General features: G+C 42.9%; 4 protein-coding genes across 8 annotated transcripts in view; all 4 read left to right on the forward strand.

The window, feature by feature from the left end:
- LOC308314564 (serine/threonine-protein kinase OSR1-like) overlaps positions 1 to 821 on the forward strand; it is a gene marked incomplete at both ends in the record, with an annotated part of 1,560 nt that extends 739 nt beyond the window's left edge. Inside the window, one exon of the mRNA XM_080762194.1 lies at positions 1 to 821. This exon is cut by the window's left edge and continues 739 nt beyond it. Coding sequence (XP_080618320.1) covers positions 1 to 821 — 821 coding nt within the window.
- A 43,610-nt stretch (positions 822 to 44,431) lies between these two features.
- Positions 44,432 to 99,239, forward strand: ripor1 (RHO family interacting cell polarization regulator 1; the record flags this gene model as incomplete). Its single annotated transcript, XM_080762195.1, has 27 exons — positions 44,432 to 44,531; positions 50,997 to 51,120; positions 54,342 to 54,485; positions 54,652 to 54,730; positions 55,122 to 55,145; positions 55,687 to 55,740; positions 63,017 to 63,166; positions 65,490 to 65,553; positions 66,878 to 66,921; positions 67,142 to 67,267; positions 68,672 to 68,820; positions 69,891 to 70,023; positions 70,997 to 71,122; positions 74,301 to 74,426; positions 77,061 to 77,221; positions 77,825 to 78,465; positions 80,367 to 80,506; positions 82,013 to 82,140; positions 83,515 to 83,635; positions 84,147 to 84,161; positions 84,198 to 84,333; positions 84,917 to 85,078; positions 87,318 to 87,476; positions 88,344 to 88,540; positions 91,630 to 91,720; positions 97,393 to 97,526; positions 99,183 to 99,239. The coding sequence occupies exons 1-27, from the start codon at positions 44,459 to 44,461 to the stop codon at positions 99,237 to 99,239; spliced, it is 3,558 nt and encodes a 1,185-aa protein (XP_080618321.1). The 5' UTR covers positions 44,432 to 44,458.
- LOC308314842 (transcriptional repressor CTCF-like) lies at positions 92,446 to 114,235 on the forward strand. 3 transcript variants are annotated; one of them, XM_080762585.1, is made up of 17 exons: positions 92,446 to 97,526; positions 99,183 to 99,257; positions 100,870 to 101,053; positions 101,484 to 101,608; positions 101,744 to 101,827; positions 101,939 to 102,118; positions 102,641 to 102,850; positions 102,936 to 103,098; positions 103,496 to 103,666; positions 104,099 to 104,232; positions 104,653 to 104,773; positions 105,173 to 105,322; positions 106,245 to 106,405; positions 107,314 to 107,496; positions 109,207 to 109,339; positions 110,652 to 110,915; positions 111,393 to 114,235. In XM_080762585.1, the coding sequence occupies exons 3-17, from the start codon at positions 100,882 to 100,884 to the stop codon at positions 111,647 to 111,649; spliced, it is 2,508 nt and encodes an 835-aa protein (XP_080618711.1). In that variant the 5' UTR covers positions 92,446 to 97,526; positions 99,183 to 99,257; positions 100,870 to 100,881; the 3' UTR covers positions 111,650 to 114,235. The 3 variants fall into 3 exon arrangements, with proteins under 3 accessions (XP_080618711.1, XP_080618713.1, XP_080618712.1); XM_080762587.1 differs by having other exon boundaries at positions 102,945 to 103,098; XM_080762586.1 differs by lacking the exon at positions 99,183 to 99,257.
- Positions 114,236 to 117,374: 3,139 nt separating this feature from the next.
- carmil2 (capping protein regulator and myosin 1 linker 2) overlaps positions 117,375 to 144,179 on the forward strand; it is an 88,770-nt gene continuing 61,965 nt past the window's right edge. For 2 of the 3 annotated variants that reach the window (XM_080761704.1, XM_080761705.1), the window contains exons 1-24: positions 117,375 to 117,416; positions 121,607 to 121,657; positions 124,264 to 124,323; positions 126,599 to 126,720; positions 128,680 to 128,774; positions 129,789 to 129,859; positions 129,963 to 130,036; positions 130,241 to 130,316; positions 133,604 to 133,692; positions 134,588 to 134,682; positions 134,838 to 134,924; positions 135,021 to 135,130; positions 135,841 to 135,918; positions 136,187 to 136,263; positions 136,438 to 136,542; positions 136,887 to 136,956; positions 137,199 to 137,280; positions 139,754 to 139,850; positions 141,049 to 141,103; positions 142,164 to 142,336; positions 142,847 to 142,915; positions 143,149 to 143,242; positions 143,378 to 143,467; positions 144,102 to 144,179. The exon at positions 144,102 to 144,179 is cut by the window's right edge and continues 51 nt beyond it. In XM_080761704.1, coding sequence (XP_080617830.1) covers positions 121,631 to 121,657; positions 124,264 to 124,323; positions 126,599 to 126,720; positions 128,680 to 128,774; positions 129,789 to 129,859; positions 129,963 to 130,036; positions 130,241 to 130,316; positions 133,604 to 133,692; positions 134,588 to 134,682; positions 134,838 to 134,924; positions 135,021 to 135,130; positions 135,841 to 135,918; positions 136,187 to 136,263; positions 136,438 to 136,542; positions 136,887 to 136,956; positions 137,199 to 137,280; positions 139,754 to 139,850; positions 141,049 to 141,103; positions 142,164 to 142,336; positions 142,847 to 142,915; positions 143,149 to 143,242; positions 143,378 to 143,467; positions 144,102 to 144,179 — 1,974 coding nt within the window. In that variant the 5' untranslated portion in view covers positions 117,375 to 117,416; positions 121,607 to 121,630. Of the gene's footprint in view, positions 117,417 to 121,606; positions 121,658 to 123,822; positions 123,860 to 124,263; positions 124,324 to 126,598; positions 126,721 to 128,679; positions 128,775 to 129,788; positions 129,860 to 129,962; positions 130,037 to 130,240; positions 130,317 to 133,603; positions 133,693 to 134,587; positions 134,683 to 134,837; positions 134,925 to 135,020; positions 135,131 to 135,840; positions 135,919 to 136,186; positions 136,264 to 136,437; positions 136,543 to 136,886; positions 136,957 to 137,198; positions 137,281 to 139,753; positions 139,851 to 141,048; positions 141,104 to 142,163; positions 142,337 to 142,846; positions 142,916 to 143,148; positions 143,243 to 143,377; positions 143,468 to 144,101 lie in introns of those variants that run through there. The other variant, XM_080761706.1, reaches the window with a different exon arrangement.

Raw genomic sequence — 144,179 nt, forward strand, 5'->3', positions numbered from 1 at the left:
TGGAGACCGGTATCACAGACAAGAAGATTGTCAAGAAATATGGCAAGTCTTTCAGGAAGATGATTTCCCTGTGTTTACAGAAAGTCCCGGAGGACAGGCCTACTGCTGCTGAATTGTTAAAGCACAAGTTCTTCACGAAGAATGCCAAGAACAATGAATACTTGGAGGAGAAGCTTCTGCAGATGGGACCGACGATGTCAGACCGAGCAAGACCGGTGCGTCGCGTGCCTGGCTCCAGTGGTCATCTCCACAAGACGGAGGACGGCCAGTGGGAGTGCAGCGATGATGAGCTGGATGAGGAGAGTGATGAGGGTAAGGCCGCTGTGGCGGCTCTGCGGTCACCCAGGGTGAAGGACTACGGAATGAATATGAATGTGAATGAGGAGATTTTTCCACCCACAGGTGACACCCCAGATCTGCAGCAATCTGCTCCAGCCCAGTGGAGCACTGTGAATGCTGACCAGGTAGGTGAAGAGGCTATACCACAGGCTGCATGGGATCCGGCAGAATCAAAAGCCAATGTCCCTATCAGCCTTGTGCTGAGGATGCGGAATCTAAAGAAGGAACTCAATGACATCAGATTTAAGTTCATGGCTGGCAGAGACTCGGCTGACGGGGTGGCTCAGGAGTTGGTGTCAGAAGGTCTGGTCGATGGTGATGACGTAGCCATTGTTGCTGCCACTTTGCAAAAGATCATTGATGATCCTGAGAGCAACAAAACCGTGACCTTCCAACTGGTATCAGACTTGGATGAGGCTGAAATAGCTGATGATGTCAAACTTGTGGGATTTGCTATGCTCTTCATTGCAAAAGACACGTAAAAACCCCATATACTTAGACCCCAGGGGTCTATAGACATATCCACAGAGGGGGTGCTGCTGCATACCATTAAGCGCAGCTTTACACAGCAGCACTGATTAGCTACACCTGCACTTCAGGGCTCTGCTACATGGATTTGTCCATACTTGTCTTCTTTTCCTTTTTGTTTTCCTCAATGTTTGCCAATTTATGAGGCGAAGTCCCAATTTATGGATATAAAATGAGAGGGGATTTCCGGTTTAGAGATCCCAGGATGATCCTCAAACCTCTCAGCAGGAGCTTATCATGTACTAGCCAGAGTATCTGGCCTTTACAAAACAGATACCCTGGTGGCTATAGCTCCTCTCATTGATTCGCAGAGTATCTGGCATTTACAAACCAGATACCCTGGTGGCTATAGCCCCTCTCAGTAATTCTCAGTGTATCTGGCCTTTACAAACCGGATAACCTGGTGTCTATAGCTCCTCATTGATTCTCTTCCACCATTTAGTACTCTGTCACCTTGTGAACCGCTTGCGTTGGAAAGACTCTGTTTAAGTCCTGCTTGGACACCATTGCAGCGGGTCGTGGTTCACGTTTAGATAACCAATCAAGCCTTTGGTCTTGACTCTTTTATATCTTTGTTGAAATAAGTGTTGAATAGCTTTATATTCCACTAGTAATCTTTGCTATTCAGTTACAAGGTTCTCCCCGTCTCTCTAGCTCTTCAGTAAACACTTTCATAATTTCATCCGATCAGGGGAGAGTCTATGTAGTGTCCACTCGATGGACACTGAATGTGTTTGTTTTGTTCTGCATGCAGTGCAGGCTTTAGTACTGTGTGTGTACACAGTTTTACTGTGACGACTTTGTGTTTGCTGTTCTGCATATAGTCGAGGCTATTCTACAGGTTTATATTATGGAATATTGTTATAATAACAGTGCTTTTAGATACTCTGTATCTGTAGCTTAACAGCTGTGCTGGCTTAACAGCTGTGCTCTGGTGAGTTCCCCTGGATCAATAATTCTCTCTCTCTCTCTCTCTCTCTCTCTCTCTCTCTCTCTCTCTCTATATATATATATATATATATATATATATATATATATATATATATATATATCCGTGGATGGTTGCTACCTACATGGTAGAGTATGTTAATACAATAAAACTTATACAATCTGCATGGTATACGATAAAGTCTTATACAATCTTGGTAGAGTATGCTAATACAATATTATTAACATATATTGATGATCATCCATGTTATCGTTGGATACGATTTTGTACACAATTCCATGCTGTATTGATGTTGGTAATAATGTTACCATGGCATGGGGAGAGATAAAACAGGCAAACGATGATCAAAATAACAATTATTCTACATTAGCCTACCCGTGTAGACTTCTTGTAGAGCGTAAAAATTCAAACCAAATGGACACCTTGAAGACCCTAACAGGGTTTATTTGACTATGCATGCACCTCTTGGTACCACAGCACCTCAAAGGCCCTTTAAACAAGGCTACAGGCTTCCCAAAACAAACAGGTCAGGCTCCTACTTGACCTCACTCCCCGAACCCACCTCACCCCTGCCCACTTTGACAGGCTGGAATGGCTTAGGGTTGAATGACAACAGAGTACAGCATCTAGCAATGGGTCTGGTCCACAGGATTCGTAAAATCTGAATCACCCCCCCAACCTCCCACCTCTTTATCCCCTCACTGTATATGTTTATTTTCCCTTTTTACCTCCTTTATGATGAATTCCTGTTCTGTTCTTTGGCTATAGAAGTGTATATTTGTACGTCTCTAAATGTTTTGATGAACTGAACAAGGTGGACCCTCTTGTAAACAAGTGTAATGCTGTATTGGGTCATCCACTCACAGTTAACAGTATTAAGTTGTGCTTGAAATGTACTGTAATTCTGAATTTCTGCAAACTGTTAATAAATATTTCAATCAATCATAAAAGCCTTAGAACATATATTGTATATGGCACAGGAGGACCATTCCAGAGCCATCTAATAGAAGAGTTACGATATTGAGGGGGCAGAAACCGAGCGCTCGAAGGCTGTTCATGCAGCCTGAACTGGGACAAGCTGAAGTTTGAAATTCATTGTTTTCAACGAGGGAGGCGCAAATAAGAGCAATTTTAGGCATGTGTGCAACATGCCTGTTTTAAAGTATTGTGCAGTGACAACTAAAGTCTCTGTAATGTTTATGTTATACTATTACTAAAAAAACAATCTAAAATAAAGGGATTTAAGATCATTAGGCTGGGCTGTTGCCTTTCTGCCTACTTCCGGTCCAGCACTTGTCCCTATTTGTTGTCCCCATTCTCAATAGAAGTCTATGTAGGGGAGCCGACATTGGACTGGCCCCATGAAGTGAACGGAGTTTGCGTAACTCTGTCTTACTAGACTGTAAAGGCTCTGAGGAGGACAGCCCGTGCGCACGCACCGCGCGTTCCTGCGTTCAGAACAGCGCGAGCTGCTTTCCTTTGAGGCGCAGCTGGAACAAGTCACATAGATTGGATGTCATGAAGTGAAGTGAAATCTACAGTCAGGGATTGTCTCGACCCCACCACGTCTCTCTTTTCTTTCTCGACATAAGGCAAAAGGTAATGTTTACATTGTGCATTCCCTTTCTTTCTGTCTTTTTTGAGACTATTAGGCCTGCTATGGGATGTTCTTGTTGAGCTCATTTCAGTTTCACATGGATTTAGTTTGTTATTGTGATTTAGTCTTTAGTTTTGTCAAAGAAATGTATCATGGCACAGATTGGGAATAAGCTAAAGTATGCTAGTCAATACATTTACTCTGTGACAATTTTTATAACCTGCATGGGGTGAAATTATTTTGGTTTAAACACTAATTACACTATATGGTCCGGACTGGAGACCCAGAGATGATCACAATTCAATGCATTCACACAGATGAGCTGGAGTACTAGGCTATTACATTTTTAATATCAATGACTACAGTATAGGCCTATATTCCAGTATTTCTGAATTGCTTGACTATATTGCCTAAATTTGAGCCCAATATAAATATCAAGTATCATCAAAGTGTGAGATATTCTCTCATAGGTATGTTCTATTTCAGGTCTGTGTTGTGGTTCAGTGGGTGCTATGGTCCCACGGTGGTGCTTAATGATTAGCCTGCTGGGAACTTGTTGTGTTTGGTTGTCCTAGTAGGTGTAGTAGGCTGCTGGCAGGTCTATATCACCATCACACGCACTTGAAACTTAGTAAAGTGGAATGTGGACTTGTGGGTCCACTCCAAGTCAGAGTGGGTCAATTGTGATTAGTTGGCCAGTTTTTGTGGCATAGCCTACTCTTCATTCATTCAGTCAGTGCAGTACTTTCATTGACAACATTGGAGTTGAGGCATTGAGTTTGACAGTTCCACAGATAAATATTGTGAAAATAGCCGATCTACAAGCTCACAACGCCTCACAAGTTCGCACAGAGAGGCAGGCGGTCAGAGCTTGTAGATCGGCTATTTTCACAACTGTTGACTATTTCTTATATTATTTGACATGATTGGCCAATGTTTGACTAGTTTTAATAGTGCAGTTTGTGGATTCCTGTTGATGCAGTAATGGTTTTACCCCCCCCCCCCCTTTTTTAGGTATTAAAAAGGTATTGAAAGTCCTTACATTGTCATGTCACAGTGGGGGACCGACCCACAGGTTGATAACCACTGTGTCTTGCAGTAGGGAGGTGCTGGGTGCACCAGCCAGAGACATTCCCTGTCTTGTTTAGCTATTTCACCTCCGCCTCCCATTTTCTGTTCTTGCTCATTCATCTACTCTTTTTTATCTCCTCATGTCAATTTGGCACAGCTGTAGGCCCTGACACGTGCAAAAATGAAGGTTTTTTTCTGTATATATATATATTACATATACCTCTGTAATTCCATGTGTAAGTTTGTCGTGTTTTGGCTGCCAAGTTTTACTTGGTGTAGAGAGTGGTGAACCGTTATCCACTGCCTCTACGACAGCCCAGCTCTGCATTCCCCTTCACCTCTCTTTTTGTTGCTATGCAACAACAGTTCATATGTTGCCTTGCAACGTATTACATGCCAGAGAACAGTAGGGTTGACACTAAGGTTTCAGTTGCCCGTCGGGCAAGTGCAGGTCATGTTCTACTTGCCCTAAGCTCATGGCGACTTCCCCCCAAAATATATCGTAAATTTTGCATTACTGTTCATTTTAATTTATTTTTTACTTTCTACTTGCATTCTTGAAACGTTTCCTTTCCCAGTTGAAAACGAAGTTTTTGTTTAAGTCACAGGAATCGGCTACAGTAAACAATCAAGTTATGATTGTAAATACTAGCATTTTATTTTAACAATAAGAACATTAGAGGTAGCTCTCTTCATAGTTGTTCTTGGGAGAGAGGCAGGGAGAGAGATAGAAAGCAGGTGAAGATGCGGAGGCTGAGCGCAATGACCACATTCAAGACAATAGCAAACTAAGACGGTTGTATGCCCACTCAAAATTCACACTTGCCCGATCGGGCAACCCGGTAGCAACCTTCACCTGCCCATTTTTTAAAACTTGCCCCGGGCAATCGGGCAACTGTTAGTGTCAAGCCCTGAGTCACACTCACAACCAGGGGTCATCAATATGTAATACGTGGCCTTGTCTGTGGCAAATTCTAGATTTTTATTTTTTACACACCATTATAATTCTTATTTTGATCACAAGTCCCAGTCCTGAGTGCCAGTCTCCAGATTTTCTACCGAATGTATGACACTGATTTACTATTAGGAGTGCAGTATAGGACAGCCGTTCTCAGGCAATTTATTTTCAAGGACCGCCATAACTCGAGTGTACAAATAAATACGGGTCCATTTGGTTCCATTTGTAAAAGTCTTCTAAATCCTAACATTTTTCTATGTCAGTGGTGGTGCTCAAACTTTTTCATGTCAAGGACCCCCAGAATTATCTGTATTTGGCCGTGGACCCCCACCTGAAAAATGTTGTTCCAGGCAGGGACCCCCCAGAAGCAAATTTTTGAGTTCAAAACGTTCGCTCTGAAAGAATATATATTCAAAGATTTGTGCCACATTTTCACAATATTTCAAAAATAGCAGATCTACAAGCTCGTGGCTCGGCACTCAGTGCCGGCTACGAGCTTGTAGATCTGGTATTTTGCAATAGCTATAGTATAACATAATGCTTAAAACACCAATAGGGGTTCCCATTCTGAATGGGTTAAAAAGGCTCAGCGTCACAGGGTGTATATTGTCTTGCGTGGAACGCATACTTTCCTTGTAACAGGACGTGTGAGCTTGTCTTTGACATGCACATTATTATATATATTTTTGAGGGGCCGCTAGCCCCTCTTAGGCCCAGCTTTCCGGATTTGCGTGAACACAAACATTGTTTTGTGATTGGCTGATCACCCCAGATTTGATTGCCTGAGCAAAGTATGTATATTGAAGATAAAAGTGAGGGCGGAAAAGTGAAGAAGCCAAAAGTGATGATTTGATTATTGAGCATGCAATGTGATGTATGATGACGAGAGCGCCCCTCACTTAGTCACTTCACACAGTCACTTCAATACATTCTATATTATAAGAAGCTTTTGTGTAAGACAAGCTCAATCTGTATGCCTGTACTGGGTTGTCACCAGGTTCATTTTATGACACAAATTCACCTGCTTACATTCCTTCTTGTTAAATCTGGACACATTGATCAATATTTCCTCTTGACACATACTGTTATTTTTCTATGCAGAGCAAAGGCGCCGCAGCTCTAGCCAGCACGGTGTTGGGAAACATTTCCATGTCCATTTGGAAGTTGCTTTGAACGGGCTCAAGTTAATAGCCTTCTTTATTACCTACATGCACACACACAATGCTTCCCACCTTGCCCAAACACACTAGCTATCAGGGCCATTCCACGGGTCAGCTTTGGAATGTTTGCTCTGTTCACGGGCATATGGGGGGCGGGGGGCAGCAGGCCGTTAATAGCAAGACGGCGAGAGTGAGATGAATCGAGACGCGGTCAGTGTGTTTGTGGACATGAACAGCGTGAGATAGCTCAGTCAGTAGTAGGAAAAATCAAGAGCATGCTGTAGTCCCTGTGTAAGCAAACAGACGAAGATAAGGAACCTGCAGGAACGCAAAGGCTGGATGAATACACAGGAGAGAAACAGAAAGTGTCCATTCTTCTCCTGCTACCAGTCTATTGATCTTTCAGCTGGTTTTATGGTTAAGCATCCACACATCTTACCTCTGACAAGGCAGGCATAATGTTTTGTGAAGAATTGCCATTTGTTTTTAGCATGAAATAAAGTGACTACATGTATGTGCGCAAATGTGACCCCCAGGGGCGTCCCAACATGATTTTGTGCCCAGATGACAATGAAGTGACAATTTAAGGACTTTTAAGACCTTTTTAATGCTTGAAAATAGAAAGAAAAGAAAAAGCATCACAAGTAAATCAACAAATTATGCTATAAAAACTAGTTTCCCAATAATATTGGGAAATGTCGCACTAGTTTTTATAGCATAATTTGTTGAGCCGAGCTTATATACTCATTATATACTATTATATGCTCACTTCGCCTTGCAAGGCGCTGTGAGCTTGTACAGTAGATGCTATTTTCACAGTCTTTATCTGTGGAACTGAGTAAAATAAAAAGGAAATATTCTGGGGGTCCCCAGTTCAAATGGATTATCTTTGGGTTGAATAATAGAGAGAAGAGGAAGCGCTGTGTGGTCCGTAAAGAGGTTTATCTTGTTGTTGCCAGGTAACTATCATGGGTTCTGGTTTTGTGTGGTTCTTGGACTGCTGTCTGGACCAGTGGTCACTGGTAACTAAGTACATTTACTTAAAGTAGATCTACTGTACGTCTGTACCATTTTGAGGTATTTGTACTTTACTTGAGCATTTCCGATTATACACATTTCGGGCATTTGAAAATAGCCGATATACATACAAGCTCTCGTGACGCATTGTGAGCTTGTAGATGGGTATTTTTTATACATTCATACACTTATTCATTTATACACTTTTGTACTTCTACTCAAGTGCATTTTGAATTCCGCACTTTTACATTGCAGTATTGTCGGGAACCCATTTGGTGTTTTAAGCATTATTTTTAAACTTTAGCTATTGAAAAATAGCAGATCTACAAGCTCGTAGTGCAGCACCGAGTGCCACGCCACGAGCTTGTAGATCTGCTATTTTCTGAAAAGATCTTGAAAATGTGGCCCAAATCTTGAATATACAGTATTCTTTTCAGAACGTTTTTAACAACATATTTAACAACATTTTCAGATGGGGTCGTCGGCCAATTACATATAATTTTTGGGGTCCTTCACATGAAATAGTTTGAAAACCACTGATATAGAAAACTGTCATGATTTAGAAGACATTTTTTGAATCTGGTCTAAATTGGTTAAGTAAAATGTTGTGAGGACTTTTCCACCCCTGCTCTCTGGACAAAGAACATTTCACAGTACAAGAACAGGAGTTAAGGAGAATTGGCAGAGCAGCATCCATTGTAATAAAGTGTGTGAGAGATAGTGATTGGAACAGATAGAGGAAGCCTCTATTGATACAGATGTTGCAGGGATTTCTGGGTAACTGGACCACAGACAATCCACTTCCTGTTTCCCTGGCGAGAATGAGACAGAGGAGGTGTGTGTGTGTGTGTGTGTGTGTGTGTGTGTGTGTGTGTGTGTGTGTGTGTGTGTGTGTGTGTGTGTGTGTGTGTGTGTGTGTGTGTGTGTGTGTGTGTGTGTGTGTGTGTGTGTGTGTGTGTGTGTGTGTGTGTGTGTGTGTGTGTGTGTGTGTGTGTGTGTGTGTGTGTGTGTGTGTGTGCGCGCGCGATGTTAGACTTGAAGTCTAACATTTTGTCATTACGACCACGACCGGGTCGCTGGCGGAATATAGCTACTTTTCAAATGAAAGGCAGTTATCTGATGATATTGGTTGGCATATAGACTATGGCAGGGGTTTTCAAGTGATTTTGAGCCAGGGACCACCATCCTGATTATTAGCAATTAACCTGGGGATCATAGACCCTTTCCTTCCTTACTCACTAATCACTATCACAGGCTACATTCATGAAAACAAATATAGTTTTCAAAGCATTTTATTAACATTTTTATCATTTGAATGCATCAACTTTTTACAAAAGTATTTTATCCCCTGGACCGAACAGAACACCCCAAGTCAAACAACTAGGCCTAAAAGTAAAAAATAAAAATAAAAGTAAAGTACAGTCTCATGATGGCAGTGTACGCCATTTTGAGGTAACTTGTGTGCAATTATTTAGAGAAGTTGAAAAAAGAATCGAAGAAAGATTTGGTTCACATGTTTCAAGCACACTGCTCTTCTTCAGATTAGAAAGGTTGGCCTACGTGTGGTGCTAGACTAGAGGAAAGGCCATATTGTATCAGTAAGTGCATTATGTTTCATGAAAATCTTCCCATTAGATCTTGAGATAGTGTGTGCGGATAGTGCAAACATTTCAATCGGTAGGTAGGGTCACCTTCGGGGTGCATGCATATTCTCAGAGAGTTTCATGGCAATTCTCCCATCAGATTTTATGATATCTTTTTGTTAAAATATGTAGTTTGGGAGTGAAATGTGCAAGTGGAAAGTCGGGCAGGCCTAATGGTAGCACTAGACTAGAGGATCCACCTGACCACCTCAGAGGAAAACTTGTCATCGTTTTTTTTTTGTTCTTCCCATAATTTTTTTAATAAATCCATATACCGCCCCAGCCCTAAAATCGTCAAGTTTAATTGAATGGTCAGAACGGTTGCTACATGGACTATACTGCTAAAATATTGCAGACCGTAGCATTCAGTGTCAGTACTAAAAATGCTGAGTCTACGGACTTTTTTGTGAACAGATACTGTGGTACTAATGACAGCACAAAGACAGGAAGAGAGAGGTCACTACTTCCTGTGCACTCACTCTGCTCACAGAGTCACTTCCTGTGGCCAGGGGGGCACTGTGGTGCCACACACATCCGGTCTGCTTGTCTGTCTCTGTCTGTATGTCCTACGAATCAATGATGTACACAGTAATACTGTACTATACTGTGTGTGTGTGTGTGTGTGTGTGTGTGTGTGTGTGTGTGTGTGTGTGTGTGTGTGTGTGTGTGTGTGTGTGTGTGTGTGTGTGTGTGTGTGTGTGTGTGTGTGTGTGTGTGTGTGTGTGTGTGTGTGTGTGTGTGTGTGTGTGTGTGTGTGTGTGTTTTTGCACATGCACGATTGTTGTTGAAATGATAATATTTTCCTGTACAATTTACTGAGTTACCAAAACTTGCTTCCCAAACTCGGTTATTTTGTTTCACTGAATCACTGCTATGATTATAAAGCTGAATTCCTTAGCAAATAAAGTATCCATTTCATACAAGTACCAATACCACACCATGCTTCAAGTAGCATATGTGACATGTCAAACTAGGGGGTTTTCATGATTCTGAATCCATTCCAAGCATTAGTTTTGCACGAAAAACATCCCTTGGCCTAAAAATGACCATAGCTGTCATCAGTGGGTGGGCGAATTGCCCGAATGTGGTATACAAAAATGTAATTTTTTTCGCGATGTTAGCGGCAGAGCAGACCTCTTATTATGTGGACCTTAATGACCAAGTGAATAGAACAAACACAAATAAAAAGTATGTCATGACATCACAGGTTAATCTCTATTCCTTGAGCTTTTGGGCCTGTGGCTCCCCGGCTATCCAAGCAGGACTTGAAACATGTTGGCTTAAATTTTTAAACCTGATTTTACATCCACCCTCTCTTTTTACCTTTTTGTAGTGCTCGGATCACCCCTCTTCTTTCTTGTTCTATAGTCTCCACTCCACTGAGCACCTGGTTGATTTCCTTTCTTGCCATAGTCGTCTCTGCAACATTTGTGCACATTTAAACTCAGCCTTTCCTTTAGTTTAAGACACTGGCTTATACAGCAGCCATTCTACTCTGTAGATGTTCTGGGTTTTTTCCACAGGGGGGCAGTATTTACTAAGGGGAGTTTGGACAAAATTGGTAAAGTTAAACATCTCATCACTTGAACACAGCCATAACCAGTAACCACACAGCCAAATGTCAGCTTACACAGCAGCAGAATCCTGAATGACCTGAATCTATGCTCCATCAGACAGTGTGACTTTAATTGAACCCTAATGAGATAGAGATAAATAACCCATAGTTTCTAGTTGGTTTCTGCTGTTCCCCTCCGCCAGCCTCCTCCAGCCAGTCTTATTCACTTCGCTGAAGTGGACCAAACCCTCTAAATGCGTTTCTTCAACTATTACTGAAGGCCAGATATAATCATTTTAGGAAAGTGCGACCCCCTGAGGCGTCGCGACCCCCATGTTAAGAACCCCTGCTGTAGGTGACAAGTGATGAGTGTGTGTGTGTGTGTGTGTGTGTGTGTGTGTGTGTGTGTACTTGGGCTTAGTGTTGGCACTCATTTCTTAAATATGCCCTCCCTCAGGTTCCCTGCCCTAAGTAATATTTTAAACACTAATTAGATATTAGAATTTTTTCTCAATTTCAAAATAACGAAGATAGCTGATGTACGAGCTTGAAGATCAAATAGCTTATTAGTCTGTCTGTGGACAGCTAATCTACGGCACCATTGGCTTGATCGCAGCCATACTCTGCAGTCTGCCACAGCTGAACCTCTGCCCCAAGGTTTTCACATTGGCCTCTTATAGCGCCACCAGGAGGCCGCTTTGTGCAAAACAATTTTAGTACATAATAGTATTATCCATATTTCACGCAAATCGGTGCACATGCTCTCCATAGTCATGTGATCGAGACGGGTTTGTTTGATTTCTCATAATCCACCCTGATTGGCTACGATTGGCTTCTAAAGTTTTCAGGAGTAGCCCGCTTTGTACTAATTTTGTGCAAATCGCCGAAACTCCTCAAGCATGCGTCTGATTGCGGTGAAACTGTGCATGCATATTCCCACTAGGCTGAGGAAGAAATGCCACTTCATATTCCCACTAGGCTGAGGAAGAAATGCCATTTGACAGTTTTAAAAAAGTCATGGTGGCGCTACAACAGGCCAAGTCGTGTCACACTGCACACACACACACACACACACACACACACACACACACACACACACTTTTTCTAGTTGTAACTACCACCTTTTGCTCAGGTGAGTCAGAGTAGCCAGTGTGTGGTAGCATTCATGTTGTAACCCTTTTATTACAACATGAGCCAGTGCGAGTTGCCCCATATTATTTTGTTGTTAAAAGACACTTTTCATTTAGGTTTGAAATCCTTTCAATTCATGTGAACTTGTACGTGACAAAAAGAGCCTATAAAGGGCCAGTAATAAAACAAACTTCACTTGCCATCTATGTTGCAATACTTTACCACGTACCCCTAGACCTACAGTATATGGGTTGTAATACATTACCACGTACCCCTAGACCTACAGTATATGGGTTGTAATACATTACCACGTACCCCTAGACCTACAGTATATGGGTTGTAATACATTTCCGTCTCGTGCTTCCATTCCTACGAAACAACTGACCAACCCAGAGGACAATAGACACCCCTGGCCCTTTGTGTCCCTAACACTGGCCTCTGTCTGTCCGCTGTTGTCTTTCTATCTGGCCACAGAACAGAATGCCCACCCCCCTTTTGGCCTCTGGTTCATTCGTATTCCACTTTCTTTCCTTCTGCCTTTCATACTTTTATTTTTCTCACCCTTTTGCATCTTCCCACTCTCTTTCTTGTCTTCCTTCATGCCCTTTGTTCTGTGATCATTACCCTATCTTCCTCTCTCCTCCTCCTCTGGTTCTGTGAGGTCGGGCTGTGTATGTAGTCGACTTGACGGTCAGCCACCTGGAGCTGAACTGTGGCTTGACCCTGCTTTGACCAGCCATCTCTCTCTCTTCCCTCTATCTCTATTCTATTGACCCTCCAAAAAAATGCCATTATGTAATCACTGAATTTTCCGCGGTAATCAGCCAAAATGTCACAGATTATGCAGGGTTAAAACCTTTTTTTCAAAAATGCTGCATAATCGCATATTTCTGTGCAAACTTCATGCCTATTTTGCAATAAAACCCAGCATATTTCAAATCAAGGATTTTAGCTTGCATAATCAAAGATTTTGATTTTAGCCTGCATAATCAAGGATTTTGATTTTACTGTATATAGAATGAAGTACCGTAATGTGTGTAGACAAAGCTGTAACACCACGATCTTTTTCCATTATACCGTATTGCGCCGAATCTAGCATTTAGAGTTTTCCTCTTTGTACATGAAGTAGGTCATATATAATAATAATAATAATAATAATAAATTATTATTATTATAATAAATGTAATTTATAACACACGTTACAGTGTGTTTTACAGAATATGGAACAAACATCAATCGCATGCAGTGCAAAAACTTTGTATTCGCGTTCTTTCTTTCTTTCTTTCTTTCCTTGCTTTGCTTTGTTTCTAAGGAAGACGTGAACTCTCGCTCTGCAGGAAGTGAGTGGGAGAATGAGAGATGGAATGATTAAAAAATAAAGAGAGTGGAAAGAGAGAGACCGTGCATGTTTATAAATACATTCATGCTCTGTCTCCACCCAGAGAGAGAGCCAGAGACTTGTGGGCAGAGAGGGATGAGGGCCACGGGCAGAGTTGTTTTAAGAAACCTGCTCAAAATGTAACATAATCTGTCTGTTGCATCATATTATACATACAACCAGTGGTGGCAAAAGTATTCAAATGTTTTACGTAAGTAAAAGTGTTAATACTGCAATATAGACAATAAGTAAAAGTCCGGAATTCAAAATGTACTTATATTACCAAAAGTAAAAGTACTCATTGTGAGCTTGTAGTTATATAGGGCTGAAGTGGTTACTGTATCTTTTTGTTATCTGTAACAATCTACAAAGTAATATTTGCCTCTGAGTCTGATGTGTAGTGGAGTGGATTAGTGGAAGTAATGTACAAATACCTCAAAATCGTACTTATGTACAGTACATGTAAGTACATAAGTTAATGTACTTAGTAACTTTCCACCACTACGTACAATCTAACTACCGTAGCTTAGCGACAACAAGAGGGCCCAGAAAAGAAGACGGATCAAATAAATTGAGGAAGAAACAAGGAAAATAATAATACAGTAAGATAAAGATGAGAAAGAGAGAGTGAGAGATTCCTTGATATGTGACACCTGGTGAAGCACTTGACTCCTGACCCTGTGAACATGCCATGTTCTTTTATTTTTTGTTTTTGTTGCTTTGATCTGTGACTGAACACACACACACACACACACACGCACACGCACGCACGCACGCACGCACGCACGCATAGGCACACACATGCACACAATATGTACATCCCATGTCCATAAGGAGGTTCAGGCTGGATCCAGTGACAGTGAGGGCCGTGGTGGTGGGGGGGGGGGGGGGGATGGCTGTGTGTCAAAGGTGAAGCCACACAGAGGTCAACTGGAAAAGGATACTGCCTTGACACACCACATCTTTGTCTGTCTGTGCGTACTTCTGTACGTGTGTACATCTGTAATCCACGTAACTCGAGAACCGTTCGGTCCACCGACTTCAAATTCGACACACGCGTTCCACACCCCCGCAGGGAGTGCAGTGCCCGGTGTCGAGTCGGTCAGACCCATGGTTGTCCAGAACCACCCAAAAGGCCTCTGCCCGGGCTCTGGACAGGGACCCTGCCCTGCTCCGTATATGGAGCTGGCTTGTTCTGACATCACTAACACACTACTTTGGCATGCCTGACACAGAACTCCATATACAGGAATAAAGGGACACAGAGAGACAGATACAGAAATCATAAAAGGGACACATACAGATGGAATGAACAGGTACTCTGACACGGTATACAACGGGTATTGCATAGGTGTGGATCTCCAACTTCCATCGTTACCGACTCGGTGCTCTACAGCCGGGCACCGGTCTAGTATACTCAATTTATTGAAAAGAAATAGACAACCGAAATAGACATGTAATGCAATGTACCGGTACAACGATATGTATGAAATGCCTAGTGAAGAGATTTAACTCATGGGAAAATGTTTTACTTTACTGGGCATACAATTACATTTCAAAATGCTGTAACACTAGTATTTGTTTTTCTTTTTGAAAGACGAGGCTAACTTAATAGGGCCATAGGCTAACCAATGCAGGAAGGCAGACTAGACTAGACTAGCACCATCAATGTAATCAGTGACCCACATAAAACACACACACACACACACACACACGCGCACACACACACACACACACACACACACACACACACACACACACACACACACACACACACACACACACACACACACACACACACACACACACACACACACACACACACACACACACACACACGTCACACACACGTCACACGCATACACACCCTTGCAACAATGCATCTCCTGCATTGTTTTCAGCCTGGAAATTGCCCTAGAAACCTGAACAAAGGGGGCAATTAGAAGTCCATATATCATGATTTGTTTAGGGTAGAATCATGTGTGGTCTGGCATATGTATGGCAGCCTCCCATTCTCTCTCTGCTTCAGGTCAGGGACCAGTGTGTGCATACAGTACATTGATAATAAAGTCAGATTAGCAGTAGCTAAACTGCGTAATTTGAATGTAGTTTAGATTGATTGATTGATTGAATGATTGCTTTATTACTAAGCACAGGAAGGTTCCCAGTTAGATCCCGGACTCTCCCAGAGTTAGTGTCGAAGTGTCCTTGAGCAATTACCATTGCTCCCGATGTGCAGGTTGGTGCCTTGCATGCTTTCATCTGCCATCGGTGTGTGAATGGGTTAATTCACATTGACAGAATGTCATTGAATTCGGGATATTCTTTGACAAAGAATAATTTGTTCGTCCTCCTCCAAAAGATCTATCAAATTACATGTAGTTACATTATTGAAAGATTATTGCAATTCTATAATGAATCTTAATTAATTAATCTTCTCCACAGCTCTATGGGTGGCTTATATACATACAGGGAATTACATGAATACCCAAATACTACTAAATAAGTCAAAATGTATGTCAGCCATCCTACACACACACACACACACACACACACACACACACACACACACACACACACACACACACACACACACACCATGCACATAATGCACCAAACATTACTAATAATTGGTGTTTCTGTTAGTCACATTTGCAAAGAAACAACATGTCAGAACAACATGTTGAATTACAAAGACATTAGCCACTTAAACACCACATACCATAAAGTACAGTGGATCGTGGTACAATTAAATGATGCGTATGAAGGTATACCTCAGGGTTCTATGTGAGTGAACCAACAATCTACATTAAATAAATTATCTTAGCTGGAAACAGCCAGTGGTCGAAAGTAACTAAAGTACATTTACTTATGTACTGTACGTACAATATTGGGGTATTTGTACTTTACTTGAGTATTTCCCATTTACAATACTTTTACTTCTACTCCTCTACATCTCAGTTCCAAATATTGTACTTTTACTATTTGAAAACTTTAGTTACTAGTTATTTTGTAGATTTTGATTATTATTACAAAACATTTACCCTAACTACTTCAGCCCTATATACATTTCGGCCATTTGAAAATAGCCGGTAGATCGTCTATATTCAAAAGATGAATTGTTTTACATTTGAAAACGTATAGAGATGACTTCCGAAACCCGGTAGGCAACTTGGAGCAGGTGCGATGGTGACGAGGCATACAACATAGGAGAAAGAAGGGACACCCGCACACCTCCACTTGCTAGCTTCAAGAGCATTTATTTTTATAAGAGAGCAACGTTTCGGTCTTGCGACCTTCCTCAGGCTTCTTGAAAACTTGAATTGGGACATTCTGCATAATGAGTACGTTTTGGTAATTTTAAGTACACTTTGATGCCAATACTTTTGTACTTTTACTCAAGTAAATGTTGAATTCCGGGCATTTACTTGTAACAGGGTATTTCTACAGTGCAGTATTGATACATTTACTTAACTAAGAAAAACATTTCACTACTAGAAAGTTAACAGCCAATCTATATGCTCACAATATGTGACCTTGTAGATGTGTTATTTTCTCAGAAGGTTTTCCCAAAATGGTTGTTGGTGGTGTATTGCTAGAGCTGTAGTGACACTTATCACTGTCTCTCACTCTCTCACACATTCTCTCTTTTTCCTAAACAAACTTTTTGAGTATATATACTTGCTCACGTGGACAGACAGCCGTGTATGCTCTCCCTTTCTCTGCCAACGCATGACATCACTCAGGGCAGGGTTGTCTTGGTAACTGGCTATTCATCTTAGCGTGCCCTGCCTTTGTTACTGTCACACACACTTACCCTGATGACTCGCTGTGTGCGCGTGCACGTGTGTGTGTGTGTGTGTGTGTGTGTGTGTGTGTGTGTGTGTGTGTGTGTGTGTGTGTGTGTGTGTGAAAGTGTTTCACACAGAGATAATGTGTTTGAGTGAAAGAATGTGTATCTGTGAAAAAGAGGGAAGGAGCTAACGTGATTTAATGCAAGCATTAGTGATTTTAACTTTTGTCAATATACTATTAACCACTTACGCCCTTTTTTAAACTAGGACAGTCTTGCACTACATTTGGTGTGTACGTGTGTATATACGTATTTGTTTATGCCAGGAAAGGGAGTTAAAGGCTTAAAGGGAGAGAATCAATCTGAGTCAGGTGGAAAGGCAGAAAGACAGGCTTTGCTTGGAAAGGATGAGAGAGTACTCCTCCGCATCGACACAATAGGCCTACCTACTGTTTATACAGAGCAGATATGAACTTTAAATACATTTAGAAAATGTATTACAAGGTTTATTACACATTTCTTCATTCTATTTTAATTGTGTATTTATTTGGCAGTGTAAATATTATGTCAATAAATAGTCTGTTGGTTAGCCCATGCAGTTAAGTGTACACCTCATCAGTCTATAGGCTAATTAAGCCTCCACATGTTATCACTAAGCACTCAACTCATGGTGTCGACCGCTTAATGGAAAATAATTGACTATGCACACACAGGCACACATTATTGACAGGGGTGTCTTTTGGGTCATCAGGGGTGTTGTGTTCACATTTAACCTCAAATTCAGTTGTTCTATGCATATTTATTGTCCAAAACTCTGAAACTCTTTTAGTAGACTAATCAGATTTTATCGTAGCCCGTCCATCTACATGTTTTGACTAAAAAAGGAAGTCATATCATACCTGAAGAAGACGAAACATTGTTCTAATAAATTATAGAGCTGTAGAACAGTGTGCAGACTTCCTTTCGTAAGTCCTGTATGTATGTTTTTGTTCAGCACCTGGATAAGTTTGTATAGATGTGCGTGCTTCCCTCTGGACTCTACATGTGACATATCATTTTTAGATTAGCCTTTTATTGTATGCAACACGCCAATGTAACGTGTGATCTGCGTTGTGTTGTGGAATAATGAAGTTCCGGACGACTTCTCTCTTTGTTGACAGTTTAATCTGGTAAATACACAGACGTATCTGGTCAGTTTCTGTCTGTGTAACACACCCAATCCTCAGCACGTCATGGTGGGCATGTCTCATGTTAGACTGACACGACTCAATAAACATACAATACAGATTTCAAGGAAATAACAACACAATGTACCTGGTAAATACACAGACGTATCTGGTCAGTTTCTGTCTGTGTAACACACCCAATCCTCAGCACGTCATGGTGGGCATGTCTCATGTTAGACTGACACGACTCAATAAACATACAATACAGATTTCAAGAAAATAACAACACAATGTACCTGGTAAATACACAGACGTATCTGGTCAGTTTCTGTCTGTGTAACACACCCAATCCTCAGCACGTCTATAACAGAATTAACAATGTGACCAAGAGCATGTTTTTATAAAGAGTTTACAGTTTAGTATGTCAAAATAATGAATTGCAAACATGTACAAAACATCACCACTTCATGTTGGTACATTTAGCATGTTTAGAACAACTAGTATTCATCACAGTATCACAGTAAACATACAGACTCTTGTTGAAAATATAGTGTGCTGAGGAACACATCTTACCATGGGCATGTCTCATGTTAGACTGACACCACTCTAAACGTGGACACCAGTGTTATTCAATGAGGTGCCGCCCACTAACCAATAAGAAATGTCATTACTGATGGAGCAAGTGGAACCCACTAAACTCTGTTACACCAACACCATTCCATTTATTAACCACTTTCAATGTGGCATCCATATTTTTGGAAGGCGAACATTCAAATAAATACTGAAAATAGTTTATATACAAGCTTGTAGATCCACAATTTTTCCTATTTTAGAAACTTTTTTTTTTTTTTTGCCATCCCCTATTTCTTTCGGAAATTAGTCACAATTACACCTCTGATTATAGACTTAATTAATTAATTACGTTAATTAATTAAAGAGCTACAAGTAGCTATACGGTGTATATGAAGCAAATATATCCTACAACAAATGTCACATGCCAGCAGAAATATGCCTGTCTCAACTGATTTTTATTCAAATAAAATTAAAATAAATAAAAAAGGGGCTTTGTTCAGGAAACTGTTATAATGACATTTGATGGTCAATGTTACAGATATCTTAACTGTAAAAAGCCACATTTCCAAGGCCAGACGTAATGAACAAAAACATTGTGATTAATGATTAAGTTAACAAAATGAGGCTTCATTCTTCACAAAATGTGAAGAGAACATATAATAATGAACAGATTGTCACAGGTGAGTAAATGAGTGGTAAATACTCAGCTGACATCAGGCCATATAGGCTACCATGGGGAGGTTTTAGAACAAGAGCATGCAGGCACACTGCGGTAGGTTAGACCAGTGGCTCTCCAAAGTGCAGTCCCATGCAGCAAAATTATCAATATTATTATTATCAATATCATCACAATCCTTTTCACCACTTTATCCATTTATACATAGGCTATTCAAAACAGCAGATCTACAAGCTCCTTTCGCTTTATAGGCTATACATCTGCTATTTAATTTTAATAAAACATTGGGACATTGAATCATTTTGATAATGTTTAAACGTGAATCTTCTCTTCTGGGGGTCCCTGTCAAAACCTTTTCAGATGGGTGTTATTATGGATTCCAGACCATATCAATTTGGGGGTCCTTCTTGTCATGAAGAAGTTTGAGAACCAGCTCGGTTATAGACCATATACAGTTAATAATAATAATTAGGCTACAATAAATGCATTTGCAAAATAGACTTTGTGATTCATTCATTTGTAAAGCATAATTATGCATTCAACTTTAGCGTCCAAAATCAGAGAGCACCCCTTCTTCGCTATCCCTTCCCCCATGGTCTGCCCTGTCACCTTCCTTGCACCCCTCCTCCTCCTCCCTCTGAGAGAGAGAGAGAGAGAGAGAGAGATAGAGAGAGAGAGAGAGAGAGAGAGAGATTGTGTGACTGAACTGAACGAGCAGTACAGTGCAAGACGCACGCGTGGCTCCAGTGATTTACTAAACGGAACCGTTATTTGTTTTGTCAAAGGATTGCGTAGACATTCGCAAATCGATCAATGGAATGGAGGCTATAATATTTCCTTTTTTTGTATCGATAACGTGTTGTTTGTCTTCCAGACAGTAGCCTACTGTATTTGCCTTGTCTACCGGTCAGGCAGGCTACTATTTCTCTGTTTCGGTCGATATACTGGACACGGTGCGGTTTTGTGCGTCCGTGGTCCGTCCGACCGTCGGTCGCATCATTGTGAGCTTGGTTTATTTCTGGAGGAGGACGGAGGGAGGTTGGCTTGGAGTCAATCAGAGTCAGTCTGCACTGTTCTCTGTTCTGTTCTCTGCTCGCCCCCTCCGGGGAACCGAGAGAAAGTGAGACAGAGAAACTGGGACGACCGAGCATTAAGAAGAGAGAATTGTCAGTCACACATATTTCCACTGACTGAGTGGAAGTGGAGGATATATATTATTGAGTGAACCAACGCCGAGGAATACGCTTCTATCCACACGGGACAGACACTGCACTGGCTTGGGTTGCTGCTCGATCCGTCTCGGATCAAGGACAGATTTGGCTACAGAGAGAGAGAGAGAGAGAGAGAGAGAGATAAGCCTCACAGTCACACACACCGCCAGAATCATGTATGTTGCTTTTTTTTTTACAGTCTTTGTATCTATTCAATGCATACTTCTGTTAAACCTAATAGCCTTTATACTCACTAATTTGTGTCGTTTTATCCGACAGTATAAAATTATAACAGCCTGCATCGTCTTGAGCAGCAGGTGACACATAATAGCCTAAGCCTAGCCTACAGTTGGCTACTGGGAAACACTTATCAAGCTTAATTGGTCGCAAACTAATTTATTTGGGCTACTTTGACTTGTCAGAAGGTTTTGTTTGCATGCAATGCGGGACAATTTGCGAGCTGGAATGACCAGAGGCGAGTGCGTGTGTGCGTTGAACGCTGCTATTATGCAGGATAACTTTTGAACCCCAGCAGCAGCGTGTGCGTACGTGCGAAGTGGGTGCATGCGTGTGTGTGTGTGTGTGTGTGTGTGTGCGTGCGTGCGTGTGTGTGAATATGTTGTGACTCATGCAAGGGACTGGAGGTGCGGTACTGCGGTTATGAGTGATTGCTGATTTACATGATGGTCTGATGACTAGTAACCTATGATATTGTTCAGTGTATACTACTGTGCACGAACAAGCACGCACATTCAGTCAGTGTCTCCATCTCCTAGTCATGCTGTGTCACATGCAAGGCAGCACTTTGTATCGGAGCCATTCTTTTTTTGAATATTGAAATATTTAGGAAAACGATACATACTGGCAGCTAGACAAACACGGGATATTATTCATATGATTAATTGAGTGTTAGAGAATGTATGTACTTGGGAGGGGTGTGTGTGTGTGTGCGTGCATGTGTAACGCCCGGGATTCTAACTCAGGCCTCCCGTGTGAAAGTCCAACATCTTAACCACTAGACCAAAGGGATATCCTGACCAGGGGAGATATTAGACTTTTTGAGACCATCAGGCAGAGGCTCTGAGCCACTCTGCTACACTCACCTCCCTTTTAACCTCCGGGGAAACCCGATCCGGGTCACTGCACCAATGTAACGCCCGGGGTTCGAACTCGGGCCTCCCGCGTCCAACATCTTAACCACTAGACCAAAGGGATATCCCTCTGGACCGGGGGAGATATTAGACTTTTAAGGCCATCAGGCAGAGGCTCTGAGCGCACACACGTGCGTGCGCGTGCGTATACTGCGTGCCTATACTGTGTGCATATTGTGATTTTTGATTGAGTACAAAAAAATCACACCCGTGTGAACTGAGTGGTGCAAGTCACCCCCCCCCCCCCTCTCTCTCTCTCTCATTAGCAGGCAACAGTGCAGCACTCTCTATCTCTGTTTCTGGCACAACAGCGCACAACAGCGTCCCTACTGGTACTAATAGTCATACTCGTGCCACACGGACACATTGGTGAACACATAGGTGAACACGGACATTGCTGTTCCTTGGAGTGGTTGCCACTCAAAAAGGACACCAATGGAAACAAGCCATAGGCTTGGTTGGGTTTAAAATCCTCTTAGCAGACCTTGTATCAAACTGTACTTTTCCTTTCGCCTTTTTTTGTTGTTGCAAACTGCTAAAATAAAGTATTCAATCCATCATCCAATCAATCAAACCAATCAGACGTATGTTAGCTTGATATATCACCTGTTGTTTGTCAAACTGTGTAATGTTTTAATAACTGCACATTTTAAAATAATATAATTGATTGATTGATTTAGCTGTGTTTACTGTGTACGTCTAGTACTGACAAAGCACTACTAGACAGTAGAGGCAATCTCTCTCTCTCTCTCATCTCAGTGTTGACTTTATAGGTCCAACTGTGAAAGGAAATATGGAATAGTGTACTCTGTCTATATATATATCGGATTGTATATTGGCTTTTTTTAGTTTTACACAGAGATACAGCATTCTGTTTGGGGATAGTGTGGGATAAACTGGCTATTCATTCTTAATATACAATCGCCGTCCCTCTACTTCTACTAGGATCATGGGATTGCACTTTATTAGTTCCCCAGGGGGAGAAAACAGGCCATCCTTTTTTGTTTGGGGGGGGGGGGGGGGCAGTGTTGTTTTCATAGCCGACTAAGGAATGCAATATTTGAGCATCCGGATGCATGGTTGGTTTTACAAATTGCAATCACATTATACCGCAGAAAGCAACAGTCTACAAGTAATTTTCAATGACAGAAGCCTCTGACATGAACCGATTAGTGATTAAAGCTACGGCGCTATTTAACTTTTTACCAGTGGCTTGAAAAGCACTGTTCTATGAATACCCATGAAAACTTTGACATGCTAGTCATACTGACACCCGCTGACTGAGTTCTAATTGGCTGCCTTTCTACGCAACCCATAGAGGGGGACGCAACCAGACACTTTCAATGCCATAGTCTAAACGGTCACGCAAGCAGCGAAGTAGAGCATCCCCATTTTTACTACTCAGTTTTGCACCAGTAAGGGGAGGGCAGAGGCCTGTCCAAATCCATTTCTGGCCTGGCCAAAATCCATACAATGAGAAAAAAGAGAGGACAAAAACAAGACCTGAGAACTATTAGTGGACAGCTGATTGGCCGTTGCGGTAGAGCGTGCATGCCTTTCAGCCTTTGTATCCTACTCATCTGGCAGGTATATCTCTTTGAAAACCTTTAGTGCTACGATTGTGCGCGCGGAGACAATTAACACATCTTGCCTGAAGAAGGCCGAAAGGCCGAAACGTTGCTACTAAATAAAATAAACTTCTTGAACCAGCAAGTGGCGGTGTGCGGGTCTCTCCTCCTTCCTTAAAACGTTTGCTGTTCTGCCAGGACCTATACACACACCTCCTATAAAATTGAACCGGGTGTGCGGAAGTCATCCCTCGGAGATATAAGTCAGCCACTGGTAATTAACTGATAATTGATCGGTTCTTGTTTTTTAGTGAATATAATGTTACTTTGACCAATCTGTATGGCAGAGTATGTTGAATCTGTTAATACAATATTACTTTCTACAATTGTGGTTGCAATTGTTCTAGCCAATTTAGTTGGTATGCCAATGAATTCCTGCCAGCGAGGAGCCCCCACCGGGAAGATGTAGAGCCCCTGTTCTACTCCTCCCACCCAACACTCCCTGCTGACAGGTGCCGTCAAATGAGTACTATAGACGAATAACAGTCTAAGTCCACACTCATTATCCATAATGTTAATGTATTAATGATGGATAAGGGGTCAGGACAACTAGGCCTTTTCTTGGAGGGGTCAGAATACATTTTGGACTTGGACTGTTATTCATCTATAGTACTCATTAATATCACCCCAAAAATCCAGTTCTATTGGTCAGTTTTTATGAAATAGTTTAGTTTTTTTGGTTTTATGTTTTTCTTGTTTCGTTCTGATTTTGGTCTCGGCCGGGTGACAAAATGACATTAGTTCACACAACCTGCTCCCTCCACCTGACTGTGGGAAAACAGTTCCCAACACTAGCGCATACACACGCACGCACGCCCACACACACACACACACACACACACATACACGCACGCACGCACGCACGCACGCACGCACGCACGCACGCACGCACGCACGCACGAGCACGCGCAGCGCGACATGAACAGTAGCTGCATTGTGCCAGTGAGGGCTAACTAGATCAATGCAGGGCTGTCAGAAGACCTAATTCAGCTAATGATCACGTCAACATGGACAGTCTATATGAAATGGATAGGCAGAGTGGGAGGAGATTTCTCAACCATCTACTTATCCATTTTTTTGTTCAGGATTTCACCCATTCAGGCGTAAAGAATTGCTTTTTCAGTTGACGTCTGTGCCCAAGACAAACTCTATTCTGTTCTGTAATTATGTTCTGTTATATGTTTTCTAGGGCTGACCCAAAAAAATGCAATATTCAAAACTTCGTTGGATGGCACAAAATTAGAACATGGGGGGGGGGGGGGGGGGGATCAAGTTTTATATTTAAAATATATATTTATCTTTTTTAGCTGATCTACAGTACAAGCCCACAATGCATTGCAGCATGACATGTTGAGAGATTGTAAATCTGCTACCCTTCAGAGCCATGATTCATCAAACCTGACTCATTATTTAATGCTTTTACTTTTACTTCTGGTACTTTAAGTACATTTAGACCTGAGGTCGATTCTACAAATATCTTCTAATCATGACAGTTTTCTGAAAAACGTATGTTTCTATGTCAGTGGTTCTCAAACTATTTCATGTGAAGGACTCCCACAAGCAAAGATTTGAGTTAAAAACGTTCGCTCTGAAAGAATATATATTCAAAGATTTTCATGATTAAAAAAAAATAGATCTTGAGCTTGTAGACTTTTACTTGTAACAGAGTATTTCTATATTGCAGTATTGACACTTTTACTTAAGTAAAACATGTGAGTACTTTTTCCACCACTGCTGTTCAGATGAGATTTGCACGCTGTGATGATGATGTGTTCACTTCACAGCTGGGTGAGCAGTGGGCAGCATTAATTGCCTTGTGAAAGAAAAGCTGTCACATGCAACTGAACCACCCATAGAATTACATACAAACTAGAGAGTGGACAGCCCCGGACCCCACTATTCATTTCAATGGAAGTTGCTCACTGGCATTTGAAGGACTCGGAAGAATACTCTACTTTCACGTCTTCTCGATTTGGGCACCAAAATGCGGAAGTGCTATCTCGCCTGAACGCACCTGAATCGATTCATGAACGAGCACTCTGTGTTAAACCACAGCTGCACGCTCCGTGCATCTAGCGCGAGCAAAACCGCCCGCCTGCGGTTCCAGCTTTGGCCAGTAGGGTTGGGCGACTTCAGCGTTCACCAGCCGCTATGGGGGCTTGGAGTTGGAACCACCAGTGGTGTGAGGTCTGTGGAAACCAGTAACCACAGCCTTCCCTGTCGTAACGTCTCGGCTCCAGCTGAGCCCTTTTAGGTAGGAGACCTGTTGTCCACCTGAGCTGTGGGCTATTTGAAACAGATGGGAATGAACCCAAGTAAGAAATCTGTGTAGGTCATTGCACTAGTCCAGAGGAACCATTTTGTGTTTACTGATGTTAGTGCGTGCGTGCGTGCGTGCGTGCGTTTGTGCGTGCATGCGTGCATGTGTCCAGGTTCTTAAATGGTTTTAGAGAGATGCAAATCACACGTCAAGTACACGAATGTTTGTGTGTGTACTGTTGCATTTGTGTTCATCCTCCAAGGATGTGTGTGTTTGTGCACGTGCATGGGTGCGTGCATGTGTGTGTGCGTGCGTGCTTGCGTGTGTGCGTGCACGCCACTACATAAAGCAGCTCTCTGGCCTGGCAGTGGAGGCCTGACATTCTGTAATCAGTATGCAGTCTGCTTCATAGACTGCCTTGGGCCCCTCTTTTCACACGCACACGCACACGCACACGCACACGCACACACACACACACACACACACACACACCTTCTGCTCTGAAGTTAATGACTTCCCCTTGTTGACTGGACTTCCTGTAAGAAATGGACAGCCAATTAGCACACACACACGCATGGACGCACCCCCCCCCCCCCCACACACACACACACACACACACACACACACACACACACACACTCCGCACACACACGCACGCACACACACACACACACACACACACACACACACACACACACACACACACACACACACACACACACACTCTACAAGTGCACAAATTATATAATAACAAGTGTACACAGTCAGTACAGTACATGCACAGACTTGCATGCACTACTACAGCAATTACACAAATATATATATGTATATATGCACACTGCACACATGAAAACATGCATAGCAGTCCTGACTATTAATTACAAAAAGAGTTGATGAGACTCTTGACTTTAGTAGATAGTGGTTAGAACGAAGCCAGTAGTAAGTACACACTATACACTTATACTGACTAGGGATGTCGACTGGTAACCGGATAGCCGGTTAGCCGACCGTCAAGAAATATCAGAATATTCTTATGGTTAATTTGCATAATAATGAATGCGTGTTCTGATCTTAAATCCCTTTATTTTAGATTGTGTTTTTAGTAATAGTAGAACATTACAGAAACTTTAGTTGTCACTGTACAATGTGTGCGTGCGTGTGTGCGTGCGTGCGTGCGTGAGTGTGCATGTGTTGCATATACTGTATGATTATTGCAGTAGCAAGTCTGTTATTAGAGAGCAGCAGCTGCACTGGATGACTCACTCACTACAGGCCACTGCTAGGACACACACACACACACACACACACACACACACACACACACACACACACACACACACACACACACACACACACACAGTACATACGCAGATCCGCTCCAACCAACCCATAAATCTAGAGAGAACATACTGTAGACCTTTCCTGACCTTGCATTCTGCATTCTCTCTCTGTGTGTATGTTGGGATGAAATCTGGTCTAAAAGTTAAAATCACTGCTTCCCAAAACACTGGGTTTTATGTTTCCTACATTTTGTTTTTAATAATTTATATTTCAAAACAAAACAAAAAAATTCATGAATTATAAACAAATTCAGTGATTCTTTTCAGTAATTTCGTTAAGAAAGAAAAATCTAACAAATTCCATATATTACAAAACAAATGTTTAAGAAGTAAGTAGTGAAAATAGCCGATCTACAAGCTTGCAATGGGGCGCGACGCGTTGTGCTGCTTGTAGAGCGCCTATTTTCGGGGGTAAACGTCTAATCTCACAAAAAGCCTCAGCAGAACAAAGTGCAGCAGAGTTTAGCAGCTGCACAGATTATTAATCATCGCAGATATCTAAAGTCGCACGGAGCGGGACCTCAACAACCACACGACGACACCACAAACACATGTCACGATTGGTCAGATTCAGGATTCATGGTGGTCAAAATGGAAAAACTGACAAAATGCTTTGTTTATTTTGTGCACTTCTTTGTCACAATTACAAATTTTAAGATTAATGGATAATGAGTGCGGACTTAGTTAACATTATTTCCCTCATATGTAGTTCAGTAGGAGTAAAGTATACAACGGTTGTCGTCAGTTGTCATCAACGGTTAAGTAGATTGAGGAAGTGCCATGATGTATGGCAGATATTTATCTTGTCAATGCCTCCCACTCGTGGCTACCACACATCTAGCACCTACTCATTAAACCATCTATTTATGGGAGAGAGAGACAGAGAGAGAGAGAGAGAGGGGGGGGGGGATACTGTAGGATGGTTTTGCTGCTAAGGAGGAAATGAGAGGCTCTTATTTCATTGGGTGCCACAAATGAATGTGTTTGTTTTTGTCAAAGCAATATACCAGCGTTGATATTTCTATGAGAGAGAATGTCACGTCAAACTACACCGAGAAATAAAACCATCGGTTGAGAACAACTGTCAGCTCTATGTATACACAGAGCACGACAAAGTGAGTTTGTTGGCAAATAATGCAGCTGTATACCTTGTTCACTGAGTTGTTATGTTATGGTGACAGTGTAGTGCCCTAGTGTATTCAAGACCACACAAACCCTATAGCATCCCCATTTTGGGGCAAACATTTGGCAAAAAATAGAGGATATGCGCCTGCTGTGACATCATAATCATACCCGGAAGTAATGCGGGAACACCTACTGAGTGGCAAAAAAACCTACTTTCTGGCCTTGACAGCACATACTGTACATCCAAACAGAAAATATATACTCATATATATATACTCTTATAAGTGGTTAATTCATAATGTATTTGCGTGTATGTGTGCGCGCGTGCAAACATTTGTCCCCAAAGTCCTTTAATTCCTGAAGGGAACATAAAGACCACTGTATGTTGTTGCTGCTGTTTTTCTGCACTACGTGACGGTGTGTGTGTGTGTGTGTGTGTGTGTGTGTGTGTGGTGTTATAGAATAGTACACCCTGTACTTAAAGCACCACACTGGTGGTCTGGCATGTTTAGTCCACTAACGGTGACTCAATTACTGCTGACCCTTTTCAAAAGCATACCGTGGTTTGTTTGACTTTTAAGAACGCTGTTGGATTCATTTCAGTAACAAGTATGATCTATGAATTTTAGAAATCCCAGTTATGGGATTAATGTGTGCACAACTGCACATAAATGTGAGGGGTCATAGAAATAACTTCAGTCAGGCATACTGTAAAGAAGTCAGTTGTGTAGTAGAGTTTCAAAATCTGTGATAAGATTTTATTTTGTTATGATTTTATTTGTATTTCTTTGGGGCTTTTTCTGCCTTTACCGACAGGCTGAAAGTATACTGACAGGAAACAGGGAGAGATATGGGGGGGGGGCAGACAGGCAGCAAAGGTCGTCAGCCTGGCTCAGCAGCCGTCCGGCCTCAAACATTAATTTCTAACCCTAAACCAGAAAACAAGTAAAAAAGAGAAAAGGCTGCACACTCGTAGCCACGATGCTGTATGTTTATTATTAACCAACGTTTCGGCCTTCTTCAGGGAATACAGGAAATAACCCTAAACCAGACCCAGAAAGGGTCAAGTCTATTTTCTGATTCTATCACCTACATTACAACAAGAGCTAAAAGTATATTTTAATGAGTCCATGTCCCTGCTGGGTGAGAAGGAGACACTATATTTATCATTTAAGCCCCACACTAAAGTAGCTGAAGGACCGTGGCTGTTACCGCCTGCTAGTTTTATGTGAGGGTTGGTGCGATTCTGTGTTCCTTAATGGAGGGTGCCGGAGTTTTTATGTATTCACTTTTGACACTTGCTTTGGCAGTTTTCTCATATAAAGCTCTGTTGAATTGTGTGTTTGCGTGTGTATGTGCAGCTGCTTGCTAACATGCCAGTTGACTAGTGGACATTGCCATGGCTTGACTCTCACATGACAAAAGTAGTAACTTGATTACACTCGGCAACCTCTACTCTATACTGCTTTAGGCTGCTTATTGAAATAACAATATTGTTGCTGTTAGAAGCAAAACAACCATATTGCTGTCATAACCAACAATAACTCAAAAACTCAATATCAGTACAAAGTGTGTACTGTAGCCATGCATGAAAGAGGCATTGTAGTTAGTTATTTGATCAAGGTCCAATCAGCTCACAGATCTTAACCCATTTAGACCTGGCCCGATAAAAAAAAAAAGGCTTCTAAAACATGACAGTTTTCAGTTTCTATGTCAACCTCAAACCTCTTCATGTCAAGGACCCCCAGAATTATATGTATTTGGCTGCCAACCCCATCTGAAAATATGTTGTTTCAGGCACCCCCCAGAAGCAAAGATTTGAGTTAAAGCTAACGGCTAATGTATAGCATAATTCTTTTTTTTTTTTAACACTTTATTTTGATTTTTATTGTTGAATAAATGAAAAAACATATGTGTACATTTTGTTGTATCCGACATGTAAATATCCCCCCCTCCCCCCAAATCAAGGTCAGAACAAGACAAATAAAACAAAGACAGACAGTACAAGACAGTAAAAGTAATTAGTAAACTAGTTTTGAAAGTACTAATGAACAAAAAATAAAATTAAAATAAAATAATAATAATAAAATAAATAGTATTTTCCATCAGGGTATGGTATCTAGGTTACATACATTGTATCCATCTTTCAGTTTAGATAGTAAGTTGCTCTGTATCCAACTGTCTACTTACTGAGGGCCTCTAACCAGAGGTCGGACAATGTCAGGTTTGGTATGAGGTAGTATAGCATAATTCTTAAAACACCAAAAGGGGTTGGTTTGACAAGAGCCAGTAGCCACCATCATAGTCATGATTATGAACAATGATTATGAACTGGCTGCCTGCCACACTGGACAGATTGCAATAGCAAAACAGATGATGCAATTGCCATGGCTCGTCACACACTATATAAAGCTCTCACACTGGAATTGAGGAACAGCTGTGTGAGAGAATGCCGTTTGTGGACTATACAGCTCGGCAAGAGTCTGCCTTCACCACCACAGCAGTTTCCTGCCAAGCTTGACACACAAAAGAATGGTACATGGTGCATTTATATAGAGCCTTTATCCAAGGCCCTTTACATAGATTGTGCATTACATTCACCTATTCACACACACATTCACACACCAATGGTGGAGGTAACCATGCAATGCACCAACCTGCACATCGGGAGCAATTAGGGGTTCAGTGTCTTGCTCAAGGAGACTTCGACACTAACTCTGGGGGAGCGTGCAGGATCGAACTGGTTCCCAAGCAGCCGCTCTACCCCTGAGCCACTGCTGTCCCGGCAAAGCTCAGAGATCTCGTCATATACTGGCTACTGAGTCCTGACGGGCTGCATTATGTCATGTCATGTCTCACCCTCTGACCCTTAAAGGAGAATTTCAGACCAGTGCTTTTCTTACCCTAATCTGATATTATTATATCCATTAACCAGTGAGAGTAGAGGCGAGAAAGAAAAACCCTCAACCTCCATGTCTAGCGCGCCGCAGACTCCCATTGGCTTAGGCAGCGTTTCAGAGTATACTATTGGCTTAGGGGCAGCCAATCATGACTTGGTCGAGTAGGCCAGGCTTCACCTTGAAACCGTTTGGTTTCATTTTTTACGGTCTCAAGACTTCCATTATTGTTAATGTTAAGAAGTCTAAACAATTAGAGAGTGTAAAATAATTGTCATTATGATCGTTTGCCTGCTATCTCTCCTATAGTACAACATCAATACAGTATGGAATTGTGGAAAGAAAAACATCCAACAATAACAACATATTCTTTAGTTTTGGGTCAGAGAGGCTAAATCTCATCAAATGGTGGTCTGAATGAATCATGGGCCTTGAAATGAAAAGGGTTTAAAACCATACTGTATCAAGGCTGTGTGCTGTGACCTCTGACCTCTCCTCCACGCACAGCTCCATATGGTGGGCCTACAGAGACAGATGAGGTCATGAGTTCACTGACACAATGATGTCATGAGAACAACCTCGCTCGCGCTCAACGTTAAAGCCAAGGAGCTTACAGACGGTGCGCTGTACAGGAGGCAGAGGACATTCTCTATATTCTTTGAAATGGCAAAGCATTGGGAGCGTACAGAGAAGAACACCACCCACTCTTTTAACCCGTTTAGAACTGAGACCAGATTCTATATCAGTGGACCCCCAAAATCATATGAAAATATCGTCCGCAGACCCCATCTGAAAATATTTTGTTCCATATGTGTTAAACGAATGGCATCAGACATCTGAATCATGTTACATCATGTCGTGGTGTAATGGCAAAGACCTCTACAGGAGCTATAGTACCCACGCCCTCTCCACCTGTAGCTTAATGTCAAGGTTCAAATGTGGTCTGTGTGTGTAACCCTTCGCCTGTCCTTCTAGCAGCTTATCCTGTGTGAGGGGTTAACCTATTGACACACAATGCCTGGAGTACAACTTCAGCCCAGGCAAGCATGGGCCCTCCCCCTAACCCACCCTCTCCCTGGGCATGGGCCCACCCCCCTAACCCACCCTCTCCCTGGGTATGGGCCCACCCCCTAACCCACCCTCTCCCTGGGTATGGGCCCACCCCCTAACCCACCCTCTCCCTGGGCATGGGTCCACCCCCTAACCCACCCTCTCCCTGGGTATGGGCCCACCCCCTAACCCACCCTCTCCCTGGGCATGGGTCCACCCCCTAACCCACCCTCTCCCTGGGTATGGGCCCACCCCCTAACCCACCCTCTCCCTGGGCATGGGTCCACCCCGTAACACACCCTCTCCCTGGGTATGGGTCCACCCCCTAACCCACCCTCTCCCTGGGTATGGGTCCACCCCGTAACCCACCCTCTCCCTGGGTATGGGTCCACCCCCTAACCCACCCTCTCCCTGGGTATGGGTCCACCCCCTAACCCACCCTCTCCCTGGGTATGGGTCCACCCCGTAACCCACCCTCTCCCTGGGTATGGGCACCCGTAACTCTCTAGCCCAGCTGGTGTGTGTGTGTGTGTGTGTGTGTGTGTGTGTGTGTGTGTGTGCGTGCGCGAGTGTGTGTGTGTGTGTGTGTGCGCACTGTAAATATGTCCGGGCCGAAACAAACGACTCACAAAGGCAGTTATAGCGGACCCCCGCAGATAATAATAATAATGCAGCTGGTAATTCATTGATTTAATCAATTTGGGCTTGTTTGACAGTAGTACAGTAGTTCTGGTAATAAACCTGCTTATGTGATTGCTGTAGATTAAATTAAATAGGCTAGCTAGACGTTTAGCTCAATATCAGTCTTAGAACTTTGGCGTGTGTGTGTGTGTGTGTGTGTGTGTGTGTGTGTGTGTGTGTGTGTGTGTGTGTGTGTGTGTGTGTGTGTGTGCGTGTGCGTGTTTGTGTGCGCGTGCGTGTGTGCATACGTGTTACAAGGTTAAATGGGCAAATTCCAAACAAATTGCAAGAATTTTTATGTGTGGACTTTCTTTTTCTGTGCTGAAGCTTTCTGAACTGATTTGAACCCAACCCATATTAAGCAGGCTAATGCTTGTGAGTAGCCTACAATGAGCTAGTGAACTGAGCACTATAGTGACAGTTAAGCTGCTTATTGGCCAGCTGGGGTTTACAGACGCATATACACACACACACACACACACACACACACACACACACACACACACACACACACACACACGGTCATGTGGTGCTAGGACTAGTGTGTTACACGAGTCCAACACAGGAATGTTTTACCAGCACAGTGGCTGCTTGCCAGTCATTTATACAGTAGCTGAGTGGCTCTGGATGTTGATTTGATTGAAGTCACCTGCTGTTTACTAAACCAAATGCAATGTATATACAGTAAAGCAGTGTTTTTCAAATGAGTAAATACTTTTTTTCCCCCTCTATTTTCTTATTTTATTTCAAGATTTTCCTAAATAAAGTCATTAAATGATATGAATAAATTCAAATCGGTTTTTAAGTGTGCTTTCCAGTGGGAACGGTCCATGGCCACCTCATGGTCGATGCCGGGGGCTTTCATGTCACTATATTGTCTGCCAGGTCTTCTTATAGGCCGGCCACTGGGTCTTATCCCCTCTAGGTCAATCCACATGACTTTCTTGTAATTCCATAAATACATTAAAAAAGAAAATAAATTCCATACATACATAAGTAACAAAATAAAAACTTTTAAGAAGTATTGCAAATAGCAGATCTACACTGTGAGCTTGTTGTAGATTGTCTATTTACACTAGATTTTGTCCCGGACATATTTGCGGCACTAAAAAGGTTTGTGAAGTTGGAACCACCGCTGTCAGTCAGGTCACACTATACTCAGCTGACACATATAATTATGGATTAACATTTTATAATTCTATAAAGACAATTATTGTCTGTTCCACGTACTGTAGTATTTCACTCACTTATAAAGTGGTGTGTGGCGTGAGGGTCTTCAGGATTTAAACATTTCACATTGTGATTCAGATCAGACAAAAACTGTTGGGTTATCATTGACAGGAAATACCTGTTATCCAATACCATGCAATGGGGCTTTTACTGAAAGGCCAAAGCATTTTTAAACATAAAGACAGTAGCTAAGATAGATTGACGTCTCACGGATCAGACTGAATTCCTCCTGTCAACGACGAGATGGATTCATAATTCATACTGCAACCTAATGTAAATATCGCTGGTATTCATGCTTATAATCACTATGACACAAGGCCCGATATGGCAGACATGCAGACACACCTCTAGACATACAACAACACACGCACGCATGCACTTACACATATGGAGAGACAATAATAGGCTATAGGCAAGCACGCACGAACACACACACACACACGCGCACGCACGCACACACGCGCACACACACACGCACAAACGCAACACACACATGGAGATACACACATGACATGTTAAGCTGTAAGCACTCAACACATCTCAATGGGAAGAACATAAATTAACAGCATAATGCAGCTGGGTCGGCCTGTGTCTTATCGTAGCTCTGCAGCTGTAGCAGAGGCTGGATGCTCTCACTCTCACACTCTGCTGTCGCAGTGGCCATATCTCTGTTTAATATCCCATTCTGGACAGGAACCCTGGTGTTGTAAGCATTATATTATACATTATAGCAGATCGGTGCCGCGCTATGAGCTATGCTGCTTATGGGGGCATATTTTTTCAAATGGGAGTCCGTGGGCTAATTAGTGTCAATTTGGGGGTCCTTGACGTGATTACGTTTGGGAACCACTGCTCTATTGGGTCTCGAGCTAAAGGTTTAGGGATCCCACCGAGCTAGACAGCCAGAGGGGAATTCAAAGTAATAGTAAGTCAAAAGTCATATCTCAAGTCAAAATCCTGGTCTACCAATGTGCAGTTATACAGTTACAGACAGTGCTGCATGATGCCGTTCTTTATTTTTGTGTTGGATTCGGACTGTGCCAGCCTCTCCAAGTCTCCTAATGAGGCTTTAGGGATTTCACTGTTTATGAAATTCCTTCTCTCTCTACCCAGTACCCACCCCCCTCTCTCTCTACCTAGTACCCACCCCTCTCTCTCTCTACCCAGTACCCACCCCTCTCTCTCTACCCAGTACCCACCCCTCTCTCTCTACCCAGTACCCACCCCTCTCTCTCTCTACCCAGTACCCACCCCTCTCTCTACCCAGTACCCACCCCTCTCGCCCCAGCTGTTGTGTGTATCCCTCTCTCAATATTTCCAAACTAATTTAGTTTTTTGTGTGTGTGTGTGTGTGTGTGTGTGTGTGTGTGTGTGTGTGTGTGTGTGTGTGTGTGTGTGTGTGTGTGTGTGTGTGTGTTGGTTCATGTGTTTGTTGGGTCATGCGTGTGAGTGCTGCACATACAGTGTGCTTGTGCGCGTAACTGTATTGTGTTGAATGTTTGTTGGTTTCCTCCTGGGGCCTTGTTTGTGCTTCATGAAATTCCTGCCATAGTCAGAACCTAGGAGTGATGGAGGAATGTGCAAAGGCAGAGAGACAGCTGAGGCAAAGGAAGAGTGGGACGTGTGGCCTCTGGTGAAATATGGGGTCATCCCTATGTTCCCCAGGTTCTATGTTCACCAGGTTCTATGTTCCCCAGGTTCTATGCTCCCCAGTGTGTGTACAGTATAGACGGACAGCCCTGCTGTTAAAGGTGCTGAACAGTTAATATTAAAAGTTGATCACAGCACTGTGAAAAGAGGAATAAGATACAGGACCAAAAGAAAAACAAACCTGACCTGATAGTGTGGCATGATGGGAATGGAAGGAATGTGTCCCCTGCGCTTAACTGTGTGTGTGTGTGTGTGTGTGTGTGTGTGTGTGTGTGTGTGTGTGTGTGTGTGTGTGTGTGTGTGTGGCCGTGTGTGTGTGGCCGTGTGTGTGTGTGTGCGCGCGCGAGTGCGTGCGTGCATTTGTGTGTGCGCTTGTGAGTGCTTCTGCGCACACACATGTTCTTAGGATTTGTAGCTTGCCTTGAACTTGTAAGGAGGAAAGGGGTTGATGCTGATTGATGACCTGAGGAGTGTAGTAAACTGCAGCTGTAGAGCTCTACCGTTTAAGGGAGTATAATGTGTCATACAGACAGTCCAGCCATGTTTACTCCACTAGCTCTACAAAGACTTCTGCCTTAATATTAACATTAACCTGTTCATGATATATTTTACTACTGTCTAAGTCAATATTTGTTTCCTATAGTTTAAACCAAAGCATTACAATGTCTGACAGAATGTGATGGTGGGACTTCACTTGTGTGCGTGCGAGCGTGCATGCATGCATGCAAAAACCATACAGACACGTGAAAAGGAGATAACCTGTGTGTGTGTGTGTGTGTGTGTGTGTGTGTGTGTGTGTGTGTACGTTTTGCTCTAGATTTATATTGCAGCAACTAATACAGTCCTGTCCTGAGCTTCACAGATTGCAACCGAAGGTCACTGTTAACTATGTAATCGTGCATTTCCCGTCAGTGTGTTGGTTGGTTGGTTGGTCGGGCATGTGGATGGAGATCTCTGATGTCATCAATATTAAGCCCATATATGGAGAATTGGAGATCCCTGATATCATCAATATTGGCCAGCAACTCTACATCTGACCTCAAACCCTTAACCCATATATGGAGCTGACCTGTTCTGACATTCATATGTTGATCCTTCCCCATCCATCCTTCCTCTTCGATGTCTCCCTTTTGACTGATACCTGTCCATTTAAACTCTAGACGGGCCTGCCCCAAAGTTATTAGTGCAGCTTTGCCTGGCATTAGGCCCAGCAGTCTGCTGTCACCCAGGCAGATATGTTGATCTGACCCCCCATTCCAAAGCGCCAGCGCGCACCCAGCAGTCTGCTGTCACCCAGGCCGATGCGTGCACGCTTCTCGCCCTCAGGCGTCTTACTGGTACAATATTGGGCCATCCATCGTTTATGTCAGCAACTCTCTGTGTTGAGTCCAAAACATTCATGGCGGAGGGACGACTCCTTCCTGCCCTTCCACAGCTCTGTGGAATGTGTAAACAAACAGCAGAATGTGTAGTGGAAGAAGTGGACGTCTGGGCGATCAGTTCATATCCTCAGTAGAGCCCCAAACGTCTTCTTCACGGTATTCTTTGTCCCTCTCGAGGGATGGGATGAAACTGTCTCCTGGCATACACTACGATTAATTGGCTTTGCATGAGCTGCAAATTCAGTACCACTTAAAGTAAACCATCTGCATTTTCCATATGTCTTTGCTGCTTGTTGGTGAATCTATAATGTTGCAGTGTCTGCGTGTGGAGAAAGGTATAAACTAAGCTCATATTACATTAGCTGTGCCTGCTTTTAATGTCCGTGGTGGTTTAATGTCCATGGTGGTGTTTAAACTGGTGTCCAACAAGTCATGGCTTTTTCTTTGTCAGCATCACGGTCAAATTTCTTTAGGCTGATGGACATTGTTCTTGTGTGTGTGTGTGTGTGTGCGCGCGTGTGTGCGTGCGTGCGGGTAGTCATGGGTGTTAGGTTGGTGAGATAAAAGCTGTGATCAGTGAATTGAGGACAGCTGCTCTTCTAATCTCCAGAGAATCCCTGCTGTGCTTCACGTACCTCTCCTTCCTCTGTGCAGCTCGATAACCTCTTTTTATTAGTTTCCTGTGAAGAAGAGTTAATGCCTGGCTTTGACATTTCACCCTCACATCATCAGCCCCTGTTTGGGTCTGTAACTCTGAGAGTGTACAAATGTACTATACATTTGTACACTCTCAGAGTTAAATACAATATAAATTGGCATCTCAGAGATATAAATGCCATTGAATGGGGGTCCAACCGGTCCATAGCTTAATGCATGTCAAAACTTTTACGGTTCTAGCAGTGATTCTCAACCCGTTTAATTTCAAGGACCCCCCCAGTTTCACATGCATTAGTCTATGGACCCCCCTTTAATGGCATTTCTATCTCTGGGACCCCAATTTATATTGTAAAATCAATGTTAATTTAACTCTGAGAGAGTACAAATTGAGAGAGTATAAATGGAACCAAGTTCCATGCCACACCATGCCACACCTTTGGTGCCTTGCCACACCTCCACCTCTTCCTTCTGTATTTCCGCATGGAACGAGGTGGGTGTCTTTGTTGTTCTCTGTATAACAAAATAAGCATTGCACTTGTTAAATTATTCATACAGTGTTTGTTCAACTCTGTTTAGAGAGGAGTCCTTGCATTAGGAACTAAGGTGGAGACGTGTCTGTGATTATTCCTTGTCAGGTATGTTACGTAGTCTTATGTGTTGTGTTACTGTCACTTTGCTTCTGTATTTCCGCATGGAACGAGAAAGGAGTCCTTGCATTAGGAACTAACGTGGAGACGTGTCTGTGATTATTCCTTGTCAGAATAAATCGTTGTTTCCAAAGAGAGTTCTGGGTCTGTCTGTCTGTCCATTCAACACAACGCAGAGAGAGACAGACTACACCGGTTACACTAGTATAAAAGACATATCTATAGGCGCTGCCTACACATAATAATTTATGAATATAGCAGCAGAATGACACAGGCATGCACAGACATACCTGTCCTGGACACATCATGCTCACATGCATACCGTTGTAGAGATTGTGTTCGTGCACACATGCTTTGCCAACCAAACCACACATGCACAAATCCATCATGGAAATTACAGTACAGGCCAATGTTTTCTGGCAGTGCTAGTCTCTTAGTGCATTACAGGAATAGCTATTTACCTAAGTAAAAGGTCTGTGTGTTTGTGCGCGTGTGTGCGCGTGTGCAAGTAATTGTCCATATGCAGACCGCATCCATCTTGCCAGCAAGGTGCTAACTAGGTGCAACTTCCCATTGACAGCCCATGCATCCAAACAGAAATGTCCTGTATCTAATTGTATTAAACAAGTCAAACTCACTAACAGCTGTACGGAAAGCTTGAGTTATCCTCTTTCAATCTGTAAAGTTCCACCAGTCAAAAGAGAAACAAGAAGAATAGGGAGAGGTGTGAGTTGTTGTAAATCAGGCGAAGTTGTTTAAATAAATCTACGACGGTGAGAACTATGAGTGGTATATTCACTTGGCTACAGTTCATTTGCCTGCAGGTGTCAATGAAAGTTGTAGCACTTCTAGTTTCGTCATCATTCTTTGAATGGTTGCGAACTTGTTTTGTGCAACATGTTTTAGCCGGCAAGTCTTGGAACTAAAACAAAGATTCTCTCTGTCATGCAAATGATTGGTGTTGTTGCTTGGCGTTAGAAGGTAGAACCTTTCATTCAGGACGGGAACACCTTTCGGTGTTTTAAGCATGGAACAACATATTTTCAGATGGGGGTCGGCGGCCAATTCCGTATAATGTCGGGGGTGTTTGAGAACCACTGATATAGAAACATAGGTTTTTCAGCGTGCGTGCATGCCGGGAACAATTCACAAGGCTCTTTCATTTTTGTCAGTTTCAGAATTAGACCTCAGTGTTTATCTTCATATCCCTATGGCCTTCCTCATAATGATTCACTAAGATATTCCACAGCATTCTGTTCCTTATACACCGCAAAATCACACTCCGGATTTAACTGTGTATGGAGCAAAACAATGGAGAATCGCCCTACATTGTGTGCGTGTGTGTTTGAGTTTGTTTGTGTGTGTGTGTATGTGTGTGCGTGCGTGCGTGCTGCCCGAAACAATACCTTGGTTCGACAGAGAGAGGGAGTGTCAGGAAGATGATGTGATGTCAGCTGAGTAGAGGAAAGGAAGGGAGGGAGGGAGGAGTACCCCTTTTCCTGGCAGACTACACTCCCTCTCCTCTCCTCTCCTCTCCTCTCCCCTCTTTTCTCCTCCTCTCCTCAAGATTGCTTTATTTGTCATTTATATTTCCAACTGCAAGCAGTCGCAGGAAAAACTGAACAAAATGAGTTAAAAGACAGCATAGATTCATAGAAACAGCCTAGATTCATCCTCTCCCCCCTGCTCTCTATTCCTCTCCTCTCTTTTCCTGTCCTGTCCTCTCCTCTCGTTTCCTCTCCCCTCTCCGTCTTAGTGTGTTCGGAATGGGAGAAGGGGGGATCCCGGCTGGACTAAACACTCCATCCAAAAGAAACAACAGTGTTGTCTAGGAGGTCTAGGAGGCACAGAAGAAACACAGAAAGAGCGAGACAGACAGAAGTACACTGAGACATTTGTGAAAGGGAGAAAGGGAGGGAGAGGAAAGACCACAAAGTTTAAACTTGAAAGAAAGACCCCAGTTCCGTTTTCCCAGGATTCAGTGTGTCTACAGGGAAGTCGCGAGCGTGCATTTTTTTCCACGGTCAGTCTGTTCAGTTCCTAACTGCTGGCGCTGGCCAGGCCAAACGAGGAAGCTGTCGTTGTTTGGATTGGGGTGGTGTAGACACTAGAGTCCATACCGAAGACGGAGGAACCCTTTGGCTTGGACTACAACACACACAGCTGTGATGTACAGTGGCTATGGAGGTATCATTCACCCCTCTCACTTCTACCTTTCTGCCTGCAGTGCTCGTTGCTGTTATTAGACCGTTCTTATACTATGGAGGTATCACTCACCCCTCCACTTAATGCCTGCTCGTTGCTGTTATTAGACCGTTCTTACTATGGAGGTATCATTCACCCCTCTCACTTCTACCTTTCTGCCTCCTCATTGCTGTTCTTCTTATTATGTTTGACTACACTCTACTAAGGCAGATATCAATGTTAATTTAACTCTGAGAGTGTACATTTGGTTCAATTTCAGAGTTAAAATTAACAGTGATTTTACTGGTGGCAGGAGTAGTGCTATAGGCAGTGTGTGTGACTGTGTGTGTGTGTGTGTGTGTGTGTGTGTGTGTGTGTGTGTGTGTGTGTGTGTGTGTGTGTGTGTGTGTGAGACTGTGTGTGTGTGTGTGTGTGTGTGTGTGTGTGTGTGTGTGTGTGTGTGTGTGTGTGTGTGTGTGTGTGTGTGTGTGTGTGTGTGTGTGTGTGTGTGAGACTGTGTGAGGTATATTTGTGAACTTATGATCCCTGACTGTAAATTCTTCCATTAAAGTGGACAATAGGTCATGAAATGTATAGGCTATTCCTTGAATAGGTCGACGTTGTTGTTGGCTTTTAGTATTTCTGTTAGTCAGTACTGAAGTATTACTGCTATTAGTCAGTAAAGCCATACAGCTGAAGTAGGCTCTTCCTGGCACTGCCCTGTCGTAGCAGGATGTTACTCCCCTCCCTGTTTCCTCCTAATATAAAGGCTGTTATGAAACAAAGAGCAAGAAAATGTGAAAGAAACAATACTGCGTCGCCTGTATGAAACAGACACACAGGCATGGTGTCTGTATGAAACAGACACACAGGCCTGGTGTCTGTATGAAACAGACACACATAGGCATGGTGTCTGTATGAAACAGACACACAGGCATGGTGTCTGTATGAAACAGACACACAGGCCTGGTGTCTGTATGAAACAGACACACAGGCCTGGTGTCTGTATGAAACAGACACACAGGCATGGTGTCTGAAACAGACACACAGGCCTGGTGTCTGTCTGAAACAGACACACAGGCATGGTGTCTGTATGAAACAGACACACAGGCATTGCCCTCAATTTAGAGATGGGGGATAGGCGGCCAGATACATTTTGGGGGTCCTTGACATGAACAAGTGTTGAGAACCACTGAACAACAACACTTTAGGATTTAGAAGACATTTGTCAAAACGACCTCTGTTTAATGTGAGGTGAGCAAATGCCTCCCTGGATACCTCTGAATGTGTTTGGTTGCCCTGCTTCACCATGAGTTACAGTATATGGGTGCATTATTTGATGATTCATAACTCACTGACTCCCAACAATCCTAATGGCTGTTAAATGCTAATGCTTGGTGTTAAAGGCGTTAAGTCAGATAGTATGCAACGTGTGGGGTTTGTGTGTGTTTGTGCGCGTGCGTGCCTGTTGTTTACCATCCAGGAGGGGTAAGAATCGGGAGTCACCAATCAAATCCAGACATACTGTTCTACTGTACTGCACACACTGTACACAAACACACTTTGATGTGACGTGGACCATACATGGGCAACTGGCGGCCCGAGGGCCACATGCAGCCCCCACCTTCACGCGTTTTGAGCTTGTAGATCGGCTATTTTTGCTACGACAATGTGCAATGTGGCCCCTCTGGAGTGAGTGTGGAACTATAGTGGCCCTCTGGAGTGATTGTGGAACTATAGTGGCCCTCTGGAGTGATTGTGGAAACTATAGTGGCTCTCTGGAGTGAGTGTGGAACTATAGTGGCCCTCTGGAGTGATTGTGGAACTATAGTGGCCCTCTGGAGTGATTGTGGAACTATAGTGGCTCTCTTGAGTGAGTGTGGACCCTCTGGAGTGATTGTGGAACTATAGTGGCCCTCTGGAGTGATTGTGGAACTATAGTGGCCCTCTGGAGTGATTGTGGAACTATAGTGGCCCTCTGGAGTGAGTGTGGAACTATAGTGGCCTTCTGGAGTGAGTGTGGAACTATAGTGGCCCTCTGGAGTGATTGTGGAACTATAGTGGCCCTCTGGAGTGAGTGTGGAACTATAGTGGCCCTCTGGAGTGAGTGTGGAACTATAGTGGCCCTCTGGAGTGATTGTGGAACTATAGTGGCCCTCTGGAGTGATTGTGGAACTATAGTGGCCCTCTGGAGTGATTGTGGAACTATAGTGGCCCTCTGGAGTGATTGTGGAACTATAGTGGCCCTCTGGAGTGATTGTGGAACTATAGTGGCCCTCTGGAGTGAATGTGGAACTATAGTGGCCCTCTGGAGTGAATGTGGAACTATAGTGGCCCTCTGGAGTGAATGTGGAACTATACCCTTTCCATCGTCAAAGTTTCCCACCCCTGATGTGGACTACACATTGCCCAATGCTAAGGACTGGCCCGTATGAGGGAGAAATGTTACTCGACTACCTTTTTTCACTGACGAAAACTGAATAAAAAGGAAATATAAAGTAAAAACTAAATAAAAACTAAGCCATGATGATCAAAACTGAATTACTGACAATTATATCCTCAACAAATATATACTAAAATGTTAGGGAGGGCATAGTGGAGAAGAGATCCAGTAGAACTAAAAGAGAAGTCATTGTATGTTCTGGTTGTGCTCTGAAAATAGCAGATCTACAAGCTGACAATTTGTGTAAAATGTGCCATTACGACGCCATCAAGGCCTGGCAAAAACAAATGTAGATTTAGTCTAAAAGCCTATGAAATTTAGTTGACTAAAACTACAAACAATTGTTACACGTGTCTGTGTGTGCGTGTGTGTGCTGGTGACGCGTGTGCGCGTGTGTACTGTATGTGTGTGTGCTGGTGACATGTAGGGGTGTGTGTGTGTGTGTGTGTGTGTGTGTGTGTGTGTGTGAGCAGCACATGGCCCTATACAGGCCTCTGTGTTCTAGAACGGCCTGGAGAGAGGCCAGACTGTACCAAACAATAGGTGTGGTGTAACTGGCACACACACACACACAGAAGCGTGTGGAAGATTGAGTGGGGGAGGAGTGAGTGGCACGGAGCCATACTGATGATGTGTTTACATGATGAGAGCATCAGTAGTAGCAGTGGAGATGATGGTGTGATCTCTGACTCTCTTTTGGCCCGGCTTCAGCTTTCCATTGAGCGGACCACCTCTGTCATATAGACTAGTGGGCTTCAGCTGCACACTGAGCGGCCCGGTGGACCTCTTTCATATACAGTAGCCTACTGGACCAGGCGAGGGAGCGGATAGAATGCAGCTTCTAGACCGGGACGGAACCGAGTAGCACAGCAGAACAGAACGGACCAGACCACGACAGAAATGATGACATGTCGTTGTTAATGTAACTTTGACCGAGCGGAGGTACGAGGGAAGAGCGGCTGAATAAATGCCCGAATAGCGACTTGGAACTATATTGACTAAGTGACTCACTGATTTGGATTTGACTTGTTAACTAAGAATTAATTCACTGATTTGCATTTGACTTGGAAGTTGGAACAACTGACTAAGTTAGTTACTGCGAGAGTGATCGCTGCCCTCCACAATTTCCTGTCTAACATCAGGTTCTTGAGCTCTGTAGTGTAACTCACTGATTTGTATTTGACTTGGAACTAGTGACTAAGTTACTCACTGATTTGTATTTGACTTCGAACAACTAAGTAACTCACTGATTTGAGCAACTGACTATTTGGACAGCTGCGTGAGAGTTTGTGGAACCATAACAAGATGGCGGGCGTCTGGCAGGGTAGCGAGTGTAATAGCACAGACCTGACCTTAGGTGGACGGCCGTGGCTGGGCCGGAAGTAGAGATGTGTCGACTGCCAGTCATCTGTCTGTCGTGGGACACTGACACACACCAAGACACGGACACGCCTGGACCAGGTTGGTGTTGTTGCTGCTGGTCCCTGTGTTTATTTTCCTGTGATTGAGTTAAAGTACCACTCTGGATTTCACTGTGTGTAGTCTACTACTATGTGTTTTAGAGTTGTACCCTTCATTTTTGTTTTGTTTGTGGTGCAAAGTTTGTGTGCGTGTGCGTGTGCGCGTGTCCGTCTGTGAACAACATAGCACGACAGCTTGGTGGGAATGACCAGTATATATGCTGCCCTGAAGAGGTGATAGATTTTTGGATTGACAAGGTCAAAGGTCATGTCAAACTTACATAAACGGGTCATATCTCATGAATGGAGACATTCAGAGCGATATGTATACAGTAGGTGTGAGCATGGATTCTTTGGAAGTAATGCACTTGATGGGTAGTTTGGCTCACCCATGCATGACTATACTGGCTTGATTTAATCCTGTGGTTTCAACACAGCGCTAAGTTTTTTACAGTTAATTTAACCCATTTGGACTGACACCAGATTCTACAAAATAGTGTCTTCTAAATCATGGCAGTTTTCTGAAAAACCTGTTTCTATATCAGTGGTTTTCAAACAATTTCATGACAAGGACCCCCAAAAATCTACGTGATTAGCCGCCGACCCCCATCTGAAAAAACGTTGTTCCAGGGACGCCCAGAAGCAAAGATTTGAGTTAAAAACGTTTGCTCTGAAAGAATATATATTCAAAGATGTGCGCCTCATTTTCACATTTTTCTAAAAATAAGTAACATACAAGCAAAATACAAGATCTGATATTTTTCAATAACATAATGCTTAAAACACCAACAGGGGTTCCAGTCCTGAATAGATTAACGGGAATGGGCGTTTTCTCATATCTGACCTTTGACCTTTCACTCTGCCTCTCTTGGATATTTCAGCCAGATGGCGTTTAGTCCCCTGGACTGTCTTCCTTTGTTGGACTTCCTCTTAAAACAACCAATAGCATCTGACTTCCTGCCGGTTTCCTATGGTGTGGGTATTAGGTTGTTTTTAAATACACGTATCTGAATGCACTTTTTAACAATGAAGTTAAACAATCTGGCGGTAATGGTGGTGAAAATCTGCTACAGATTTTGAAAATCTTCAACCAGTGGTCCTTGAGGGGGTTCTAGGTGGTCCCCAGCTAAATCATGGGAGAGTTGCTAACCAAATGGACCCTTATAGATCTTTATCTCTTGAGAGTGTAAAATCAAACCTCTATACCTATGCACTGAAGAGTAAAAGTATTGTTAAACATCTGCATTACTTAATTTACAAGAAGTCACAATTAGAGAATGTAGAAGAATTGCTATTTTGATCAATGTTTGCCTGTTGTCTCTCCTATCTATGGTACCACATCAACACAGCATGGAATTGTGCTAAATCCTGTTCAACACAACACAAGTTATACCCAAGTTTTGGGTCTGAGAGGCTAAATGTCATCAAATGGTGGTCAGTGGCTCAAATGCTGAATAAATAATGGACCTTGATATGAAAAGGGTTGAAAACCACTGTTCTACCTATTGTCTAACCATGGCACCATTAAGAACATTTGTCTAAGCCTTCTCTATAAGAGAAGGGGTTGCATCATCATGGTGCCTAGTACAGCCCAGAGCCATAGAGTAAGACAGAGTTACGACATTGAGGGGGCAGAAAACTGAGCACTCGAGCGCTGTTCATGCAGCCTGCACAGTGACAAGCTGGAGTTTGAAATACATTGTTTTCAACGAGGGCGGCGCAATTTTAGGCATGTGTGCAACATGCAACTGTTTTAACCCATTTTGACCTGAGATCAGATTCTAAAAATGTCTTCCACATCCTGACAGTTTTCTGAAAAAGCTATGTTTCTATGTCAGTCGTTATTAGATTTTTCAAAAATAGCAGACCTACAAGCTCGGTGACGCGCTATGAGCTTGTAGATGTGCTATTTTTCAATAGCTAAAGTATAACAGTTAAAACACCAAAAGGGGTTCCCGCCCAGAATGAAAGTATTGTACATTAACAACTACAGTCTCTATAATGTTTATGTTACTATACTTTATTGTTATAGTTACTCTTACTGTGTGGGGGTCCCTGGGGGGGTCCCCGGAACGTCCAGAGTCGGACCCCCAGGAACGCGCCCAGGGGCTGGCCTGGTTCCCGCGAGCCACCCCGTGTCCGAGGCGGTCGAGAAATGACAGAGTTACTGTGTGGGGGTCCATGGGGGGGGTCACTGTACTGTACTGTACTGTACTGTACTGTCACACCCGGAATCATGTAATGGCTGCTAAAAACTCAGCTTCCCATCATGCACCTGTGCACATGTGAAGCTCAACAACAACGCCACATGGCTGCTAAAAACTCAGCTTCCCATCATGCACCTGTGCACACAGTGTGAAGCTCAACAGCGCCACTTTGTCACCAGTTGGTACCCTACACGGACAGACACACATAGGGACACACATTGCTGTTCCTTGGAGCGGCTGCACCACTCAAAAACGATCTAAAATAGATCATTAAAGCTGGGCTGTTGCCTGAGTCCAGTGCATTCTGCCAACTTCCGGTCCAGGACGTTGTCACTGTTCGCAATGCTCTTCGCTATAGAAGTCTATGTAGAAGACAAGCCATTGGACTGGCGGCCCCATGAGGTGAACAGAGTTGTCGTAACTCTGTCTTACTCTATGGCTCTGGCACAGCCTAGCTCAATTTACCGGTAGTGAATCTAGTTATATAACTCTGTGCTGTATCACTTCCATTAGACAAGAGGTTCTGACAGTTCTGTATATCTCTTGGAATATGCAGTTATACTTTGCCAAACGTGAATTTTTCATGTCATGTAACTCCACGGCGTGAAAGCTGCCAAACCTCCTCTGCATTCAACCTGCTTCACCTTTTTCCACATTTACACAAGGGTTCTTTTGCCTGTTTGAATTCAGCGTACACCAGCAGCACACGATGGAGAAAGGCTGTGTGTCTGTCTTGGACGAACAGAGATGGTTATCAGTGGATTAATAGCTCATTGTTTTGCTGTGGATAAATAAATATAACTGCATGAATCCCGGTAGATGGGAACCTACCACCGTTACGACATGACATTAGTTGTAAGAAGGTAAACGTCACGCCATGCAGCACTGTGTTTAACTGTGTTTAACCATCTGTGAAAAAGTAAATGTTACAATCTATAAGCTCACAAAGTTTAAAGATTGTGAGACCTGAGAACTGATTCTGACCTATGTTTCTACTGTATGTCAGTCAGTGGTGCTCCAAGTATTTCAAGTATTTCATGTCCAGGAGCCCAAAATGTGGCCGCCGACATCCATCTGAATATGTTGTTCCAGGGACCTCCCAGAAGCAAAGATATGAGTTAAAAACGTTCGCTCTGAAAGAATATATATATATATATATAAATGTGCGCCACATTTTCATGATCTTTCAAAAATAGCAGATCTACAAGCTGCAGCACTACGAGCTTGTAGATCTGCTATTTTTCAATAGTATAAAATAATGGTTAAAGTGGTTAAGAGCTATGAGGTGACAAACTTCCGTCCTTGGGTCTGAATGGGTTAAATCTGCGGGTGATTGTATTCCTTTTATATCTGCTTCTAGCGCTGGGATGCTGAGCTTGCTTCCTCATCCTCCCTGTGAGAGGAAGTGGGCTTAACAAATCATCTTGCTGAACAGACAAGTCAGGAGGCCATCACACACTGTGAGAATGACATCAAATCAGGATAAATGCTGCTGGCCACTAACAATGGATTCTTCCATCTAAATGTCAGCCTTTTTTTTAAACAAAGACGAGCCCTTTTATACCGGGAAAGCATCTCTTGTGTCATTTTATATTTTTGTGTTGGCTATTCAAAAATAGCAAATCTACAATCTCTTGTACATCTGCTATTTTCATTGTGTGTGTGTGTGTGTGTGTGTGTGTGTGTGTGTGTGTGTGTGTGTGTGTGTGTGTGTGTGTGGTACTGTCTACTGTCTAACTCTGTTTCTTAGTCACAACAGCAACGTTATCTTCAGATAGAGCCACTTGTACCAATAAAGAGAGCAATCAGAGAGACAACAGAGTGTACTGTCCACAACAGACCCTGCTTGAGTTTTAAGTCTCTGTGTAATTCCCAGGCCACCATTTAATCTCTAGACTTAAAGCATGCGTGCGTGCGTGCGTGTGTGCGTGTGTGTGTGTGTGTGTGTGTGTGTGTGCGTGTGCGTGTGCGTGTGTGTGTGTGTGTGTGTGCGTGTGTGACAATCAGCTAAATCACACACACATACATACAGTACACAGCATACTAGTCACACACTGGTAGTGCTGGTGTTCTTCTGAATCAGTTGTCTTCTGAAAAGCGGACCTTAAAGTTCAAGTTCTTTATTAATATCCCTGGATGGCAATTTGATTTACAGCAGTTCGTAGAGGTTTGAAACGTAAAAACAGTACAAAACAGCAACAGACAATTGACAACATAGCATAGGACAACATAGCATGAGCACATCTGTGCAAGTGATAAAAATGATAAGAAAATAGTAGAGTAGCCATCCAAGTACAGTACAAAGTGAAGCATCATAGCATCATAAAGTGTCATCACCAAGAGCCAAGTGATAATGACACTTTATGATGCTACAGCCGCAAGCCGGTTTAATGTGCTAGTATAGTGCACCAAAGTCTGGGGGATGAATTAGTGACGTCAGAACTCTATACTATTACTAGCATCCTCCATGTCTTGGTTCAAGATAGTTTCATAGTTTAGTCAGTCAGTCAGCCAGCCAGCGCGCCAATTGGTAGAACCAGTACTTTTTTTCTGGATGGGTAATTCATAATTTGACGTGATATTTCAGACTTGACTTATTTATTTCGTGTTTGCAGTCATAATATTGTGTAGCTTACAACTTGTCTTGTTAAGTTGTTTCCGTGTCCATCTCTATCTCTTATACTCTCTCACTCACGCCCACTCTCTCTCCTCACATCCCAGCTTCCTCTCTCCTCCTCTCCCTAGCCTCATGCTATCACATATTTCCACTATCTAAAGTGCAGTGCGGTGCTCTTCCCAGAGGGAAACGTATGTGGGTGGCACAGATATAGATATAGAGACAACTGTACAGCAACTGTACAGTTGTACAGTGTGTGTGTGTGTGTGTGTGTGTGTGTGTGTGTGTGTGTGTGTGTGTGTGTGTGTGTGTGTGTGTGTGTGTGTGTGTGTGTGTGTGTGTGTGTGTGTGTGTGTGTGTGTGTGTGTGTGTGTGTGTATGTGCGCGTGTGCATGTGTGTGCGTGCATGTATACACATGCTTTTCCATGTTCCCACTTGGTTTTTCCTTCCACTTGACCTTGCTGCGCAGGAAGAGAGAAAAAACCGAGCTTGAGGGAACAAGGAAGAGAGTGGAGGGGGGGAGGGGGGGTGTGATGCGTCATCATTTTAATTTGATACTATACGTTATCCACCACTGTACTGAACTGTACAGTGAATGTACTGTACTCCACCCACCCCTTTTCCCTCACTGTATATGTTTCTTTTCCCTTTTTACCTCCTCTATGATGATTTCCTGTTGTGACTATATAGTTGTGTATATTCGTACGTCTCTAATTGTTTTGATGAATTGAAAATGGTGGGCCCTATTGTGAACAAGTGTAATGCTTTATGGTGTCGTCCACTCACAGTTAACAGTTGTTGTATTGAGTTGTACTTGAAATGTACTGTAATTCTGCAAACTGCGAATAAATCAATCAATCAATCAATCAATAACCTTCCGTGCTGCCCAGGCTGCTAGACAGCGCCTACGTTCTTCCCATCGTGAGGAACAATGCGCGCGCTTCCCATAAGGATCCACTCATTGTCGTTTCTTTGTTGCTTGTTTTCTCCGAAAAATACTTCAAAGTTGTTGTTTTAGTCCAAACTGCCCGGCGTTCAGATGTAAACAGTGATTTCTGATCACATCGCGCCAGCCATGTTACCGCTTGTTGTGAAACCTAACACATGTCGGCTGCTGCTCTACAACGCCTTTGCCCCTCCTCTCCTTGTATTGGGCTGTATTGACGGTAATAGAATGGCGCCTATATAGGGGATATAGCTGGCTCTCTGCGGTCAATACAAAGTCTCTGCTGAGGCAGTGACTAATGGGGCTCTAAAATAAACACATAAACAAATGGTTTGACCCGAGTTGGTCTCCTCTCCAACAGTGCAACATTTTGCCCTCATTCACCCACCACATCTCTATCTACTCTCCCCTGACCCTCCCCTTACAGAGCTGTCCGTAGCCCCAACTAGTGTTGTACTGTTTAGCCTTTCCTGTTTAACATTAACCTGCGTCGTCTGCACAAACCCTGCAGTCCAGCCCTCTGGTGTCGACACACTTTGTGTACACTGTACTGCCACATTACCGTCTCAGCAGCACCAGCTCGTACAGTATAGTGCTGAAGGCTTGTGCCTGTTATTTCTGAGCCGTCCTCCTTGGCTGTGTGTGCGCGACCACGGACACTAAAATGTCTTCCTTCCCGTTTGTCTTCCCCTCAGGGAGTCCGTCCCGTGCTCTGTCCACCATGTCCCTGTCGGTTCGCCCGTCCAGGCGCACTGCCTCCAGGTCCATCACTAGGAGCCAGAGCTTCGCCGGGGTCAATTCTTACGACAAACCATACAGGTATGTCGCATGAACGAACGCACACACGCACGTACACACGACCGAACGAACGAACGATCACACGCACGCACGCACACATACACACATACACACACACACACACACACACACACACACACACACACACACACACACACACACACACACACACACACACACACTGTGGGAATACACAGAGTTTGCAGGACATCCTGTCAGATGTAGCTCTACAAACAGTGATCTGTGTGTGTGTGTGTGTGTGTGTGTGTGTGTGTGTGTGTGTGTGTGTGTGTGTGTGTGTGTGTGTGTGTGTGTGTGTGTGTGTTATTTTTTGTTGATCAAATGGGTGGAGAAAGAAACATGAGTGCATGCGTGTGTGTGTTCATGTAAAATTCTTAATTTAACTCTGAGAGTGTACAAATGGAACCACATGGACCCGTGAGGGTCCATTTACATCCATCTGTACACTCTCTGAGTTACAGACCCATAAGGGTCCATTTGGTTCCTAACTATCATTTAGCTGGGGACCCCCTGGAACTCCCTCAAGGACCCCTAGGGGTCCCCGGACCCCACTTTGGGAACCACTGAGCTAAAGCATGTAATATGGTGAAAGTGGTTCCAATCTAAAATGAGACAGTATTCTGTCAGCATGCATGTGAAGTGTCACACGGCATTATGACAGGATTCGTATGTAGGGGTGCACGATTATGAATTTATGACCGATACGATCTCCGATTATTTGCGGGGTCATATCTGCCGATACCGATTCTGACCGATTCTGATATTATACAGAGGACCACGATGGAAAAAAAGCCCTAGGGTCCTCTTGGGCCAAAGCCTGTTAACTCATTCTTGGCTAAGGACTTCTTTAACGCCTTTTTAATGAGATCCCGCACCACCAACGACACCTTTAACCCATTTTGACCTGAGATCAGATTCTAAAAATGTCTTCTACATCCTGACAGTTTTCTGAAAAAGCTATGTTTCTATGTCAGTTTTTTCAAAGATAGCAGACCTACAAGCTCGAGTGGCGCGCTATGAGCTTGTAGATCAACGGCGAAAGTTGGTTTACCGCTAATCAAAGCTCCCCTCGAGCGGCAGCTCCATGTTCGATTGCTTCCCCTTCAGGCACAATGAATTGAAAAAAGAGCAAGGTGGTGGATGAGGCCTTTCTAGGAAAAATGTTTAAAAAAAAGTAAAGTTTATTTAGAGTCGCTGTCAGATTAAGGAGAGACAAATTCATTATTTATGACAGGCAACGACTTACAGAGATGGAGTGTAACACGAGAGACCAGGCAGTAGTTATTGATGACAACTAGTTAAACATCCATGGTCTGTTTTGAATTATAGGACAGGCTCATGTGTAATCTTCTCACTTTAAGATAGTGGTTATGAGGACCCCCCCACACTCACACACACACACACACACACACACACACACACACACACACACACACACACACACAGAGAGAGAGAGACACGCGCACACAAGCGCTCAATACACCAACTCTGATTAGATGAGCCAATTACGAGAGTGACGGATTGGACAGAATATTAGAAAGACAGACTCTCTCTCTCTCTCTCTCTCTCTCTCTCTCTCTCTCTCGTCAGCATTGTGTATAGTCTGACAGTGTATTGATGTTGCTGCTGTGTAGTTCATGATTCATGCACTCTGTCAGTAGGGCACAGGGCTGGTGGTTAAACGTTGGTGATGATGCCGTTCTCTTTAATGACTATAATGTCATGTCTGTGCTGTGGTTACAGGCTTTAGTTTCGTGCTCACCCCTGTGCAGTGTGGATTCAGAAAAAACAAAAAGAGTTCAAATTAAAAGCCCTGCTTATTTGTTTGTTGTAAGCTACGAAGTAGATCAGTAAAGCCCTAACCACACCAAAGGGTCGAGACTGTTTTAACGTTGTCCCAGTGGTGTGATAATGTCCTGTTGCACGTTGACATACATCGTCCCAAGTTGGCCCAAGTGATTCAAGGCATGGAATTCAATGGCCCAAACCACACCAAAGGGTCACCATGCAACTCCTTGCAACCTTTTGGACCTGAGGAGTTGTTAGAGCTTTAGGGATATCCTCTGGGAAACATGACGATGCCGACCAGACTGACAAGTGACAACTAGCCGACCAACATGGATCATCCATAGAGCCCTACCTCTACTTTAGTGTTACTAAAAAAGGAAGACAGTGGGATGAGAACCACACACATTTCTGGATGTGTGTGTGTGTGTGTGTGTGTGTGTGTGTGTGTGTGTGTGTGTGTGTGTGTGTGTGTGTGTGTGTGTGTGTGTGTGTGTGTGTGTGTGTGTGTGTGTGTGTGTGTGTGTGTGTGTGTGTGTGTGTGTGTGTGTGTGTGTGTGTGTGTGTGTGTGTGTGTGTGTGTGTGTGTGTGTGTGTGTGTGTGTGTGTGTGTGTGTGTGTGTGTGTGTGCGTGCGTGCGTGCGTATGTGCGTGCGTGCGTATGTGCGTGCGTGCGTGCGAGAAACAAGAAAACACTATAGCAGGGGACTGAATAAATCATTATGACAACGATGACGAGAATGGCAACAGTGACATAACAAAACGTTTGTGCTCGCCATTATCATGGCGACAGAGATATGACAACATGAATGATATCATCAACACAGCAGGCATGTCATGTCATGTCATGTCTAGTCTTGCTTAGCCAGACAACTATTCCACAATCTCCGAATGCTCTATCGCAGGGTTCCCCAATACATTTTCCTTGACTAGGGTACCAGGCTGGGGGCCGAGTCCACACGCGCGAGGTCGAGGTCTTGCCCTGAAAATTCATTTTCAGGGCAAGACTCCATTTGAAAAGGATGCCCAGTTTGACATGCATAGGCTACTGACCCCCATTTAATGCCTATTATATCTGGGACCCTGTGGGGACCCTGCTCTATCGAGTCTGGAACTACACCTCCCGAAATCCGAGTAAGGAAGCTGCCATTTCCGTTCACCAAAATATATTTAAAAATATCTTTAAAGCTTATTTTTTTCCATTTCCATTTCTGATAAGTAGCAAGCTATATATGCTTAGATGATTTTGATTTATATTACGATAAATGTGCGCGACTCTAAAGACGAAACGGAAGTGGGGAGGAGGCTCCACTTCCGCTTTATATTTTACTCATGATAGAGCTTCCGTTGCTCCAGACTGTATGACGGAAACATTTGGAAATTGCGAGAGGCAACAGTCTGGCAACGCAAGGCTATATCATGTCTTATCTCTGCAGGAACCTCTCGGTGTTCAACACTCCCGGTCTGACCAGGAAGCCCAGCAGAGCTAGCAGGATGTTCAACATGTCCAACTCGCCGTCCAAAGTCCCCCAACCTGAGCGTCTGGACGAGGTCTATGAAGCTCTGAAGAAAGGACTGCAGTAAGTACACTAACCCCAACTTGAACACTAGCAGACACTAAGTCATGTGGAGTTACTGTACCACACATGAAAGGAAATGCAACAGCGATTTATTTAAAACCTTCGAAGAGTTTCAACTATGATTGACATTTATATATTCTGTACTATCTACCTGCCCCCCTCTTAGGTCTTATCTCCATGGCCACCAGCTGGAGCTGGACAGTCTCAACAGACAGATGAAAGAATCCAAGAGAAACTCACGACTGGTGCGTTCCCTCAGATTTAATCCAAAGTGACAGACCACCTTGTTAGAATAAATCATTCCATTCCAGTGCACATTTGTCTCTGTAAAAGGTCACGATTGGCAAGCGTCCAAATGCACTGTATCATTCTGGTTAGAAATATTGAAGTACTACTACTTTCAGATAAATCTTTTTTATCACTTATTTTGTAAATTATAACAAATAGTAGAATACAGAGCTGTGTGTGCTAGGAAATTTTAATTGTACCAGCAAAACAAATGTATACTTTATCGTGCTGAAGTAACTGTTGTCTAACGCAATGTATGTAGATAATATACTAATAATATATGTAGTAGATAATATACTACAGTGCAATAATATATAACTGATAGTTTGATGTTTCTCGTCTCCTCAGGGGTTCCTGTATGAACTGGACAAGGTAAGCTCACCCTTATGAACTCATGACACTCACATTAGAACACAGAACTATACCGCTACATAAAGTATATGATGACGAGCCGCTGACTCACTTTAACGTCAGTTAGCCAAGATGACTGGATGGCTCTGATGTACACGGAGATGTGATAACCCAGGGGTTCTCAACATTTTGGGCTGCCCCCCCCCCTCTCCACCCCAATACAAATTGACCGCTACAGTAACCTTAATAAATAGAGAAAATACATCATAAATAATTATTGAAATCAGATATAATCATTTTAGGAAAGTTTATGCATGTGTTCTATGTAAACTCTTAATTTCCATTTTCCAGTTGCAAAAAAAACCCATTTTCTTTTATTATTATTATTATTTTAATAGCTCGGGGACCCCCTGAGGGGTCGCGACGCCCCAGGTTGAGAACCCTTGTGATAACCAGTAACAGTACTTGGAGATGTGACCATCCAGTAGGCAGTATAGCAGTAGAACATGAACCCAATGTTTAATGTGTGATTAACCCTTTGTCTCTGCCTTCACTCTGACAGCAAGTCAAGGTGACGGAGAGGTTCATGAGACGACTGGAGTTCCACCTCAGCAAGGTAAGACTTCACTTGTTGTTTAACACTCAAAAAATCATGGAATGTCAAGCCGAATGGATAGTGATACCTCGTTGCAACCTGCATTATATGAGAACGTACATGGGGGAGTTGGTCCGGTGACGACTACTGACGTCAGGAACTCAAACATCACAAAACAAACGCTTGTTCTTATCACGTTATTGAACTTGAGCTCACACTCTCATTTAGAAGATCAATTTGAGACACTTTCCCCATCTACCCGGTATGGACAAGATTACTGTGCATGCGTGCGTCCATGTGTGTGTGTGTGTGTGTGTGTGTGTGTGTGTGTGTGTGTGTGCGTGCGTGCGCGCATGCATGCGTGTGTGTGTTGGTTTGTTTGTTGTCTTTATGAACTTCCCCTTTGGATGCCCCCCCCCCCTCCTCCAGTATGTCAGAACCTGATGAGCCGATTGGCCGAGAAGCAGGAAATGACCATCTGTTGACCTAGTTTTTCTGCTCCACAACAATAAGGAAGCCCTTCCCTACATCACATCCCAGAGCAGGGACCAGATTGGAAGAGTTGAGTCGTAAAAAAAAGACAGGAACGTTTGGAATAGGGAACACGGCACACAGCCATAGATAATGATAGTTAAATTCATTATCTATCTATTCAGCATCCATTGAGAAAGCAGCAATAGACTAGGAAGTGGTTCTCAAATTGTATCAATATTACTGGTACCACAGCGTTTTAATGACGTCACGTCATACGCCTATTGTTTAATAAAAGCCTTAATTGTGTTGAGGGTTTATATACTTCCTCTTTTCTGTCTTATGTGCTCCCCAAGCAGTACAGCTTTAAAGGCCTGTTCTCTGTTTATTAGTCTAAAACTCTCCATTTTCCTCATTACCTCCCTGGAGAGTTGTGGCGTCTCTCTGACTGCTCCCTGTGTGTGTGTGTGTGTGTGTGTGTGTGTGTGTGTGTGTGTGTGTGTGTGTCTGTGTGTGTCTGTCTGTGTGTGCGTGCGTGCGTGCGTGCGTGCGTGCGTGCGCGCGTGCGCGCGTGCGTGCGTGAGAGAGTGATAAGTCCTTGGGTTGTCCTAGCAGAAGGTAGGCATTGCAGAGGTTTTTACCTCATCTCTCTTCCTTTTTTTCCCTCTCCCACATACATCATTACATAGTGGATGTAGCATTCTATTATCCTGGGCTGCAGAGTGCAGACCCCATGAAATGAACCCTGTGCAATATAAATTAGCCCATTTAGACCTGAGGCCGATTAAAAAGAACATCTTCTAAATAGGACTATCAGCCTTCATCATTGACATTGATGAAGGCTGGATAGCCGAAACGTTTGTCTCCTGTCCAAAATGCAAGAATAAATGACTGAAATGCAGTCTTGGTGTGTGTGACCCATTACCGTTATTTATATGATATTTGATAGCGCCTTATATTTATGTCATATTGCGGTTCGTAAATATGTCAATTTCTCCCCTACGATACAGTAGGGTGGCAGTGGATCAGGGGTAGAGTGGTCAGATTCGATCCTGGGCTCCCCTAGAGTTAGTGTCAAAGTGTCCTTGAGCAAGACTTTGAATTTCTCCCGATGTGCAGGTTGGTGCCTTGCATGGTTTCCTCCGCCATTGGTGTGTGAATGTGTGTGAATGGGTGAATATTATGCACGATCTATATGTAAAGCGCTTTGGATAAATTCTATATCAATGCACCATTTACCATTTACAGTAGGCTATGTCATGAGGAAAACATGCAGGGATCAGTTTCCAGTAGGAAAGATTGAATGTAAATAACTTTATATTTGACGTTTAAGCAAATGAACCCCAGCTTCCCTGTTCTGGGGGGAATTAGCCAAAAATACCAGCTCTACAAGCCGGTGTGAGCTTGTAGATCTGCTATCTTTGGTGACAGTGCAACGCAAGGCCGTTTTACAAAGTGACATATTATCAAAGTATTCTGCGACACCCCTGGAAACCCTGCTGTAAGGGATCATGGGATGTTACTGCGTGACTACATGTGACCGTGACTGTGCTGGGCAACTCCCAGTTGTCAGAGAGTGAGTGAGTGAGTGAGTGAGTGAGTGAGTGAGTGAGTGTGTGTGTGTGTGTGTGTGTGTGTGTGTGTGTGTGTGTGTGTGTGTGTGTGTGTGTGTGTGTGTGTGTGTGTGTGTGTGTGTGTGTGTGTGTGTGTGTGTGTGTGTGTGTGTGTGTGTGTGTGTGTGTGTGTGTGTGTGTGTGTGTGTGTGTGTGTGTGTGTGTGTGTGTGTGTGTGCGCGCGTGCGTGCAAAGTAGGATGGTAAGTACTAGTAGTAAGTACATTTTATTTATAGAGCACATTTCACAGACATCAGTCACAAAGTGCTTCACAACAATAAAACATGGTGCTGGAGCGGGGCTTTCCCCAGGTCCTCTGACCTGAGAAAGCAGATACATGGAGTGGAAGTAATGTTTCCGCATTCATAAAATAGTAGACATACAGTATATAGCTGCTGTCTGTGTGTGTTTTATCTTTCCATTTGATTCTGGGAAATGCCCAGGGGTCATTCGTAGGGCTGCACCTGGCATCCTAAAACATTTGGAGACAGAAAGAGGAAGATAGAGTGCTTTGTGTGTGCGTGCGTGCGTGCGTGCGTGTGTGTGTGTGTGTGTGTGTGTGTGTGTGTGTGTGTGTGTGTGTGTGTGTGTGTGTGTGTGTGTGTGTGTGTGTGTGTGTGTGTGTGTGTGTGTGTGTGTGTGTGTGTGTGTGTGTGTGTGTGTGTGTGTGTGTGTGTGTGTGTGTGCTGTCTATACCTAACATGCTGTAGTGCATTATATTAATATTACCAGTGAAAGCCTTGCCTTGACAGTGTGCTGATTCAGAAAGACACGCATGCACGCACACACACACACACACACACACACACACACACACACACACACACACAGAAATCTAATAGAATAGTCCCTGTCCAAAATAAACATGTGAGCACGTGTATTCACACACTCATGGTCACATGCACACACCCAAGTACGCACACACATACAATACATACATTTCTAAACTGGTGTGCATGCTGATCCATATTTTTTCACCATTTTGTAGCGTAGATAATAGTGATAATGATATCACTATCAGTTGGTATATAATAAGTATGAATCGTTAGCTAAAACCAGTCGTGGAAAAAGTACTCAAATGTTTAACCAGAATTCAAATTGTACTTGAGTAAAAGTACAAAAATATAGGCACCAAAATTTACTTACAGTACCAAAAGTAAAAGTACTCATTATGCAGAATGTCCCGTTTTCAAATGTAGCAAAATCCTTTGAAAATAGCAGATCTACAAGCTCACAATGTGTCACATTGAGACACATCGGCTATTTTGTAATAATAATTAAAATCTTTATTTGGAAAAGTTTTCAAATAAATGTAGTGTAGTAAAAGTACAATATTTGGATCCGAGATGGAGTGGAGTAGAAGTAAAAGTATTGGGAAGGAAATACTCCAGTTAACCCATATACTGCCTCCTGCTGGACACAGAGCCAACTACAGACTGCCGAGTCGGTTTCAATGCAGCACACGCTGGACTCATATCCTGTCGAGGCGTCCATCATTAATGCTAAATAAATAGCGTCAATGCTAGCGAGCTAAAATGAAGCCATCCAATATTACATTAACCCATTCAGGAGGACGGGAAATCCTTTTGGTGTTTTAGCTATTGAAAAATAGCAGATCTACAAGCTCATCGCACGGCAATCAAGCTTGTAGATCTGCTATTTTTGAAAAATCGTGAAAATGTGGCACAAATCTTTGATTATATGTTCTTTCAGAGTGAACATTTTTAGCTCAAATCTTTTCTTCTTTGGGGGGGGGCATGGAACATCATATTTTCAGATGGGGGTCGGTGGCCATGACATGAAATAGTTTGAGAGCCACTGAAAACTGTCATGATTTAGAAGACATTTGTAGAATCTGATCTCAGGTCCTATATAGAATAACAAAACATGTGAGTGAACCCCCCCCCCCCCGCTTAGCAGTTTTATATCTTTCTTCTTTCATACTGCACCAAAGCCCTGCATGCCAGTAATAAAGGACTATAGCACTGCCCTGTTTGATTTGACTGCATTGCAGTCAGCTGAGCTGCCTGCTCTGGGTTCTGGCAGCGCTAACTTCTCTGAGGTCATTAGACTCCCAGCAGGCACAGTGACATATAATGCAGTCAGAGAGGAAGTCGCCACCCTCTAAACGCACTGGTTCCCAAATGTTAATTAGCTCGAGTCAAGAGACTCGAGACCCAGAAGAGAAATATGCTGTCTCACCGTGCCCCCAAACAAGTGATCAGAGCTTGCATCTGCTATTCTCACAACTTCTTAAAATATTCGTTCGTTGAAAGCAATGTTGACGTGTTTTGACAACTCTTTTAATCGTTCTTTGCTTTGTCCTTGCATGTTTGTCTATATAGCAAACACCTGGGAGTTAGTTAGCTTAACTCTGAGTGTAAAAACGGAACCTTTTGCTAAGGTGGAACCAGCTCACTATAATGCCATCTCAGCCACTAGAATTAACATACCTGTACCAGAACCGTCTTCCCTTTAGTTCCAAGAAATGCAGAATTAGTGGATTGTTTTTAAGAAGCTGTTAAAAGCTCTCTTGTTTTGTAAGCACTTTACTTTTTTTGAGTGTTTTGAGTTCTGTGCAATCGTTACATAATTGTCCCCAAAAGTCTTACTTTGCATTTTCAACATTATAGTCCCCCCTCCCCTATTCTACAGTGTTTATTTAACTCTAAAAAGTGTACTGTATAGTGTACACATGATGATGGGTCCATTTGTACACATATTTGAAGTAGATTTTTTCGACATGGAATATAGCTTCTTCCTTATGCACAACTTGCAGCGGACAATAATGTTCATCTCGTCTTGATCGCGGACATACTCAAAATAATGCGAATACTTCCAAGTATTGAATGTTATAACGCTTTGTTGTGCCGGTGTCTCTGTCTCCTCCACCTCCTCCATGGTTAGTTTGTTTACGTCTCTTCTTGCAGTCTAACGAGTTACACACACTAGTTTAGGTTGTTGTTCCGTGTTCCGGACGGTTTAAGGCCCACCCTTCTGCATCCGATACTTCACACATACGTACCGACGAGTGTGCATCGTTTCTGTATCCGCTCTAGAGTCTAGATCTAGAGCGGATCAGCAGTCTGCAAAGCAACTCCACCCCAACCCAGCTAGTCTACCATTATAAATAAACCCACAGTTCCACCAAGGCTCGTGAAAATAGTATTAATATTACTTTTGGGAAAAAGTAAATGTAATAGTATTACTCGAAATGTGAAAGTAACTAGGTAAGTACCATATTACTGGAAAAAAGTAATAATATTACTGAAAGTAATATATTACTTATGTTACTTGACAACACTGGATGTAAAACAAACATTAAACGCCATTAACAATAAAGAGACAATATGACATAAATGGCACATTATGAAGTAACTTTTCCCTTCATTGTCAATGGTGTTTACAAAACAAACATTGAACTAAAGACAAACATTAAACCTGTGTATAGGCTCAAGAACAAAAGGAGTACAATAGGTGCCATAAGGAAGTGCGACAGAACATCAGGAGGGACAAGAGATCACAATATGACAATATTCCACCTGAAGCCCTTAAAGTGGACATAAACACATCCACTGACATGCTCCACAGCCTCTTTAGGAGAATTTGGGATGAGGAAAATACACCCACAGAATAGGCGATCTTGATTTCGCGGATGACATAGACCTCCTTTCACATACACATACACATATGCAAGAGAATTCAGACAGACTCTCACAAACTGCAACAAAACTCGGTCTCACTCCCAATATAGCAAAAACACAGTTGATCAAGATCCATGCCAAAACCACCAATCCTATCCGTATGAACAACACTGCCCTAGAGTAGGTAGACGCTTTTACCTACCTAGGCAGTGTTGTGGACACCACCAGAGGGACAGACGCTGACATAAAAAGCAGAACCAACAAGGCTAGAGTGGTGTTCAACATGCTCAGGAGGATCTGGAGCTCAAAGAACATCTCCATCAACACCAAAATGCACATCTTCAACTCCAGTGTGAAACGGGTGCTTCTGTATGGAGCCGAGACCTGGAGGACAACACACAGGCTGCAAACATTTACAAACACATGCCTCAGGAAAATCCTCCACATCTGGTGGAGGGATAAAGTAAGCAATGTGGACCTGTGGAAAAGAACAAGCCAGGACCCCATTGACTTACAGATCCGAAAAAGAAAGTGGAGCTGGATTGGCCACACCCTCAGAAAACCTGCGACAAACATCACCAGACAAGCCCTGAAATGGAACCCCCAAGGAAAAAGGAAACTAGGTCGCCCCAGGAACAGCTGGAGAAGAAGTATCGAGGCAGAAATGCCAGAGAGAGGGCTTAACTGGGGAGATCTCTAAAGAACGGCTAAAAACCGAGTGAAATGGAGGACATTTGTCAACGGCCTATGCACCCTAGAGGAGCAAAGGGTCAAAGTAAGGGGACAACGAATGCTTTTTAGCTATATGAAAGCGACCATTTACAGGCAGAATAATAACACAGGGAGGTTAACAGAGGTGGACTGCTGCAGCCTAAAGTCTCCTCATGTCCTCTCCTCCTCATCTTGACGCATTACCTCACTGGAGTCTCCTGATCATGACGTATAGACGCATCTTGCAGATTCCATTCCAATTGGCTGTTGTCGACCTCCCAAATGTTGTGGGCCCTGGGCAGAGACAGCACCAGATTTCCCCTCCCATCCACTTGCATGGAGTTGCTCGCACAGTGCATAATCCCTTTTCACCAGTTCTTACAGGTTGGGAAAGAGATGGGCTCCGCCCATTTTGGGCCTAAAAAGACCGCGCAGGGCCGAAAAAATGAAGGAGCACCGTGCGGGCATGTGTGTGCGAGTCATGAACGAGTTTTGGCTAGCTCGTTCATGTTTTTGGCCCGGTGCCGCTTGAGCTGCGGTACCTACGATCGGCCAGCAGCATATCCATTTTGCTTCAATGCTTCCTTTCATTGTCTGGGGCTTGGCCCTGGGTTAGGCAACCCGGCCAGGTGGAGAGAGACCCGCATTCACAGGAGCGCATGTTGTTATGTTTTCTCTTCTGAGACAGGTTCTGACCTGTTCTGACATTCCATATGTTGATCTGACCTCATAAAACCCTGTACACCACCATGCCAAAGCGCCAGCGCTCGCCCAGCAGTCTGCCGTCACCCAGGCGGATGTGTCTTACTGGTATTAGTCTGCTTACTGTACTTAACTATTTACCATACATGTGTTCAGATCGAGGAGCTCTACGACGCGTACTGTCTGCAGAGAAGACTCCGAGATGGAGCCAACAAGATGGTGAAGGCCTACACGGCCTCGCCTGGCAGCAAGGAGGCCAGGGAGAGTCTGTCCGAAGCCAACAAAGGATACAAGGAATACACAGAGGTAAGGAGAGAGGAGCTGGTACTGTACATACAGAGCAGTGTTGATTTTGACAGCAAATTTTGATTTTAGCTTTAGTCATAGTCATAGTTTTTAGGCACATTTTAGTGACCTGGAATGTTTTAGTGTTAGTCTAGTTTTAGTCAACTAAATATCATGAGATTTTAGTAAATCTATGGTTGATTTAGTCACTGATTTTACACAATAGCTGATTTTTCACAAATAACCGATCTACAAGCTTCGATTCGCTGTGATGCGTTGTGAGCTTATTGATCGGCTATTTTCAGCATGCAACCAAGTGTTTTCAAACAATTTCATGTCAAGGACCCCAAACACCGACCGACCGCACACACCGACCGACCGCACACACACACCGCACACACCACACACACACACCGACCGACCGCACACACACACCACACACACACACACACACACACTGGCCGACCACACACACCACCCCCCCGAGGACCCCCACGCGGTAACTCTGTCATTTCTCCACTGTTTCGGACACGGGGAGGCTCGCCGGCACCCTAGCCGTGTTCATGGGGGTCTGGATGTTTCAAAGACTTTTTTCAAAAATAATCACAGTACAGAGCACAGTCCACTACAATACAGTACAGAGTACAGTACAGTACGGTACAGTAACTATAACAATAAATGTATAGTTGCACCTCTCACTTCACTGAGATTTTTCTTATTATTTGGGCGAGCAGAGCACAAGTACTGTTTTTCGGCTGTGTATGTCAGTGACTCCTTCGGCCAATACGCAATTGTGAATTTTTGGTGGCATCCCTAGCCGAGAGACAGCGAGATCAATTCGTGGCGGCAGCGACTCGCCACGACCTATTTTTTTACGCCATGGCGTATTCTTCATTATCCGCCATGGCAGAACAGAATCCGCCGTGGCGAGTACAGAATCCGCCGTGGCGAGTTGATCAATTCGTGGTGGCGGAGACTCGCCACGACCTATTTTTTTACGCCATGGCGTATTCTTCATTATCCGCCATGGCAGAACAGAATCCGCCGTGGCGAGTACAGAATCCGCCGTGGCGAGTTGATCAATTCGTGGCGGCAGCGACTCGCCACGACCTATTTTTTTACGCCATGGCGTATCCTTCATTATCCGCCATGGCAGAACAGAATCCGCCATTGTTTTTTTTTTTTTTGCGTGCCGTGGTGCAGGTTATCTGTCCTAGTAGTACAATTGTGTGTGTGTGTGTGCGTGCGTGCTTCATCGTATTTATTATTATTATTATTAATATGCAGGTAATAATAATAAATACGATGAAGCACGCACGCACACACACACTGTATACGCACGCATACACGCACGCACACTGTATACGCACGCACGCACACACACTGTATGTACGGGTAAAAAAAGAACTTAAAAAAAAACAAAGTTTGCTTTTTGCAAGAATCGAACCTGGGTCCGCACGGTGCCTTGACTATAGGGGCGAGAGCGCTAAACGTTACGCTAGCAGAGGATGAAATAATTCCGAGAATTGTACTACTAGGACAGATAACCTGCACCACGGCACGCAAAAAAAAAAAAAACAATGGCGGATTCTGTTCTGCCATGGCGGATAATGAAGGTTACGCCATGGCGTAAAAAAATTGGTCGTGGCGAGTCGCCGCCGCCACGAATTGATCAACTCGCCACGGCGGATTCTGTACTCGCCACGGCGGATTCTGTTCTGCCATGGCGGATAATGAAGAATACGCCATGGCGTAAAAAAATAGGTCGCGGCGAGTCGCCGCCGCCACGAATTGATCAACTCGCCACGGCGGATTCTGTACTCGCCACGGCGGATTCTGTTCTGCCATGGCGGATAATGAAGAATACGCCATGGCGTAAAAAAATAGGTCGTGGTGAGTCTCCGCCGCCACGAATTGATCTCGCTCCACCTGCCCTAGCCATTCATGGCCAACTTGTGTGCAAAGCGCAAGTTGGCAGCTCGACAGACAGCATTTCTAGTTTTCTTCTTGGAAGATCTTGGACATTTTTAGGAGGCAGTAGGGGCAGGAGGTGAAGTGGAACAGGGGGAAATAAGGGATGGGGTGATTTGGAGATAGAAACAGACACAAACAGACAGGTGTAGAGCTCCATTTCAAAGAGAAGATATAGGAATGTAACCTGACACATTACAGGTGCTCTCTGTGCGTGCGTGCACGTGTGTGCGTGCGAGCGTGTGCCGTGCGTGCGTGCGTGTGGTCTATCGCTTTCATTCCATCGATGTGAAAACCTAAACATTGCGGTGTTGATACTAAGTTGTGCATGTTTACATTGTAATGGTTTCCTCTGCTACATCTTCTCCTCCAGAACATGTGTGTGTTGGAGAGCGAGCTGGAGAACCAGCTGGGGGAGTTTCATCTGAAGATGAAAGGTAAGGAAGGAATGAAGGAGGGCTGAAGAATTCACTCATCTGTCTGCCCCCCCCCCCCCCACACACACACACACACAGTACACACACACACACACACACACACACACACACACACTACCTCTCTCATTCCTGTCTTGATATGGAGTTATAATCGGTATGTCCTCCTCCTCCACCTCTCCACTTCTTCCCTCCAGTTCCCTGTAGTCTCCCCTTCTCTATCCCTGTTCTCCCTTCCTTCTCCTTCTCTCGATTAATGTTGTCCTCCTCTCCTCCCCCCACCATCCTAGTGTTCATTTTGTCGACTAAAAACAGACAAAAAATGTGTGCGGACTACTACCGGTAAATAAAAACTAAGCTATGTTTTTGTTTTTTTTATCAAATGTTTTTTATTAAGACAATAAAATCACAATAAGACACGTTATCATAAGTGACTAAAGAAAACAAAACACATATAAAAAACTAAGCTATGTTGACTAAAACTAAGACTAAATGTATTGACAATTTCATCAAAGAAAAAAAGAAAAAAAAAGACTAAATGTTAGGGAGCGACTAGTGGAGAAGAGTCATTTCATGTTTGGTGTTTGCTCTGAAAATAAATGATCTACAAGCTCACAATGCAGATCAGCTATTTTCAGCATGCGAGTGTAAAATCTGCCATTATTACGCCATCAACATACTGATCAACTGTATATCAACTAAAACTAGACTAAAACTTTTCAGATGACTAAAATGTGACAAAAACTAAATTACATTTTATTCAAAAACGGACTAAAACTACATCAAAATGTGCTGTCAAACTCAACACTGCCCCCTGCCCTCCTCTACAATCTCCTGTTCTCCTCGATTGGTTAGCTATTCTTTAACGACTTAAACCCTACAGAGCGTCGCAGTCCTGCCCCCCTTTCATGACGACGACAGGCCCAGAAGACAATTCCCCATACATTTTTCCCATAGACGTTTAAAAAAGTATTTATTTTAAGACATTTTAAGCCTCGGACAAAGCCAACTATTGTTGTCATGACAAATCATGACAATAAACACAACGTTTTGGGCCGATCAAATAATTAGAAAGAAGAAAAGAAGGGCAGGGTACAACACTTTTTTTGTTTGTTTTTCATTTCCTACTACACCACACATCTTAGCAGAGAATAGCCGATCTACAATTATTGTATGCCATTTTATTTCATGCCCAGAAAGGGAGTTTGCTTGCTATAGGGTTCAAGTGGCTATGGGCCGCTATATTGATCAGGGCTACCATGTTGTGCCAGTGATTTATGAGAGAAATGTTGACATGTGTGACCGTCTGTCTCTCTCTGTCCTACAGGTCTGGCTGGATTTGCTAGGCTGTGTGCCGGAGACCAATATGAGGTTGGTGCTGCCCCTCTCTCTCTCTCTCTATCCCTCTCTCGGTAAAAAATAGTAAAAAAATAGTAATTTAGGGATAAGGGGTTTAGCATGGACGAAAATAGAGCCCAGCCCATAATGTGTGTGTGTGTGTGTGTGTGTGTGTGTGTGTGTGTGTGTGTGTGTGTGTGTGTGTGTGTGTGTGTGTGTGTGTGTGGCTGTGGGTGTGCGTGCGTGCGTTCAGATTTTTATGAAGTATGGCCGACAGAGGTGGAAACTCAGAGGAAGAATAGAGCTGAACGCCAAGCAGGTTTGGGACAGTGAAGACATGGTCTTTCTACCTCTCATCACAGAGTTCCTCTCTATCAAGGTGAGTGTCTGTCTTCCGGACGGGAACCCCTTTCGGTGTTTTAAGCATTATGTTATACTTTAGCTATTGAAAAATAGCAGATCTACAAGCTCATAGCGTGGCACCGAGTGCCACGCTACAAGCTTTTATATCTGCTACTTTTGAAAAATCGCAAAAATGTGCTGCAAATCTTTAAATATATATTATTTCACAGAGAAAGAAAGGGTCCCTGGAACTACATCTTTTCAGATGGAGGTCGGCAGCATATACATATATCTTTGGGGGTCCTTGACATGAAATAGTTTGAGAACCACTGACATATAGAAACATAGGTTTTTCAGAAAACTGTCAGGATTTGTAGAATCGTCCTCAGGTCTAAATGAGTTTTAACTGCAGTCACACATATGCAAGATGCAAGATGTTTATTTCTCATGCTCATACAAGTATGTGTGTATAATGTTGGTGTGGCATGCTCCGCCAGACTGCACAATGTAATGAAACTTAAAGGTTTCATGACATTCATTTTCATTTTTATTTATATTTTTTCGTTTTTCTTTTAGGTTTTATAGACTTCAAATTACATCATAACAACCTGAACTTTGAACATTCAGTGGATTTTCAGTGGCATGGGGTTTTCTATGTGTGTTCTGAAGCCTTCTGAGCTGCAATGAAAACAGGCAAAATCAGCAAAAACAGTGACATCTGCTGGCAAGTCCCTATGTCATAATATGGGATTTGTGGAGTCTTACCTCACTCCACAGGTAAATCAGAGCACTTGTTTGAGCCAGAAAACCCCAGAACACAGAAAGTCTACTGAATGTTAAAAGTTCATGTTTTTGGTGCAATTGAACTCAGAAAACCTAAAAAAGAAAATTACACGTTTTTGTCACAATCCCTTTAACAAAAACAAACAGAAGAAGAAAAAAATATATATGAGGAAAAACAAGGCGTAAAGTGTGTCAAGTCAAGTGTGTCAGTGTGTACAGTTTTTGTTTGCAAAGTGTAGAGAATTGTGAATTACCAATACAGTAAATATTGTAATGCCATGCCATCTAATTATGTTTATATGGGAATGTGTGGGGGCTGTGTCCACAGAGAGTGTTTTTTTTAAGTGGAAGGGCACTTTATCGACACGCTGTGTGTTCGAACCGATCAACCGAATGTCCAGCGTCCGCTCATCCGGGTTATTAGCACAAATAGCTTATAGCTGAAACCAATAAGGTAAACAAGAGCTTCTCATAGGCTGTGATTCAAAACGACATGACCCCTTTCTTGTTGTGGTTATATGTCATTCCATTGTCTTCCATTCCCTCTCAAATCGGTGACAGAGAAGAGAACGAGTCGTAGAGAACGAGATGCCATTTGAAATCAACTAAACAAGCAGCAGGGCTGTAAAAGTTTCTAATAGTTTCTGTGGTCCCTCAGGTGACGGAGCTGAAGAGCTTGGCCAATCACGTGGTCGTAGGGAGCGTGTCGTGCGAGACCAAGGACCTGTTTGCTGCTCTGCCCCAGACTGTGGCTGTGGACATTAACGACCTGGGGACAATTAAATTAAGTCTGGAGGTCACGTGGAAGTGAGTACTGCATCATTTTATCTGTTCAGTCAGTATAAGTCAGTGGTTTTCAACCAGTGGTCCGTGAGGGGGTTCCAGGTGCTAAATGGAGAGTTTGTAACCTAACAGACCCTTATATTATTGGTCTAAAATGACCCTTACGGGTCCATTTGGTTTAATTCGAAGAATTATTATTTTGTCTGTTATCTCTCCTAATGGTACCAAAATCAATACAGCATTGACAAAATATTATCCTATGATAAATACCGTATTCAAAGTTTTGAGTTTGAGAGGCTAAATGTCATCAAATGGTGGTCCGTGGCTCAAATACCAAATAAATTAATGGGCCTTGATATGAAAAGGGTTGAAAACCACTGGTATATATGTCAACTACAATCACAACTGGAATGACTCAATTAGCAATTACAAGTGTGGTTGCCTCTTATAATAGATTTTACTCTTTATCACACGCATTTATATAAGTGGAGATGCTGATGTCATATGTCATACTTCATAATAATGGAACAATGGAAAACCCCACAGACCAACAATCCCCCACATGATGTCAGACGTTATACTGTAAAAGCATACAATAAACTGACAACAATATTTATTGGTGTGGTTGCCCTTTGGCCAACCACACTAATTAATTTGTTTCTTTACGCATTCATTCGTTCATTCATTCATTCGTCCATTCATTCATTCATGCATTCGTTCGTTCGTTCGTTCGTCCATTCCTTCATTCATTCATTCATTCATTCATTCGTCCATTCATTCATTCATTCATTCATTCATTCATTCATTCATTCATTCATTCATTCATTCATTCAATCATTCATTCATTCATTCATTCATTCATTCATTCGTCCATTCATTCATTCATTCATTCATTCATTCATTCATTCATTCGTCCATTCATTCATTCATGCATTCATTCGTTCGTTCGTTCATTCATTCATTCATTCATTTTTATTCAGTTACTTTCTACCATCTGGCAGACCACACAAATTGTTTTTTCTTCACTTTAACTATACATTGATATATTTCTTTATCCCTGAACCTGCACCCCCCCCTTGCTTTCAAACTCTCAGTCCATTTGATAAGGACGACCAGACGTCGCTGGCGAGCACGGTCAACAAAGTTCCGACGGTCAACAAGAGATTCTCGACGGTCTTCAACCAGAGTCCGCCCGACACCCCGTCGCTACGGGAACAGGCATTCTATGTACGTGAGACCCCCACTGCCCACCCTTCTCTCTCTCTCTCTCTCTCTCTCTCTCCATTCGGTTAGTGAGGGTTGCTGATAGGGGTGGAACGATTCACTTACCGCCCGATTTGATCTCGATATCTAGGGTGCCAATTCCATTCATATTGTGATTCTATGTTGCGATCGATACGTTCCTATCTAGTGTCACAAAGTCATGAACCTCATTCATATTCCCAAGAAACTTTAGGACAGTTATTGTTTGTTATAGTTACAGTTATAGAAGCTACTACGTTTGCCGTTGGTTCGCATCGATAGAAGCCGAGTACAGAGACGTTTCTAATGGCGCTGAAGTGCCCCTGTACACACAGTTACAGTATCCTATCTTTGCATAATGCTGCCATAAACTACCGTTAAACTTGGTAGTATAACTGTAAACCATTGTAACATTTTTTTATGGTTTCTCAAGCATAAACACACAGAGACACATAGACACACACACACAGACAGACACACACACACACACACACACACACACACACACACACACACACACACACTTGTATAATAGTGGCTTTAGTGAGATTATGAAGTACGTTTGATTGTATGTGGAGATAAAAACTGTGGGTTTGTTACCGTATCCAGTGTGAATATACACATACTGTACCTTAGGGATTCATATTTCAGCCATTGATTTGTCACTCACTCATACAGCACAGGTACGAGCAGCGACATGTTAGTTTGGCATGTTTTGCAGAACATGCCAAAGGAAGGGAAGGAAGAGCCATCCATTTTCCTGTGGGTTCCTAATAGCTTGGAGTAATTCGATTAAATGTGATGCTTGGTGAAAACTCTTGGGTCCTGCTGCCCCAGGCTACATCTACAACATTCAGCTGGAGGTGGTGTTTCGTTAAAACAACCTTCCAGCTTCCTTCCTAACAACTCCATTCCCGTTTGTTCCCCCATGGCTGTTCATTGGCTGTGTGCCGTGCAGTCGCTGCCACGGAGCTTGACCATTGGCCAGCGGTGCTGGACATTGATGTTTGTGTTCCGAGACCGAGACGCTCTGAGCCACAGTTGCTCGTATATCGTCAACCCCCCTGCTCGGCCGCACACTGCCGTAAGTTGTGATTAGAGGTTTAGAGAGCCTGCGGCCTTCAGTTCAAAATAAATCCTATAGAACTACCCACTGAGTTCTACAGAACCTACGACCTACAATAGAATCCTGTAGAACTACCCACTGAGTTCTACAGAACCTACGACCTACAATAGAATCCTGTAGAACTACCCACTGAGTTCTACAGAACCTACGACCTACAATAGAATCCTGTAGAACTACCCACTGAGTTCTACAGAACCTACGACCTACAATAGAATCCTGTAGAACTACCCACTGAGTTCTACAGAACCTACGACCTACAATAGAATCCTGTAGAACTACCCACTGAGTTCTACAGAACCTACGACCTACAATAGAATCCTGTAGAACTACCCACTGAGTTCTACAGAACCTACGACCTACAATAGAATCCTGTAGAACTACCCACTGAGTTCTACAGAACCTACGACCTACAATAGAATCCTGTAGAACTACCCACTGAGTTCTACAGAACCTACGACCTACAATAGAATCCTGTAGAACTACCCTCTGAGTTTTACAGAACCTACGACCTACAATAGAATCCTGTAGAACTAGAAGTTTAGGGATGAGGGGTTTAGCATGGACGGAGATAGAGACCATACGACCTACAACAGAATCCTGTGGAACTAGCCATTGCAGTAAGTTGTGTTGGGAATGATCTAGATCCTTGTGTAATAGGTTAGTAACGTGTACCACTAACCAGAATCCTATTTAGGAACTTGTGATGTTTTCTTGTTGGGATTTTGAACATGGACAAAACTAACGTGATTTAGCGAAACCCAATACAGTAGAATCATCTGTGTCCAACAACATGGTCTTTTTTTCTTTTTTAGAACTATGCATGTGCTGTAGAGTCACTGCCTGTCACCAAGTCCACTTGCAACATGCATCTTTGTATTGACAAAATATTCTCTCTGAATTAGTTCCAAGTTCACAAAAGACCTGTATGAGAGAACATACAGTACAATGGAAATACGGAAGTGGAAGTGCGCAATATCTGAAGTCGTCAGTCACTGAGGCAGAACGGTACAAAACCAGGGAAGGCTCCAGGCAGCAGGGTGTATGCCAGGTTAAGATAAGACAATTAAGAAGACCATCTATTAGTTATTTGTAAGAGAGCCAGTGAGTTCAATGACAGATTGTAATTGTCTTCTGGGTTCCAATTTCAGAATGGTCAATAACCCCCTGAATCTATGCCATATTCGCTGTGCGTTGATAGAACCTACTCAGCAATTTAGCATGAGTGAATGCCGCTGAAAGGATTCAGTTCCAGTCTGTCGCCCGGGTGATAATTGACGGATCAGAGCCCACGGCTGTGGCTTCCAGAGGAGATAATTAAGGGAGTAGGAGTGTGTCCACAGCGTGAGCTGACCAGAGGGGCTGTTAGTTGACTAATTGTGCGAGCATTTTGGGCTTTGTTAGTTTAGCTAATATTAGCTCGCTAGCTGACAGTCTGTCGAGGCTTGTTGCCAAAACTGACGGCTTTATCAGACACAGGCCCCGTCCCTGCATGGCACAGGAGAGATGGTGGTGGATGGGGCTGTTGGCTTCCTGCTCCTGTCAACTCATTTCCTGGCCGTGACAGCCAAAATGATCATGACACAAGTAGTGTCACGATACTCAAAGTCAGGCCACAGAGACATCATGTTTATGGCTAATATGCTTTGTGAATTATATATTATGCTAGAATAATTATATTTAAATGATTTTGCCTATTGTGGTGAATAAATCTTACCATGCACAGTGTAAAGCCATTAGTGGCATCTACACAATTCACTGCACACACAACGAACTCTATTTCACACAGACGGTCCAACAAAAACTCCTCTTATATTTTAGGTGAGAAATAATCAATGCAGTTGTTCAGTATTGGTTCATTTCACATTTACAATGGCTAGCTTAAGGTTTATTAACAATATTCAGGAGTTTCCATGCAGTTGTTTGTACAGTCAGGCAGTCATCTTGATGAGACAGTGTCAGTGGTTCTTAGTTAATATAGCAACACAATAATTTCAACCACTTTATCCGTATTTTATACTTTGGCAATTAAAAATAGTTAGATGTTGCTAGAAAAGTATTGAAAATGTTGATGACATTTTTTAATAATTGAGATATTTTGGGGGCTTTTTCTGCCTTCATTGATAGTTATAGTCAAAAAAATGTGTGTACACCAGTTAACTATGGAATCGTGCATTTCCCAGTGTGTCAGGCACCATATATGGTGCCCAGGTCTCGTGACATCATGTGACATCATCAGGGATGGGGATGTGGAGACCCTGATGTCATAGTAAATGCGACCTGCTGTCGCAGTTAAGCCCATATGATCCCTGATGTCATCAATATTGGCCAGCAACTCTACATCTGACCTCAAACCTAAAACCCTAAACCCAAAACTCTCCATATATGGATTTATGTCAGAACCTGTTCTGGCATTCCATATGTTGATCCTTCCCCATCCATCCTTCCTCGTCAATGTCTCCCTTTTGACTTATACCTGTCTATTCAAATTTGGAACTCGTCTAGACGGGCCTGCCCCAAAGTTATTAGTGCAGCCGCGCCCGGCAGCCGGCGAAAACTAGAGTTCTCAACATCCCCTGAGAACCCCTACCTGGGCCCTCATCAAACCCTGTACACACTCAAGATAGGAAGGAAGGAAACAGGAGGCCTACCTGGTTGAAAAACAGCCATAGCCGTCATCACAAATGTGTTGAGGTCAGCACATTTGGGCAAGTGGACTAGTCAGTAGACTGACAGGAAATGAGGAGAGAAAGATGGGGAGTGACTCGCAGCACCGGTCGTCGGGATCGGGAGTCGAACCCGCGACACGCTGTCAGGCGGCACTAGCAGCCTATATGTGCCTAGATGGATAGTGGATACGACAGCCATCCGGGGACATTAATTGAGAATTAATTAACACAATTATTTTCTTCCCTGGCACAACATATTTTCAGATGGGGGTCAGTGGTGGACAAATGCATATCAATTTGGGGGTCCTCCATATGCAAACATTCGAGTGAATTAAGTTATCTTAATTCATGTTGGTGTCACCACCAGTCTTCTGACCTGTCCATGTGTCCCTCATCCCTACTTTTACGGGACTTTAAACATTCCTCTCTGTAGTGTAGAACATGCTTCATCTTGACACTTCTCTCTGTAGAACATGCTCCGTCGTCATGAAGAGCTGGAGAACGGAACAGCGTGGTCTAACTCATCAGAGTCGTCAGATGATTCCTCCAGTCCTCAGTTGTCTGTGGGAGGACTGCGCAACTCTTCACAACACAAGGTAACAAACTATATCCTTTGTCTTCTGCTCTGATGCTCTACTCTTCCCTACTGTCTCATCACTCTACTCCTCTGTCCCTCCCTCTTTTTAGATTAGATTCAATTTATTGTCACTGCACATAGTATAGATATTCCACTGTTACGTTCTTAGCTTACGCATGTTTCATGATAAATGCTTTTTATGTGATTTTATGTGATGTATGATGCTTTTTTGTTCTTGCTTAATGTAAATCGCTCTGGATTAAGAGCGTCTGCTAAATGCCTAAATTGTAAATTGTAATTGTAAATTGTATAGTATACAAATACTTTGACAATGAAATAAAGAGTGGCGCCTAGCCAGAAGTGCAATACAGTAATGCAGTAAATGAGAGAATAAGCAGTGTTGGGGAGTATTAAGCTACATGTAGCTGAGCTACGTAGCTTAGCTACATTTTGCTGTAGCTTGTGGTATTTTAGCTACATTCATATTTGTGTACCTCGTCAAGTAGCTCAGCTACTTTTTGGGTCATTTTTTGTAGCTTAGCTACTCAAGTTACAAGCTACAATTTTGGGTCTCCCAGAGGGGAGGAGGGTCTCCCAGAGGGGAGCAGGGGTCTCCCAGAGGGGAGCAGGGTGGGAGGGGTCTCCCAGAGGGGAGCAGGGTGAGGAGGGGTCTCCCAGAGGGGAGCAGGGTGGGAGGAGGGGTCTCCCAGAGGGGAGCAGGGTGGGAGGGGTCTCCCAGAGGGGAGCAGGGTGGGAGGGGTCTCCCAGAGGGGAGCAGGGTGAGGAGGGGTCTCCCAGAGGGGAGCAGGGTGGGAGGGGTCTCCCAGAGGGGAGCAGGGTGAGGAGGGGTCTCCCAGAGGGGAGCAGGGTGGGAGGAGGGGTCTCCCAGAGGGGAGCAGGGTGGGAGGGGTCTCCCAGAGGGGAGCAGGGTGAGGAGGGGTCTCCCAGAGGGGAGCAGGGTGGGAGGAGGGGTCTCCCAGAGGGGAGCAGGGTGGGAGGGGTCTCCCAGAGGGGAGCAGGGTGAGGAGGGGTCTCCCAGAGGGGAGCAGGGTGGGAGGAGGGGTCTCCCAGAGGGGAGCAGGGTGGGAGGGGTCTCCCAGAGGGGAGCAGGGGGAGGAGGGGTCTCCCAGATGGGAGCAGGGTGGGAGGAGGGGTCTCCCAGAGGGGAGCAGGGGGAGGAGGGGTCTCCCAGAGGGGAGCAGGGTGGGAGGGGTCTCCCAGAGGGGAGCAGGGGTCTCCCAGAGGGGAGCAGGGGTCTCCCGCATGTACATTCTCAATTTAACGCTGAAAAATAAAAAGTAGCTGAGCTACTTTTCCTATGTAGCTGTAGCTTTACAAGCTACATTTCTCCAGGGGTAGCTATGTAGCTTGATCAAGCTACTGCCATGGTGAGCTACTTGTAGCTTTACAAGCTACGCTTTCAAAGTAACTTCCCCAACACTGAGAATAAGTTCAGCAGGGAGACATCAACAGGAAAGAAGCTGTTCCTGAGCCTACTGGTACAGGAGCCAATAGTTCTGTAGCAGTAGCGCCTCCCAGAAGGGACAAGGGAAAAGAGTCTGTGGTTTGGATGAGAGGGATCTTTCACAATACCTCTCGCCCTACGCAGACATCTCTGGCGCTGTAGGTCCTCAATGGAGGGGAGTTGTGTGCCGATGATGTATTGGGCTGTCTTGACTACCCGTTGCAGGGCCTTCCGGTCAGATACTGTGCAGTTGTTATACCACACTGAGATGCAATTGGTTAATATGATCTCAATGGTGCAGCTGTAAAAGTTCACTAGAATCAGCGGAGACAGGTGAGCCTTCCTCAGTCTCCTCAGGAAGTAGAGACGCTGCTGCGCCTTCTTGTACAGGATGGAGCAGTAGAGAGCCCATGAGAGGTCCTCAGAGAGGTGGACACCCAGGAACTTAAAACTGGACACCCACTCCACCACCGCCCCGTTGATGTGGATGGGGGTGTGGTCACAGCGGTTAGCTCTCCTGTAGTCCACAATGAGCTCCTTTGTCTTTGTGGTGTTGAGAGCCAGGTTGTTGCCAGTGCACCACGCCGCCAGGTGCTGGACCTCCTCCTTGTAGGCCGACTCATCATTGAGTCGGCCTACAGAAAATAGGAGCTCTACAAGCTCACAATGCGTTGCAAGTTCCACATTGTGAGCGGAAATATGTAATGTAAAGTGAAAACAGAATCGGCAGTAGTGTAGAGTCCTGCCGCTGCGGCACTCCAGCCAACCATGTATATAGGCCGGGTTTCGAAAGTTGTTGCATATCATTGTGGTCTGGGCTTTAGTGTCCTACACAAATTAACTTGAATGTGTATGTATGATCGGGTGCGTGAGATATTTAAAGTTTTTCAGTTTGGCCATCTCCGTTGTGTGCACAATGTTTGTGTATTGACTGCTCTCACCATTCTGAGTGCTCTCTCTGTGATTGGGTTGGTAATATGTGTTAACTACTGTGCCTCACTAGCAGCTTGGTGTGTAGGCTATATAACAATAGACCATCACTAGGCTACGGCTAAGCACTTTGCATAACGACCATAGATAGACCGCTCACCGCAACTCCTTTGTCAGACAGAGTACCCTACAAATGAATGAAAAGAATAAAGTTTTCTCAAGTAAGAAGATTTTATGTGTGTCTTCCTCCCTTTGAAGCCATCGGCGGTGGTGACCCCAGAATTGCAGCCGGCTGCAACAGGAAGTCCCACGCCTCCGGTTGACATCATGTTCAGTCCCAGAGACTCTGCCTCCTCAACGCCAAAGTCCTCCCACAAAGTCTACACCACTGTAACGGAACAGCAAGCAGAGGAGCTCAGGTGTTTTATTTTATTTCTACTCTTTTTGTCATTGTTGTCAGATAACAAGTGTAATTAACAGGCAGATATACATTAATTAAATCAGTGTTTCCCCTCCTTGGTAACCCAGGTGTTTTTATTTTGTGTTTCTCAAGCTTTCTCAAGCTATTGATTATCAATATTTTTGGTCACAAACATTGTGATACATATTTGACTGGAGTGATATTTGAAGTGGAGTAGACTGCCTTATAATTTTTTTTTGCAAGTCTTGGACTTATTTTTACTTGTATGTGAATAGCATATTTGACATAAAAGTGTATCTGAAACGCTTCATATATCCATAGCTTGTTTGATTAATGATTAATTAATGTGTTGATAGCACCTACACTCTGGAACACACTGCCCTTGCAGATCAAGCGTACTCCTATTAATACTTTGTATTCATTTTGTTGATTTTTGCTGCTGTTATTTTTATTTAGCTGCTGTTTATTATATTGCTGTTTATTGCAATGTCTTCTGCTGCTTATATTCCTATTTGAATTTGTAAAGCACTTTGTAATTGCAATTTTGAAAGGTGCTATATAAATAAAGTTGTATTGCTATTTATTATTGATGTATTTAAAGGGAGGAAGAGGAGCTTCCAGTCACTGTGACAGCAACACCCAGACAAGAGGAAGAAGAGGACTCTGGGAAACTGTCGTCCGTACCAGCAGCGGCAGGTGGCGCCAGCGTGCACAACAACGGCCTGGCCTCTCGCTCGTACTCACGCTCACTGAGCCACATCAGCGAGAGCAGCGCCGACGGCGTCTGCGCTCTGACGGACAGGTCCGCCACGGCGGAATCGTCCGAGGTCTCGTCTTTGGCGGAATCCGCCGCCGTCTCGGTCGATGACATTGAAACGGAATCACCCGCGAGAACGCCCGAAACGCCGCGGATCTCCGTCGCCACGGACGAAGCAGCATCGCCAAAGGGTGTTGTCGTCAGGGTGGATAACGCAAAGGACGACGTGTCGGATTGTCACGCGGTTGTGGTTGAAGTTACCGAAAATCACAGGGAGGGAGTGGAGGAGAGTGTGGACCGTAACACTCTCTCACAGAGCACTGACATGCTTTCACAGAGCACTGACACACTCTCACAGCCCAGCACGCTCTCACAGCCCAGCGCGATCTCACAGAGCACTGAGGACGGGGCTTACGTGGCCCACCGCGTGGTGGTGGAGGCAGAGGAGAGGCCTGAGCACGAATCGTGTTCAGAGCACGGAGAAGGTACGTTACACCATAGAGTAGACATATATAAAGGCTAGATGGCTCAAGGCAGAGTCTCTGACAGCCATCTTGCTGAGGTGCTACAGTACAGTATAATCTTATGGCAGCTCAAACAAAAATACTCATAACTCGCTCAAATCTTGACGGATTTACAAACGGTTGGTTTATTACAAACGTTATCAACGTGGCTGATTCAGGAAGCTTATTTGCTTAATGTTATATTTTATATGAACATCATATAAAAGCATATAAGTATGCGGACGTCTCTGACGTTTGTAACAAACCAAACCTGTTCTTTTTAAAAGTACATGCCCCATGCACTCTCCATTGGCCATCTAGCCTTTCTTATATATATGGTAACACTTAGTATGTATCCCATGTTTATAACACATTATGTAATGAAAAAGTTCATGATTATAAAAATTATCATGAACTTCATCATCACACATTAAAAAGCTTATTTGGTATGCATAGCAAGTGTTACCTAAATTTGTATTCATTTTTAGGGCCACAAATTACACATTAGAAAGCACGAGTGTCTATTTCACTCATTCTTTTTATTTTTATTTTTTTTTTTTACTGCAGTAATTGCCTGTCATAATTTCACCCCCCTCCGTATCGAAGTATTGGACAGATGTTAATATTTTTTTATTTTATTTTATATTGTCTTATAATATTTTTTATAATGCGTTATAAACATGGAATACATAGCAAATTATGAATTATTATAATACTTGATATTATAAGTCATTATAATAAAGTTTATACTGTGTTATGATTAAGCTTATAAAGTATAATGATTATTTATCAGCGCTTATAATTATAATTATACATGTTTATGAGAAGATTATAATATCTTATAAGTGTGTTCATAATGCGTTATAAATGTGGGATGCATAGCAAGTGTTACCCCCCAGGTTTTACCTGAATTAGGCTACGGACCCCCATTTAATGGCATTTCTCTGGGACCCCAATGTATATTGTAAAATCAAAGTTAATTTAACTCTGAGAGTGTACAAATGTAACCAAATTGACCTGTTAGGGTCCATTTGGTTCCATTTGTACACTCGCTGCGTTACAGACCCATAAGGGTCCATTTGGTTCCTAATTATGATTTAGCTGGGGACCCCCTGGAACTCCCTCAAGGACCCCTGCGGGTCCCCGGACCCCACTTTATAAACCACTAAGACACCATGTACCTGACCTACTACTTCCTAAACGTCAACGCCGTCTGCAATCACAACGCCAGAGGGAGCTCCACTAATCACGTTCAACCCAGATTTGGCTCAAGCAAGGGATTAAACTCACTTCGCTCCTATGCCAGAAAAATGTGAAACGCCCTGCCAACAGTGGTAAAGGAATGTGAATCCTTACTCTCCTTTAAAACCGCCCTCAAAGAGCACCCATGCGTGGCTGCAATTTGAACCTGGCCCCCAGTAAAAAGTCAAAGTCAAATGAAGGACCGCCAATGGAAACAAGCCAAGGTTTTAAGAAAGACTTGTGTTCTGTACTGCAAACTGTTTCCCATTTTGGTGTTTTAAGCATTGTGTTATACTTTAGCAGTTTAAAAATAGCAGATCTACAAGCTCACAGTGCGGCACCGAGTGCCGCGATACAAGCTTGAAGATCTGCTATTTTTGAAAAATTGTGAAAATGTTCTTTAACTTTTTAACTCAAATATTTGTTGTTCCAGGGGGGTCCCTGGAACAACATATTTATTTATTTATTCAGATGGCAGCCAATTACATATATTTTTGGGGGTCCTTGAAATGAAAATGTTTGAGAACGACTGACATACTGTAGAAACATAGGTTTTTTCAGAAAACTGTCAGGATTTAGAAGACATTTGTAGAATCGTCCTCAGGTCTAAATGGGTTAATAAAGTATATTCACTCAATCAGTAGGTGAGGAGGTGTCGGTGGACAGCGGCGTGGAAGAGGCCGTGGCAGCGGTCATTTCATCTCTGGACGACTGCAGAGGACAGTTCCCTGAGCTGCAGCTCCTGGAGCAAGAAGTGAGGCTGCTGCAAGCTACGTTGAAGGTGAGAAGATAGAGGGGGTCGAGGCTTTGTTTGGATTTATCAAAGTTGGAGTTGAGTTTCATGTACTAAAAACAATAGTGCTGTTACAGGCCATCTATATACTTACAAGTATTTAGCATATTCTACTTTTGGCGTGGAAGTGAAATTGCCATCTCAACCCATTAAAACTGCGAAAGCATCTGTCATTTCAGATTTGAGCCTTGGCTATTCAACATTGTAAGAAAGGTGATGGGGCGCACGCCGCACACACCAAGACTGCATTTTAGGTTTTATTCTTTATAATACCGAATGACAGACGTTTCGGCTATCCAACCTTCCCATCACCTTTCTTACAATTTGATTTGAACGGATAACGCACCATAATGGGTGCCGCAATGTTTATTTATTTCTCCCAAAACATACATTTTGTAACCGGGGACCATATATTATTTCTTTCACCCAAAACATACATTTTGTAACCAGGGATCATATCGTTTAGAGAAATACGCCTCAAATCAAGCCTCAAATTGAGCCAAAAAGAAGATTCTGAGATATTATGATTCTAAAAAATTGCGTCCCCATAGACGGCATAAGCCAGCGGAATTTTCATCGCACCGCTACCGGAGTGTTATGACACCGCTGTGAACCGTAATCAATTGAACTTAAAATAGGCGTCAAAAGGCGAACTTGGCACAGAGGGCGTTTAGACCGGGAGGCGTCAAAAGGCGTTATCTGCGCCAAGTGAGTTTTAATGTGTTAAAATGATAATTTATTCTTCATCTGCTCATCAATTAAAGCTTTACTGCTTGAGTAATGTGAAAGTGAAAGTGACTCTAGCCCAGTAGTTAAGACTCCTCCTTACTTGAGTGACTCTAGCCCAGTAGTTAAGACTCCTCCTTACTGGAGTGACTCTAGCCCAGTAGTTAAGACTCCTCCTTACTGGAGTGACTGGATCAACTTCCTGTCCTCTTTGTGTCTGTCTATTGACCAAGACAGATAAAATACCTCGAGAGGGTGGTCTGTCCTGGACAGAAACGGAGCCAGGCCAGAACAAGTGAGGGAGGGAACTAAGCTTCCCGGAAAGCCTCGTTCCCCTGGGGTGCAGGAATAGGGTGGGGACCTTCCTGCCTCTTCCTGAAGTAAATTTCACCTTCTCCAGAGTCGGCTATAAGATGCGTCAGTCAGTGGATAAAAAGAGAAGTGTTGCAGAGTGAGTCATACCGGAGTCTCTCCCCACTGACTCAGGCAGTGCCCACAGTCAATTATTCTTTGGGAACCAAAATCGCCCCCTACCTATATACAAGAGTAGGCTACTAGTGCCAATGTTAAATGATTGCTGTATATCATTGATGTCCTATGAAATCCATGTTTCCTCTTTTCTGTGTGTGTGTGTGTGTGTGTGTGTGTGTGTGTGTGTGTGTGTGTGTGTGTGTGTGTGTGTGTGTGTGTGTGTGTGTGTGTGTGTGTGTGTGTGTGTGTGTGCGCGTGTGTGCGTGTGCGTGTGTGTGTGTGTGTGTGTGTGCGCAGGGTGGCAGCCAAAGCCGGTCACCCAGCGTGGCCAGCCTCACGGTAGAAACAGCTCTGGGAAGCTTTGACTTCCTCAACAGCTCCGACGAGGAAGAGGATGATGGACAGAAGACAAGTAGAAAGACCAAGTCAGTGAAATGGCTATTTCATAGAGCAGTGGTTCTCAAACTTTTTCATGTCAAGGACCCCCAAATTGACACATTACATTATGTATATACTTTTCATTAGTATATTGTAAAATCAAAGTTTATTTAACTCTGAGAGTGTACGAGTCCATTTGGTTCCATTTGTACACTCTCTGAGTTACAGACCCATAAGGGTCCATTTGGTTCCTAATTATCATTTAGATGGGGACCCCCTGGAACTCCCTCAAGGACCCTTAGGGGTCATAGAGCAGGGGTTCTCAATTTGGGGACCCATTATTTTGGGCGTTCCCCAGATTATTTCCCCCTTTGCAACTGAATGGCTGGAGTTTACATAGTACACAGTACATGCATAAACCTTCCTTAAAAAGGTCTTAAAACTCCATTAATTGTCACGTCACTGTCATATGGGGACCACCCAAAATCATGTATTTTAGCATCTTAGCTGAATTTTCTGTGTTACGGTTTTCCCTACGATTTAACATCGGTATTGAAGCTTTTGATGAATACTTGATGATTCTCAGACTGGGTAGGGTAACCCTCACAAAAAACATGCAGTAATCCTGGTCTCTAAACTACCGGCCAGCCGGGGTGTCTGATGGAGGGGAAAGGAACTGTTCGGAATAACGTGTTCCTTCCACACGTTACGTCCGGCCGGGGAAACTCCCCCCTCTCGAAAAGAAGCAGCTTGGACTCCTCATGCATAGAAGGAAGCATGAGGTCAGTCCGCTGCCCCCCGAGGTTGGCAGAGGAATTGTTGCGCCCAGGATTACATTTGATAATTGACACACATTGAAAAATGGGTTGCAAAATCGTGGGATAAAAATAAAATAAAAAGATTCTCAGACTGGTGACTGTTGTGTATGTACAGTGAGTTTTGTGATTTAAGAATGTGATTTGTGTTAATATAACACAATCACATATGTAAATATGTAATTTCTACATATTAATGCTGGCCACCACAGTCCACAGTACATACAGATGTGTAAGGGAATAGTACTTTAATTTCTAATGTGATAGTTTGCTGCCATCTAGTGGTGGTACCTTGCCTTGCAACTGAAAAAGCTAGGAAGAGGAACATAGCACAAAGGATCACTGGCTAATAAGCCTTGCCTTAATGCATTATAATTGCCCTCTATAACTAAAAACACTGTCAATATTTTACTATTTGTCTTTTATAAAGAATTCGTTTCACTGAATAGTTGATGATATGTCCATATATATGGAATGTAGGACTGGATCATTTTTAAATATATGACAAAACCCCATAATCTTATTTTAGGGAGGGACAAAGTTATTGTATTACTTATTATTACTACCATGATTTGTTCTAACTTGTGATGACCATTGTGTTCCCAGTGCTCAGCGGGAGAGGGGCTGGGACACGCCCACCTCCAACACCTCCCCTCTCACCACTGGCTGCACTGCTCTAGACTCCGCCCTGGTGGTCCACCTCAAGAACTGCAGCTCTCAACTCCTGGTGAGACATAAGAGAAGTCAACGCAATGTGGAAGACAAGTCACTGGTTTAGTGATTGAATACTTAATTAACAGTTTGCAAATAGTACAGTGGTAGGATTATACAATGATGCTAAAAGGATAGGATAGCCCCAAGGGCTTGTCCACAGATTCTGTCCACAGTTCCATGCTGTATTGAAGTGATAGCCATAGCAGAGATAACAGGCAAACGTTGATCGAAATAACAATTATTTAGCATTCTCTAATTGTGTAGACTTCTTGTAAATAAGGCCAAATTTGATCTGCAGAGCATTTTTTGTATTTGCACAAATAAAAAGGTACTGTGATGTGTTGTACCTGCAGTGTCTGGGTGCCTTTGGGCCTCTGTGCTGTGAAGTAAAGTACTGTGGTGTATGCATTGTATACCGGTAGTGTCTGGGTAGCTTTGTAAAGTACTGTGATGTGTTGTACTTGTACCTGTAGTGTCTGTGTAGCTTTGTAAAGTACTGTGATGTGTTGTACTTGTACCTGTAGTGTCTGGGTACCTTTGTAAAGTACTGTGATGTGTTGTACTTGTACCTGTAGTGTCTGGGTACCTTTGGGCCTCTGCGCTGTGGAGAGATGTACGCTCTGGACAGACTGCTGCGAGAGGCCAGAGTACTGGAGATCATCCGACGAATCACCAAGGAAGGCCTCACACAGGTCACAAAGCCTGATGAAGGTATGGATGGGATGGGAGGCCATCGGCCTTGTCCCCTATTCTGTCTGCATCTCTGTGTCTATTAGGGGTGCAACGGTTTACGGTATGAAACGGAACCGTTCGGTACAGCATACACGGTTCAATACGCCCTAAATTAATACATTTCTTACAGCTGCAGAAAATGTATTTCTTGGTCACACACCGTCCTACTTGTTGGCCACACACCATTGCACTGAACGCAGAGGGAAAATGGTAAAATGAACTGCTGTGGGCACCGGTCGGGGCACATGGGCACCGCGGCCACTGTGGCCGTCTAGGCATATACTTTTTCGAGGGGCACACGGCCAAAGAGAGGGGCAACGACGGCCATGGCCGCCGTGGCCGCCGTGTATTTCCTGCCCTGCTCGGATGCAAGCTTGCTTGAAAGTAGCCCTGAAACATGACTGTCATAACGAGCGTCATGTGTTGGCTAGCTTGAAAATGTCCCGTTCGCATATTGATCAGCCTACCTAACGTTGTTGTGCTCTCTCCACTCTGTCCTCCTCTCTGCCTGCCCTGCACCCTCTCCCACCACCCTCTCCATCCTCCTCTATCTGTGTCCCAGTCGTCCCCCAGCTGGAGCAGTGCCAGGGGGCCGTGTCGCTGTGGCAGAAGTGTGTGGGCGCTGCCAGTGTGTACAGCGTGTCCGCAGAGGCCTTCGTGGTTGCACTGGCACGACTCTACCTCACTAAACTACCCGAGAGGACCACCAGCCTGAGTGACACGGGTACGGCTCAGAATCCTCATAGTCGGTTTCCATGTTGAAAAGTGTTCAATTAAACATTAAAAAAGCTGAAATAACAGATCTACAAGAAATTGCTGATCGACAAGCTTGTTGTGAGCTTGAAGATCTGCTATTTATTTATTTTATAAAATTGTCAGTCATTTCTTTGTATATTTGACATATCTTCCCTGTGCAATTTTGATTACGAAGCCTAAAAGACGAAACGGAATGAATTTCTTTATTGATACAGTATGTTCCAATGTCTGATGCCAAAAACACATTTTAATCGTTAATCTCAATTATTAGTGTGACAATTAATCGTCAACTTATATTTGTGATCGTGACAGCCCTACCCACTCTGCATTTGATTAGTTTGGGGTGTTTGGCATTGTCAGTAGTTAGTATGTTTAGGTGGTGATCTAATGAATACATGTTTTGTTAAAGGAAAACGTATGTTCTACAGGTAACAAGAACACTCGGCGGATTTACCCTTTTTGCCGACTTCTCAAGACAAGTCGGCAAACCGTGGAGAATATTCGGCAGACTCTTAAGAAGATTCGCCGCGCGACGACTCTTCTTCAGATTCTGCCGAATATTCTCCACGTTTCGGGGCACTTTCAGCAGCTGCAGCTGCAAGTTTCTGAATGTTAGCTACTGCTAGCTACTGTGCTAACGATGCTAAAGCAACACAACCACATTTTTTTATTAATCCCGTGATCGGGACGGGACGGGAATGCCATCTATCTAGAATCATAATGATCATTTTCAGGAAGGAAACAACGCTCGCCGCGGTGCTCAGGCTCACTGCTGGCTGCCTGCTGTAGCCAGGGGGGTGGAGCTGGGTGGACCGCAGTGTTTGTTTACAATAAAGTTTCAATAGTTGTCACTGTACAATACTTTAAAACAGTTGTCATGTTGCACACAATCAATTTGGTCATAGCAGCCGCTGAGCCGCCTGTAGCCTCTCCTCTCCAAGCAGCAGCCCACGGTGCCTGCACCGTGAGACCGCAGTGAGAACGCTATAGCATTGCAAGAAGCTAAGGCTTAGCTGCTAAGCTAACACAACACCAGCCATGGTGGTGGTGATGTTAGCTTAGCGTAGCGTAGCTTGCTGCTGCTTGGCTGTTCAACTTCACTTCATCTCTGCCTATAATTTTTTCTTATTGTTACCCTGACACCGGAGCTGCAAAAACAGACAGATCTACAAGCTCTACAATCTCAACTATCAAACTCCAGCTAGTCCCACTCCTCTGAACTCCAGGCTGCATGAACAGTGCTCGAGCGCTCAGTTTTCTGCCCCCCTCAATGTCGCAAATGTTGCGCATTCACTTCAACTTCAATGGCTCTTCTGCACAGCGCAGCAATAGCTTTGCTTTGCGCTTGCGTTAGTCAAAACTAAAAGCGAGTGACAGTGAGACGAGCATGTCGACCGTAGCAATGAATGGAGACCTATTTGGAATGATTAAATCCATTATTGGCCTGGAGAAAGTTACAGCCGCTCCGCCTCCTCCTCCCTGGCACGGTACAATTAGCCATGTGCTATATACAAAAATCATCACATTTCTATCTATAAGGACAAAGAGCAAATAGCAAAAATTGCTCTTTTGCAATGTGAAAGAAATGCCACCGAATTCTTAATTATTTTCCTTCTCTATATGGGCACACTTGTGAAAGCTGAATGCTTTTGCATGCTTTTATTGATCTGCTGTCTGATCAGCGTGCATGATCATCATGCAGTAGCTAGATGCGCGCTCCAGTGCCGAGATTTCTTCCCGTTTCGGCGACTCTTCGTCACTTTCCGTCCGAGTTCTCAGACAGAACTCGGACCGGAAAGTGACGAAGAGTCGGCGAAAGGGGAAGAAATCTCGGCAAAGATGAAGAAGAGTCGGCGACCCGAGTTCTCCAGTATTCGTTCTACACACCCCATGAAGCCTTGTACTATTCATGGTTATCTCTTTTGGTTTTGTCGCATTACTGAGCTAATTATTATTATTGGTCACTTGGAGACTCCCAAATGACGGTCATCAAATAATTAATCCCCAATGAATTTGAGGTTTTATGGGGTGTGTAAATGATAGAAAATAAGTAATAATAATAATTAATAATGTTTTTTTTTGGTGAGCCACTCCATTAAAGTTATGCACAGTTACTGTGTGTGTGCGCATGCATGCGTGAGTGCCTATGTGTATTGACTGTGTGTGTGTGTGTGTGTGTGTGTGTGTGTGTGTGTGTGTGTGTCCAGTGTTCCTGAGCATGGTGGAGAGGGTGTTGGAGAGACGATTGCCACGCCGTGGCCTCAACAGAGAGGAAGTGATGGTGACGGTGTTCCAGTTCTGGAGCTACCTGGAGGCCGAGGGAGTCAGTGAGGTCGACACGCACGTTGTTGAGCTGGCGGAGGAGGGTACGATACGCACACGCACGCACACACACACACACACACACACACACACACACACACACACACACACACACACACACACACACACACACACACAGTTATGTTTACACAGTTGTGGAAAAAGTACTCAAATGTTTTACTCAAGCTAAAGTATCAATACTGCAATGTAGACTGTATGCTCTGTTACAAAATGTACTTCAGTACCAAAGTATGGCCTGAAAATGTAGTCACATATTGACCAGTCTGACTCATAGTCCAACCTCAAATGTGTTTGACACAGCTGATCTAAGCAAAGTGGGAATGACCAGCATTATGCTGGTCACATGCAACCCTAGCCTGGCTAATAAGCCAGACCGAATCAGCCGTTTGCAACCCCAGTTAACACGGAGCCCGCCAGAAGCGTAGATTAACTTTAGTCTGGTAACAGCGTAGCCTTCGTTTTCTAGGCTTTATATTCTTTAATCCATGTTTTGCATCAATAGCTGTCTCTCGTTAGCATCCCAGTGTAAAGTGTGACAGTGGCCACGGCCATTTTTAAGATGCACACGCATCCACTTCTGCACTCTATGTGCTGCTTTCAATGGCCTGTATCTCCAAATATATTCTTTCACAGCGAACATTTTTAACTCAAATATTTGCTTCTGGGAGGTCCCTGGAACAACATATTTTCAGATGGGGATCGGCGAAGAAATACATACAATTCTGGCACTCCTTGACATGAAATAGTTTGAGAACCACTGATATAGAAAACATGGGTCTTTCAGAAAACTGTCAAATGTCAAAGACATTTGTAGAATCGACTGCAGGTCTAAATGAGTTAATAATGTAATAACAAATAATGACCCAATGTGTTCTGTTCCCTTCCTGCAGTCTGGTTGGTCCAGAGCCTTTCGTCATGTGACCAGGAAGTGTTGGTGCGCGCTCTCCGGCGCCCCCCAGAGTGCAGTCTGAAAAGGAACGGGCTTCATGCTGTCGCTAAGTTACTGAAGGACCCCCGAGGGAAGGTGTCTGCCTCTGCTAGCTCTCTGCTGCGAAGCCTGGCCGACCAGCCACGACACAGAGAGAGGGTGAGAGACCGGAACACATGTGGTGACACATACTCCCAAACTGTAGTACTTGGTTAGTTTTGTGTGACAGTAATGCAGAAAAGTCCATTTTAAGTTGTGAACTAGGGTTTCACAACCTGGGGTCCATTCGCTAGACTGGCTAGAGGTCCATTTGATAGGGGTCCCCAACGCCATAATTTACGGAAAATTATATTTATTCTGTTAGATTATGTGGCCCACGCAAGCCGATCTCCCACTGCTATGGCTCAATACTCCAGACTCTGCCCACTCACTGAGTGTCTACCTAAGTTAGCTCAATACTGCTTTGGGGAGTTGAAACAGATTTCAGTAGACTACATCAGGAGTCCCTAAATCACTGATGGTCCCTGACACCTTGCCCCAAGAAGATGTTATTTCGTGTCAGACAATGCATTGTAAGGACTCAAGCAGGATCGTTAATGACCAACACCTCTGTCTATTTGGAATGTAAGCCTCGGTCTATTCACAATCAATGAGGCTCGTTAATGGCCCATCAACGTGTTGAACAGTATCTGTACTGGACGTGCAGAGAGTGTCAGAGAGGCAGGGGCGGAAACCCCGTAAGAGGGCACTTTTGGACAAAAAATGCGAAAATAGCAGATCAGCTATTTTCGGGGCGAGTGGAGATGCGGTGTGTATACGACATGGATTTCTAAACAAATTAGTTCAGAGCAAAATGCTGTGTATAAACAGAGCAGAGCTACCTTTAAACACATTTTTAAATCTGAGGCTTTTTTGGGGGAGAAAAAAGGCTGCTAATTGTTCCAATATGACTGCAAAAGATTGCTGCTATTTATTTAAAAAAGCTTTATGCCCTGTAACATATATGTAATGACGCAATGTGACATAACTCTGTTACAATGCTATATGAACTGTATATACTTTCCCCAACTGTTTTTATTATATTTTGACATTGTAAACATATGTTTTCTCATGCCAATTGAATTTAATTGAATTTAATTGAATTTAATTGAATTTAATTGAATTTAATTGAATTTAATTGAATTTAATTGATATAACAATGAGAGAGAGTCCAGTGCCCTGTGGTAGCCGTGTGGTAAATGACACAAGAAGATATGAAAGGACAAACATTTTCTATATGCACATCAAATATGAGAACTGAACTGGTCTCAACTGTGTGCATTTCCACGCTTTGTGGAGGCACATAAATGACTGAACGTTTGCTTCTATATTCTTCCTCTGAAGAATTAATTGAGCTAAAGGTCATGCACATATATTTTACTGAGTTTCTGCCAAGAGTCAAGAGACACATGACTACAGACATCAAAGCTATCCAGTGTCCATTGATAGAGAGTGTACTTAAAATGGACACAGGCCTCACATTGGATTATAAAATGGAATTAACATGAAGCACATTTTCCCTGTCCAGGCTTTGGTGAGCTGTCTGGAGCTGTTGGAAAATGAGAATGTGGAGACAAGAGTGTGTGGATGCAAGGCCCTGGCTTGTCTTAAGGTACAAATACCTCATATTGCAACACTCATGTGTGTCAGTTACCAGTGTCTTGATATGTGTGTACTGGAATAGCGTGAATCTAGTTTGCGTCCGAGCATAGGCATGGCAGAGACATGGTAACGCCCGCCTGCCTGTGATTGGATAGTCTGATGCGAGGTTACTCCGTGGTGGGAAATATTAATTGATTGAACATGCACGCCGTAATATGATTTGATTTGGGTGTGTTCTAAAATAAAGTGTTTGTGTTGATTATTGTGTAATTTGTTTGTATGTGTAAACTTGAAACATTATTGTACTATAATAAAAAGGTCTATTTTCCCTTCATCTTTATCCTTTTTATTGTATTAAGTTTACTATAATTAGATTAATACATGATAATCAACACTAACACTTTATTTAGAACACACCCAAATCAAATCATAGTACAACGTACGTGTTCAATCAATTATTCAATCAAAGCAAACGGCATAAACAATATTAGTTTGCCTCTTCTACAAAAAAAACAAACGAGATTCACGCACTGGAACAGTGGGGGCACATTTGTGTGTGTGTAAACTGACTGGCTGTCTTAGAATCAGGTTTACAAGGTAAAAAATACACTAGCACAGGTCGTTGGAAGTACTGCGTTGTTTCCCAACCATTAACTTGAGAGAGAGGGTGTGGCACCAGTGAACCGATGCAAATTAACATCTTTGAGTAACTTACTCAAAGATGTTAATTTGCATCGGTTTCAATGAGACTGTGAGAATGAACATTATTCCATGATGAATTTAATCACTCAATTTTGAGTGTGTTAGAACTTAACACACTGCCAAGAGAAATACTGAGCGGAACATGTTATTGGGACATTAATTTTGCAGGTCTGTCTGACAAAGCAAGTTGTATACTGCAGACAACTTACTTTTTTCCCCCAACCAAGGTCCATGTTTTATTTTTAGTTTTATTAGAGAAAGTAAAAGATGTGTGTGGTTTTTTTGGACAAGTGGCTAAATATGTATTATTTAATTTTTAACTAAATTGTACACTGATTGGATGTGAAGGGGGAGGTGACAAACTGACGATTGAGCCTATTGCACACAGTATGGCAGCCTTAGTACCTTACAATGTCTAATAACCTAAAACATGAACCTTGGTTGAAAAACAAAAGAACAAAGTTGTCCTTTAACCCATTTAGGACAGGAACCCCTTTTGGTGTTTTAAGTCATTATGTTATACTTCAGCTATTGAAAAATAGCAGATCTACATAGCGCTACGAGCTTGTAGATATGCTAGTATTTTTTTAAATAGTGAAAATGTAGCGCAAATCTTTGAATATATATATTCTTTCACAGTGAATGTTTTTAACTCAAATTTCACTTCTTGTAGGTCCATGGAACAACATATTTTCAGATAGGGGTCGGCGGCCAATTACATATAGTTTTTGGGGTCCTTGACATGAAATAGTTGTTTGAGAACCACTTCAGAAAACTGTCATGATTTAGAAGTAATTTTGTAGAATCTGGTCTCAGTCCTAATGAGTTAAATGCAGCAATAACCCATGGCTTGTTATTATGGGACCTTCCCCACAGTAACTACCTGTGTCTGTACTTTGTTCCAGGCCAAGGAAAGCATTGACCAGCTGGTGTATCTGTGTAGAACAGACAAGGAGGAGGTCCGGGATGCAGCCAAACAAGCTCTGTTAGTGTTGGGTAAGAATCATAATAATATTAGGTCTGATGTGCACAATAAATACTCTAAACATTCTGTTAAAAGTGTATATAGTTTTACAACTTTCACAGTATCGTAAGCTTATCCAAAAATAATAATAATAATGTTGATCCTACTATGATCAATTGTTACAATATATTTTCTTTCATTCATTTGTTTATCAAATCACTCATTAAATGAATGGTTTTCCATGCGGTGGCAAAACGTGCCCTTTGAAATCATTGATTTGATTATTCATTCCTTCATTTATTCCCCATAAAGAATGTCAGTAGTTGACTGACATGAAATCCCCCATACATTTGCCAGACATACAACACATGAATCATGTGATGTGAAACAAATGAGAATTCATTTTTCCCATTAATTTATTAATTTGTTCGTTTGTTTGTTCGTGCGTTCGTTCATTCATTCATTCATTCGTTCGTTCGTTCGTTCGTTCGTTCGTTCGTTCGTTCGTTCGTTCGTTCGTTCGTTCGTTCGTTCGTTCGTTCGTTCGTTCGTTCGTTCGTTCGTTCGTTCGTTCATTCATTCATTCATTCATTCATTCATTCATTCATTCATTCATTCATTCATTCATTTGTTAATTCATGCTGAATAGGTGAAGAGGGGAAGATGGCCCACAGACACGTAGAAACCTCTCAGGATGGACTACCAAGACTCTTTGCTCCTGGAAGCATGGCCAGCACAGCCTTCTAATATAACACACACACACACACACACACGCACGCACGCACACTACAAAGTTTCTAAAGTTTATATTGTGGTATGCCATGATATACTCCTTGAATCTGCCATTACACACTTGCAGCACATAATTGTAACATATTTGTAACATACAGAAACACAAGTTGTATGTTTTACACTGTTAAAGAGGGTGCAATAATATTTTCCCAGGGGGCAAAGAGGAGATACTGTAGGAGAGACGTCGACTGTGATACTCTGATTAACACTGGGCATATTTCAGTCAAGCACACACACACACGCTTGTGTATATAAAACATGTGGTAACTACTGCATTATGTCGATGCCAGGAAGGTTTCTGAATTTTAATGCCTTATCTGGAAAGATGGAGGGCGGAACTGACGAATGGATCAGAGATGGGAGGGATAAGTGAACGGAGAGGAAAGGGAAAGGGTTCTCACATCCCTCAAAAAAATATTTTTAAGGAACTAGGGCTTTTCTATGGGTGTGACTGTGAAATGTACTTTTGATCGCTGCATGCATTCACGTTAAATAGGATTTATAAGTAGTAGAGACAACTCATTTTGGCCAAGGTTACACTGTCACTGCTTCATATACCTTTAAAAAAGGTAGTGGCACCCTCCTTGACTTCACCATAGGTGATGTTCTAAAGATATTCTAAAGACCTGTTGCCATGGAGTCTCAGTTTATTTAGCAACAATCACAACAAGTAGAGTTGAGAGGACTGGGATTTGATCTCGGTTATCGGTCTTCACTGATAACCAGTCTGCTTCATGACCAGTCTGCACCCATGTCGGAAAGCATTCACCGTAATGTGTGGAAGGAATAGCAGCACAATGCACCTGGATAGTTCCGTTGTAAAGTTGGTACTGTAGTTGAGAGGTAATGTTTAAGGATGTTAATAGGAGTTAAATGTTCTTCTTTCTGTGCATACCGGCTTACTTGTGTCATCCAATAGGAGTTTTAATTCCTTTATTCCGTTTATACAATTACATGCTGGTGTCTGATAAGGTCCCAATTCTTTGGGATAATGGTCTCTAGTTCTATTTATACTGACGAGTGGCTGCCATTTTGTGACAAATACTGGCTCCTAGTGGGCTAGTACTGACTAGCAGGCCAGTGAGTTTCGGTCACACAGAACAGGACTGGGAAGTGAATGCATGCAACCATTTATTCCTTTCTACGGTGAAGCCCTTGCACCCATTTAAAGTGGGACAATATTAAATTGAAAAATAGTGCAACCATTTATTCCTTTCTACGATCGTCGATCAAGCCCTTGCTCCCATTTCAAGTGGGACAATATTAAATAGTTATGTCACAATTTAATTCTTCCTTTATAGTTACCGGTAATAGTGATAAAATAAACTTAAAAACTATCCTGGAGTTCCCCTTTACTCCTCTTCACGTACTCCCTCCCTCCTGCCTCTGTCTCTATGAATCTACAATGGAGCAATAACCAACAGGGTGTTTCAAATAAGCAAAATGACAGTCAGACATTTTCAAATTTGATTTAATTATGGCAGATTGTTGATGGATGATGTGTATATGGCGTCCTATTGCATAGGAAACAGTATTCAGTTTGAATTGCTCTGCAACATCACACAATTGCAGATAGTCAAAAGCAGTATTAAGATAGTGAGCTTATATTACTCGGATTGCCTTGCACTCAATGTCAAAGCAAAAGACCAACATCCTTGGCTGATACTTCTTGATGTCAGCTAAAAGGCCAGTCAGCTAAAAGCCTTAAACTCATTAACCTACTACTTGTGCTTTTGACTACGATGGTTTTTTAAAGCGATCCGATTGTTATTCCTGCCTGATGTCCCATTGGCTTGTCTGCGAAAACGTTTCAAGCAATTCAGTGCCATTGTTCTGTACTATAATGACATAGCCACTTTCTTTATGGAAATATACATATATTATTTCTATACTCCACTGGATTTGTACATGTTATGTAATTGTAATGTATTGTATACATTCTGTTTGCATTTTTACAGCAATCTTAATATGTAAATTTATCATTTATTTTATATGATTATGGCTATGATGCCTCTTTTTATTATTATTACACATGACATAAACCATTTGTATCAAGTTTGTCAACCAATCAGTTTTGCTCATTCAGATTTTGGCTGACAATTGATGAAGACACCACTTTCTGTGACACTGTACCACTGATATGATGACATAAGAATTTTGATAATACTGTGGGGGTATTTGAACAGTTTAACATTTGTATGGTTACAGACACCTGTGGAAGGGGTTGCCTTTGTGGAGTAGATAAACAGGTCTCACTGGATGAAACCATAGACAGAATTTGGCCGGATTGTTGTAGTGTTCAGGCCTGAGCTAATTTACTTTTAAAATATTATAACGAGGCATTTAGCTATAGTTTGGGTATGAGCACACTGGGGTTATTTTTCCAATAATAAAATGCTCAAACCTCAAAGGATTGAGCCGAGAGTGAATTAAACGCAGTCACACAGTGAGTGCCATCCCTAAAGAAAAGCCAATGCACGATAACAAATGACTTTAGCAAATAACTGAGCCTGTGACACAACACAAGGCTGTGGAGCTGATGTGGCCAAATTCTTATCAGTCTCTGTGGGGAGGTCAATAATGCTTACTTTCACAAACACAATATGACATACATACATTTTATGGCAATTCTGACAAGAATTCAAAAAATAAATACCCTTGCTGCTCAAGTAATATTGCCCATTTAATATATTGCCTTAAAATGTTTCCTGTGAGTCAGTACCATAAGATCATCTGTTTCCTTGTCAATAGGAACAGACGACATTTTTAATGCAAATGCATTTAATCATCCAGTCATCTAGTAAGATGATCTTAGCAGTACAAAGATGCTTCTGGAAGCCCTGGCTTGTAACCATTGTACCCTGTATTCATGCATACACAGCAAAATCCTCAATCAACTCTTAAGAGTGTAAACATTTACCTGGAATTGTACATTTCTACAGCAAAGTGATTTTGCTGTGTAATAGGCACCATAGAAGCCCCATGTTTTATAGCAAGCATTAGTGAATTAAATTCTGCTCTTTATTAGCTGTTGAGATGGACACTGGACCACATCTCAATTAAAAAGGTTTAATCACTCTTAGTTTGAAGAATCTGTTATACAATAATCCTGCCCAACTGTATTTATTTAACCACTTAGACCCCATTATGCTTAGTTGAAAGAAGTCTCCCAAGCATCCTCTAGTATTTCCCTCTAGTCTACACCACACTAAAAGCTCACAATGTGTCTCGTGGATCGGCTATTTTTGCTGAATGTTCGCCCCAAATTAGGGATGGTAGGTTTCAAGAAAATGGGGAACTTATAGAATGGATAGAATGCTATGTGCCCATGTGAGCAGTATTCACCGCTGGACAGCAGCAATCTAGGACTGGGTCAATGAAGCTTCTCGCAGTATGAAAGTGCCTCGGATGTCTGACAGTGAAAGAGATGCTATGGAACATAGAGAGATGATGAGAGATACTTTATTTAAGAATGGAGAGAAAGTGAAACAGTGCAAAGTATATTTTTTGTTCAAAGTTGATAGAATTGTGCAGCATTGGAATCAAAACATTTTATTTCTTGACTTTGTTCTTTTCTAATTAAATAAATATATTGCCTGGCAGTTGTCATGCCCGGTGTTGTGTACAAATTATGTACAATGTATACAAAATTAAAACACTTTTGAAAGATTGTGGTTACTGGGTATTTTTTGTTTTTAATGAATTGCAAGGAAACACTGCATGGTTGGTGGTAAAAAAATAAAAAAGGAATGGTCACTCAGGTGGTACAGGGGTAAAGTAACTGTCCACCACAGTGTTATACGAATACACTTAATTGGCCTGTGTTGGTTTAGGGAGGGTGATATGTTTCTGAACATAGCCTACTCATTATGGTGGATGCCTGTCAGTGGGGGGTGCGGAACGGGGAGGAAAGTAAAGGGAGAAATAAAGGATGCATACATACAACAAATGTTCCTTTATTTACTGTATAAATGCCCCCCTATGATACAAGTAACCGTAGTAGCCTATTATTCTCTGTAGACAAAATTGTAAGTTTTAGATATCTGAAACAAATAGATATTGTATTTGAAAATACATGTCTGGCGACTGGAGTTAAATAGAAATCTTCAAGAAGCCTTCACTTTAACCCAATAAAAAACGAAGACCTGGAGAATAAAACCTCTCCACTGCTGTTTGTTTTTAATAGTTGTATCTGTATTGGTAGTGCTAAGTTTGTTTTTTAATCAAGAAGCCTTTTGACTGAATTAATCTGTTGTGTCAAATAGCTGTATAATAAAAACCTCCACTGCTGTAGTGGCAGGGTAGGGCTACCCCGTTCGTTCTCGCATACATGTGTCACTGATTTCCAATATAAAATCCCATGTGGTCATCATCAAGGCCCTTTGAGGTAGACAATAAAAAAGTACAATATCACAATAGCATAACATATCACGTGATATTGGCATTTCTTCTCTCTGTATGACATCCGTCTTCTAATGTTTTAGATCAGCATGTTCAATGTGATGTAGTTTTTATATCATATGAATGTATATATATATAAACATGCCTGGAGAATACCACTTCTCAAGCCCCTGGGTTTTTTTTAGGCTTTCTCCGTCACATTTTTATTGACCTTGTGCATCATTTTTTAAATATTGTTGTATATGAAACAACAAACAAACAAACAAACCTAAAAAATAAAACAGAGAAGTGTCCTCAGCTCAGTCACACACACACAGCTGATAGCCCTAAACGTTGTGATGAATGGCTCTCCAACGGGGCGCCCCTCCTGGCCAATCAGGGTGCGGGCCGCACAGGATTCGACACCACCCCCCAGCGGCCGCACAGGCGCACTGATGAGCAGCCAATCCAACTGCCATTTTGTGTGGCAGAGATACTGGAGAGCCCTCTCTCTACTACTGTGTGCAAAAAGCGGGAGAGGGATTAAAAGAAGAGCCGGAGGAGAACAAGAAGGCAGCGCATTTCTTTATCCTACTTCCCCAGCGAGGACTCCGCTTGGCCGGGTCGAGCAGCAGAACGGGCCCGGAGAACGCAGAGCAAGAGCAGGTAAAGTAGCACTACTTTTCCCCAGGCTTCTTGATGGGAGTTTGCAGGATCTTTAATCGGCCTCTAGGTGTCACGATGGGGCTCCGCGGGTCCGGCTGGCTGGGGCGGTTTGTCTCCCTCTATCGTGTTATTGAAAAAAGCCGTCAAAATACGGTTTATAACGGCCCAACTTATCTCCTAATGTGAGAAAGCGCGCCGCGAGGCTGGATCGACGCCGATATCGTCGATTATGAGTTGGGATGTACTTCGACGGTTTTGCCGTGGTTGTTTTTTAAGGCCGTAAGGCGTCCATTTTCTAACCTCTTCTTTGTTTCCTGACTGGCTTTTTTTAACTGCGAGTTGAGATGGAAACTGGCGGGCGAGTGTTAGCACTAGCCCGGCTAATATATTAGCATTTCGGGATGCAAAAAAGTGCAATAAATACTATTCCATCCATGTCCACCCAAACGTGAAAATCACAATCTAAAAACTCTAGACCACTCTAGACCCCACGTGGAACTCCATAACACGATCAGACATATTTTAAGACATTTTCTGACGATTTATTTTCATAAACAAACAAGTGTTAGCATTAGCATTTAGCCAGCTTGTTTGAGCTCCCTCCAACCCCCAGGCCAGACCCTCCCTAAGCGCGCCTCTTACGGGTTGTTAACTTAAACACAAACACGATAAAGCCTCCAGAATGGCTTGTTTTTTTGTTTGGTTAGTATAACCACACCAGAGACAACTGAAAACCCACTACAGTCCAGTATTATTGTACTTTTAGGGTGTTGTTAGTTAGCTCGCTAGGCTAGCGCGTTAGCTTATTGCGCACACGGAAAGAGGAAAATCAGGCCACCGCGGAAAAGAGGATGACGAGGCGTTGTTTCGGCGCAAAGAAGTGACCCCCGGTAATGTGCATCATCCAGCTCCAAAAAAACAACCAGCCTCCAGACAGACACCGGCCGCCCGGGCTTCCATTCCCCCCGAACACAACACCCATTTCCCCCTAGCCCTCTCCTCTCCGTCGTCTCGCCAGCCATAGTTGTTGGGAGTTTTTGGTTGTTGTTGCACCGTTTGCCCGCTTGTCTCCTGTTCCAAAGCCCACATAGAAAGCACAACCAGACACAGAAAGATATATACCAGCAGAGAGCTCCCTCTACGACTCGGCTCGGAGAGGTACAAAAATACCGCTATAACATGCAGTACACGATCTGCGACGTTAGGCACCGAAATGTGCAGGGCAACTTGTGTTGAAATTCCCCTTTTTTAGATTGTATGTGAACTGTAGAAGGTGGACTTTTTAGGCCTACCTAATTATTTGCGTCTGCAACCCAACCACCACACCCCCATTGTTAAATAATGTTTGTTTTGTGTATTTTACTCGCAGGCTGATTTTGGGGGTCCAGAGTTGGAAAATCAAATTATTCTGTGTTCACTTTGCTTTTTAGAACCTAGCCCAGTAGAGCATATTAACAATACGATACCTACATTTTATGAAGTAGAAAATGAAAGATTTAGTAGAAAATGAAAGATTTAGTGAAAAATGTGTTTATTCAACAGAGCTTCTCCAAAAGCAAGGCCACTTTGAATTCAAAGGAATTCACTTTGAATTATTGTGGATAATGTTCCATTTAGCATCGTGACTCAACGTATTCCACCTCCTCTCTTTCGCAGGTGGCCAGGCAGCAGGGAGAGTCGGGTAGCATACAGACAGTACCGAGGGTCAGCTGAGCTCAGGTGTCCGAGCAAGTGAGTTAAAGTCGTCGTCAGTGACGTATGCAAATATGTTGGCATGCCGTGTAAAAGATAACATCACCGTGGGCATGTGTGATCAGTGACTACATTTCTTAACAACACCTCGCCATCTGTCCAGTGTTTTAACTTGTGACCTGGCTGTACCTCCTCCCTCCTGCAGGTTGACAAAGAGTCTGTCAAGCCCAATTTTTCTATCACTTGTGTCCAGTGATGGACAGAGTCATGAAAGGGAGAATTTATTTAATGTATCAGGTAACCCATAACAAGCTTACACTGCACGGTACCAGCTCAAATTGACTACTTGCTTAACTTTAAGGGGAGGTGGGGGGGGGGCGTTCCACTGCAGATTGGACTCTTTCAATTTAGTTGGTTGCTGGAGCAACATCCAACTTATGTAGGAGAGTGGTAAATGATGCTAAACAAGCTAATTTGGCCTGGAAATGGTATCTATTTTACCTGTAGGCCCTACAGTCTAACAATAGCAAAGACGGTTTCAGATAACATTTTAGGTAGAATTGGCCATGCAGTTGCTCAATATTGATTACATTTGCATATATAATGGCTAGTTTAATCAGTGTTTTAAACGGTATTCAGGAGCTGCCATTTGTCATCGCTATTCTGCAGTGTTTACACGTCACTTTTTGGTATCACTCGGCTTGCTTGGAATCTCGACCGAGGTACTACTACTAAAGAAAGTACCAAGTGCCTTTGCCTAATGGAGAACCAAGAGTGGAGTTGAGCTGGTACTATGTAGTGGAAAAGCACCATAGAGTACTACTTCTTCTAATGGATTTCCGGCAGTCGCCGTTGCGTATTAATGCCCTCCAGTTCAGGATGCTGTTCAGCTCATTGGAGTGCTATATTATCCTCTGATAGAAGTCTGTGTTGCAGACGAAACCCAAAATCTTCCTCTGAAGAAGACTGAGTAATATTTTTTTAAATGGTCGTCTCCATAGGTATCTCTAGTGTATGATTTCCTTATACCTCAGAGATTTATATAGTCCTTTTCTAGCAGTAAAAGAGACAAAACAAACATTATTTAACAATGGGGTGTGGTGGTTGGGTTGCATGTGTTTGTGACACTTGTGTGCATGATCGGTGACAATAAAACATTTCTTTTCACAACAGAGGTTTTAAGTATCCCTGTGCCATATAGAGCAACGTTGGATCCCTGGGCTTTGCCATATAGTGCATTGGTTCTCAACATGTGGGTCGGGACCGACGTGATTTTGGGGGGTCCTCAGATGACAGTGAAGTGACCATTTAAGGACTTTTAAGACAGTTTTAATACCAAAGAAAATACAAAATAAACTATACTATAAAAACTGAAACATTGGCCAAATTGTCAAATATAAGAGGGGGAAAAAAGTTAAAATAGCCGATCTACAGCCTCGCATAGCAAAGCTTTGTGAGCTTGTAGATCTGCTATTTTCACTATTTATCAAACTAAATGTAATGCCTCAACTCCGAGTCCAGGTGCTTCTCGTGGTGGGTGGTCCCCAGTTCAAATGTGATTCTTTTTTTTGGGGGGGGGGGGGGTCCTGGCCTGAAAAGGTTGAGAGCCACTGATATTAGTCCAGTGTCCTGACGCTATCTGTGCTTCCAGGTCCGACCCAACATGGACGGGGTGCCGACAGAGGGTGTAGGCATGGAGGAGGAGGACACCGCTAAAGACTTCCCCTCAATCCAGACGGTCCACAGCCAGGACGCCATGGTAGCAGACCTCCTGCAACAGGCTGCAGAGGCTGGGGGCGTGGTGGAGGGACAGGGTGGGATCGTCCTCGAACAAGGTACATAGACTTTTAAAAGGTTTCATGACATTCGTTTTCATTTTTTTTAATGTCACGATCCTTTTAACACATTTCGAGCCATGCACGTTCATGTATGTTTTTATAAAACTCATAAAAAATATTTTTTTTAAAGAAATTGAGAGTGGGGAACATAGAGTACAAGCTCTCACTATGAGCTTGTAGATGACAATTTCGCAGGAAAATCCTTCACAATGCCTAATGATTCTATATCTATGAAACATTCTACCCTGCGTTATGTTCAATATTGCAGAGGTTCCCAAAGTGGTGTCTGGGGACCCCCAGGGGTCCTTGATGGAGTTCCAGGGGGTCCCCAGCTAAATGATAGTTTGGAACCAAAGTGAACCCTTATGGGTCTGTAACTCTGAGTCTGTAGACTAACGTGTGTGTGTGTGTGTGTGTGTGTGTGCAGAGAGCATGGACGCGGCCCAGCAGCAGCTGATGGAGGCTGGGGTGGGGGTTAGCGTGGATGCTGGCGGGGTAGAGATGTTGGTCATGGACTCGCTGGATCCTGCACTGCTGCAGATGAAAACTGAGGTAAAGCCATTTTGTTTACTTTTTACCTAAGGACTGCCACGACGTTGTCCCATTAGGAATATATACGTCTTGTCCATGTCGGAGAAGAAGTGAACTATCGTGTTTAATAGAAATTGTCCCTTTCTTTGACTATAGGTGATGGAAGCGGCAGTGGGTCAGGGCGCCGCCCATCAGGCAACTGTAACAACGGTGGACCAAACTCAGATCATTACACTGCAGGTGAGGGTCGAATGCCAGTTTTCTAAAACCTAAATCACACCAAAGACTATATTTTATTAATAAAAATGTGTGATTTCAGTGTGATGGAAGGAAAGTGTTTTGTGTCCCCAGGTAGTGAACATGGAGGAGCAGGCTGCTCTGGGCCTGGGTGAGCTGCAGCTGGTCCAGGTGCCCGTGTCTGCCTCCACGGTGGAGGCGCTACAGCAAGGGACCTATGTAGATGCAACCGCCATGCCCAAGGACGGAGACCCTGTCATCTGTCACACGCTGCCACTTCCCGAAGGATTTCAAGTAAATTAACTGTTTAAAAAAAAAGTAACCAGTAAAACACACATTGAGACAAAGTCTCTTTTTCAAGTGGGAACTGGCCAAGAGGAAGAATATATTGACACATATTTGCTAAACAAACAATAGGACATCCACGATACATGTAAAATACAAGTGATACACTTAAAGCGACACAAAATATACAACCTCCTGTATAAACATGTAGAACTATAAAGAGCCTAGGTAAATACCCAAGCAAGTGCAAAAGTTGGTGAGTACAGAGTACATCTACGGTGATCCTTTTGAAACTTCTCAAGGGAATTAGCGAGGCCAACACAAAGTTTAGGCTCTTCCTAACCAATTCAAATTTGGAGGCAATAAATGGATGAATTCATTCCTCATCTCACACAAACACGTTTCTATAGGCTAACAACACAACAATGTGTCCCTGTAGGTAGTCAAGGTAGGAGCTAATGGAGAGGTACAATGTGTCCCTGTAGGTAGTCAAGGTAGGAGCTAATGGAGAGGTACAATGTGTCCCTGTAGGTAGTCAAGGTAGGAGCTAACGGAGAGGTAGAGACGGTGGAACAGGAGGAGGGAGCAGAGCCCCAGGGCGAGATGGGAGAGTTGTTGGAGGAGACTCATCCCCTGGAGGCGGACGATGAAACCCTTCAGGCCCAGAACGAGGATCCAACCTGGGCTAAAGACCCAGACTACCAGCCCCCGTCAGTTATAGCTATCAAAAAGAAACAAAAGGTGAGAATATCCGTCAGTCAGTCGAGCTTGCTTTCTTTCCGTGCCATCCCCTGGCTTGGTCTCATCAGTTGTGCTTTTTGCACAGGGTCCAAAGAATCGGCTGCGCTACGCTGAGGGTGACAAGGACATGGATGTCAGCGTCTATGACTTTGAAGAGGAGCAGCAAGAGGGCCTTCTGTCTGAGGTCAATGCCGAGAAGGTGGTGGGTAACATGAAACCACCCAAACCCACCAAGATTAAGAAGAAAGGTGAGAGAGAGGGGCTGGTTTGTGTACCCATTCATCACCCATACGTGTAAAATGTGGAGTTTCACTACTAGTATTGACTCTGCTCTAGTGGTGCTTTTGACAGAAATATTTTAATTTGTTTTTGTCAGTCTTTTGAATAAAATTTCATTTTCATGTATTCATATGAAAAGTTTACTAAAGACTATTTTGGCAGGTTGTGTATAGGTCATCATAGTATAGCGTAGTTTTTTTTGTCAGTGAAAAAAGTTAGTAGATTTTTCGTTTACAAAAGAAACACTGCGGTCTACTCCATTTCTGTAGTTTTGCCTGCATCATGAGACTTGAGTTTCATAATTGCCGTTGTGCACAACCATGCATGTTTTATAGATATCGTGTTGTGTGCATGTCATCCGTTCAGGTGTGAAGAAGACATTCCAGTGTGAGCTGTGCAGCTACACCTGTCCTCGGCGCTCCAACCTGGACCGGCACATGAAGAGCCACACCGACGAGAGGCCGCATAAATGTCACCTGTGTGGAAGGGCCTTCAGAACGGTCACGCTGCTCCGAAACCACCTCAACACACACACTGGTATGGCTTTTATCCACCATGTTCACATGCTGCTCCGAAACCACCTCAACACACACACACACACACTGGTATGGCTTATCCACCCTGGTATGGCTTATGTACACACAGTGGCAAGTTTGCTATTGCATCACATTTGGTTTGGGTTTTTAAAACAATTGTAACCGTTTTGTATAATAAGAGCCCATTTTAGTGACTATACACACACGTATCAGTGCACATGTTGGTCACGTGAAACTTAAACGGAACCCCAAAAATGTCTTCTCTTTCAATTACACACTGCATGAAGACTTGAGTTCATAGAGATTTCTTACTTTTTGTCACATTCCTGAACCAATAATGTGATGACCGGCAGAGTGGCTCAATTCAATGGAGACCCTTTGACTCTCCACCTCCTCCGACTGTGTATGTAAATTATATTTTTCATCCTTGTAGGAACTCGACCCCACAAGTGTACGGACTGTGACATGGCCTTTGTCACCAGTGGAGAGCTGGTTCGCCACCGTCGCTACAAACACACGCACGAGAAACCCTTCAAGTGCTCGATGTGTGACTACGCCAGTGTGGAGGTAAGAAGTGGTCTCGTCTTGTATTCCTGATGATATTGGTATACCTGTAGCCATAGTGCAGTGGTTTTCAACCCTTTCATCAAGGCCTATTATTTATTCAGCATTTTAGCCAAGGACCACCATTTGATGAGATTTAGTCAGACCCAGAACTTTGAATATTTTGTTGATCAGAATAACATTATTGCTACATTCTCTAATTGTGTAGACTATAAGGGTCCATTTGGTTACCTCAACTCAACATCATTCAGCTGGGGACAACCTGGAACCCTCTCAAGGTTGAAAACCACTGCTTATAAGATCAGCATCAGCAGCCCAGTGATATTATCATCTGAAATATACCTGTAGCCATAGTGTGAGTGATATTTTAAATGGTTCTGCTGGTGGCGTGCCCGGCTAATGCACACCTGTCATCTTGTCCAGGTGAGTAAGCTGAAGCGTCACATCCGCTCCCACACGGGAGAGCGTCCGTTCCAGTGCAGTCTGTGTAGCTACGCCAGCCGAGACACCTACAAGCTGAAGAGACACATGAGGACACACTCGGGTAACATGGCCCTTTCTTTTGCTTTGCTAATAGAGCACAGAAGTCTGACATCAATATCGGCAGAGGGCGCTAAGTCCACGGGTTCATGTACTTTTATTTGCATTGTAATCCCCATAGGGAGATCTTAGGGAGAACTGTGATTGAAAAATAATCAAATCGTCCAGTCCATTTCACTCATATGGATATGAAGAATCAACTGACTGAGAAAACGCTAATGTTACTGCTGCTAAATTGGTTACATTTTCGCTAGAAACTGATTGTATCAAATATGACTGACTGTCATAAACTATACAGAGACACCTCCCCGACAATATCGCAGATATTTCATTATCTGTAGCCTAATGGAAAAACCAGGCTACTCTTGCGTGTCTACTTACTTTTTCTACTTGTGTCCCCCAGGAGAGAAACCATACGAGTGTTACATCTGCCATGCCCGGTTCACGCAGAGTGGCACCATGAAGATGCACATCTTGCAGAAACACACAGAGAACGTCGCCAAGTTCCACTGTCCACACTGTGATACCGTCATCGCCCGGAAGAGTGACCTGGGTAAGACGGGCAGCACACACGCACGCCATTAGTTTCCCAAACATTTTAACTCAAGACCCAAAAGAGAAATGTGATGTCTCCCAAGGAGCCAAATAGTGAATCTACAAGCTCCTAACGGTCGCAAGATGCACTGGGAGCTTGTAGATCGGTTATTTTCACTACTTATTCAAACATCTGTTTTCTAATTTATGGAAATTTTTATTTTCTTATGAAATTCTTTAGAAAAAACATGTTTCTAATTCATGATGCTTTTAGTTATTAAAATAAAGTGTTTTTGAAATAATTAAAACAAAATGTAAAGTAAATTAAGGGATATTCATTTACTCGTGAGTCGTGACCCATAAAAATGGTGTAACACATTTATTGACGGAACAGATGGCCTGTTCGTACTTTACCATTAGTTTCTTTCTCTGTCTCCTGTTCTGTTTCAACCCTTTTCATATCAAGGCCCATTATTTATTCTTTGATTTGATATTCATTTGAGCCATGGACCACCATTTGATGACATTTAGCCTCTCGGACTCTAAACTAAAGAATTTGTTGTAATCATTGGATAAGATTTTGTCCACAATTCCATGCTGTATTGATGTTTGATACCATAAGAGAGATAACGGGCAAACCATCAAAATGATGACAATTCTTCTACATTCTCTAATAGTGTAAACATGTACATTAAGTAATGCAAATAACAATAGCTAGTTAATTGCATGAGAGCGTAAAACGGGTCCATTTTACACTCAAGAGTTAAAGATATATAAGGGTTACCAACTCTCCATATTAGCTGGGGACCACCTGGAACCCCCTCAAGGACCACTGGTGGTCCAAACACCACTGGTTGAAAACCACTGCTCTAGTCAACAAATGTATTGCAATCTATAATATCAATCTTTTTTGTTTTGTTCATCGCCTCTCCCTCCTGCAGGCGTCCATCTGCGTAAGCAGCACTCCTTCATCGAGACGGGCAAGAAATGCCGTTACTGTGACGCTGTGTTCCACGAGCGCTACGCCCTCATCCAGCACCAGAAGTCCCACAAGAACGAGAAGCGCTTCAAGTGTGAAATGTGTGACTACTGCTGCCGACAGGTGAGGAAGAGATGGAGGTCCCTATCCCTTATGCCATACACCCCCAGCTTTACTTAATGTGGCCCTCAGGTTAATGTCAGAATCAATTCAAATAATAGCAAAAATAGCTGATCTACAAGCTCAAAACGTGTCGCAGTGCGACGCGTTTTGAGCTTGGCTATTTTTGGCTCGGCTATTTTTAGCCACGACACTAATATGCAATGTGGCCCTCTGGGGCGAATGTGGAAATATAGACGGCCCTCTCCATCGTCAAAGTTTCCCACCCCTACTTTATGCCTAAACCTTTTTCTGCATTTTGTTTTTACTATTTAAATAAAATAATGCATCAATTAGCCCATCGACAAGCTGTGAGCTTATAGATCGACTATTTTAATATATTTTTCAAAAGGCTAAAGAACTCTCAATGAGTTGGGATAAGGTCCAAGATTATATGCAAGGGATAATATCTGGCTAGGTGGTCATAATAATAATTCACAGACGGGGAGTTTAACCACAGAGGCGAAGACTCAAGCTTTCAACCACGCCATGTAATAAGTCATAAAAGTCATTTAACATTCTTCAGTGTAGCAGTGAGTCGACCTCGACTATTCTCTTGCAAATGTTATATATATTGCATTGCTTTTTTGATGAATTGAAAAATCGAGGAGCAGGTGTTTAAATAATACCTATCTGTCTCTCTAAAGCCCTATGTTATGCCTTATCGCACAAATCTGTCATGCAAAAACAGTGATCTACAAGCTCTACGTCATATTTTTTAAGACTTTTTAAGCCTATGACCAAAATGGGGACGGATTATTATTCTGTTAAATTATTGATTTTTATTGTATTCTATCAAACTATTGAAAAGTTATTCATATCTTTGTCGCTAAGTTCTATTTTCCTGAATTCCTTCCCTGGTCCTGTTCCAGGAGCGCCACATGGTCATGCACCGGCGCACGCACACCGGCGAGAAGCCGTACGCCTGCAGCCAGTGTGAGAAGACCTTCAGACAGAAGCAGCTCCTGGACATGCACTTCAAGCGCTACCACGACCCCAACTTTGTGCCCACCGCCTTCGTCTGTCCCAAATGTAGCAAGACCTTCACTCGCAGGGTAAGATGGGCGTCATACACACAAACACACACACACACACACACACACACACACACACACACAGCAGTGGTTTGCAACCATTTTCATATCCAGGTTAATTATTTACTCTGCATTTGAGGCACTTAACACCATTTGACGTTTTTTGCCTCACAGACCCGTTGTTTGATAAGATTTGGTCCGCAATTCCATGCTGTATCGATGTGGTACAATAGGAGACAGAACAGGCTAGCGTTGACTTTTGTTAAATATTTTTTATTTATTTATTTATATATTTTATATACTACTACAGATACTGTCCAAAAATCCCGCTAATCGCTACACAGTATCTCTATAGGCATGTGTTCAAGACAGATCTGTCCGATATTTCAGATTCCATCCTCATTGGCTTTCAAAGTTTGCAGGATTGGCCCGTCTTGAACAAAAAGCCTCAAATCATGAACGGAGCGTGCAATTTACGTGAAATATTTCACAGACTTTCCTACTAGGCTGAGGAATATATCCCACCCTTTTCACATTGGCCACCACCAACAGGTGAAGTTTTGCAAAACACATTTTTGGAACAAAATGCCTCAAATCATCCAATTGCCATCCAAGGCTTAAGAAGAAATGGCACCCTTAGTGCAGGGCTCGAAATTAACTTTTTTACTTGGTAGCACTGGTGCTCCCAAATTCAGAATGAAGGAGCACCAGAAAAAAATTAGGAGCACCCACCAAAATTTTACGAGCACCAATATGTAATTGATTTTTTACATTCATTATTATTACACTTGTAGCCTACAACAGTGGTTCCCAACATTTTTCATGTCAAGCACCCTCAAATTGACACTCATTAGCCCACGGACCCCCATTTGAAAATATATGCCAGGGACCCCCATATGAGAAGATTTTTACGGCTCTAGCAGTGATTTTCAGTTATTTACATTTCAAGGACCCCCAGTTTGACCTGAATTAGGCTACCGTTCCCCATTTATATCTCTGGGACCCATAAAATCAAATGCATTCTAAATACTGTCTCTGCTATAATTTCTGAATTTGTAAATGGCTACAAAACCCTTTGTTTTATGTAGGCCTGCTTTTTGATTGAAGTAAAATAAAAAATATATATATATATATGTGTATATATACTGTATATATTTATGAGAAGTTATTTTCATAACGTCATCATAAATGTGTGTGTGTGACTCCACACATTCCATTCAATTGAGCCCTTTTGTTGTCTCTCACAGCTGAGGACCTCAGGTCCAGCTGATGTTGATCACCCAATCAGTCCACGGACTGACGGGAGGTTAGAGGAAGTAGAAGAAGCCAAGGAGATATTTCTTTAAACAATCATAACTCTGGACAGGAATGGACTAGGAACTTACTTTTTTTTTTGACATGCTCAGATCTTTATGCTCTACAAGTTTAAATCATCTCGCGGGACGGAACCGGCCCGCGACACTTTCGGTCGCGATCGTTTTGGTCGCACTACAGTAATTATATGCAGTAGCACTGGTGCGCCCAGTTATATTTTGAGATCGCACAGATTAAAATTCAGGCGCATTTGCGACCAAAATGGTCGCTATTTCGAGCCCTGCCTTAGTGCCATTATAGCGCCACCAGGAGGCCACAACCTGACCTGCCCTGGTGGAGACCTGTGCCCCGAGGGGCACTTTATCTAGTTTATTATGTCACACTGAGAAATGTCATTGTGTTCCTTCTCCTGTGCAGAACACCATGGCTCGCCACTCTGAGAACTGCAACGGAGAAATCGATGACGCCGAGAACGGAGAACCCGTCCCCAAGAAAGGGAGGAGGGGGAGGAAGAGGAAGATGCGCAACAGGAGAGACGAAGAGGACAGCGGTGAGTTTGGGTTGTTTGCGCTGTGAGATGAAGCTGGTAAACGTCAGATCGATCTCTGCTTATTTGCAGGGTCATATCTGCCGATTCCGATATTATACAGATGACCACAATGAAAACAACCCTAGGCCCTATACTACGGGTTTGGCCCAAAGCCTGTTGATAAAGTATTCAATAAATAGCCTAGATAGATACTATTTTCTCTTTTCACTAATGAATGTACACAAATTGAATGTATAAAAATGTATTTATTAAAGTAAAAAGTTTACTTAAGATTTTATTTGGCTTTTTTCTAGACTAGCGGTACTAGAAACCTTTCATTTATTTTGAACTCATTGATGAATCTTATTCAGATTTAAGTAATCTGTATTATTTTGAGACGGTATGGCATTTTTTTGGCCATTTCCGATTATGCTACCGATTTATATCGTGCAACACCCTTGGCGCCAGCCAGCGCCAAAAGTTAACCCGCCGCACCACAGGTTATAATAATTACCCTTACCCGCAGCGCGAGAAATAATATTCTTTTCTGCCTGTTTTCTCTGAAAAATACTCCCAAAGCCTTTTTGTCAAATCCGTCTGGCATTCAGATGTGAATAGTGATTTTTGGTCCCATTGTGGCCGACATATTACCGTTTCTGGCGAAAGATAAACGACATGGCCAGCTGCTAGACTACAATGTGCTTTCAGTTCGTCTCTGTGAAGCGTGTGACACAGAAGCGGGGCTCATATACAGTTGATGTGAACCAAGGTACCTAGACATGACCACTAGATGGCGGCTCTCAACTGCCTGAGTTTCTCTAGAACAGTCTGCACTGCAGCCCTTGCCAGTGATTTTGAGCACTTTTACTAATCTTTCAAGACCCACAGAATATTTTGTTCTTTGAGATATTTGGTGTTTACACAAATTCACATTGTCATAGATGTGTCTACTTTCATCTGGGAGAAAGGTGTCTCATCGATGCTCCGTTCTTCAGTTATTGCCAATTGAATATACCATATTTTCACAAAGAATTTTGTGAAAATATGGTATATTTTTAAATAAAATCTGTAATATTAGACTAAACTGGCATGGCTTCGTTTTGATCCCGTTTTTTTTCACGATAGAGCGCCCTCCATCGTAAACACTGAGAACTCCAAACGTCAATGGTGATTTGGCGTTGGATTAGAAATGGTGTGTGTATGTACGTCAATGGCAGTCAGTGAGTTGATGTGGCGTTTAGTCAAACATTTGGGCTTTCAGCTGGAACATGGCATTTCAAAAGAATTTCCAGAAAAATCATCTCTTTCTTTTATGTACATTTCCCCATCCCAGACGAGGATAACCTCGACCAGGATGATGATGAGGACGACGAAGAAGACGAGGATGTGGAGGGAGAGGAAGATGGAACTCTGCTCCCACTGGACGAGGAGGCCTTGGAGGAGACCATGGAGCTGGACCAGGCTCCCGCCATCATCCCCATGCCAGCCTCGGAGGAGCCGCCGGTCAAGAGGAAACGAGGGCGTCCCCCGAAGAACGCCCCCAAACCGGTCCCCACACCCAGCAAGTCCCCCCGGGTGGCGGCCAGGCAGGCAACAAGTAAGCATGCACAGATTAAAGTTAATTTGGATATGCTGACTTCTATGGAAGCATGTCAAGCACTGAAAATAGCAGATCTGCAAGCTCCCAATGGGGGAGGGGGGAAGCAAAGGTTATAAAGCCTCAATCTGTGAACAATATTACTAAAACATAATTTTCCATATTGTGTTAATTGTTTAGGACAGTGGTTCCCAAAGGACTCCAAAAATTTACACTTATCAGCCTGCGGACCCCCATTAGAAAATATGACATTTTCATGGCTCTAGCAGTGGGTCTCTGGAACAACATCTGGGGGCCGGCGGCCAATTGCATATATGTTTTGGGGCCCTTGACATGGAATAGTTTAAAAACCACTGATAGAAACAGGTTTATCAGAAAGGTGTTTCTGAAAAACTGTTTCTAAGGATTTAGAAGCCATTTTTATTAGAATCTAGCCGGGTCTAAATTTTTGCTCTCTGTCTCCCCCCTTCCCTCCAGCAACCACTCTCTCCACGGCAGCCATCATCCAGGTGGAAGACGAGAGCACGGGCGCCGTAGACAACATCATCGTGAAGAAGGAGGAGTCCGAGTCGGCGGCCGAGACCAGCCTGGACCACGGGGTGGAGATAACGGTGGAGGGAGTGGGGCTGGACGTAGACGGCGTGCAGACCGTTGAGGTGAACGACGAGACGGTGGCGGCGGCCGCCAACGGAGACCTCACACCCGAAATGATCCTCAGCATGATGGACCGGTGAACACCATGATGCGCACACACACACACACACACACACGCGTGCATAGATACAGGGACTGACACACACAACAGGCACATAACACACACACACACACGTCTTGATTTGTGGACATTTTTTACAAATGGCCACCTTTTTGCCTTCTTCCTATCTTATATATTCAGCTGGTCGGGAGCGACATAAAACGGTCCACACAGTGCACACAAACGGTTTGCGTACCTTCTATAAAACGTGAATACTGAGTTTGTGTGTCATACCTGCACACACAACATGCAAATATGTGTAGAAAACTCGCGCTGAGGTAGCCACAGTGTTAAGGACCAGATCTCCCACACCTCCTGTAATCCTTGCTTTGTCATCCACTGACCCTGTAAAGACCTTCACCAAGCTTATTACGAACAACTCTCTCTCTCTCTCGCTCTCTCCCCTCATCATATCTCTGTTATATATTTTTTCAGTCTTTCTTTTTTTTTTTATGAATTGTTTTTGTGTCATTTTGTTTGGGTTCCTCACTTCCACCTAAAACCACATCCTGTTCAAAGTTTCTACCCACCCTGGCTGAAGTTCACGCGCATTCTGAAAATAAATATTATATTATTATACCCCCACTATCCTCTTCACAACACAAACGTGTGCAATTTTCATAATCTAGGTTGCCACTGTTAATCATTTCAGCAGTTTTTTTATTTTATTTTGTTCATCTATAAATGCTTCTCTTGCCTATAAGCATTCGAATTTTTGTTTTTGATCAAATAGTGTATGATAATTAATTTAGTTTGCCTCTTAATACCGTTGGCTGTCATTTTTAATTATCTGTATTATTCCAAAACGAAAGCATTGCTCTCCTTCTAGGTGGTTCTGCCGGAGTTGGACGAGTTACATGTTCTAAGGTGTTAGAAGTTAACAATGATCCACGTTATTTACAGCCACATGAGGTGAGGGAGGGGTTTAGATAATAGAGCAAGCATGCTTTTCTAGTCACATTGAGGTATATTGGTGGGAGATGGCCACTGCATGGCTGTTTGAATCAATTCTCCTGTTTTTGGAGTGCCAACCTCTGCCTTTTTCTAAAGAACTTACTAGGAATCCCCTTTTTCCTCTTGTTCAAAGTTAATTGAAATCTCTTATTTGGCTTTAACTACTAGTTCTTGGTCAGCAATTAATTTTAGAAGGGCTAGTTGTTTTTGAAAGAAAGATCTAAGCATTTCTTCAACTCACACTCACAAGACTCCTCCCCCCCCCTCTTTCTATATAATTAGATTGACATGCATAGACAACTATCATATCACTAATTTGTGAGTGCAATGATTCGTCATTTTAACCATTTAAAAAGTTAACTTATTACTCTTATCAGATCTGGGCACAAATGGCTTTTAAGACTATAGATTGAATAGCATGACACAATTAAGTAACATTTGCATTCGACGTTGCCAAACCGAATCATTGGCTCTCCAGATAACCGCATAACTTCCAACATCGAACTAATGGATTTTCCCGTTTTCCTGCATCGTTTCAATTGCATCCCTGCTTCGGGTGTCTGGTGCCATTTTGCCCAAGATTGCACTTGGTTAATTGATGATCAGGCTGTGAACACGATAATTTAATTAATGATCAGGCTGTGAACGCGATAATTTTGCCTCCTTTTATTTGTCGGTCATGAAGTAATTGTCTGAAGGACTGTAGCTTGGTCAAACATCACCCACAATGTTCGCAACCACAGGTTTTCTTTGTTTCCCGTTTTTGTTTCTTTTTGCTTGTAAATATATTTTTTTTATTTCTTTGCTTGGATTTGTTTATGACATTTTAATCTTTTGTATTAGGTTAAACTTATTTTGAGACTTAATTGCTGGTTGAAGGGGTAATCGGGCTTTGATTATAACATCGCAACTGTTATCTGTGTGGCCATGTAATGGCTGTCCTAGTTCGGTTCGTATTGTTAAACTCTCGTGTCATTCTACTTTGGACTTCATTAGATGTCGTGGCTGTCATTTTTTTTCGTTACAGAAACGGGGACGGAGGGAGGGGAGAGGTTTTTGTATAAAAAAATTGTCGTTTTAAAAGAGAGAACACCTCCTTTTTTGCCGATCACCTTAAAGTTAAATTTATGCTGATACCGAATTATGTTGTTTTTCATCTCTCCTTGTCTGTATGTAATTATTACATTCGAAATAGCTTTTTATTTTTTGGTTGAGCTCTTAATACGATTGTGTAGGATGGTAGGTTTTTGTATACCTGGCTGGCTCTATGTAATTTTAACTGTAATCGAGGCGGTTTTGGTTTCCCATTGACGGTGTGACCACGATGCACAATTTGGCACCATGTTCCTCACTTAATTTAGATCCTAAGAATTGTCAACTGGACATAATTAATAATGTTGAGATGACAAACATTTTAAAAGACCCGGCTGCATAGAACTACAACGTATTGGCAACGGCGACGGAGCAGAATTATGGAGGTAATGTTGGGTGCTAACCGATAACCGCTGTGGCTGCGACCCTGTTTTTGTATCGGTGGTCCTGGCTGAGACAGAAGTTATGAGAATGTAATGCTGTACAGTTGATGAGAAGAAATAAAAACATACTGGCCTATATCTGCTGCTTTTTGTTTGTCATTTAAATATTTTAGTTTAGTATAATTGTCTCTTAGGATTGTGTGAGCTGTGCCACCAAGAAAATAAGATTGATTCTTTGTTGTGATGCACACATCGGTATCTTAAACCAATTAATCTGTAAAATAATAAATCTGATTTAGCAGATATTTAATTGTATTAAATTGAAAAACAAAAGCCTGAAAAAGCAGTTTTGTGATGAAGAAGGCTGTTCTCTGGGGAAACTTTCGAAACGGTAACATTAAAAAAGACTCAAGCTGCAGATAGTCTTTACACTCATTGTCAATGGCATTTCTAATGTTTGTTCAGTCAACACAAACATTAAACACTATAGCTGTGTTTATACAAAAGAGACCCCCTCCGCCTTCCTCCCACTGAACATTCCCTGCTGACGACCATCCGCATCGTATACACTACATGTAAATCTAGAACTAACTAGAACTGCACTCTGTCGAGTGCATACTTGCTTGTTGCCATTTGGCCTACTAGTGCGCAAGCAGAGTGCAAGTACTTTCGACCGCTACAAACTGTCAAATCTCAGTAATGACTACTTGTGCCTGATACGGCAGTGGTGCCAGAATGAAGCAATGGTAATTGTTTTTATACACTTCAGAAACAATGTTGTAATGAATACGTAAGTGACGACTTTGGATGGTGACGTATATGTCAATCAGTGCCTCCCAAGACTAAAACATATCGTCATTACGTCACCATCGAAAACCAACTACACTCTGGCATTGGGTCCTTTAATCCACATATTTCTTATCTCTTATGTCATCATTGAGAGCTATACATATGTATATATGTATATGTTATTTGTAAGTTGATTAGCGGTATATTGTGGATACTTTGCGCCGTACGCAGTCCCAGCCAACCCGCCACTTTTGATGCGTATGCACCGTCCCAGCAAACTGCCTGATATGGCAGTGGTGCCAGATTACATACATGTATACACAGGAGCATTACCTTTAATCCTCCCAACACTAAAACATATCGTCATTACGTCACCATCGAAAACCAATTGCACTCTGGCATTGGGTCCTTTAATCCACATATTTCTTACATCATTGAGAGCTAGTTATACATATACACACCATATAATCTGGTCCCAGCAAATCAGGCACAATTTGCTGGGACGGTGCATACGCATCAAAAGTGGCGGGTTGGCTGGGACGGTGCATACGAGCCGGGCAAAACTATTAATACTAACTAACTACTAATTAATAAGCTGGTATGCAAAGGGTGAATTGGCCAGACTGACACATGCATCTTCTCTCAACTAGATCAGGAGCTACCATAAACACACTGATGGTGTTGTTTAGAACAGTGTTATTCTAAGTGGTGTATGGCAGGGTCCACTAGGGGTCCTCGTCTCCTCGACGTGAGGAATAGTTAAATGTTTCAGATTATCTCCACTTGGCATCTTCCCTACTACAGTAGACTAGAATTCTGGACTCTAATCTAGCAACAAAAAGCTTCTCTATCTTAACGGGGTCCCTACCGCAAAACCTTTTCAAATGGGGGGCCTGTGCCATAATTTGGGTGACCTTGACATGAAAAAGTATGTCTGTCTTTCTCTCTGTCAGTATGTTCTCAGACACTTCCTGTGGGTTTACTTTACCCTCCTGCACTTTCAGTCTGACTGGCTTACAACGCAGAAGGATGTGAAGATATGTGAGCAGGAACAACAATACTGTGTGTGTGTGTGTGTGTGTGTGTGTGTGTGTGTGTGTGTGTGTGTGTGTGTGTGTGTGTGTGTCCACATCTTGCATTACATCGCTTGCAGATTGCTGCTGATGCCTCCTGATTTCAAAGCTACAGTACAGTTGTAGACAAGCTTGCCAGCAAATTACCGTTCTATTGCAGAGCTGTGATTTAATTTACCTATCTGGACTTTTGGGACACGTATCTTAAGTACTATTTACGGTATTTCTTTTGTTTTGTACTTTCTAACTGTCGTTATACCAATTAAGGACTTGTTGCCGAGCACCATGGCTTCAATTATGGACACTGTTTCTCACAGTATGCAAGGTAAGATGACATGACATCATTGGGCTGGTAGCAACAGAGAGACCATATTCTAAATATTACATAGAGCAGTGGTTCCCAAAGTGGGGTTTGATTAATACATGTCAAACTGGGCGTCCTTGAAATTAAACGGGTTGAGAATCTGCCGTAAAAATCTTCTCTTATGGGGGGCCTTGGCATATATTTTCAAATGGGGGGTCCACATGCTAATGGAATTTTGGGGGTCCTTGAAAAAGTTTGTGAACCATTAGCATAGATTATCAATGGGTTCCTAAACCTTTCAGCCAGGACACAACCCCCCCCAAAATAATATTTGAACTGGGTAACCCCCACCCAAAAAAATAAATTGGGCACCCAAACGCTGCTGTAGAGTGTAGACTATAGACTGGCAGGGAGAGGTTGCACCAGAAGAAGTCTTATAGATCCAGTGGTTATGCTGTGGGGATACTTTTAGAATGTAGTCTTATAGATCCAGTGGTTATGCTGTGGGGATACTTTTAGAATGTAGTCTTATAGATCCAGTGGTTATGCTGTGGGGATACTTTTAGAATGTAGTCTTATAGATCCAGTGGTTATGCTGTGGGGATACTTTTAGAATGTAGTCTTATAGATCCAGTGGTTATGCTGTGGGGATACTTTTAGAATGTAGTCTTATAGATCCAGTGGTTATGCTGTGGGGATACTTTTAGAATGTAGTCTTATAGATCCAGTGGTTATGCTGTGGGGATACTTTTAGAATGTAGTCTTATAGATCCAGTGGTTATGCTGTGGGGATACTTTTAGAATGTAGTCTTATAGATCCAGTGGTTATGCTGTGGGGATACTTTTAGAATGTAGTCTTATAGATCCAGTGGTTATGCTGTGGGGATACTTTTAGAATGTAGTCTTATAGATCCAGCAGTGGTTATGCTGTGGGGATACTTTTAGAATGTAGTCTTATAGATCCAGTGGTTATGCTGTGGGGATACTTTTAGAATGTAGTCTTATAGATCCAGTGGTTATGCTGTCATATTTGTCCTCTCCCGAGCAGAGCACATCTCAGAGCTGCTGAAGCCCCACAGTGTTTGTCTAATGAAGACAGTTAGACTGAACCATTCCACCCAGCATCGGGGGAGACCACACTGCAGGGTTCTGGTGAGTGAGATAGACCATATTGTTTAATAATATTCAGAACATGCATTATGTACTGTAGCTACTTAGAGTCTCTAGACAATATTGGTGCAGTCCAGAGGAGGATAATTTGAAATAAAGTTGATCCATGATCGCCCCTGTTAAGATGGAAATCCTGCATCTCCAAAATAGTAACTTCTCCATAATTCGACAATGGCCAGGGTTTGATGGTGGTACGCCTGCAGTGTCATGTGCAGCTTGTCTCCTTGTCATTGCATGTATGACTCATGCTAGTTGTTCAGTGAAACAGCTGAGATGACACAGCGTGTGACTCCATGTGCGAGGGGTGGGACATGCAGGGGCTGTATTTTGCGTGTCTTAAGTACCAGGTCTTATTCCCTAACTTGAGTAAACTAAAGACCTGGAGGCGTGATCAATGCCATTTGGCTATTCTGAGTGTCCAAAGAGCATTGATCACGCCTCCAGGTCTTTAGTTTACTCAAGTTATAAGACCTGGTACTTAAGACACGCAAAATACAGCCCATTAATTGTCTCTAGGTCTAGAGCGACAGGATCTGCAGTATAGGCATGGACCAAGTGTTAATTTCGTCAACTGCCTTTTTTCACAGAAGAAAACTAAACAAAAGCTAAGCTATGATGACCAAAACTAAGTCTAAATATATTGGGAATTTCAACAACGAATAAAAAGTAAACAAGTAAAATGTTAGGGAGGGACTAATGGAGAAGAAAAATCATTTTATGATTGCTTGCAGATCTAAAATCTCAGAATGTGTCACGCTTGTGAGCTGGTTGCATGCAAACAGCCGATCTACAAAGTCTAAAATCATCCATTACGATGCCACCAAGGCCCGCCTAAATACATTTTAGTCAACTAAATCAACTGTAGATCTAGTCGACTAAAACCCTATGATTTTTAATCAAATAAAACAAGACTAAAACAAACATTTCAGAAGACTAAAATATAACTAAATGGAATTGTATTCAAAACGGACAAACTACACTGCATGGTTGTAACTACTGTCAGAAACAGGAAAGCGCAATAGGCATGGAGGAATAGGCAGTGACTAAATTAGAATAATAAATCAATGAGAAAAGATGATTAGCATTTGAACACGAGGTCCTTGTAAACCACCAACATCTACAATTGATGATGCAGTCATAGAATCCATACAGGGCATCCTAGAAGTGTCCATAGTTGATCTGTGTTGATGTTGACCTCAGCACGGTATGCCAAGAACAGCGTCTCATGCCCTCTATGATGAATAATTCACAACTTATCAATAATTGACCTTCTTGACCTTGGCCTGACTCGACCTTGGCCAAATTGCATCGTGGTCAGATATTGGGATTGCGATCTATTTACAATTTAGGCATTTTAGTATATAGGCGCTCTTCTTCATCCAGTGCAACTTACAGTAAGCAGGTATAAGTACGAGTTACGTCAAATGCGTAGAAATAGTAATCTAGGATCATATAGTGGTACCGGCTAAACCAATAACATATCATCAGCCTAAAGTTCTCTAAACGGTATATAATATCAAAAAAATCTTGAATGAAGTTTTATGGACTTCAGTGAGTTGTGATTTGTATGATATAGTATATTGAGTCACTGCAGGCATATTCAGTACAGTGACATGTGGGTGGGTGACGTGACATGGTGTCCCTGGCTGTCCTCAGTGTCACTCATGTATAAATAAAACATAGATTTGTCAAAAACCTTCTGAATATTGTGCAGGACATTATGCTCCATTTGAACATACTCAAGATTAAAACATTTCATTCCTCATTTCTTCAGAATTTTCAACCAAACACAGCAAAAATCATATGGTGCGACTGTCCCGGCCTTGTTTCTCAAAGTAGGAACTTAAATAAAACTAAGGAAAAAAATGCTAAAATTATTTTAAAAATTACATAAATAAAATAGAGATGTCTATTTGTGAGCCTAATCTTTTCAAAGTCCAAGCATAATGTTTTCAGTCATTTCTGATCAAAAAGATTTTGTCCCCCAAACCAAAATCATATTGTGTGACACCATTTTGGGACATTTCAACAGGCAATTGTTTGGACACCCATTGGGATAGAGAGGTACATCTTCAGTAAGGCTGTTCAGCACTTGCATTACAATAGCATGACAGGTGTCTGTGGTGAATTATCATTTTAACCTTTTCATGAAATACGATCTTGTTGGAACGCTGACCAATGCGACTCTTCCAAGTGTCTGTGGGTGTGACACCTTTTTCATTACAAAAGCTAAAGGTATTAGATTTTTTGGTCATAATTACATGTAAATCTATGTTGCTTTGTTATAGCTAGCATGTTGTTAGCATGCTAATGTGTAGCTAGTAGCCTCAATGTTATGTTAAGTGCAGAAAACGTAATATGGTGTGACACTTTATCATAATGGTGTGACTGTTTTCCTGTCACGCCATATGAGTTTTTTGTCACACCATATGGTACAAACGGTATTTTCCTACAGATGTAACAATAAATAACAAAGTCCCATGCTTCTTTTGTCCATTTAAACATTTGTTTTAAACATTTTCACCTAAAATCTGCAACTATCCACAATAAATTGTGTTTAATTTCGTTTTATTCAGTCATTGCCATGTTATTCAATGTTAAAGCAATTTTCCTGTTGCTGTTTTTCATGAGTAATTGTTAAATCAATCTGTAAAGTTCAGTACTCACTAATAAGTAGGTTAAAACACAGTTTGCTTTGAAAAATGAAGATATGATCATACGGTGTGACACTAAATAATTTGGTGTGACGTTCCAAATAGTGAAAAAAATCATACCTTTATTAATGATGAAACCATTAATGTTCATGGATTACATAGCAAATAGTCTAAGGAAGAGTCACAAATATTTGTGTAATTTTAGAGAAAGTTTTGTCACAATAAATACAAAATATATTGAAAGACCGATAACATGGGCCTCACATTGAGTGTTGATTATGGAAATAATATACAGATTTAATACATTTTCACAAAACTATAGTGGATTACAGGTTAGTTATGATAAAGGACTTTGATAAAGTGAGCAACTTAAGAAAGGTGTACTCCATTTTCATTTTATAAACAATTATTGTCATGTCACACCATATGACGATTTTAGGCACAAGTACAACAAAATGCTGAATAAACTCTGATTCCAATAAAATATCTAAAAACAAAATATGTTTCCATAAAGATGAGAGTGAGTAGAACAAAAGTAAATCATTTTTATTCCTGTTATTTAAAGGTTTTTAAAAAACACTTTTTTTGGGGTGTCACGTCACTGACCCATATACACACAGACACTTTGCAGTTAATCCATTCAGGACGGGAACACCTTTTGGTGTTTTAAGCATTGTGTTATACTTTAGCTGTTGAAAAATAGCAGATCTACAAGTTCATAGTGCTACGAGCTATTTTAGAAAAATCGTGAAAATGTGGCGCAAATCTTTGGATTCTTTCAGAGTGAACATTTTTAACTCAAATCTTTGCTTCTGGGAGGTCATATTTTCAGATGGGGGTCGGTGCCCAATTACTAGTTTTTGGGGTCCTTGACATGAAATACTTTGAGAACCACTGACATAGAAACATAGGTTTTTCAGAAAACTTTCTGATTTAGAAGACTTAAAAAAAAAATCGGCCTCAGGTCTAAATGGGTTTTAAACAGCGTTTATTCTGATTTCATGCTGTAGTTGCTACAAAATACCAGCAGGGGGTGGTCTCGTTTTGCCTGTTCCATGTTCTTGTCATTGTTCTCTCTTGTCCATTCGTTTCTGTATATTAACCATGATATTACCCCTGAGACCTCAGACCTGAGACCAGATTCTACAAATGTCTTCTAATTAAATCCTGACAGTTTTCTATATCAGTGTATTTGGCCGCCGACAACCATCTCACAATATGTTGTTCCAGTGGACCCCCCCAGAATTAAGCAAAGATTTGAGTTAAAAACGTTCGCTTTATAGAAAGAATATATATTCAAAGATTTGCGCAACATTTTCACAATTTTTCAACAGCTAAGGTTTAATATAATGTTACCGTAACCATTATTTGAAACTTTGATGTGGTTAAAAGTTAAGGTGAGCGATTTGTTCCAGGTCTTAAAGGTAATTAGGAGCCTAATGGCAGAGGGGATGAAACTGGCGCTGCTCTTGAATGTAGAGCCACCGTATCTCCTAATTTTAATATCTCTCTCTCTAGGTACTAAGTCTATGGAGAGGTTTCATGGTTACAAGCAGACAACCAGCCAGGGTAAGATGCATGCGCTTTTGTGTGTGTGTGACTGTGTGTGTGTGTGTGTGTGTGTGTGTGTGTGCATTAGGTTGTAAGCACCGGTTTACTGACAGTTAAGTTTATTCCTAGATTTAGGCACAGTTTTTCTGAGGTTAGGTCTAGGCATAGTATACTGCAGTTACATTTAGGAATACTAGGTAGAGAGAGTAGAGACCGTTCCGAGTTCGCCGGAAATGCGCCCAGGGCGAGTGTTTTGGTATTATTCCCCCCCCCCCCCCCCCCTTAAAACACCATGTCTTAGGTAGCAGCTAAAATATCGAGCACACACAACACGTCACAATGCGATGTTGTGTGCTTGTAGATTTATTTTTTAATAACTAAACGGTCTCCTATTTTGGCATGTAGAACTATCAAGTGTTTTTGTTGAAAATGCTTGCCTATAACGGCATGCCCAACATATAGGGAAGCCAGGGGTCGAGTTGATTCATGGATGTTTAGACAGTAAATCGATCAGTCAATGCTCAGTGTGTCTTTTTCCCCACTGGCCTGACCTTATTGATGCACGGCCTCTGTGAGAGTCTCCAGGGAGCTAGCTGTCTGTCTGTCTGTCTGTCTGTCTGTCTGTCTGTCTGAGTGAGTGAGAGTTGTAAAGAGTCTTCATACCATATGTTTTATGCAGTAATACTGCATCCAATATGCAAGTGTCATGCATTTCCATTTAACCACATAAGCCCTTATAGGCTTATACTGTATAATAAATGAATAGTGCACACAATGCACGTCATTGCAATGCATTGTCAGATATTTTGGAAAAGATTAAGATTTTTATTTATTTCCTTTTGCATTTTATTAAAATGTTTTACCAAAAACTGCCTCCCCCTGGCCAGCCGGGGCGCCTGATGGAGGGGAAAGGAACTGTTTGGAATAACGTGTTGCTTCCAGGCGCTACGTCCAACCAGGGAAACTCCCCCCTGTCAGGTGTAAAGGAGCAACTTGGACACTCAGGCATGAAGGAAGCATGAGTTCAAGTCCGTTTCTCTCCCCTTGTCCCCCATATATGGGGACTAGGTTGGTGGAGGGTGTGTAGAGCCCAGGATCACATTAGATGATTGACACAGGGGTGAAAAATGGGTTACAAAATCGTGGGATAAAAAAAAAAGGAAAATAAAATGTTTTGCCAAAAATGACATGACCAAAACAGAGACACCAAGGTTAACGTGGTTTTAATTAGGGATGTCCCGATACACTTCTTTTTGTTCCCGATCCGATACCACAATTTCTGTGTTAGCTGATACCGATACTGAATACCGAATACCGAATACTGCAGTGTTCTCGTGTTGTGTCGATCTCGTGTTGTGTTATATCTCGTGTTGTGTTTATAGCAGACTCCTCACTCGATGTGGCACTTGCAGTTTTGGCAACTCGAAAGCAAACTCCACATGCCCAAACATTTTATTTACCTGCCATAGTGTCAACCCGGTTCAAACGGTGGAACTAGACTGGCCTATTTGATACCGATATGACCCGATATGACAAATAAGGGCCGAGACATCGGGTTTTAATTCAATTTGAACAATACAGTGTGTGTGTGTAGTGTGTACGTGTGTCAATTTAACAAAGGTGCAAACGATCAGAAATCAGCAGAGAGTGATCAACGTTTGCGCTACTCTATGTGGACTAGTGGGAAAGAAGAAATTCGTTTTTAGTCCAATCTTCTTATTCACCCTCATGGCCTGAAACAGTTTGACTTCAAATGGAAAAATAATCCTTTTTAGAGCTAACATTAAGACGTATTAAATCCTTTTGCTATATTTGACTTTTGACTTAGCCTGTAACAACAGAACAATCTCTAGCAAATAACCTTGTCAAGGACATACGGAGTGTAATTATGAGCAAACAAGCAAAGCACAACCTTGTGTGCGTGCGACTGACTGACTGTGTGTGGTATGTGTGAGAGGGAGAAATACGTTTCCCTATTTAAGTTTCGGTGGCCGTGACCATGACACACACACGCACGCACACACACACGCACAGCAACACAATGTAAGCCACTTATCTGACTTTTCCTCCATAGTTCAGTCTCCCTCTCCCTCTATCTCTCTCTCTCTCTCTCTCTCTCTCTCTCTCTCTCTCTTGTTTGTTTTGTCCTGGAGAAACACAAGTCACTATTCACTTCACTAGCTACTGACTGACTGACTGGAACTATAGCTAGCTGCACATGTATGTATTATGGCTGTTTGTACAAAGTATGCATTCCTCAGTGTTCAGTGAGCCTATATAGGCATGCTTACATTTATTTTGTATTTTCTCAGTTACAAATTGATTAACGTACACTGGGGATTTGACTTCATATCTATAGGTCGTATGTGTTTGTGTTTACGGTATCTACATTTTCGCTATAAATGTGTATCTATATACAGCATAATGTCAGTCTACATGTGTAGGTAATATGTGTCTGCATCGGCGCATCGCTACTTTTTCTTATTATTCTTCACTTTATCTAATTGCCATAGTTTGTATGTCTGTTTATCACCCACACTTAGGTGTATTTGACAGAGGTGTGTGTGTGTGTGTGGGTGTGTGTGTGTGTGTGTGTGTGCGTGTGCGTGCGTGCGCATTTACAGGTGGAGAGTTCTTTTAGCTACCTTGAGATATGCTCCATTAACATCCACAGCATCTCACAGGTACACACACACACACGCACACACACACACACACACACACACACACACACACACACACATACACACACACATATACACACGCACGCACACCATACAGACATCAAACAAAATACATGGCTGAAATGTATGGTAGTATGGATAGTTGTCTCTGTGATGGAAAAAATGCACTCAAAACTCAAGCTATTTCATATATTTATATGCCACAGAAAAGTGAAAATGTAGGCTGTGGTGTAGAATTTTTCAGCTACATGTGGGGGTAGAAATAGCCCAACTTAAACTACAGTAGCCTATCTAACTGAAAGTAGTTATGCTATAACACCCACAAGCTAATGGCTTATACTTATAGCCTATTTTACCAGCCTGTAATGCCAACACTGGAAATGAGAATAGGCTATAACTGTCATTTTCCATCCACTCACCTACATGAATGCTTTCCCCTTGCTCTGACTCATACTCATACCACACACACACACACACAAACACACACACACACACACACACACACACACACACACACACACACACACACACACACACACACACACACACACACACACACACACACACACACACACACTCACACACACACAGACTGGATTTCCGCTCTCATTCATAAAATTAAACGGCACAGATTATGTCCCACCTAAAGAACAAAGAAACAAACAAGGACTTAAAATATAGCAAGCTAAATACAGACCTTTCTTCACGACAGCCATATATTGGCACAAATAGTAGGGTAACACAGGTTTTACCAACGATTCTAATTGTGTGTTTTTGTATTTGCTTTCCTCTACTCCGTTTGCTCTTTTACGTAATTTATTGTTTTTACATGTTCTTGTTGATTGATTGATTGATTGATTGAAGTATTTATTAACAGATTAGAGAATTACAGTACATTTCAAGCACAACTAGGGACATTGTCTCAACCGTAATGGAACAGTATGATTGGTAACACCTGAGAAGGATGTAGCTAATGTACACTTAGGCTATGTCAATTAAAGCTGCTGCTAGTGACATGAAAAAAAGTCTAATTTTGAACAAGTTTACACACACACACACACACACACACACACACACACACACACACACACACACACACACACACACACACACACACACACACACACACACACACACACACACACACTGTCTTATTAAAGTAATACATTATATTAAGTAATACACATGATGTGAACATGCACAGCTGTGCATAGACTTCAACTTGTCGTTTATGCCCCAAAATGACTGGCTGTCTAATGATGGTAATCCTTGCTATAGATAGATGGTGTTTGTTCAGTAACCGGGGTCTCCTGTCTCTCCAGCTCTTCAGTAAACAGAAAATAGATTTTCAGTTTGGGATACCGATTTTATCCAATCAGGTGAGGAGAAAGGACTCATACAGGATAAATAGCCCTTCGCTAAATCCCACCCCAAAAAGCGATTGTTGACTGTTGCTATGCAGGTCAAGCTTTCGCCACCTCATACTGTAGCTGTCAGTGTTATTTTGCATTGCTGTGTTGTTGAAGCTTTACCAGGCTTAACGGCAGGAAAGTTACACGACTGACCCGCCCAGGTGATGGCAATAATAGCCTACTAATGACGGTAGTCTTACCGTACAAGTGGCGAAACATGAAATGCATTTGTCCAGTGCATAGCCTACAGCAGGCCTGGTTGACTAGATTTAGTGTCTCCAACCCTACTCAGCCATTATAAAATACACGGTAAGCTGGGACCTCGCGTGGCTTATTGCTTTTCTAAAACTGTTACAAACATATAGCAATATTATTATATTAACCTCATAAAACTATTAAATTCACAAAAGTAGCTACACTTTGCGCCCACCAGAGCGAGCACACTTCCTTGTTTTACTCTGCCAGTCTCTGTGACGGGGAATAGGAGGATATGTGAAAACGTGAATAATAAAAAAAAGACATGGGCATTCCCAGCTGATACCTAATACAATCCCTGTTATGCCCATATATGGAGAACCATGACTGTGATCAATATTAAGCCCATATATGGGAACGCCAATATATGATCATATTGTGACAGCTGCAAAGGTCACAGTTAACTATGGAACCATGCATTTCCCGTCAGTCAGTCAGTGTATCACTAAAAATCCCCATACATGGGGAAAGCCCCTATATATGGTGCCCATGTCTCGTGCCCAGGTCTCGTGACATCGGACTAAAGGGTGTCTGTCTGTCTGTCTGTCTGTCTGTCTGTCTGTCTGTCTGTCTGTCTGTCTGTCTGTCTGTCTGTCTGTTATCCTCAGGTGGTCTTGGAGACGGACAGACAGACGTTTTCTTTCAGCGTGTCGTGTGTCCAAGACCTGGAGGCCATGGTCAGTCACATGACCACGTCTCTGAAGAAGATCTTCCCTGACTCCTCACCCGGGTAGGCCTTACAATTCACATTTAGCAGACGCTCTTAATCCAGAGCGAGTTACAGTAAGCAAGGAAACCACATGCAATGTAATTCATCAAATGCATAGCAATAGTCATCTAGAATCATAAAGGCCTATTCATACTCCAGCTTTAGGTGACCACCGAAAACTACAACATGACGTCACGCCGCGGTGATAAGCGACTCACCGCTCACACAAACACAACTACAACATGACATCACGCCGCGGTGATAAGCGACTCACCGCTCACACAAACACAACTACAACATGAGGTCACGCCGCGGTGATAAGCGACTCACCGCTCACACAAACACAACTACAACATGACATCACGCCGCGGTGATAAGCGACTCACCGCTCACACAAACACAACTACAACATGACATCACGCCGCGGTGATAAGCGACTCACCGCTCACACAAACACAACTACAACATGACATCACGCCGTGGTGATAAGCGACTCACCGCTCACACAAACACAACTACAACATGAGGTCACGCCGCGGTGATAAGCGACTCACCGCTCACACAAACACAACTACAACATGACATCACGCCGCGGTGATAAGCGACTCACCGCTCACACAAACACAACTACAACATGACATCACGCCGCGGTGATAAGCGACTCACCGCTCACACAAACACAACTACAACATGACATCACGCCGCGGTGATAAGCGACTCACCGCTCACACAAACACAACTACAACATGACATCACGCCGCGGTGATAAGCGACTCACCGCTCACACAAACACAACTACAACATGGCGTCACGCTGTGGTGATAAGCGACTCACCGCTCACACAAACACAACTACAACATGACGTCACGGCGCGGTGATAAGCAACTCACCTCTCACACAAACACATCTCTCTATTTTTTTACTTACCACGGTTAGTAAGGTTGGTCACCTTATCACCTAAACCTGGAGTATGCATAGGCCTTTAGGCTTAAGTAAACCAAGAACCTATCATCAGTCTTAACAGTAGAATTCCTAAAAAACTAAATCAAAAATCTCTACATTGAAACTATAAAAAACTATAGGATGCCAGGGTCTACAAATTAACATGGTCATCGAGGCTAGGGCAAGAGCTACAGAAAGTGCTGCAGGCTTATTTACGTACTTTACTACACAGCCATAACATATCTCATCTAAATTAGTTGATATATATATATACTTTTCCACACTTAACACTTTGAGAGCTGCCCCCTCTAGTGGTCATTGGGTACCTCGGCGCCATGCTTCACATCAACTGTACTGTATATGAGCCCAGCTTCTGTGTGTCACACGCTTCACAGAGACGAAACCAAAAGCACATTGTAGTCTAGCAGATGGCGATGTCGTTTATCTTTCGCCAGAAACGGTAATATGTCGGCCGCAATGGGATCAAAAATCACTATTCTCATCTGAACGCTGGATGGATTTGACAGATTTTGGCGTATTCTTCAGAGAAAACAGGCAGGCAAGAAATCATAATGAGTGGATTCCAATGGGGTGTGCGCGCATTTCGCCTTGTGCCTGGAGGGACATAGCAACCTGCCTAGCAACCTGGGCAACACTATAAATGGGTTCCAGTTTATTTCTGGTTGCAGTGTTCGTGAATATCAGTAGCTGCAGACAGGAAATAAACTTGCATCCAAGCTGTGGCCTAGCAGTCTGTTTACAATATACCGGTACTCAAAATACGTTTCAATGAGAAACCTAGATAATTAGTATTGGGTTGTATCGGATACACAAGTGACTCCTTTAAAGATTTAAGTTTTCCCACAGTCCACTTTATAGAGCCTTAATTTGATATCGAATGATGTACGTTCTTGAGAACAGTTCCTTCAGAGACAATGAGACATCTTACATGAATTATTACGTGTAATGCCTTGGTGTGTGTGTGTGTGTGTGTGTGTGTGTGTGTGCGTGTGCGCGCGTGCGTGTGTGTGCGCAAAGGAGGCTTTTAAAGATTCCTCCAGATCTCCAGGAGAGACTGTGGAAGATGACCAGTCAGGAGGAGGAACTATTGGACACCCAGTCTGTATCCTGTGGTAGGTATAGGGACGTATTCATCTATAGTCAGGTGGAGAAACTATTGGAGGCCCAGTCTGTATCCTGTGGTACGTATTCATCTATAGTCAGGGGGAGGAACTATTGGAGGCCCAGTCTGTATGCTGTAGTAGGTATTCATCTATAGTCAGGGGGAGGAACTATTGGAGGCCCAGTCTGTATGCTGTGGTACGTATTCATCTATAGTCAGGGGGAGGAACTATTGGAGGCCCAGTCTGTATCCTGTGGTACGTATTCATCTATAGTCAGGGGGAGGAACTATTGGAGGCCCAGTCTGTATGCTGTGGTACGTATTCATCTATAGTCAGGGGGAGGAACTATTGGAGGCCCAGTCTGTATCCTGTGGTACGTATTCATCTATAGTCAGGGGGAGGAACTATTGGAGGCCCAGTCTGTATGCTGTAGTAGGTATTCATCTATAGTCAGGGGGAGGAACTATTGGAGGCCCAGTCTGTATGCTGTGGTACGTATTCATCTATAGTCAGGGGGAGGAACTATTGGAGGCCCAGTCTGTATGCTGTGGTACGTATTCATCTATAGTCAGGGGGAGGAACTATTGGAGGCCCAGTCTGTATGCTGTGGTAGGTAGGGACGTATTCATCTCAGAAGCACTTTGACACGTTGTGACTTTTTCTTCTTCGAATCCGTATCAATCTCAGATAGAGATGTTTTTAGTGACTTCCCTGTCCCCACGGTCACGCATATATAGTGACTTCCAAGTTTTCCAGCCAAGGTCATGGCCACTAGCGAGGCTTTCCATTCCATGACTAATAGAACCTATCATTCATTTCTTTTAGAAGTTACACCTCTGGCACAGTAAATCCCTTAGTGTCCATTTAAGAGTGCACAATGAGTGTACAAATGGAATCAAACTGGTCTATTTGGACACTTGTCAGAGTGTGTGTGTGTGTGTGTGTGTGTGTGTGTGTGTGTGTGTGTGTGTGCGCGTGCGTTCGTGCGTGCGTGCGTCTGCATGTGATGCATGTGCTCTCCAGGAGGGTTCTCTGACACTTATGCAGCTCTGTGTGACTTCAACGAGCTGCCCTGTAGAGAGGAGATCCAGTGGGTGAGTGCAGCACAAGTTACAACCTCATGAACACCTTATAGACCGACCAGCTGTATTAAAGTCAAAGTTAAGATTCTTACCGATTTGTTAATTTTATTGCCAGGATGTTGACAACATCTACCACGTCCACCAATGTCGAGAATTCAATCTGCTGGACTTCAACCACTTGGACAACAAGTGAGTTATCTCCTTAACCTTCGCCAGGCCTTTGCAGCCTTTCCTTCTTGCTCTCCTCGTGTTCTACAATTTACAATTTAGGCGTTTAGCAGTGCAAAGAAGGAAAAAAATTGTTGAGCTTCAAAGTCTCCTCTCCTCTCCTCTCCTCTCCTCTCCTCTCCTCTCCTCTCCTCTCCTCTCCTCTCCTCTCCTCTCCTCTCCCAGGGACTTGGCAGTAGCGGTTGCAGCGGTCTCTTTCAACCAGTGGTTTACCAAGATCTCCTGCAGAGACATCAAGCTGGTATGCGCTTGGCTAATAGTCCACAGGACTTTTTTTCATTTTAATTTAGAGAATCATTTTGACCTCTTTTTCTTCCCAGTTTAGTCGTTGTGCCAATTGACATTTCTGTCTTCGTCCCACTCCTCCCGCCCAACACTCCCTGCTGGCAAGTGCATGCCCCGCCCCCAGCCTGTACCAGTACAAGTGCATGCCCCGCCCCCAGCCTGTACCAGTACAAGTGCATGCCCCGCCCCCAGCCTGTACCAGTACAAGTGCATGCCTCGCCCCCAGCCTGTACCAGTACAAGTGCATGCCCCGCCCCCAGCCTGTACCAGTACAAGTGCATGCCCCGCCCCCAGCCTGTACCTGTTCCATCATTTTGCAACCCATTTGTTTTCACCCAGTGTCAATCGCTACACTCCCTCTGCCAACCTGGGGAGAGCAACAGGCTGACCCCATGCTTCCTTCTATGCATGAGGAGTCCGAGCCACTTCTTTTCACCTGACAGGGGGGAGTTTCAGTTGACAGAAAATTTAGTTTAGTCATAGTTTTTTTTATACATTTTAGTCATCTGAAAAGTTGAAGTTTTAGTCTAATTTTAGTCGACAAAATATCATACCATTATATCTACAGTTGATTTTGTCGACAAAAATGAATTTTAGCGGGCCTTGATGGTCTCGTAATGCCTGATTACACTTGGTTACTTGTAGATCTGCTATTTTCAGAGCGCAACACCTCAGCACAACCAAACTAAAATGACTAGTTCTACTGCATCTCTTCTCCGCTTGTCCCTCCCTAACATTTTAGTCTGGTTTGTATTTGTTGACAAAAATGTTGTTGTCAATATATTTAGTGTTATTGTGAGAGTGTTGAGCGGCCAAGGCAACAAATGAGTAGAGACCAGTCCAGGGCACCTTCAATAAGGCTTTATTTCTTCCATTTCTTCTCAATCACTTTGACAGTCAAAATCAAGACAACCTGTCATCACTTTAAATACAACTGACTGCCTTTTATAGGGCAGTCCATTACCTGGTTAGCCCATACCATTCCCCAGGTAACAATAACAATATTCCCCACTCTTAGAATCACACAATGCCATTTTATATAAACCTACTCCATGTATATGCACCCTCAATACCTATTCACAGTTAGCATAGAAATATATACACAACCCATACAGGATTACATTCATTACAGTCCCTCCCAATCCCCCCTGCTATCCATTTCCCACTTGGTCCCTCCCGGAACTATAAAAGGTGTGCCTATATCCGGAGGGAACTCATTTGCCCGAACACCACCCTGAAAGGAGGATGAGAGTAAACAGAGATAAGTTTAGACATCAGAGATTTACATTCCTTCTTCACAAGTCTTCTCATTATACTGACCAATTAGAAAGTATGCTGTTCTCTTTATTCCTAAACTAATGTGCCTTTTGTAGGTGTATGAGGAGATCCGCCACTTCAACGAATCACCGACAACTCAGTGTCCCCCTAGCCCCTCTCGGAACCCTACATAAAGCTTTTATGAAATTTGATGGGCGCTTTACGTAGGGTCCCTGGTCATGCTAAGATTTTCCAATGCGATTGTTGGAACGCGGATATAAAAAACTCAACCTTTCTTCGATCGGCGCGCTATTACCGCGCTTTTTATTGTGTTTGTTTATGAATGTGCGAACTATAAGTACCTTACATACCTCTGATAAAATCTCCTGTGTCGCGGAAGCCGTTAAGTATTTTTAATCCATGTTTGATTAAAAATGTCGCTTTGATTTCTTCTTGTTTATTTACCGTTTATTGTACCGCCTCCCGATGTGCGGTTGGCTTTGCGGGCTACGTCCCTGCCTCTGATCTGCTCCGTCATAGCTGTAGCACCACTAGCTAGCCAGATAGGCGGTACAATGAGGTGTCAATAAACAAGGTAGGAAGAAGCGACATTTTTAATCAATCATGGATTAAAAATACTTAACGGCTTCCGCGACACAGGAGATGTGTCGGTATGGTATGTAAGGTACTTATAGTTCGCACATTCGTATGTCAACACATGAATGAACATGGTAAAAGCGCGCAGATTCGTTTCTCATGGCGTGTTTACATTGTATTTGTGTGTGCGTAACTGGCGTCAGCCCAGCGTGGAGCAGGACCCAATGGGTAAAGTCATCAAAGTGTCAGAAACTTTACTACATTCGGGTTCTGCTTGCGGGGCTAGTGTCCCCCCTGCATTAGCCCCTCTCGGAACCCTCCGTAAAGCTTTTCTGAAATTTGGATGTCGCTTTGCGTAGGGTCCCTCTGCGTTACTTTGTTTTCGTATGGGAATGTTGGAACGCGGACATAAATATCCTCAGTAACATCGTGTCTGCGCCGTTTGACGTCTTCTTTTCATTTGCGTTATTCTGAATTTGTGAACTATAAGTACCTATACATACCGCTGCGAATATCTCTTGTGTCGCGGAAGCCGTTAAGTATTTTTAATCTTCGTTTGACCGATTTGGTCGCTTTGATTCTTCTTGTTTATTTACCGTTTATTGTACCGCCTCCCGATGTGCGGTTGGCTTGTGCCGGCTACGTTCCTGCCTCTGATCTGCTATGTCATAGCTATAGCGCCACTAGCTAGCCAGATTGCGGTACAATTGGATGTCAATAAACAAGGCAGGAAGAGATGAATCCAAGCTTCCAAATCGGTCAAACATAGATTAAAAATACTTAACGGCTTCCGCGACACAGGAGATATTCGCAGCGGTATTTATAGGTACTTATAGTTCACACATTCAGAAGCCCTCACACGAAAAAAAGTCCTCAAAGAGCGCAGAAGGAAGTATCCGAGGGGGTTTACGTTCATTTATGTGTGCGTACCCGGTGGCAGGGTGGAGGTGGAATAGGAGTCTTAGGACCCCATGCTCTGGGTCTAAAAAATGTCAGAAACTTCAGTAGCATTGGGTTCTGCTTGTAGGGCTACCCCTGCATAACCCTGAGTTGCCCACACCCCCCCTTAACTTCAATAAATGCATTTTTTACAATTTGTGTCCTTATTTATATTATACCATACATGTAGAATTGTGTTAGCATCTGCATTAGGTATAGTAACGGCATCCGCCGCTACAGTTATAGTTTTACTCATCATAGCTACGTTTTTATTTAGTTTTTCTTCAGTAAAAAAAGGTAGTCGACGAACATTATAGGTCATAGTTTGACCAAATCAACACAAATTGCTTTGATTACTTCATCATATTGTCTGTCTGTCTGTCTGTCTGTCTGTGTCTGTGTCTGCCGGCCCGTCTGTCCGTCCGTCTGTCCGTCCGTCCGTCCGTCCAGTCATCAGAGCTACAGCAGCAGCTTGTCCTCCTGCTCTCCAGGTCTCCCAGTCTGGAGGAGCTCTCGCTGGAGGCCAGCAGCATCAAACCGTGAGTGTGTGCGTGCATGCGTGCGTGGCTGCGTGCCTGCCTTCTCCCAGAGGGCAGAAGTACAAACTCTCCATTTAAAACATGGGTAACATCACTGACAATTTGTTGTGTAGCCTGCTCATAAATAGACTGCAGAGAGGGGAGTGTCTTACCCCTATGATCTTCCCTGCAGTCTGCACCAATCTGAACAATTTGGACCTCAGTTGCACCGAGAGATTACCGAACCAAACTGTGATGCCAAATCTGACCAGGCTTTCCAAGACCGCTCGATAAAAAAATATGTTTTGGTCAACACCATGAACCCTGGCTAGCAGCAGGAGCAGCCACGGCTTGAGAGAGGGAGAGAGGGAGACAGAGAGAGAGAGATCCATCTAGCCATCTATTTATAAACTCTTGGAGACAGTAGACTCTAGCAGCGCCTCGGGGTGCCAGTGCGATCCCAAAATATGTTGTGTCCTTGACACAACATATTTTCAGATGGTGGTCTGCGGACAAATACATAGAAATGTGGGAACTGGTTTAAACAATATTAGAGCGGTGCTCCTGTTGGAGATATGTCTGTGTCCTTTTTATGCCCATATATGGAGTTCTTTGCCACTGTCCAGAGACCGGGCAGAGGCCTTTTTGGGTGGTGGGCACTGCACTCCCTGTGTGGGTGTGGAACGCGTGTGTCGAATTTTAAGTAGGTGGGGCGAACGGTTCTCGAGTTACGTGGATTTCAAACGTACAGAGACTTGGTGCAATTTATAGTTAGATTAGGAAGCAAGCCCAAATAAGAAACTACACTTTGAAAACAAGCTCAAAGTTATTATTAAAAGCAGACACTGCATGGTAAACTGGAAATCCTTTGAATAAGGTGACTATATACTATATAGTGACGGTATTTTCGTTTCAGGGAGTTTGCTCTCAAGATGGCGGCTTCCCTGCGAGAGCACACCTCCTCCTCTCTCCACTCTTTGAACCTCTCGGCCAATCACATCGAAGACAAAGGTGGGTCTTCACAGTCTTCACAGACTGGGTGCGTTTTTCGGAAGAATTGCGGGAAAATGCTGTTCAGTGTAAAAAATGCTGAGAGCTGCAGAAGTTCCTGAAAAGGCATACCATGACTTCTTTGCTCCCACTGCATGTGTGTTTTTTTCCCCCAGGTGTAATAGCTTTAAGTCAAGAGTTGGGAAATCTCCCCTCGGGCCTCAAACACCTGTCACTGTCCAGGGTGTCTATGTCTTCTAAAGGTACACGCACGCATCATTTTGCAACCCATTTACAGTATGTATACACATTTCACTGTATTTGTGTGTGTGTGTGTGTGTGTGTGTGTGTCTCTCTAGGTCTTGGTGGTCTGTGTCAGGTGTTTTCTACCAGTCAGCTGATCTCTACTACTCTGAAGCACCTGGATCTGTCGGGAAACCCTGGCAGTCTGGCTACAGAGGAGGCCACGGTACGTGGTGTGTGTGTGTGACTGTGCGTGCGCGGCTGCGTGCACACGTGTGCATGTGCGTGGATGTTTGTGTCACTGCTGTACATTGTACATCTCATGTTATGTTCTAAGGTAGATTTCTCTACCTTAGAATAGCTGAGAGAGATGAAGCAGGGACCCCCCCTACATATTGTATAAAATTGCGTTGCAGATTATACATCATCATACATCATCTCATTCCGGCCAATCAGAATTTGCGTCCTCACCTTCGTCTTCAATGTTTGTGTTTACGCATTGTTTGTGATTACACAAACGCTCAAAGCTGGACATAGAAGGGGCGCCTCTCAAACAATCATAGATTTCATAGATTATACACTCGTTTGACTATTGTTGTTAAATGTGCATTTTAAACTCTCAATACCTATCAACTTAATCATGAGCTCTGTACTGGTCTACTCTTTTTCATTCTACACCAAACCAAACCTCTCATTCCGAAAATGTGGATATTTTCGGCAACTGTTCCCTTCTGATTAGGGATGCTAGTGTTCAAGTGATTAATGTAAAAAACCAAAATGATTCCAATATGCATTCCCTGTGTGTGTGTGTGTGTGTGTGTGTGTGTGTGTGTGTGTGTGTGTGTGTGTGTGTGTGTGTGTGTGTGTGTGTGTGTGTGTGTGTGTGTGTGTGTGTGTGTGTGTGTGCGTGTGTGCGTGCGCGCGTGCGCGCATCAGTTTCTCTTCAGGTTCCTGTCTAACGGCAACAGTTTGTCCCACCTGGACCTCAGTGGTACCGACTGCCCTCTGGACACGGTCAGTACGCCAACACCACCTCTTAACCCATCCAGGACGGGAACCCCTTTTGGTGTTTTAAGCATTATGTTATACTTTAGCTGTTGAAAAATAGCAGATCTACAAGCTCATAGTGCGGCACTGAGTGCTGCGCTACAAGCTTGTAGATCTGCTATTTTCGAAAAATCGTGGGGGGGTCCTCAGGTCTAAATGTTTTAAATTTATATGGACGACTAATTGGTGTGTCTGGTATTGAATGTAAACTTGTTTTCTCACTCTCTCCTCTCAGCTGTTTGTCTCTCTATCCGTGGGTTGCTGTTCTAAGCTGTCCCATCTCAACCTGGCAAAGAACCCCTTTAGCCACAGGTGAGGGTTAGGTTAACATACTTGTTTATTTTATCAACACTTCCGTAATTCCGTTGTCATCACTTTATACGATCATGTGTGTGTGTGTGTGTGTGTGTGTGTGTGTGTGTGTGTGTGTGTGTGCGCGCGCGCATGTCTGTGCGTGCATGTGCGCACATGTGCCTTTTTGTGTAGGAAAGTCCGGGCGGTAACAAGGAGCATCCAGGAGTTTTTCAGCCAGTGCTCTGAGCTAAAATACATGTGTCTGTCTGCAACCAAACTTCCCCCTCAGGCTCTCAGGTAACAGCGCCTTTAAATGAACACTCAGACGTTTGCTATATACATGCAGTAAAGCAGTGGTTCCCAAACCTTTTCAGGTCAAGGACCCCCAAATCGACACTCATTAGCCTGCAGACCCCCATTTAAAGAGATATGCCAGGGACCCCCATAAGAGAAGATTTTAGATTTTATCAACCCGTTTAATTTCAATCACCCACCAGTTTGACATGCATTAATCTACAGACCCCCATTTAATTGCATGTCTCTCTATAAGACCCCAATTTATATACCGGTAGTTTGATGATGATGTCACACGCATACCCTCCGAGTCTATAGAGCTGTTGTTTATTCTGTTGCAACTGTAGGTTATTGTTACAGGGTCTGGCAACCAATACTCATCTCAGTGGGCTGGAGCTGGATCTGAGTAGCTGTGAGGTACATGAAAACACCACACACGCACGCACTCACGTGCACACACACACACACACACACACACACACACACACACACACACACACACACACACAGATGTAGATTGGATATCAATGAGTTCAAGTGTGCGTTCGCCGTTCATGCACAGACATACTGTACACATAAAATGCTACTGTATTGACCAAAATTGCAGTTGCCAGAAAAACGACGATTTCCTGTGTGTGTGTGTGTGTGTGTGTGTGTAGTTACGCTCAGCGGGGGCCCAGGTTATACAAGAACACATCTTTGAAACCAACGCCATTAGCAGTCTGGATATCTCTGACAATGGTACGCACATGCACGCACGCACGCACGTCGCACGCACGCATGCACGTACGCACGACAGACAGACAGACAGAGAACAAAGTTTGTTCAAGTGATGAATCACCTTTCATCTGTATTATGCTAACACAGAGAGAAACCATATAAATTATTCTGACTGCATGGGTATCTCCAGAGAGAGAGAGAGATTGGTGAGGTCCATCTGTTTCTCTCTCCCCACCCCATCTCAATGCTTTAGAGTGTGCGTGTCCATAGTTCCAGATGCCATTCATCCATTTTTCAAAACATATTTATATAAATTATTTTAAGCCTAGAATCAAGCCATCCCGGATCCTGGCGATTCATGACCATTAAAAAAGAAAAAGAAAAAGCTAAACAAAGGGTATCATATAATTACATATTCAAGTCCTTTTTTTCTCTCCACTGAATCAAATGTTTTATGGTCATGATTCCCCAGGATCCTAGATGGCTCGAATCTAGGCTTAGAATAATTGATACAAATGTTTTTGGAAATCTCTATGGAAAAAATGAATGGTGTCTGGAAAGAGAAAATGGCCACACCACTGCTATGCCCAAAGTGTGAAAAGGACAGACTGGTTTAAGAGGAGAGGAGCGGTTTTAGGGGAGTGGAGAGGAGAGGATGGGGAGAAGGAGGAGATAGTTTATCTTTGAATATATATTATTTCACAGCAAACGTTTTTAACTCAAATCATTGCTTCTGGGGGGGGTCCCTGAAAGTAATTATTTTCAGATGGGGTCCGCAGCCAATTTCAGATAATTCTGAGGGTCCTTGATGTGAAAAAAGTTGAGCACCACTGACATAGTAACATAGGTTTTTCTGAAAACTGTTAGGATTTCGAAGCCTTTAAAAAGAAAATAGAATCGGCCTCTAAATGGGATGAATGAACATATTCTCTCTCTCTATTCTTTGATCCATATACTGTTTGTCTGAATGATGCTATTTGTGTCCTTGTGATGGATGAATCATTCCTCTCCTGGGAGTCTCCTTGAAGAAGACCGCACACGCAGCATGCAGGGACCATTTTGTATTCAGAAGATGCTCCTCGTTCCCCCCCCAATGAATAAAATATATGCCCACAAAGTAGAACAATCTGTCATGACACTGACATGTCGGTCACCCAGACAGTCAACACTTTCACTGATGACTGTATGTGAGGCAGGTCCCTAACTCTGATGTCTATAGCAGTGGTTCCCAAACTTTTTCAGGTCAAGGACCCCCAAATTGACACTAATTAGCCCACGGACCCCCATTTGAAAAGATATGCCAGGGACCCCCATAAGAGAAGATTTGTACGGCTCTAGCAGTGATTCTCAACCTGATTAATTTCAAGGACCCCCAGTTTGACGTGAATTACCGGTAGTCTACGGACCCTCATTTAATGGCATTTCTATCTCTGGGACCCCCAATTAAAATTGTAAAACAAATGTTAATTTAACTCTGAGAGTTACCCGTATAGGTTCCTTTTGGTTCCATTTGTACCCTCTGTACACTCCCAGGGGTCTGTACTTGGCCCCGCCATATTTCCCCTCTACATCAAATCTATGTCAAATAGCCAAACTACAATCTCTGAGATGCGTTATTTTTGCCCTCATGTCACATGATGTTATTGTTAGGAGGGAGGGATTGATTGATTGATTGATTGAATACTTTATTAACAGTTTGCAGAAAAGATCACATGAAAGTATACAGTTCAATGAAAGGTTTTCTGAGAGGATTACAAAGCCCTGCTTGTTTCCATTGGTGTCCTTCATATTCAATTCATCACATTGCCTAAGCCTTTAGTTTTCACACCTGGTGGCTAGAAGTTTAGCCGTGGCCTTCACGGTCACATGATTACGTTTAACGAACCAGACTGATTCCATCACCTGCACCTTTTTTCTATAACAGACTGCACTCTTCACCATATCCCCCCTCTTTCCTGCTCCTGCAGTTTTCTGCACCTATCAGGATTAACATTGAAGTTATTGTTATATTTCACGGTATTAAATCCTAATAATAGCTCAGATAGTTATTTGTTTACAGTAACAGATCGACCATTAGACACTCTTGAAAGTCCTGAAAGGTGTTATGTTACATTGCTAGCTATATACGTTGGCACCATCACAAAGTTCCCTCAGTTGCAGATTCCCAAATCCATTAGTCTCTGGAAATATTGTCAGAGCTTGCACTTTCAGATGCGCAGCCATGTCAGCAGCAAGTTTGTCCCCAGAAAAGTCCCCCCCCCCTTTAAATTTTTCAATGCAGAGGACATGGAGTTGATGTTTCCCCCCAAATCCCAGTTGAAACAGACTGACATTGTACACCATGATTTGAAGGCTGACACAACTTTGTCTAACTGTTATATATTGTAAACGCCATTGCAGTTTGTTCCATCTACCAGTCGAACCTATATGAAATATCTCTTTCTCTCTCTGTCTGTCTGGCTTAATCTCTCTTACACAATCTCTCTCCATGTAGGCTTTGAGAGCGACATGGTAACTCTGGTGTTGTCTATCGGTCGGTGTCACTCACTGCGACATCTCGCGCTGGGGAGAAACTTTGCCATGAAATCTAGGTCAGAAACGTCTCTCTTTTTCCAACCTACTAGTATATTTCTCATTATACAAATTTAAAATACAATGGTTCAAAATGCAAAATCAGTAAAATGTTAATTTATCCAGTTTTAAGTCACTGTGAAAATGTAACCAATGTATAACCCAATGGAAATGTGTATGCCTCTTAAGTCTAAATTCATTGTTCACTGGTATCCTCTTTGTGTCCCAGAGGCCAGAGCTTTATCTTAAGTCTAAATACATTGTTCACTGGTATCATGTTTGTTTCTCAGAGCTTTAAAGGAACTACAACATGCATTTTAAAACTGTTTTTAATATTTAATATCATATTGTTTATGTCCCTCAAACGTATTTCTAATGGTTTGAGCCTAAATCACCACTCTGATATCAGTTCATGTCATTTCTTTCTGGCTTAATGAAGCCGTTTTAGCTGCAGTAGCTACCACAAGTACCACAATGTCCTGAGGTAGTGGGATATGCAAATTATTTTATCTTTGAGTCATTATATTACTGATGCTAGATAAACCCAGGCTTGTTTCCATTCCATGCCAACTTGGAAAATCAACAATGGCGGACATTATAAACAAAATGGAAATGTGCATTTGGAACTGAAGACTTAACTGAAGAGGGTGTGGAATTATACAAAGTAGGGTGATACAGTTGACATCACGCGCATGACTAAATCATTTTAGCTGTTCCTGAGAGCAATTTCCATTAAAGCCGATCTATATGATGAGAGCCTGCATTGTTCAAAATTGCGTTTTCATGAGGAGGGTAGAAAACACACAGGGGAGCGCCAAAAAAAAACAAAACACCAAGAACTTTTGAAAAGTGAATTGAATTTCATGTTGTAGGTAGGACATTTAAATCTAAATGAATTGTTCACTTGTATCCTTTTTGTGTCAGAGATTTAAGTCTAAATTAATTGTTTGCTGGTGTCATGTTTGTGTTTCAGAGATTTAAGTCTAAATTAATTGTTTGCTGGTGTCATGTTTGTGTTTCAGAGATTTAAGTCTAAATTAATTGTTTGCTGGTGTCATGTTTGTGTTTCAGAGATTTAAGTCTAAATTAATTGTTTGCTGGTGTCATGTTTGTGTCTCAGAGATTTAAGTCTAAATTAATTGTTTGCTGGTGTCATGTTTGTGTCTCAGAGATTTAAGTCTAAATTAATTGTTTGCTGGTGTCATGTTTGTGTCTCAGAGCTTTGACTGACGTTCTTCAGCGCATCGCTGAACTCATACAAGAAGAGGAGTGTGTGAGTGACACCTCTTCTTCTGATCTTCTAAACAACATGCAATTTTACTGAGCGGGGATTTGAAGTGACTGATTCATATCTCTGTCTATCTACTATCTCATCCGTCCTGCATGCACACCTCATGCACATTTTGTAGATATCCAATCAATGAACACTTGTAGGTCTGAATTACAGTACATGTGTCTGTAGTGTAATACTCTAGGTCGGATGTGCATTCCGCCCGTCGGGCTTGAGAACCTTTAAGATTTTAAAGGGATGGTGACGTTTTTGTAATTGTTATTATTTCTTTTTGTAGGTTTTCTGAGCTCAATTGCACACATGTATGGTATGCACTTTTAACATTCAGTAGATTGTGTTCTGGGCTTTTCTGGCTCAAACAAGTGCTCTGATTTTCCTGTGGAGTGTGAGGTAAGACTCCACAAATGCCATATGACATTACAATTTACCCAGCAGATGTCACTGTTGAGGCCTGTTTGCCTGTTTTAATTGCAGCTCAAAAGGCTTCAGAACACACAGAGAAAACCACAGACTACTGAAAATCCACGGAATGTTCAAAGTTCAGGTTGTTTGGGTGTAATTGAGTTCATAAAACCTCAAAGAAAAAGAAAATCAATAGATTAAAATTAATGTCATGAAACCGATTCCGGTTAAATTACGATTCTCTCTGTTAACGGTCCCATTCCTTAACACTTCCCTTTAACCCATTCAGGACGGGAACCCCTTTTGGTGTTTTAAGCATTATGTTATATACTTTAGTTATTGAAAAATAGCAGATCTACAAGCTCCAAGTGCCGCACTATATGAGCTTGTAGATCTGCTAAAAACCGTGAAAATGTGGCACAAATCTTTGAATACCGTATATATTATTTCAGAGCGAACATTTTAACTCAAATCTTTGCTTCTGGGGGGTGAGTGTCCGCGGCCAAATACAGATAATTCCTGGGGGTCCTTGACATGAAAAATGTTGAGCATAGCACAGTGTTTTTCAGAAAACCGTTAAATAAATAATGACTATATTCCTGTCTTCCTCCGCACCCCCTCTTTCTCTCTCTCTCCCCAGCCACTAGAGTCCCTCTCGGTGTGTGACTCGAAGCTGAAGGCGGGAACCACCACGCTGATCAACCTTCTGGGCAGCAACGCCACACTGGCTAAGGTTGACATCAGTGGAAATGCCATAGGTGACACCGGGGCCAAGATGCTGGCTAAAGCACTGCTAACCAACACTAAACTTAGGTATACGTCATGCACACAGACCTAAAAGGCCATCTCAATGGTCAACAATAGAATATTACCTGTGTTGTTCCCGGTTACTGTCACTCTGGATTACGAGCATCTGCTAAATGCCTAAATTGTAGAGAATGGGTAAAGAGATAACCACAGATAAGATACTGTAAAAGTTAGGACGGAGCAAAGATCTTAGATATGTGCCTGCCAATCGACCTGTTAGTTAGTCCTTAGTTCTTCCTTCCCATACAAATATATATTTTTGGGGCATTTACTGCCAACATACTTTCTCCTTTGTACTTTCATGGCTCTATTTTCGTCTACCGTATTCGTATTCGTATACGTCTACGTTTCGTATACCTAAACTACTTTAATTTTTTTACTAAGTAGTTTAGGGATAAGGGGTTTAGCATGGACAAAAATAGAGTGTGTGTCCCCAGGACTTTTCTGTGGTTTGCACTTGGTCTTTAAAGCTAAGTGTCTAGCGTAGCATTAAAGTAAACGTCTTTCTCTCTCTAGGACTCTGGTATGGGACAGAAACCATGTGACTGCAAGGGGCTACCAGGATGTGGCTGATGCCTTGGAGAGGTCTGCACAACACACACACATGCACGCACGCAGGTGTCTAACGCCACATGCTTTCTGTGGCCGTGGAATTCTCCCACATGTAATAATTGATGAGCCTATGGACTGATGTGGATGATGGATAGAGACATTTACTGTGTGTGTGTGTGTGTGTGTGTGTGTGTGTGTGTGTGTGTGTGTGTGTGTGTGTGCGCGCGTGTGTGCGAGCACGGACACACACATGCGTGTCTCCATAGGAATTTCACCCTGCAGCAGATGTCCCTCCCACTTTCTGATGCCACTCAGAGTTACCGTAACAACCCTGACAGGACAGAGGAGGCCTTGCAAAAGGTGTGTGTGTGTGTGTGTGTGTGCATGTTAATGTAGACGTGCAGTATACTCGGTATAGTCGGTGAGGAGTTTCAAGTAAATTAATTTAGCATTTGCCTGTTTTGTGCGTGCATGCGTGCGTGCGTGCGTTTTCAGATTCAGCGGTGTCTGCACAGAAACAACCAGAGACTGATGGGAGAAGAGTTCCAGCAGGGATTAGGAGTCAGAGCGCAACGCGCTGAGAAGGTATAGCTGTCTGTCTGTCTGTCTGTCTGTTCCTATAAACAGCTATAGTGTTTAATGTTTGTGTTGTCTGAACACAAACATTAAACGCCACATGGAGAATTTATGTCTGAGAAAATCGGCATACTGTATATGAATGTCGGTGGGAACCCTTGGCCAATTTTGTAATTAACCCATTTTTCACCCAGTTCCATTTGCCTAAACTGTAATCCTGGGTGCTTATACTCTAACTCTGCCAACCTGGGAAGAGCCCAAAAACTGAGCTGAGGAGTGCATGAGTGAGCAGGCCGCTTCTTATCACCTTGCAGGTGCCCCGGCTGGCCAGGGGAACGACTGCCAAATTAAGTTTAGCCAACCGCTTGTGTTACATCACATCACAGGCTGCTGTGGTCCGTGCAGGCTAGCTGGCTATAGGCTAGAAAGTGACATGATTAATGTGTCCCTTGGCCTTTACTATTCATAGTAGTGTAGGTCAGTGTAACCCAGAAGAACACTGTGTTTTCGTCACCGCGGCGGTACAGTGACACAGTTTCACGTCTGTCTGTCTGTCTGTCTGTCTGTCTGTCTGTCTGTCTGTCTGTCTGTCTGTCTGTCTGTCTGTCTGTCTGTCTGTCTGTCTGTCTGTCTGTCTGTCTAGTTGGTTCAGGATCTTTGTCGGCGGTTGGAGAACAGCCTTGAACCTCTGACCCCGTGCAGCCTCCAGGAAGTGCAGGCA

Source organism: Protomyctophum bolini, assembly GCF_963924005.1.
Source record: "Protomyctophum bolini genome assembly, chromosome: 4".
Classification (NCBI taxonomy): Eukaryota; Metazoa; Chordata; class Actinopteri; order Myctophiformes; family Myctophidae; genus Protomyctophum; species Protomyctophum bolini.

Coding starts and splice junctions, on each gene's coding strand:
- LOC308314842 (XM_080762585.1), top strand. CDS start 100,882: ATGGACGGGGTGCCGACAGAGGGTGTAGGCATGGAGGAGGAGGACACC. Junction 101,828..101,938: donor CTCAGATCATTACACTGCAG/GTGAGGGTCGAA, acceptor TTGTGTCCCCAG/GTAGTGAACATGGAGGAGCA. Junction 104,233..104,652: donor GTGACTACGCCAGTGTGGAG/GTAAGAAGTGGT, acceptor CATCTTGTCCAG/GTGAGTAAGCTGAAGCGTCA.